The sequence below is a fragment of the Oncorhynchus mykiss genome, chromosome 25 (genome assembly GCF_057628025.1).
Source record: "Oncorhynchus mykiss isolate SJ-2025 chromosome 25, ASM5762802v1, whole genome shotgun sequence".
Lineage (NCBI taxonomy): Eukaryota > Metazoa > Chordata > Actinopteri > Salmoniformes > Salmonidae > Oncorhynchus > Oncorhynchus mykiss.
Genome location: NC_143046.1, coordinates 89221824 through 89366002, shown reverse-complemented (window position 1 = coordinate 89366002; position 144179 = coordinate 89221824). Strand labels below are relative to the sequence as shown.

Genomic DNA, 144179 nt, shown 5'->3' with positions numbered 1-144179 from the left:
GAGGAGAAGAGGTTCCTTAGCAGTGGAACCAGACACAGTCTTCCTTCATTATAATACCTATCAGCTAGAGGAGAAGAGGTTCCTTCGCAGTGGAACCAGACACAGTCTTAGGTACTTAGGTCAAAACAATGATCATTTCATCTCTACATAATCTGGAAATGATTTTGTGATGTCATTACATTTCATAGAATAACTAAATCCAACAACCAAAGACAGCAGGTTGGGGGTGTAAAGGCTACAGCTAAACTCTGCTAGTACTGAGTAGTGAGGAGGGGTTATTTCTGTAGCTGTGTATCAGTGTGAACAACAACCAGGCGTACTTCGGCAATGGCACCAAACTCACAGTTCTGGGTGAGAAAACTGATTCTGTCATCTGTTATCTATGCCGTCATGGGTTTATCTGTTAGTGAAAGAGACGTTGTCTAATTTTTTTTATCCGGTGTGTGAACCAGAGATGGAGAGAAAATATCTTTATGGTTTATAAAACAATGTTCCAATTCCTCAGGTGTTTGGTTTGTAATGAATATATATTGTGGTGTTGTATCAGTTTGAATGGAAGTGCATAACAGTTCAGAAGAGGCAAAGTAACAGATCTGTGTCAGATGTCATCCAGTGTCTGTAATGTAGAGCATGGCATGTCTCTGTGGTACACGGATAAGGCAGAGTTTGGTCCAGGTACCAGACTCACTGTTCTAGGTAAGGGATTCAGCTTTTCAACTTTCTTTAAAAAAATATATTGCAAATACATCATCATGAAATTATTTTTAAATTAAGGGGTTTGTTTGCTTTGCATTCCTGGCATAGTTGAGCATGAAAATATTCAGGGGGGGGGGACATTTAAGCTGTACAAAGAGCTAATGATAAAGTGAATTAGCCCTATGCTCTGTCGACATAGACATGCTTAGAAATACGGTATTACTTCCTTTGCTACAAGCCAAACTACTGCAAATACACCAATGGGTAGCTAGAATCCTCTTGGTTTTCTGTCTGTGAGGATGTGGTGTGCTCTGGTGCTAATGCTGCCTACTTTGGAGAGGGAACTAAGCTAACAGTTCTGGGTAAGAAAACTGTAATACTGGTAGAATACTGTAAGAATACTGTTATAATACTGTAGTAATACTGTTAGAATACTGTAATACTGGTAGAATACTGTAATACTGTTAGAATACTGTAGTAATACTGCAGTAATACTGGTAGAATACTGTAATACTGTTAGAATACTGTAAGAATACTGTACTAATACTGTAGTAATACTGGTAGAAAACTGTAATACTGGTAGAACCTGTAGTAACACTGTAAGAATACTGTAGTAATACTGTTAGAATACTGCAAGAATACTGTAGTAATACTGTAAGAATACTGTAAGAATATTGTTAGAATACTGTGGTAATACTGTTACAATACTGTAAGAATACTGTTAGAATAATGTAGTAATACTGTTACAATACTGTAAGAATACTGTTATAATACTGCAAGAATACTGTTATAATACTATAAGAATACTGTTATAATACTGTAAGAATATTGTAAGAGGAATACTGTAATACTACTGTAGTAATAATGATACTATAAGAATACTGTAGTAATAATGATACTATAAGAATACTGTAAGAATACTGTAGTAATAATGATACTATAAGAATACTGTAAGAATACTGTAATAATACTGTAATAATACTGTAGTAATATTAATACTGTAAGAATTCTGTAAGAATGTGTTTCTATGTGATTGACTTGGCATACATTTATTGATTAATGACATTTTGTGATGAACTCTCTCATTTTCATTTTGTGATGAACTCTCTCATTGATTCATTTTGTGATGAACTCTCTCATTGATTCATTTTGTGATGAACTGTCTCATTGATTCATTTTGTGATGAACTGTCTCATTGATTCATTTTGTGATTAACTCTCTCATTGATTCATTTTGTGATGAACTCTCTCATTGATTCATTTTGTGATGAACTCTCTCATTGATTCATTTTGTGATGAACTGTGTTTTAAAGCCCTCGGGTTCAGGTATGATGTCGACAGCAAACAGAGCCATTGATTGAGTGTTAAAATACTCCACTGTTTTCTCCATGCAGATCCAAACATCAAAGTCACTGAACCCACAGTGAAAGTCCTAGCACCCTCCGCTAAGGAGTGTGAAGATAGAAACAAGAAGAAGAAGAAGACCCTAGTGTGTGTAGCCACCCGCTTCTACCCCGACCACGTCACGGTCTTCTGGCAAGTCAACAATGTCAACAGAACTGAAGGTGCCGGGACCGACAACAGGGCCTTGTGGGATAAAGATGGTTTATACAGTATCACCAGCAGACTGAGAGTCCCAGCCAATGAATGGCACAAACCAGAGAACAGATTCACCTGCATTGTCAGCTTTTACGATGGGACTGACAATATAAGAGTGACTAATGACACCATTAGTGGAGATCTCCAAGGTAATAAAACAATGAACACTGTTTCTGAGAAGAAAGAGATTTGACTGAACTAGTACACTAGTTATGAAGCTCCAATGCATTCCCCAATGTCTAAGTGGTACCGTGGTGTATAATCTCATCTGAAACTCTCCTTCTTTGTTTCTTTCAGGTCAAAGTGGGGGAGAGATAACGACAGGTAAATGTGCCCATTTTATACCTGCATACTGTACTGATGACCAGCATACTGATGACCTGCATACTGATGACCTGCATACTGTACTGATGACCTGCATACTGTACTGATGACCTGCATACTGTACTGATGACCTGCATACTGTACTGATGACCTGCATACTGATGACCTGCATACTGATGACCTGCATACTGTACTGATGACCTGCATACTGATGACCTGCATACTGTACTGATGACCTGCATACTGATGACCTGCATACTGATGACCTGCATACTGTACTGATGACCTGCATACTGATGACCTGCATACTGTACTGATGACCTGCATACTGATGACCTGCATACTGTACTGATGACCTGCATACTGATGACCTGCATACTGATGACCTGCATACTGATGACCTGCATACTGTACTGATGACCTGCATACTGTACTGATGACCTGCATACTGATGACCTGCATACTGTACTGATGACCTGCATACTGTACTGATGACCTGCATACTGATGACCTGCATACTGTACTGATGACCTGCATACTGATGACCTGCATACTGTACTGATGACCTGCATACTGATGACCTGCATACTGTATTGATGACCTGCATTCTGTACTGATGACCTGCATACTGTACTGATGACCTGCATACTGATGACCTGCATACTGTACTGATGACCTGTATACTGATGACCTGCAAACTGATGACCTGCATACTGTACTGATGACCTGCATACTGTACTGATGACCTGCATACTGACGACCTGCATACTGTACTGATGACCTGCATACTGATGACCTGCATACTGTACTGATGACCTATATACTGTACTGATGACCTACATACTGTACTGATGACCTGCATACTGTACTGATGACCTACATACTGATGACCTGCATACTGATGACCTGCATACTGTACTGATGACCTACATACTGTACTGATGACCTACATACTGTACTGATGACCTACATACTGTTCTGATGACCTGCATACTGATGACCTGCATACTGTACTGATGACCTGCATACTGTTCTGATGACCTGCATACTGTACTGATGACCTGCATACTGTACTGATGACCTGCATACTGATGACCAACATACTGATGACCTGCATACTGATGACCTGCATACTGCACTGAAGACCTACATACTGATGACCTACATACTGATGACCTGCATACTGTACTGATGACCTGCATACTGATGACCTGCATACTGATGACCTGCATACTGATGACCTGAATACTGCACTGATGACCTACATACTGATGACCTGCATACTGATGACCTGCATACTGTACTGGTGACCTGCGTACTGTACTGATGACCTGCATACTGTACTGATGACCTGCATACTGATGACCTGCATACTGTACTGATGACCTGCATACTGATGACCTGCATACTGATGACCTGCATACTGTACTGGTGACCTGCGTACTGTACTGATGACCTGCATACTGTACTGATGACCTGCATACTGATGACCTGCATACTGATGACCTGCATACTGTACTGGTGACCTGCGTACTGTACTGATGACCTGCATACTGTACTGATGACCTGCATACTGATGACCTACATACTGATGACCTGCATACTGATGACCTACATGCTGATGACCTGCATACTGATGACCTGCATACTGATGACCTACATACTGATGACCTGCATACTGTACTGATGACCTGTATACTGATGACCTGCATACTGATGACCTGCATACTGATGACCTGCATACTGATGACCTACATACTGATGATCTGCATACTGATGACCTACATACTGATGACCTGCATACTGATTACCTGCATACTGATGACCTGCATACTGTACTGATGACCTGCATACTGATGACCTGCATACTGATGACCTGCAAACTGATGACCTACATACTGATGACCTGCATACTGATGACCTACATACTGATGACCTGCATACTGATGACCTGCATACTGTACTGATGACCTGCATACTGTACTGATGACATACATACTGTACTGATGACCTGCATACTAATGACCTGCATACTGATGACCTGCATACTGTACTGATGACCTGTACACTGTACTGATGACCTACATACTGTACTGATGACCTGCATACTAATGACCTGCATACTGATGACCTGCATACTGTACTGATGACCTGCATACTGTACTGATGACCTGCATACTGTACTGACGACCTGCATACTGATGACCTGCATACTGTACTGATGACCTGCATACTGTACTGATGACCTGTATACTGTACTGATGACCTACATACTGTACTGATGACCTGCATACTAATGACCTGCATACTGATGACCTGCATACTGTACTGATGACCTGCATACTGTACTGACGACCTGCATACTGATGACCTACATACTGTACTGATGACCTGCAGTGTATATCAGGATTTTCCTGGTCCTGGGTTAGGGTTTAGGGGTTAGGGTTAGGTCTTAGGGTTAGGGTTAGGGTTAGGGGTTAGGGTTAGGGGTTAGTGTTAGGGTTAGGGTTAGGGTTAGGGATTAGGGTTAGGGGTTAGGGGTTAGGGTTAGAGTTAAGGGTTAAGGTTATGGGTTAGGGTTATGGACCCAAAGGGTCATATTTCATATCCCCAGGATCAAGAAACATTGGCCTAGATCATTGGTTGGATCCCCAGGACCCAGAAACACTGGCCTAGATCATTGGTTGGATCCCTAGGACCAGGAAACACTGGCCTAGATCATTGGTTATATCCCCAGGACCAAGGAACACTGGCCTAGATCATTGGTTGGATCCCCAGGACCCAGAAACACTGGCCTAGATCATTAGTTGGATCCCAGGGCCAAGAAACACTAACCTAGATCATTGGTTGTGCTGTATTTTTCTCAATGGATGATCTGCTAACAATATCATCTGATACCACCTTAATCAAGGTAATTTGAATGTATTATTGTCCTTGCAGATTACTATGTGAAGAGCACCCAGACTGCCAAGCTGGCCTACAGCATCTTCATCGCTAAGAGTACCTTCTATGGCCTGGTCGTCATGGTTATGATTTGGAAGTTCCAGGTGAGTTCGCTGCAAATATGATAAAGGTTCATCACACAGCCATCTCTCTCCTCTTCTATCTCTGCCTTGTGCTAAAGGAGTCCCAGATCAGTTTCGTACGGTCTTGCCAACTCCTATGGTCAGGTTGACAGTGACCACACAAACAGATCCCACTGGGCACACCACGTCGTTTCAACGTGGATAATTGGGAAATATTTGGTTTAGACGTTGATCAATCAGATTACAATTTATGTTCACCCAATCAAAAAAGACAGCCAAAAGTTAGTTGAATTCCCAGTGTGTCTGATTTGTGTTATCACTGGGCTTCATCTAATAGAACAACCACATGAGCTGGATTGCAGTTGAGAGTTACATTATAGCACACGGTACAAATGATCAATGCCATTTGAGATTCTATTTTGATTTTAAGCGGAGATCTCTCAACGATCCATCCCACGATAGCACAGAGGTCATAATCAGTGAAAAATAGCATAGCTAAGCGTGACTGGGTTAAAACCTGGGATGGAAGACAGATGAACTCTCCAGTAGGAGGGGCTGCCCAGTATAATGTTTTTGTTTCTGATAGTGACCCTGACCTTGAATATCTGATATTGTTTTAAATCGATCAAAATTCAACATATTTTGTTTATGTTGAAATTAGTTTACCATAATGACACAATCCTGTGATTTAAATTTCACCCCCCACCCCCCCCAAACAAAAACAGTTTAAGTCTTTAATTTTAAAAAAAAGTATATTCTACGTAGATTCCACGTCACAATACGTTGACAAGTAGCGTTGAAACGACGTTGATTCAATCAGTTTGAGCCCAGTGGGATGTCACATGACAGGCAGGCGGGATACGCAGGACAGAACAAACAGATCTGGGACCAGGCTAGTTAACGACCATAGGAGTTGACAAGACAACACAAACAGATCTGGGACCAGGCTAGGTAATGAACATAGGAGTTGACAAGACAGCACATACAGATCTGGGACCATGCTAGCTATGGGCTAATAAAGGTTTGATCCTGACACCATCATATAAATAAAACCTTGATTCTATTTCTGTGGACACCATACTGTCTTTATCCTGTATCTCTGTGTTTCCATACAGACACCATACTGTCTTTATCCTGTATCTCTGTGTTTCCATACAGACACCATACAGACACCATACTGTCTTTATCCTGTATCTCTGTGTTTCCATACAGACACCATACTGTCTTTATCCTGTATCTCTGTGTTTCCATACAGACACCATACTGTCTTTATCCTGTATCTCTGTGTTTCCATACAGACACCATACTGTCTTCATCCTGTATCTCTGTGTTCCCATACAGACACCATACTGTCTTCATCCTGTATCTCTGTGTCTGTTTTTCACATGCAGGGCTCCTCAGAGAAACAGATTTAACGGAATACAAGTGGCCCAAGGAGGATGTCCTGCATGGGTGTTGATTCTTCCATGTGATCAAGAATGGACTGGCAAATGGGCAATTCTGGCAAATGCCAGATGGACCGATTCATCTTTAGCCCAGTGGGCCTGTCTAAATTGGCTTTTTTTTTTTAGCAAAATAATAATAATTTGTCTAGTAAAGAGGGTCTTAAAGAAAAACATGGGCAGGTGTGTTAGAAATGCCTGGGCCGGTTTCTGGTCCCAGTCTGCCCCTGCATATAATTGTATTGTCCATTGTGCTTATTGTTGCCAGTATCTCTTTATTGCCCTGTCTATGTGAAGATGTGCTTTTAAGAATCTCCTATGAACATGAACTTGCAATTTAAATGTATATTTGAATAAATTCAGCCAAACCAATCTTTCCATTAACTTACAAAATCAATGTCTGTTTGTTTTTCCAGTAATTACAGTAGAGTATGTATCAATACACTTTGCTTTCCAATTTCTAAATGTTCATTTGTGAATAATAAACGGTATATAATTAGGGGACAGATCAAAATGTACCTCTCCACAGTTAAATATTGTCACGACCCTCCCCCTCATAGAATTAACTCAATATAATGTTTACGACCACAAATAACAAGAACTGTAGCAACCCTGTTTTTATAAACGTGGATATTGACTTTGCCACTTCAGTCTGCTTTTCTGGCACAGTTGATGCCACGCAGGGCTTTGGGCCAGAAGGTTGAGGGTTTACCGACCACCACAGACGAGCTCCCTCTCCCTGCCTGTTTCATCACATTACGATCAGAGACGGAGGCAGACCATGATCAGCTAGGGGGAAATCAGAGTTTCAACATTTTGATGCCATATTTATATAAAATATATTCAACGAATCTTCCACCGACAGGTTTGACAACCAATTAACAAAACAAACCAACTTCGAGCACTTCGATATCATGGTTTGTGTTTTGAACAAACAGAAAATACATCCCTCCCTGTCTTGTAGACTTACCCAGTATTGAAGGCTTGGCTTGACAATCTCCTAGTGTCATTAAACTTTCTAGTGTTTTGGAACAATGTCTCTTTTCATTCATCAATTGGCCACTGCACAGTTTGGATTGATTGATTGATTTTATTTGTCTGTACAAAACAAATACATATATATATATATATAGAATAATCAGACACTATACTAGATGTTTGGGGCTGCAGGGGAACCATGATGTTCAGCATAATCATACACTAGACTAGATGTTTGGGGCTGCTGGGGAACCATGATGTGAAGCATAATCAGACACTAGATTAGATGTTTGGGGCTGCTGGGGGGAACCATGATGTTCAGCATAATCAGACACTAGACTAGATGTTTGGGGCTGCTGGGGAACCATGATGTGCAGCATAATCAGACACTAGACTAGATGTTTGGGGCTGCTGGTGAACCATGATGTGCAGCATAATCAGACACTATACTAGATGTTTGGGGCTGCTGGGGAACCATTATGTGCAGCATAATCAGACACTATACTAGATGTTTGGGGCTGCTGGGGAACCGTGATGTTCAGCATAATCAGACACTAGACTAAATGTTTGGGGCTGCTGGGGAACCATGATGTGCAGCATAATCAGACACTAGACTAAATGTTTGGGGCTGCTGGGGCACCATGATGTGCAGCATAATCAGACACTAGACTAGATGTTTGGGGCTGCTGGGGGGAACCATGATGTTCAGCATAATCAGACACTAGACTAGATGTTTGGGGCTGCTGGGGAACCATGATGTGCAGCATAATCAGACACTAGACTAGATGTTTGGGGCTGCTGGGGAACCATGATGTGCAGCATAATCAGACACTAGACTAGATGTTTGGGGCTGCCGGGGAACCATGATGTGCAGCATAATCAGACACTAGACTAGATGTTTGGGGCTGCTGGGGAACCATGATGTTCAGCATAATCAGACACTAGACTAGATGTTTGGGGCTGCTGGTGAACCATGATGTGTTTGAGTCTTTATGGTGTCTGTAGCTTCTAGGTTTTCATCTAATTGGTCGACAGATTATCATAAGAAAATTCAAAATCTTCATAAAAACAATATGCCATTTCAGAGTTTCCATCAGTAAAGTTTGGAGCCGGACAACATGGGAAGATTGTAATTTACCGAACATTTGATAAATTGGACATCCATTCAGATCCAACCTGGCGCAGATCAATTAACGAGGAATAATGTGGCCAAATGAGCCACATTTATATGTCCTTAAAAACAGCCTAATAAAAATAATTCATTATTTATCTGTTATTTTACCAGGTATGTTGACTGAGAACACGTTCTCATTTGCAGCAACGACCTGGGGAATAGTTACAGGGGAGAGGAGGGGGGGATGAATGAGACAATTGTAAACTGGGGATTATTAGGTGGCCGTGATGGTTTGAGGGCCAGATTTGGAATTTTACCAGGACACCAGGGTTAACACCCCAACTCTTCCGATAAGTGCCATGGGATCTTTAATGACCTCAGAGAGTCAGGACACCCGTTTAACGTCCCATCCGAAAGACGGCACCCTACACAGGGCAGTGTCCCCAATCACTGCCCTGGGGCAATGGGATATTTTTTCAGGGCATTGAATGCAAAGGCTTAAATGTCTACTGTATGATATAACCATTTTAATATATACACTACCGTTCAAAAGTTTGTGGTCACTTAGAAATGTCCTTGTTTTTGAAAGAAAAGGACATTTTTTTGTCCATTAAAATAACATCAATTTGATCAGAAATACAGTGTAGACATTGTTAATGTTGTAAATGACTATTGTAGCTGGAAACGGCTGAGTTTTAATGGAAAATCTACATAGGCGTACAGAGGCCCATTATCAGCAGCCATCACTCCTGTGTTCCAATAGCACATTGTGTAGTACCTGCAAAACACCAGTCTCAACGTCAACAGTGAAGAGGCGACTCCGGGATGCTGGCCTTCTAGGCAGAGTTTCTCTGTCCAGTCTCAACGTCAACAGTGAAGCGGCGACTCCGGGATGCTGGCCTTCTAGGCAGAGTTGCAAAGAAAAGCCATATCTCAGACTGGCCAATAAAAATAAAAGATTAAGATGGGCAAAAGAACACAGACACTGGACAGAGGAACTCTGCCTAGAAGGCCAGCATCCCGGAGTCGCCTCTTCACTGTTGACGTTGAGACTGGACAGAGGAACTCTGCCTAGAAGGCTAGCATCCCGGAGTCTCCTCTTCACTGTTGACGTTGAGACTGGTGTTTTGCGGGTACTATTTAATGAAGCTGCCAGTTGAGAACTTGTGAGGCGTCTGTTTCTCAAACTAGACACTCTAAAATACTTGTCCTCTTGCTCAGTTGTGCACCGGAGCCTCCCACACAGTTTGCGCTGTTCTGTGAAGGGAGTAGTACACAGCGTTGTACGAGATCTTCAGTTTCTTGGCAATTACTCACACGGAATAGCCTTCATTTCTCAGAACAAGAATAGACTGACGAGTTTCAGAAGAAAGCTATTTGTTTCTGGCCGTTTTGAGTCTGTAATCGAACCCACAAATGCTGATGCTCCAGATACTCAACTTGTCTAAAGAAGGACAGTTTTGTTGCTTCTTTAATCAGGACAACAGTTTTCAGCTGTGATAACACAATAGCAAAAGGGTTTTCTTTTGATCAATTAGCCTTTTAAAATGATAAACTTGGATTAGTTAACACAACGTGTCATTGGAACACAGGAGTGATGGTTGCTGATAATGGGCCTCTGTACGCCTATGTAGATATTCCATTAAAAAATCAGCCGTTTTCAGCTACAATAGTCATTTACAACATTAACAATGTCTACACTGTATTTCTGATCAATTTGATGTTATTTTAATGGACATAAATGTGCTTTTCTTTCAAAAACAAGGACATTTCTAAGTGACCACAAACTTTTGAACGGTAGTGTGTATATACGTAGCCTCTTTAAAGGAAGAGAAGCTTAGGCCAGAATAACTCCAGAGAGATAGAGATTTGCCCGTGGCAAGCTACGACACCCACATGCGTTTCCTTATGTTAGATGGCTACTGCATCTGCTATACAGACATAGACTTACAGAAGGAGGGTAATTCAAACATTTTCTATCTGAATATTTTGTATAAAGATTAGTATTATATTGTTAGATTATAGGAGTTACTCTGGTTGGGCTGCTGAAACAGTCTTCCTCAACTCAAGTCCAACTGTCAGAGTCCGTTGGAGCTCTGCTGAAAGTCTTCCTCAACTCAAGTCCAACTGTCGGAGTCCGTTGGAGCTCTGCTGAAAGTCTTCCTCAACTCAAGTCCAACTGTCAGAGTCCGTTGGAGCTCTGCTGAAACAGTCTTCCTCAACTCAAATCCAACTGTCAGAGTCCGTTGGAGCTCTGCTGAAACAGTCTTCCTCAACTCAAGTCCAACTGTCAGAGTCCGTTGGAGCTCTGCTGAAACAGTCTTCCTCAACTCAAATCCAACTGTCAGAGTCCGTTGGAGCTCTGCTGAAAGTCTTCCTCAACTCATGTCCAACTGTCAGAGTCCGTTGGAGCTCTGCTGAAACAGTCTTCCTCAACTCAAGTCCAACTGTCAGAGTCCGTTGGAGCTCTGCTGAAACAGTCTTCCTCAACTCAAGTCCAACTGTCAGAGTCCGTTGGAGCTCTGCTGAAACAGTCTTCCTCAACTCAGGTCCAACTGTCAGAGTCCGTTGGAGCTCTGCTGAAACAGTCTTCCTCAACTCAAGTCAACTGTCAGAGTCCGTTGGAGCTCTGCTGAAACAGTCTTCCTCAACTCAAGTCCAACTGTCAGAGTCCGTTGGAGCTCTGCTGAAAGTCTTCCTCAACTCAAGTCCAACTGTCAGAGTCCGTTGGAGCTCTGCTGAAACAGTCTTCCTCAACTCAAGTCCAACTGTCAGAGTCCGTTGGAGCTCTGCTGAAACAGTCTTCCTCAACTCAAGTCCAACTGTCAGAGTCCGTTGGAGCTCTGCTGAAACAGTCTTCCTCAACTCAAGTCCAACTGTCAGAGTCCGTTGGAGCTCTGCTGAAACAGTCTTCCTCAACTCAAGTCCAACTGTCGGAGTCCGTTGGAGCTCTGCTGAAACAGTCTTCCTCAACTCAAGTCCAACTGTCAGAGTCCGTTGGAGCTCTGCTGAAACAGTCTTCCTCAACTCAAGTCCAACTGTCAGAGTCCGTTGGAGCTCTGCTGAAACAGTCTTCCTCAACTCAAGTCCAATTGTCAGAGTCCGTTGGAACTCTGCTGAAACAGTCTTCCTCAACTCAAGTCCAACTGTCAGAGTCCGTTGGAGCTCTGCTGAAACAGTCTTCCTCAACTCAAGTCCAACTGTCAGAGTCCGTTGGAGCGCCGGGATGCGCTGCCTTCGTACCATAGACCTGCAGTAGCTAAAGCTTAATAATAGCCACTTCATAACAAACCTTCACAAACGTTTCTAAACTTTATTAGGGTAATATCAAAAGTCAAACCATAGTTTATTAGGAAAATACAAGCAGAAGAGCAAATGTAATTAAAAAAACTCCCGTGCCCCAAAAAAAGAGGTTGACAACCCGCCCCTAATTTCAACCCCCCCCCCCCCCCCCCCAGTAAATGTTGATCTGTCCCTTGGTTTGCCTGTGTGTAGTTTTAGCATATCAATCAGCTGGAAAACATAAACTGTTACTATATACTCTCTCTTTACTCAGTAATAAAGTTGTAAATGACAGATTGTGACTCTGATACTTATTTCCAGCTAAGAGAAGTTAGTGATGTTGAAACCGAACTCATGTCGTAATTTATGGAAAGGGCTTGGCAATGACCAATCTGACAACAATAGACTGTCAAATTAACAAGTTTATATAATTTAATCTGACAATAATAGACTGTCAAATTAACAAATGTCTATCATTTAATCTGACAATAGACACTTTGTCAGATTAACAAATTTATATTTCATCTGAAAATAAAAACTCTGTCAAATTAACAAATGTATATAATTTAATCTGAAAATAGACACTGTCAAATTAACAAATTTATATCATTTAATCTGACAATAGACACTGTCAAATTAACAAATGTATATAATTTAATCTGAAAATAAAAACTCTGTCAAATTAACAAATGTATATAATTTCAATTGACAATAATACACACTCTTTATCAAATGAACAAATGTATATAATTGAATCCATCACAAGATGGTTGATTTACTCAAAGCTCGTTGGAGCAGAAACTCTCTACACAGTTGTGATTTCAACAGTAGCTTCATCCTTCCCATGAACAGAGGATGTTTTCTTGCAGTTATTTTCATTCTGTTGTGTGTCTGTGTCACACCTGTTTCTGAGAAACTCACCACTTCCTGCCCACACAGAGAGGACGTTTCCATGATGCTCTGCAGCGCTGCAGTGCATCGTGGGTCTCATGGCCTATACACTCAAGTGGAAAAGTTATATCTGACCCAGATAGGGTTTATCTGGCTCAGATCATATTTCCCTCTGAGTCAAAAGGAAGTTTCAGGCTACATTCACAGCAGTTCAACACTTTCAGTTGACGTCTGCAAGTTTAATGGCTGTATATAAGTTATAAATTGTCCTTTTTACTAAATACATTTATGGTCTGGGAGAGAAACAGTGTGGTGATTATCACATAGCTGTATTTCTACCTTATAACAGGAAATTGATGCTCCCATCGCATAGAAGAGTGGGGGTGGTGTGTGTTAGTGGTTGTTGTGAAACTGAGCCTTGCAGCTCTGCAGGGGTGGAGGCGGAGGTAGAGAGAGAGAGAGAGAGAGAGACAGCCGAGGAGAGGATGTGGTGACGGAGCGAGAACGCGCTGAAGCACAGGCAGGATGCTGAGAAACAGCCTTCCATCTCACCACAACCTTACCCAACCCACACTGTGCAACACACACCTGCAGCTTTGCAATCTCCTCTCCTCTCCTCTCCTCTCCTCTCCTCTCCTCTCCTCAAACACAACAGCCACAGATGATGTTCCATTTCTATGTCAACTGGCATAACAAGGCCCAGAGACCTTTCTGAGTCACATGTTGTCACCGTCACACACACAGCTGTTTGTTCAACCTGTTGTAAAGAAATGACAAGTAGTGTAGTCTCTCTTCTACAATGTTTTGATGTTCATTCTACTTTTCCATGTAGTGTTGTGGAAGAGGTTTCTATAGCTCCATCTCTGATGACTGTAATAGAGTCCTATAGCTCCATCTCTGATGACTGTAATAGAGTCATATAGCTCCATCTCTGATGACTGTAATAGAGTCCTATAGCTCCATCTCTGATGACTGTAATAGAGAGTCCTATAGCTCCATTTCTGATGACTGTAATAGAGTCATTTTGCTCCATCTCTGATGGCTGTAATAGAGAGTCCTATAGCTCCATCTCTGATGACTGTAATAGAGTCCTACAGCTCCATCTCTGATGGCTGTAATAGAGAGTCCTATAGCTCCATCTCTGATGACTGTAATAGAGTCCTATAGCTCCATCTCTGATGACTGTAATAGAGTCCTATAGCTCCATCTCTGATGACTAATAGCTGTGGAGCTGTGACAATCTGTCTCTTGGTGCATTAATGAGTCTTAATGATGGTGTGGAGCTGTGACAATCTGTATCTTGGTGCATTAATGAGTCTTAATGATGGTGAGGAGCTGTGCCAATCTGTCTCTTGGTACATTAATGAGTATTAATGATGGTGTGGAGCTGTGACAATCTGTCTCTTGGTGCCTTAATGAGTCTTAATGTTTGATTGTGTTGGTGGGTTTTTGTACAGAACCGTGTCTGATCTGTCATACTGTGGGTACTGTGGGTAACCCCTCTACAGTGGTCCAGACCTGGTCCACTATATTCCCTGTAGGTCCTGGTCCACTATATTCCCTATAGGACCTGGTCCACTATATTCCCTATAGGTCCTGGTCCACTATATTCCCTATAGGACCTGGTCCACTATATTCCCTATAGGTCCTGGTCCACTATATTCCCTATAGGTCCTGGTCCACTATATTCCCTATAGGACCTGGTCCACTCTATTCCCTATAGGTCCTGGTCCACTATATTCCCTATAGGTTCTGGTCCACTATATTCCCTATAGGTCCTGGTCCACTATATTCCCTATAGGTCCTGGTCCACTATATTCCCTATAGGTCCTGGTCCACTATATTGCCTATAGGTCCTGGTCCACTATATTCCCTATAGGACCTGGTCCACTCTATTCCCTATAGGTCCTGGTCCACTATATTCCCTATAGGTCCTGGTCCACTATATTCCCTATAGGTCCTGGTCCACTATATTGCCTATAGGTCCTGGTCCACTATATTCCCTATAGGTCCTGGTCCACTATATTCCCTATAGGTCCTGGTCCACTATATTGCCTATAGGTCCTGGTCCACTATATTCCCTATAGGTCCTGGTCCACTATATTCCCTATAGGTCCTGGTCCACTATATTCCCTATAGGTCCTGGTCCACTATATTCCCTATAGGTCCTGGTCCACTATATTCCCTATAGGTCCTGGTCCACTATATTCCCCATAGGTCCTGGTCCACTATATTCCCTATAGGTCCTGGTCCACTATATTCCCTATAGGTCCTGGTCCACTATATTCCCTATAGGTCCTGGTCCACTATATTCCCTATAGGTCCTGGTCCACTATATTCCCTATAGGTCCTGGTCCACTATATTCCCTGTAGGTCCTGGTCCACTATATTCTCTATAGGTCCTGGGCCACTATATTCCCTATAGGTCCTGGTCCACTATATTCCCTATAGGTCCTGGGCCACTATATTACCTATAGGTCCTGGTCCACTATATTCCCTATAGGTCCTGGTCCACTATATTCCCTATAGGTCCTGGTCCACTATAGGGCACTATATTCCCTATAGGTCCTGGGCCACTATATTCCCTATAGGTCCTGGTCCACTATATTACCTATAGGTCCTGGTCCACTATATTCCCTATAGGTCCTGGTCCACTACATTCCCTATAGGTCCTGGTCCACTATATTCCCTATAGGTCCTGGTCCACTATATTCCCTATAGGTCCTGGTCCACTATATTCCCTATAGGTCCTGGTCCACTATAGGGCACTATATTCCCTATAGGTCCTGGTCCACTATATTCCCTATAGGTCCTGGTCCACTATATTCCCTATAGGTCCTGGTCCACTATATTCCCTATAGGTCCTGGTCCACTGTATTCCCTATAGGTCCTGGTCCACTATATTCCCTATAGGTCCTGGTCTACTATATTCCCTATAGGACCTGGTCCACTATATTCCCTATAGGTCCTGGTCCACTACATTCCCTATAGGTCCTGGTCCACTATATTCCCTATAGGTCCTGGGCCACTATATTCCCCATAGGTCCTGGTCCACTATATTCCCTATAGGTCCTGGTCCACTATATTCCCTATAGGTCCTGGTCCACTATATTCCCTATAGGTCCTGGTCCACTATATTCCCCATAGGTCCTGGTCCACTATATTCCCTATAGGTCCTGGTCCACTATATTCCCCATAGGTCCTGGTCCACTATATTCCCTATAGGTCCTGGTCCACTATATTCCCTATAGGTCCTGGTCCACTATATTCCCTATAGGTCCTGGTCCACTATATTCCCTATAGGTCCTGGTCCACTATATTCCCTATAGGTCCTGGTCCACTATATTCCCTATAGGTCCTGGTCCACTATATTCCCTATAGGTCCTGGTCCACTATATTACCTATAGGTCCTGGTCCACTATATTCCCTATAGGTCCTGGTCCACTATATTCCCTATAGGTCCTGATCCACTATATTCCCAATAGGTCCTGGGCCACTATATTCCCTATAGGTCCTGGTCCACTATATTACCTATAGGTCCTGGTCCACTATATTCCCTATAGGTCCTGGTCCACTACATTCCCTATAGGTCCTGGTCCACTATATTCCCTATAGGTCCTGGTCCACTATATTCCCTATAGGTCCTGGTCCACTATATTCCCTATAGGTCCTGGTCCACTATATTCCCTATAGGTCCTGGTCCACTATATTCCCTATAGGTCCTGGTCCACTATAGGGCACTATATTCCCTATAGGTCCTGGGCCACTATATTCCCTATAGGTCCTGGTCCACTATATTCCCTATAGGTCCTGGTCCACTATATTCCCTATAGGTCCTGGTCCACTATATTCCCTATAGGTCCTGGTCCACTATATTCCCTATAGGTCCTGGTCCACTATATTCCCTATAGGTCCTGGTCCACTGTATTCCCTATAGGTCCTGGTCCACTATATTCCCTATAGGCCCTGGTCCACTATAGGGCACTATATTCCCTATAGGTACTGGTCCACTATATTCCCTATAGGTCCTGGTCCACTATATTCCCTATAGGTCCTGGTCCACTATATTCCCTATAGGTCCTGGTCCACTATAGGGCACTATATTCCCTATAGGACCTGGTCCACTATATTCCCTATAGGTCCTGGTCCACTATATTCCCTATAGGTCCTGGTCCACTATATTCCCTATAGGTCCTGGTCCACTATATTCCCTATAGGTCCTGGTCCACTATATTCCCCATAGGTCCTGGTCCACTATATTCCCTATAGGTCCTGGTCCACTATATTCCCTATAGGTCCTGGTCCACTATATTCCCTATAGGTCCTGGTCCACTATATTCCCTATAGGTCCTGGTCCACTATATTCCCTATAGGTCCTGGTCCACTATATTCCCTATAGGTCCTGGTCCACTATATTCCCTATAGGTCCTGGTCCACTATATTCCCTATAGGTCCTGGTCCACTATATTCCCTATAGGTCCTGGTCCACTATATTCCCTATAGGTCCTGGTCCACTATATTCCCCATAGGTCCTGGTCCACTATATTCCCTATAGGTCCTGGTCCACTATATTCCCTATAGGTCCTGGTCCACTATATTCCCTATAGGTCCTGGTCCACTATATTCCCTATAGGTCCTGGTCCACTATATTCCCTATAGGTCCTGGTCCACTATATTCCCTATAGGTCCTGGTCCACTATATTACCTATAGGTCCTGGTCCACTATAAAGGGAATTTGGTGCCATTTGGGATGAAGGCGAATACTTCATACCTTCACATTTAGGATCTCAATCACCCTTACGGATTAGTGTTATGTTGTCTAATGGAGGGTTAAACTAGACTAGTGTTATAGTATATAGATGTCTGGGGACCCTGAGGAGAGATTACAACCAGTGATCTAATGGAGGGTTAAACTAGACTAGTGTTATAGTATATAGATGTCTGGGGACCCTGAGGAGAGGTTACAACCAGTAAACTAATGGAGGTTTAAACTAGACTAGTGTTATAGTATATAGACATCAGGGGACCCTGGGAAGAGATTACAACCAGTGATCTAATGGAGGGTTAAACTAGACTAGTGTTATAGTATATAGATGTCTGGGGACCCTGAGGAGAGGTTACAACCAGTGATCTAATGGAGGGTTAAACTAGACTAGTGTTATAGTATATAGACATCAGGGGACCCTGAGGAGAGATTACAACCAGTGATCTAATGGAGGGTTAAACTAGACTAGAGTTATAGTATATAGATGTCTGGGGACCCTGAGGAGAGATTACAACCAGTGATCTAATGGAGGGTTAAACTAGACTAGAGTTATAGTATATAGATGTCTGGGGACCCTGAGGAGAGATTACAACCAGTGATCTAATGGAGGGTTAAACTAGACTAGAGTTATAGTATATAGATGTCTGGGGACCCTGAGGAGAGATTACAACCAGTGATCTAATGGAGGGTTAAACTAGACTAGTGTTATAGTATATAGATGTCTGGGGACCCTGAGGAGAGGTTACAACCAGTGATCTAATAGAGGGTTAAACTAGACTAGTGTTATAGTATATAGATGTCTGGGGACCCTGAGGAGAGGTTACAACCAGTGATCTAATAGAGGGTTAAACTAGACTAGTGTTATAGTATATAGATGTCTGGGGACCCTGAGGAGAGATTACAACCAGTGATCTAATAGAGGGTTAAACTAGACTAGTGTTATAGTATATAGACATCAGGGGACCCTGAGGAGAGATTACAACCAGTTAACTAATGGAGGGTTAAACTAGACTAGTGTTATAGTATATAGACATCAGGGGACCCTGAGGAGAGGTTAGAACCAGTTAACTAATGGAGGGTTAAACTAGACTAGTGTTATAGTATATAGATGTCTGGGGACCCTGAGGAGAGATTACAACCAGTGATCTAATGGAGGGTTAAACTAGACTAGTGTTATAGTATATAGATGTCTGGGGACCCTGAGGAGAGATTACAACCAGTTATCTAATGGAGGGTTAAACTAGACTAGTGTTATAGTATATAGATGTCTGGGGACCCTGAGGAGAGATTACAACCAGTGATCTAATGGAGAGTTAAACTAGACTAGTGTTATAGTATATAGATGTCTGGGGACCCTGAGGAGAGATTACAACCAGTGATCTACTGGAGGGTTAAACTAGACTAGTGTTATAGCATATAGACATCAGGGGACCCTGAGGAGAGATTACAACCATTGATCTAATGGAGGGTTAAACTAGACTAGTGTTATAGTATATAGATGTCTGGGGACCCTGAGGAGAGATTACAACCAGTGATCTACTGGAGGGTTTAAATTTACACGTCCATTGAAGCATTGTGAGGAAGAGTGGGGCGACTTCATGACTGGTTCCTGAACAAATGATTTGAGAGGAAAATACAGGTGTCACCACATTCTAAAACCCCATCTACAAGTCACACTGAGGTGGGAGTTCACACTGTCTCAGGTTTAGCATGACCTCTAGTGGTTATGAGTGGTACTATCTGGGTTGGCGCCCCCCCTTGGGTTGTGCCGTGGCGGAGATCTTTGTGGGCTATACTCGGCCTTGTCTCAGGATGGTAAGTTGGTGGTTGAAGATATCCCTCTAGTGGTGTGGGGGCTGTGCTTTGGCAAAGTGGGTGGGGTTATATCCTTCCTGTTTGGCCCTGTCCGGGGGTGTCCTCGGATGGGGCCACAGTGTCTCCTGACCCCTCCTGTCTCAGCCTCCAGTATTTATGCTGCAGTAGTTTATGTGTCAGGGGCTAGGGTCAGTTTGTTATATCTGGAGTACTTCTCCTGTCCTATTCGGTGTCCTGTGTGAACTTAAGTGTGCTCTCTCTAATTCTCTCTTTCTTTCTCTCTCTCGGAGGACCTGAGCCCTAGGACCATGCCTCAGGACTACCTGACATGATGACTCCTTGCTGTCCCCAGTCCACCTGGCCGTGCTGCTGCTCCAGTTTCAACTGTTCTGCCTTATTATTATTGGACCATGCTGGTCATTTATGAACATTTGAACATCTTGACCATGTTTTGTTATAATCTCCACCCGGCGCAGCCAGAAGAGGACTGGCCACCCCACATAGCCTGGTTCCTCTCTAGGTTTCTTCCTAGGTTCTGGCCTTTCTAGGGAGTTTTTCCTAGCCACCTTGCTTCTACACCTGCATTGCTTGCTGTTTGGGGTTTTAAGCTGGGTTTCTGTACAGCACTTTGAGATATCAGCTGATGTACGAAGGGCTATATATAAATACTTTTGATTTGATTTACTACACCAGTCTCAGGTTAAGTATGACCTCTAGTGGTTGTGAGTGGTAGTACCACCAGTCTCAGGTTTAGTATGACCTCTAGTGATTATGAGTGCTATTACACCAGTCTCAGGTTTAGTATGACCTCTAGTGGTTATGAGTGGTAGTACCACCAGTCTCAGGTTTAGTATGACCTCTAGTGATTATGAGTGCTACTACACCAGTCTCAGGTTTAGTATGACCTCTAGTGGTTATGAGTGGTACTACACCAGTCTCAGGTTTAGCCTGACCTCTCGTGGTTATGAATGGTAGTACCACCAGTCTCAGGTTTAGTAAGTCCTCTAGTGGTTATGAGTACTACTACACCAGTCTCAGGTTTAGTAAGCCCTCTAGCGGTTTTGAGTGGAACGTCCGATTTGCTTACTGCCAATGTGTCCTAGGAGAATATTGAACTCTTTGGGAAGATCTCAATTTCATACTCTGCACGTCCTCTCTCCCCTTCTAAAAATCCATTAGATGAGAAAGCCAGAGATCCCTCCCCTCTGACCTTCTCCTCCAATGGGTTTTGAGAAGAAGGAGATGTGGAGAGGGGAGTATGCAATTGAGATCTTCCCTTTGTACCCTCTTCCTCAGTTTCTGAGGTCATGTGACTTCCTCATCACTGACTGCCAGGGATCCCTCCAGTTGGGATCTGAGCGTTAAATCACGTTGGCTCTGCTGATCGTGCCTCTTAACATACAGCACCAGTCAAATGTTTTTTGAAGACATCAAAACTATGAAATAACACATGAAATCATGTAGTAACCAAAATAAGTGTTACATCAAAAATATATTTTATATTTGAGAATCTTCGATTATGATTTTTCAACGCCGATACCGATACAAAAAAAGCCGATACCAATTAAATCGGACGATTATTTATTTATTTGTTTGTAATAGTGACAATTACAACAATACTGAAGGAACACTTATTTTAACTTATATATAATACATCAATAAAATCAATTTAGCCTCAAGTAAATAATGAAACATGTTCTAATTTGGTTTAAGTAATGCAAAAACAAAGTGTTGGAGAAGAAAGCAAAAGTGCAATATGTGCCATGTAAGAAAGCTAACGTTTCAGTTCCTTGCTCAGAACATGAGAACATATGAAAGCTGGTGGTTCCTTTTAACATGAGTCTTCAATATTCCCAGGTAATAAGTTTTAGGTTGTAGTTATTATAGGAATTATAGGACTATTTCTCTCTATACCATTTGTATTTCATTAACCTTTGACTATTGGATGTTCTTATAGGCACTTTAGTATTGCCAGTGTAACAGTATAGCTTCCGTCCCTCTCCTCCCTGGGCTCGAACCAGCAACACAACGACAACAGCTACCATCGAAGCAGCGTTACCCATGCAGAGCAAGGGGAACAACTACTAGAATACTCAGAGCGAGTGACATTTGAAATGCTATTAGCGCGCGCTAACTAGCTAGCCATTTCACTTCGGTTACACCAGCCTCATCTCGAGTTGATAGGCTTGAAGTCATAAACAGCGCAATGCTTGACGCACAAGCATTGAATGAATGTTCACGCGCCTGCTTCTGCCTACCACCACTCAGTCAGATACTTGTATGCTCAGTCAGATTATATGCAACGCAGGACACGCTAGATAATATCTAGTAATATCCTCAACCATGTGTAGTTAACTAGTGATTATGATTGATTGTTTTTTTATAAGATAAGTTTAATGCTAGCTAGCAACTTACCTTGGCTTACTGCATTCGCGTAACAGGCAGTCTCCTTGTGAAGTGCAACGAGAGAGGCAGGTTGTTATTGCGTTGGACTAGTTAACTCTAAGGTTGCAAGATTGGATCCCCCGAGCCGACAAGGTGAAAATCTGTCGTTCTGCCCCTGAACAAGGCAGTTAACCCACCGTTCCTAGGCCGCCATTGAAAATAAAAATGTGTTCTTAACTGACTTGCCTGGTTAAATAAAAGGTATACAAAATAAATAATAATAATAAAAAAAATGGCAAATCGGCGCCCAAAAATACCGACTTCCGATTGTTATGAAAACTTGAAATCGGCCTTAATTAATCGGCCATTCCGATTAATCGGTCGACCTCTACTCTCAACCAGCTTCTTGAGGTAGTCACCTGGAATGCATTTCAATAAACAGGTGTGCCTTGTTTTAAAAGTTAATTTGTGCAATTTCTTTCCTCCTTAATGCGTTTGAGCCAATCAGAAGAAGAGACTTGCTTGGGCCAAGAAACACGAGCAACGTACATTAGACCGGTGGAAATCTGTCCTTTGGTCTGGAGTCCAAATTGGAGATTTTTGGTTCCAACCGCCGTGTCTTTGTGAGATGCCGTGGGGGTGAACGAATGTTCTCTGCATGTGTATTTCCCACCGTGAAGCATGGAGGAGGAGGTGTGATGGTGTTGGGCTGCTTTGCTGATGACACTGTCTGTGATTAATTTAGAAATCAACGCACACTTAACCAGCATGGCTACCACAGCATTCTGAAACGTTGCGCCATTCCCATCTGGTTTGGGCTTAGTGGGACTATCATTTGTTTTTCAACATGACAATGACCCAACACACCACCAGGCTGTGTAAGGGATATTTGACCAAGAAGGAGAGTGATGGAGTGCTGCATCAGATGACCTGGCCTCCACAATCACCTGACCTCAACCCAGTTGAGATGGTTTGGGATGAGTTGGACCGCAGAGTGAAGGAAAAGCAGCCAACAAGTGCTCAGCATATGTGGGAACTCCAAGACCGTTGGAAAACCATTCCAGGTGAAGCTGGTTGAGATAATGCCAAGAGTGTGCAAAGCTGTCATCAAGGAAAAGGGTGGCTACTTTGAAGAATCTAAAACATAAAATATATTTTGATTTGTTTAACACTTTTTTGGTTACTACATGATTCCATATGTGTTACTTCATAGTTTTGATGTCTTCACTATTATTCTACATTGTACAAAATAGTACAAATAAAGAAAAACCCTTTAATGAGTAGGTGTGTCCAAACTATTGACTGGTACTGTATTCCACGTAAACACATGAAACATTCTGATTCCTTTTCGTCACCGACTTGACTGTTTACATGCAAAAAAACAATTATTTACAAGTATAAAAACATTTCAGCTGATTGTTATAAAGCCAAAATGGTGGTAAATCTTTTCTTGGAATAAATAAACATATTTTCTCTCCCTCTCTCACTCCTGAAACTACCCTCTCCCCCCCCAAAACGATCCTCTCTCACTCCTGAAACGACCCTCTCCCCCCAAAACGATCCTCTCTCACTCCTGAAACGACCCTCTCCCCCCAAAACGATCATCTCTCACTCCTGAAACGACCCTCTCCCCCCAAAACGATCATCTCTCACTCCTGAAACGACCCTCTCCCCCCAAAACGATCCTCTCTCACTCCTGAAACGACCCTCTCCCCCCAAAACGATCATCTCTCACTCCTGAAACGTCCCTCTACCCCCAAATCGATCCTTTCTCACTCCTGAAACGACCCTCTCCCCCCAAAACGATCCTCTCTCACTCCTGAAACGACCCTCTCCCCCCAAAACGATCATCTCTCACTCCTGAAACGTCCCTCTACCCCCAAATCGATCCTTTCTCACTCCTGAAACGACCCTCTCCCCCCAAAGCGATCCTCTCTCACTCCTGAAACGACCCTCTCCCCCCAAAACAATCCTCTCACTCCTGCTATCCTCTCCCCCCAAAACGATCCTCTCTCACTCCTACTATCCTCTCCCCCCAAAACGATCCTCTCTCACTCCTACTATCCTCTCCCCCCAAAGCGATCCTCTCTCACTCCTGAAACGACCCTCTCCCCCCAAAACGATCCTCTCTCACTCCTACTATCCTCTCCCCCCAAAACGATCCTCTCTCACTCCTACTATCCTCTCCCCCCAAAACGATCCTCTCTCACTCCTACTATCCTCTCCCCCCAAAACGATCCTCTCTCACTCCTACTATCCTCTCCCCCCAAAACGATCCTCTCTCACTCCTACTATCCTCTCCCCCCAAAACGATCCTCTCTCACTCCTACTATCCTCTCCCCCCAAAACGATCCTCTCTCACTCCTACTATCCTCTCCCCCCAAAGCGATCCTCTCTCACTCCTACTATCCTCTCCCCCCAAAGCGATCCTCTCTCACTCCTACTATCCTCTCCCCCCAAAACGATCCTCTCTCACTCCTACTATCCTCTCCCCCCAAAGCGATCCTCTCTCACTCCTACTATCCTCTCCCCCCAAAACGATCCTCTCTCACTCCTACTACCCTCTCCCCCCAAAGCGATCCTCTCTCACTCCTACTATCCTCTCCCCCCAAAGCGATCCTCTCACTCCTACTATCCTCTCCCCCCAAAACGATCCTCTCTCACTCCTACAATCCTCTCCCCCCAAAACGATCCTCTCTCACTCCTACTATCCTCTCCCCCCAAAACGATCCTCTCTCACTCCTACTACCCTCTCCCCCCAAAACGATCCTCTCTCACTCCTACTACCCTCTCCCCCCAAAACGATCCTCTCACTCCTACTACCCTCTCCCCCCAAAACGATCCTCTCTCACTCCTACTATCCTCTCCCCCCAAAGCGATCCTCTCTCACTCCTACTATCCTCTCCCCCCAAAACGATCCTCTCTCACTCCTACTATCCTCTCCCCCCAAAGCGATCCTCTCTCACTCCTACTATCCTCTCCCCCCAAAACGATCCTCTCTCACTCCTACTATCCTCTCCCCCCAAAGCGATCCTCTCTCACTCCTACTATCCTCTCCCCCCAAAACGATCCTCTCTCACTCCTACTATCCTCTCCCCCCAAAGCGATCCTCTCTCACTCCTACTATCCTCTCCCCCCAAAACGATCCTCTCTCACTCCTACTATCCTCTCCCCCCAAAACGATCCTCTCTCACTCCTACTATCCTCTCCCCCCAAAACGATCCTCTCTCACTCCTGAAACTACCCTCTCCCCCCAAAGCGATCCTCTCTCACTCCTACTACCCTCTCCCCCCAAAACGATCCTCTCACTCCTACTACCCTCTCCCCCCAAAACGATCCTCTCTCACTCCTACTATCCTCTCCCCCCAAAACGATCCTCTCTCACTCCTACTACCCTCTCCCCCCAAAACGATCCTCTCTCACTCCTACTATCCTCTCCCCCCAAAACGATCCTCTCTCACTCCTGAAACTACCCTCTCCCCCCAAAGCGATCCTCTCTCACTCCTACTACCCTCTCCCCCCAAAACGATCCTCTCTCACTCCTACTACCCTCTCCCCCCAAAACGATCCTCTCTCACTCCTACTATCCTCTCCCCCAAAACGATCCTCTCTCACTCCTACTATCCTCTCCCCCCAAAACGATCCTCTCTCACTCCTACTATCCTCTCCCCCAAAACAATCCTCTCTCACTCCTGAAACTACCCTCTCCCCCCAAAGCGATCCTCTCTCACTCCTACTATCCTCTCCCCCCAAAACGATCCTCTCTCACTCCTACTATCCTCTCCCCCCAAAACGATCCTCTCTCACTCCTACTATCCTCTCCCCCCAAAACGATCCTCTCTCACTCCTACTATCCTCTCCCCCCAAAACGATCCTCTCTCACTCCTACTATCCTCTCCCCCCAAAGCGATCCTCTCTCACTCCTACTATCCTCTCCCCCCAAAACGATCCTCTCTCACTCCTGAAACTACCCTCTCCCCCCAAAGCGATCCTCTCACTCCTGAAACGACCCTCTCCCCCCAAAACGATCCTCTCTCACTCCTGAAACGACCCTCTCCCCCCAAAGCGATCCTCTCTCACTCCTACTATCCTCTCCCCCCAAAACGATCCTCTCCCCCCCCAAAGCGATCCTCTCTCACTCCTACTATCCTCTCCCCCCAAAGCGATCCTCTCTCACTCCTACTATCCTCTCCCCCCAAAGCGATCCTCTCTCACTCCTACTACCCTCTCCCCCCAAAACGATTCTCTCACTCCTACTACCCTCTCCCCCCAAAACGATCCTCTCTCACTCCTACTACCCTCTCCCCCCAAAACGATCCTCTCTCACTCCTACTATCCTCTCCCCCCAAAGCGATCCTCTCTCACTCCTACTACCCTCTCCCCCCAAAACGATCCTCTCTCACTCCTACTACCCTCTCCCCCCAAAGCGATCCTCTCTCACTCCTACTATCCTCTCCCCCCAAAACGATCCTCTCCCCCCCAAAGCGATCCTCTCTCACTCCTACTATCCTCTCCCCCCAAAGCGATCCTCTCTCACTCCTACTACCCTCTCCCCCCAAAACGATCCTCTCTCACTCCTACTACCCTCTCCCCCCAAAGCGATCCTCTCTCACTCCTACTATCCTCTCCCCCCAAAGCGATCCTCTCTCACTCCTACTATCCTCTCCCCCAAAGCGATCCTCTCTCACTCCTACTACCCTCTCCCCCCAAAACGATCCTCTCTCACTCCTACTACCCTCTCCCCCCAAAGCGATCCTCTCTCACTCCTACTATCCTCTCCCCCCAAAGCGATCCTCTCACTCCTACTATCCTCTCCCCCCAAAACGATCCTCTCTCACTCCTACAATCCTCTCCCCCCAAAACGATCCTCTCTCACTCCTACTATCCTCTCCCCCCAAAACGATCCTCTCTCACTCCTACTACCCTCTCCCCCCAAAACGATCCTCTCTCACTCCTACTACCCTCTCCCCCCAAAACGATCCTCTCACTCCTACTACCCTCTCCCCCCAAAACGATCCTCTCTCACTCCTACTATCCTCTCCCCCCAAAGCGATCCTCTCTCACTCCTACTATCCTCTCCCCCCAAAACGATCCTCTCTCACTCCTACTATCCTCTCCCCCCAAAGCGATCCTCTCTCACTCCTACTATCCTCTCCCCCCAAAACGATCCTCTCTCACTCCTACTATCCTCTCCCCCCAAAGCGATCCTCTCTCACTCCTACTATCCTCTCCCCCCAAAACGATCCTCTCTCACTCCTACTATCCTCTCCCCCCAAAACGATCCTCTCTCACTCCTACTATCCTCTCCCCCCAAAACGATCCTCTCTCACTCCTACTATCCTCTCCCCCCAAACGATCCTCTCTCACTCCTACTATCCTCTCCCCCCAAAACGATCCTCTCTCACTCCTACTATCCTCTCCCCCCAAAACGATCCTCTCTCACTCCTACTATCCTCTCCCCCAAAACGATCCTCTCTCACTCCTACTATCCTCTCCCCCAAAACGATCCTCTCTCACTCCTACTATCCTCTCCCCCAAAACAATCCTCTCTCACTCCTACTATCCTCTCCCCCCAAAGCGATCCTCTCTCACTCCTACTATCCTCTCCCCCCAAAGCGATCCTCTCTCACTCCTACTATCCTCTCCCCCCAAAACGATCCTCTCTCACTCCTACTATCCTCTCCCCCCAAAACGATCCTCTCTCACTCCTACTATCCTCTCCCCCCAAAACGATCCTCTCTCACTCCTACTATCCTCTCCCCCCAAAACGATCCTCTCTCACTCCTGAAACTACCCTCTCCCCCCAAAGCGATCCTCTCTCACTCCTACTATCCTCTCCCCCCAAAGCGATCCTCTCTCACTCCTACTATCCTCTCCCCCCAAAACGATCCTCTCTCACTCCTACTATCCTCTCCCCCCAAAACGATCCTCTCTCACTCCTACTATCCTTCATCGGAAAACAGAAAACAAAATAATTGCATCCAGTTGTGACATCACATTTCCACATGTTCAAATTTTAAGATAAATTGAACACTTCATTTAAAAAATATATATATATAAAAAGAAGCTTCTTTTATTTTATCATTAGATCCCACAGTGGAGCAAATCCTCCAGCAGATAGTACAGAGATTAGACCAGTGCCTTCAGAAAGTATTCACAGACCTTGATCCCCCCCCCCCCCCTCCCACAATTTGTTGTGTTACAGCCTTAATTTAAAATGGATTCAACTGAGATTTTGTGCCATTGATCTACATACAATATCCCATCATGTCAAAGTGAATTAAAAAAAAAAAAATTGTTTTGTTTTTTTATTAATGAATTTAAAGTTGTCTTGAATCAACACGTCTTCAACCTCTTTGTTATGGCAAGCCTAAATAAGTACAAAAAACGCATAATCATTTGCATGGACTATTTCCGTGTTCAATAAAATTGTTTACATTATTATTTTTTTTTAAATGGCTACCTCAACTCTGTACCCCCCACACGCAATTATCTGTAAGGTCCCTCAATCGAGTAGTGGATTTCAAGCAAAGATTTAACCACAAAGACCAGGGAGGTTTTTCAACAGATGGGTAGATGTGTTAAAACTAAAAACAGCAGACATTGAAGATCCCTTTGAGCATGGTGAAGTTATTAATTTAGGCTTTGGATGGTGTATCAATACACCCAGTCACTACAAAGATACAGGCGTCCCTTCCTAACTCAGTTGCCGGAGAGGAAGGAAACCGCTCAGGGATTTCACCATGGAGGTCAATGGTGACTTTAAAACAGTTTACAGAGTTTAACGGCTGTGATGGGAGACAACTGAGGATGGATCAACAACATTGTAGTTATTCCACAATACTAACCTAAATGACAAGAGTGAAAAGAAGGAAGCCTGCACAGAATAAAAATATTCCTTTACACGCATCCTGTTTGCAACAAGGCACTTAAGTAAGACTGCAAAAATTAACTTTTTGTCCTGACTACAAAGTGTTATGCTTGGGGCAAATCCAACACAGCCTTGCCAATGACAAGCATACCGATAACATGATGCAGGCACTGCCATGCTTGAGAATATGAAGAGTGGTACTCAATGTGGGAGTTTTTCAGGATAAAAAGAAGCGGACTAGAGCTTAGCACAGGCAAAATCCCAGAGGAAAACCTGGTTCAGTCTGCTTTCCAACAGACACTGGGAAACAAATTCACCTTTCAGCAGGACAGTAACCAAAAACACAAGGCCAAATCTACACTGGAGTCGCTTACCAAGACGACATTGAATGTTCCTGAGTGGCCTAGTTACAGGTTTGACTTCAAATTGGCTTGAACATCTATGGCAAGACTTGAAAATGGTTGTCTAGCAATGATCAACAAATCAACTTGACAGAGTTTGAAGATTTTTAAAAAAAGAATAAACGGCAAAATATTGTACAATCGAGGTGTGAAAAGCTCTTAAGAGACTTACCCAGAAAGACACAGCTGTATAGCACAGCCAAAAGGTGTTTCTAACATGTATTGACTCAGGGAAGTTTATACTCATTTAAAAGAGATCTTTTGGGGGGGAGCGGTAGAGGGGGTTGGGGGACTAGAGGGGGGGGTTGGGGACTGGTAATAGGCCCATGCTCATAGTCTCAACACCCTAGTGAGTGAGAGGTGTCCGTGTGATCAGTCAAGAGAAATAAAGAGACTTGAGAGCCGGAGGAGGAAAAAAAAAAAAAAAAACTGTCCCTCACAACAGTGGTACTGTAGTAGTACTAGATAGTAGTACTGTAGTAGTACTAGATAGTAGTACTGTAGTAGTACTAGTCTTCATTTCCCCAGACCAATCTTCTTGGCCTCCGTTTCGTAGATCAACAGCCTCCACATTTTAACTATGAACACCTCTGCCTCCTCGTCCAGAACCTGCAGGTACAAAACATCAGTTAGTGGGTCTCCTCTCTTAATAACACACGTTCTAACACCTGTTAGGTCTACTGCACTGTTGACGAGAACAAACTTAAGATTTAGAACGAACTCAAATGTTGGCTTACATTTGATAACATATGAACCGTAAACTGGTTAAGCCTATAAGATTGTTTTTCTATGACCACGTTTTAAAATCATGATCTATTATTTAACTCACCATGGCAACATCATCCAAGATCCCCTGCGGTGTGCCGTGAGACATCACCTGAGGAGACAAGAAGCTGGTGAAACACCGTGGAAGACAACACTCACAAAGCCTACTGCAGGGAATACGCCAGAGACAATGGGTCCTCAATACCACCTCCGTGTCCCATCGCTACCCCCGACCGTGTCCCATCGCTACCCCCGACCGTGTCCCATCGCTACCCCCGACCGTGTCCCATCGCTACCCCCGACCGTGCACCATCGCTACCCCCGACCGTGTCCCATCGCTACCCCCGACCGTGTCCCATCGCTACCCCCGACCGTGTCCCATCGCTACCCTCGACCGTGTCCCATCGCTACCCCCGACCGTGCCCCATCGCTACCCCCGACCGTGTCCCATCGCTACCCCCGACCGTGTCCCATCGCTACCCCCGACCGTGTCCCATCGCTACCCCCGACCGTGTCCCATCGCTACCCCCGACCGTGTCCCATCGCTACCCCCGACCGTGTCCCATCGCTACCCCCGACCGTGTCCCATCGCTACCCCCGACCGTGCCCCATCGCTACCCCCGACCGTGTCCCAACGCTACCCCCGACCGTGTCCCATCGCTACCCCCGACCGCTACCCCCGACCGTGTCCCATCGCAACCCCAGACCGTGTCCCATCGCTAACCCCGACCGTGTCCCATCGCTACCCCCGACCGTGTCCCATCGCTACCCCCGACCGTGTCCCATCGCTACCCCCGACCGTGTCCCATCGCTACCCCCGACCGTGTCCCATCGCTACCCCCGACCGTGTCCCATCGCTACCCCCGACCGTGTCCCATCGCAACCCCCGACCGTGTCCCATCGCTACCCCCGACCGTGTCCCATCGCAACCCCCAGACCGTGTCCCATCGCTACCCCCGACCGTGTCCCATCGCTACCCCCGACCGTGTCCCATCGCTACCCCCGACCGTGTCCCATCGCTACCCCCGACCGTGTCCCATCGCTACCCCAGAACGTGTCCCATCGCTACCTCCGACCGTGCCCCATCGCTACCTCCGACCGTGTCCCATCGCTACCCCCGACCGTGTCCATTCGCTGCCCCCGACCGTGTCCATTCGCTACCCCCGACCGTGTCCCATCGCTACCCCCGACCGTGTCCATTCGCTACCCCCGACCGTGTCCATTCGCTACCCCCGACCGTGTCCCATCGCTACCGCCGACCGTGTCCATTCGCTACCCCCGACCGTGTCCCATCGCTACCCCCGACCGTGTCCATTCGCTACCCCCGACCGTGTCCCATCGCTACCGCCGACCGTGTCCATTCGCTACCCCCGACCGTGTCCCATCGCTACCCCCGACCGTGTCCATTCGCTACCCCCGACCGTGTCCATTCGCTACCCCCGACCGCGTCCCATCGCTACCCCCGACCGCGTCCCATCGCTACCCCCGACCGCGTCCCATCGCTACCCCCGACCGCGTCCCATCGCTACCGCCGACCGCGTCCCATCGCTACCTCCGACCGCGTCCCATCGCTACCTCCGACCGCGTCCCATCGCTACCCCCGACCGCGTCCCATCGCTACCCCCGACCGCGTCCCATCGCTACCTCGGACCGTGTCCCATCGCTACCTCCGACCGTGTCCCATCGCTACCCCCGACCGTGTCCCATCGCTACCCCCGACCGTGTCCCATCGCTACCCCCGACCGTGTCCCATCGCTACCCCCGACCGTGTCCCATCGCAACCCCCGACCGTGTCCCATCGCTACCCCCGACCGTGTCCCATCGCTACCCCCGTGTCCCATCGCTACCATCGCTACCCCCGACCGTGTCCCATCGCTACCTCTGTGTCCCATCGCTACCCCCGTGTCCCATCGCTACCATCGCTACCCCCGTGTCCCATCGCTACCATCGCTACCCCCGACCGTGTCCCATCGCTACCTCCGTGTCCCATCGCTACCTCCGTGTCCCATCGCTACCCCCGTGTCCCATCGCTACCTCCGTGTCCCATCGCTACCTCCGTGTCCCATCGCTACCCCCGTGTCCCATCGCTACCCCCGTGTCCCATCGCTACCCCCGTGTCCCATCGCTACCCCCGTGTCCCATCGCTACCCCCGTGTCCCATCGCTACCCCCGTGTCCCATCGCTACCCCCGTGTCCCATCGCTACCCCCCGTGTCCTATCGCTACCCCCGACCGTGTCCCATCGCTACCCCCGTGTCCCATCGCTACCCCCGACCCGTGTCCCATCGCTACCTCCGACCGTGTCCCATCGCTACCCCCGACCGTGTCCCATCGCTACCCCCGACCGTGTCCCATCGCTACCTCCGTGGACAATGTGAAGAATAGAAGACTACAGTGGAAAAACATAGTGTCCCATCAATGCATTATAACGGCAAGCTTTAAGGTAAAGGAGTAGTTCACCCATTGACAAACATACACTGAGTGTACAAAATATTAGGAACATGCTCTTTCCATGACATAAACTAACCAGGTGAAAGATATGATTCCTTATTGATGTCATGTTTAAGCCTTGAGACAAATTGAGACATGGGTTGTGTTCGTGTGCCATTCAGAGGGTGAACGGGGAAGACAAAATATTTGTGACTTTGAATGGGGTTTGGTAGTAGGTGCCAAGGCGCACCGGTTTGTGTCAAGAACTGCAACGCTGCTGGGTTTTTCCCCACTCAACAGTTATTTTCCTGTGTGTATCATCGAGAATGATCAACCCACCCAAAGAACATCCGGTCAACATGGGCCAGCATTTCTGCGGAACGCTTTCGACACGTTGTAGAGTCCACGCCCCGACGTTAGGTGTTCCTAATGTTTTGTACACTCAGTGGGAAAGGTACATTGGATTTGTGCCATAAATGCCCCCCCCCACGTACGTGTGAACTAAACGAACGCCTTGGGTTGCAGTCATACCTTGTCTACAACCTTCTTACAAGGTAAGATGTCATCCTTCCTCAGACAAATCATTCTCTCTCCCACTCAATCAGTTACCGACTCACCTTCGAACAGACAAAGTCCACTAGCGTAGCTTCCTCCTCTCCGATGTACTCTATAATCTTCTTGTTGATCCAGGGCCTGATGCGGCGCTCCATCAGAGTCTGAGACAGGAAGAAGAACAAGAGGTTTCAGACATCCGGTGATTTACAGAGAATTACTAGTTCTTCCCACATCGCTTTTCAATTTCCAGTTGACCAAATATGTCAAGAGTAGATTAGGTTGTCCACAGAGGAGCAGGACCCTTGGGACTTGTCAGTGTGTGTGAACCCTACGGGATGTTTGAATCACTCCTTAACGCTGTAATCGTCACGTTATTACCAACCAGAGCTCTGGGGCCGACCTGCCTCATCATCATCATCATCATCAGGGTAGCCTAGTGGTTAGAGCGTTGGACTAGTAACCGAAAGGCTGCAAGTTCAAATCCCCGAGCCGACAAGGTACAAATCTGTCGTTCTGCTCCTGAACAACGCAGTTAACCCGCTGTTCCTAGGCCGTCATTGAAAATAAGAATTTGTTCTTTAACTGACTTGCCTAGTTAAATAAAGGTTCAATTTTTAAAAATCCTCCTCCTCCTTACCGAGTCCACAGCAGTCCAGTCCAGAGGGTAGTTAAACAGATCCGGTCTGGCCGTAGGGATCTTCTCAATGAGACTCCTGATGTGTTTCCGTTTCTCCTCTGTGTTTTGTCCTCCCTTCCCTCCGGGTACCTCTGCCCCGTCCAGACCCAAGCTCTTATCATCCTCGCCGTAGTCCAGCGGAACCAGCTTACGTTTACGAGGCGCCTCGTCGGCCTCCTCCTCGCCGAACTTGTTGAAGACGCTGTCGACGTTGGCCAGCTTCTTACGTTTACTCCCAGTGTGGATCTGATGGTTGGGGCTGGCGCCTGGAGACGGAGAGAGAGAGAGACGCGTTAGATAGGGGACGGAGAGAGAGAGAGAGACGGGTTATAGAGGGGACGGAAAGAGAGACGGGTTATAGGGGACGGAGAGAGAGAGACGGGTTATAGGGGACGGAGAGAGAGACGGGTTATAGAGGGGAAAGAGAGAGAGAGAGACGGGTTATAGGGGACGGAGAGAGAGAGACGGGTTATAGGGGACGGAGAGAGAGACGGGTTATAGGGGACGGAGAGAGAGACGGGTTATAGAGGGGACGGGGAGAGAGAGAGAGGCGGGTTATAGGGGACGGAGAGAGAGAGACGGGTTATAGAGGGGACGGAGAGAGAGAGACGGGTTATAGAGGGGACGGAGAGAGAGAGACGGGTTATAGTGGGGACGGAGAGAGAGAGAGACAGGTTATAGAAGGGACGGAGAGAGAGACGGGTTATAGAGGGGACGGAGAGAGAGACAGGTTATAGAGGGGACGGAGAGAGAGACAGGTTATAGAGGGGACGGAGAGAGAGACGGGTTATAGAGGGGACGGAGAGAGAGAGACAGGTTATAGAGGGGACGGAGAGAGAGAGACGGGTTATAGAGGGGACAGAGAGAGAGAGACGGGTTATAGGGGACGGAGAGAGAGAGACGGGTTATAGGGGACGGAGAGAGAGACGGGTTATAGGGGACGGAGAGAGAGACGGGTTATAGAGGGGACGGGGAGAGAGAGAGAGGCGGGTTATAGGGGACGGAGAGAGAGAGACGGGTTATAGAGGGGACGGAGAGAGAGAGACGGGTTATAGAGGGGACGGAGAGAGAGAGACGGGTTATAGTGGGGACGGAGAGAGAGAGAGACAGGTTATAGAAGGGACGGAGAGAGAGACGGGTTATAGAGGGGACGGAGAGAGAGACAGGTTATAGAGGGGACGGAGAGAGAGACAGGTTATAGAGGGGACGGAGAGAGAGACGGGTTATAGAGGGGACGGAGAGAGAGAGACAGGTTATAGAGGGGACGGAGAGAGAGAGACGGGTTATAGAGGGGACAGAGAGAGAGACAGGTTAGAGGGGACGGAGAGAGAGAGAGAGAGAGCGAGAGAGAGAGACGGGTTATAGAAGGGACGGAGAGAGAGACGGGTTATAGAGGGGACGGAGAGAGAGACAGGTTATAGAGGGGACGGAGAGAGAGACAGGTTATAGAGGGGACGGAGAGAGAGACGGGTTATATAGGGGACGGAGAGAGAGAGACAGGTTATAGAGGGGACGGAGAGAGAGAGAGACGGGTTATAGAGGGGACGGAGAGAGAGACAGGTTATAGAGGGGATGGAGAGAGAGAGACGGGTTATAGTGGGGACGGAGAGAGAGAGACGGGTTAAAGTGGGGACGGAGAGAGAGACGGGTTATAGTGGGGACGGAGAAAGAGACGGGTTATAGTGGGGACGGAGAGAGAGAGAAAGACAGGTTATAGTGGGGACGGAGAGAGAGACGGGTTATAGTGGGGACGGAGAGAGAGAGAAAGACAGGTTATAGTGGGGACGGAGAGAGAGAGACGGGTTATAGTGGGGACGGAGAGAGAGAGAGACGGGTTATAGTGGGGATGGAGAGAGAGAGAGAGACGGGTTATAGTGGGGACGGAGAGAGAGAGACGGGTTATAGTGGGGACGGAGAGAGAGAGACAGGTTATAGAGGGGACGGAGAGAGAGCGACGGGTTATAGAGGGGACGGAGAGAGAGACGGGTTATAGAGGGGACGGAGAGAGAGAGAGAGAGACGGGTTATAGAGGGGACGGAGAGAGAGACAGGTTATAGAGGGGACGGAGAGAGAGAGACGGGTTATAGAGGGGACGAGAGAGAGACGGGTTATAGAGGGGACGGAGAGAGAGAGAGAGACGGGTTATAGAGGGGACGGAGAGAGAGAGAGAGAGAGACGGGTTATAGAGGGGACGGAGAGAGAGAGAGAGAGAGACGGGTTATAGAGGGGACGGAGAGAGAGAGAGAGACGGGTTATAGAGGGGACGGAGAGAGAGAGACGGGTTGGTGGGTTACAGTGGGTTATAGAGATTTGAGGGTCAAAGCTAGAGGGTCATACACTGACTAGACCGGGAGCGCGTGTATTCCATCACACGCATGTTGAAATATCAAAACCAACTCTGAACCAACTATATTAATTTGGGGACAGGTCGAAAAGCATTAAACATCAATGGACATTTAGCGAGCTAGCTTGCAGTCGCTAGCTAATTCGTCCTGTTTAGCTAGCTTGCAGTCGCTAGCTACTTCGTCCTGTTTAGCTAGCTTGCAGTCGCTAGCTACTTCGTCCTGTTTAGCTAGCTTGCAGTCGCTAGCTATTTCGTCCTGTTTAGCTAGCTTGCAGTCGCTAGCTACTTCGTCCTGTTTAGCTAGCTTGCAGTCGCTAGCTACTTCGTCCTATTTAGCTAGCTTGCAGTCGCTAGCTAATTTGTCCTATTTAGCTAGCTTGCTGTCACTAGCTAATTTGTCCTATTTAGCTAGCTTGCTGTCGCTAGCTAATTTGTCCTATTTTGCTACGCAGACGCTCGTTGCCGTCAGCAGTGTGGGTGCAATGATTGAAATAACGCGTATGCTTACTTTTATTTTGTTACGCGAGCGGTGTGGTCAGCACGTTAGACTGAGAGACAACGATGACGATTTAACCAGTTTGAGGCTGAGGCCAATCTTGTTCTAACTAGTTCAATCTAGTTTTAACTCACCCAGTTTGAGGCTGAGGCCAATCTTGTTCTAACTAGTTCAATCTAGTTTTAATTCACCCAGTTTGAGGCTGAGGCCAATCTTGTTCTAACTAGTTCAATCTAGTTTTAACTCACCCAGTTTGAGGCTGAGGCCAATCTTGTTCTAACTAGTTCAATCTAGTTTTAACTCACCCAGTTTGAGGCTGAGGCCAATCTTGTTCTAACTAGTTCAATCTAGTTTTAACTCACCCAGTTTGAGGCTGAGGCCAATCTTGTTCTAACTAGTTCAATCTAGTTTTAACTCACCCAGTTTGAGGCTGAGGCCAATCTTGTTCTAACTAGTTCAATCTAGTTTTAACTCACCCAGTTTGAGGCTGAGGCCAATCTTGTTCTAACTAGTTCAATCTAGTTTTAACTCACCCAGTTTGAGGCTGAGGCCAATCTTGTTCTAACTAGTTCAATCTAGTTTTAATTCACTCAGTTTGAGGCTGAGGCCAATCTTGTTCTAACTAGTTCAATCTAGTTTTAACTCACCCAGTTTGAGGCTGAGGCCAATCTTGGGATGCTGTTCTTCAGTGGGCCGGGCTTCAGGAGAATTTTCATGAGGGATGATGATGCCGCACGGAGACTCGTTGCCGGGGGAGTTGGGTGTGGCGCCGCCGCTGCCCGACGACACCGAGGGGGCCGATGTTATTGGCCGCATCGTGGGCTTCAGGTTTGGGTTTGGCCTGGCATCTGATGAGTCCTCCCGGTCACAATCATCAAGCTCCTCCCCTTCCTCCAAGTCATCGTCTGATTGGGGTTGAAGGTGCTGGAGAGAAGGCCTGTCTGCTCCTCTCCTGTCCCTGTGGTGCTCCCTCTCTCGGTGCTCCCTCTCCCGGTGCTCCCTCTCCCGGTGCTCCCTGTCCCGGTTTGGTTTCTCCTGCTGCACCTCCTCCTCTGGCACCGGCTTCACTGGGGGCTGCCGCCTCCGCTCTGCCTCCTCCTCCATCTTGGATTCAAATCAAATGTATTTAAAAGTGCATTTATACAAAAAAAGTCAACACACTAAAATAAAAATATATGAAAAATATGTGCATTGTCGATTCATGTTGATTCATGTTGATTCATGTTGATTCATGTTGATTCATGTTCATTGTCCCTATTTGACAGGGTACAATGCACATTGCTCATGTCTGTTGATGTGCCAGTTAGCCAGCTGACAGACGGCAGGGTTGTGTTCAGGAGGGAGGAAATGGTTGGAAACTGGAAGGTACAACCTGAACTTGAACAATAACAACACAGAGTTGACAGACAGAGACAGACAAACAGCAATAGAGCCAGACGGTCAGCCAGACAGACAGATGGCCATACAGACGTTCCAGACAGACAGCAATAGAGCCAGACAGACGGCCAGACATACCCTCTGCAGCTCGGCCTCAGGGTCTGGGTGTCCCTCAGCTAACAGTCTCTGTCTGATCTGATCATGCTCCTCCTTCTCCCGCTTCCTGTCTCTCTCATCCAGCTCCGTCTCCTTCTCACGGTCTCTCAGACGCTTCTGTAAAGCACTACCCCTGGAGGGAGAGAGAGGAAGGCCGGTCAGTCATACAGCATGAAAGGATACTTCAGGATTTTGGCCCTACTTCCTCAGAGAGAGAGATGAGGCCCTTTATCTACTTCCCCAGAGAGAGATAAACTGATGGATACCATTTCTGCATCCAGCATAAAGGAAGTTGGAGTTACTTTCACGAGCCAAATGCCTACCAGCGTTAGCGCAATGACTGAAAGTCTATGGTATCTGCTAGCAGTTAGCTTAGACCTTCAGTCATTGCGCTTAACACGCTAGTTAGCAATTGCGCTAACAATGTAGGGGTTAATATTAGGTCCCCAACAAGGACAATTGTGTTATAAAAGGTATGTCCTCACCTGTAGTATATCAGGTCATCTCTGTGTTATAAAGGTGTGTCCTCACCTGTAGTATTTCAGGTCATCTCTGTGTTATAAAAGGTGTGTCCTCACCTGTAGTATATCAGGTCATCTCTGTGTTATAAAAGGTGTGTCCTCACCTGTAGTATATCAGGTCATCTCTGTGTTATAAAGGTGTGTCCTCACCTGTAGTATTTCAGGTAATCTCTGTGTTATAAAAGGTGTGTCCTCACCTGTAGTATATCAGGTCATCTCTGTGTTATAAAAGGTGTGTCCTCACCTGTAGTATATCAGGTAATCTCTGTGTTATAAAGGTGTGTCCTCACCTGTAGTATTTCAGGTCGTCTCTGTGTTATAAAAGGTGTGTCCTCACCTGTAGTATATCAGGTCATCTCTGTGTTATAAAAGGTGTGTCCTCACCTGTAGTATATCAGGTCATCTCTGTGTTATAAAGGTGTGTCCTCACCTGTAGTATATCAGGTCATCTCTGTGTTATAAAGGTGTGTCCTCACCTGTAGTATTTCAGGTAATCTCTGTGTTATAAAAGGTGTGTCCTCACCTGTAGTATATCAGGTCATCTCTGTGTTATAAAAGGTGTGTCCTCACCTGTAGTATATCAGGTCATCTCTGTGTTATAAAGGTGTGTCCTCACCTGTAGTATTTCAGGTCGTCTCTGTGTTATAAAAGGTGTGTCCTCACCTGTAGTATATCAGGTCATCTCTGTGTTATAAAAGGTGTGTCCTCACCTGTAGTATATCAGGTCATCTCTGTGTTATAAAGGTGTGTCCTCACCTGTAGTATTTCAGGTCGTCTCTGTGTTATAAAAGGTGTGTCCTCACCTGTAGTATATCAGGTCATCTCTGTGTTATAAAAGGTGTGTCCTCACCTGTAGTATTTCAGGTCGTCTGTGTTATAAAAGGTGTGTCCTCACCTGTAGTATTTCAGGTCGTCTTTGTCATCGTCATAATCTTCCAGGAACTCTTTCAGGCGCTTGCCTTCTTTGGTCTGAAGAAGAACAAATGATTGCATACATTTAGCTTCCATGAGGTAAATGACGCATTCAAACGGCTAATATTATAGATGGTGTAAAGGCTTGTCTCCCATATGAATCTTCTCTTCGTGCCAGACTGGGTTCAAATGTCTTCTGTATTTATATGTACATAGAATACCTACTCATTCCAGGATTTATTTGTTTCTTTCTACATTGTAGAATACTAGTGAAGACATCAAAACTATGAAATAACAATTATGGAATCATGTAGTAACCAAAAAAAGTGTTAAAAATCGGTGGAAATCTGTCCTTTGGTATGATGAGTCCAAATTGGAGATTTTTTGGTTCCAACCGCCATGTCTTTGTGAGACGCAGTGTGGGTGAACGGATGATCTCCGCGTGTGTATTTCCCACTGTGAAGCATGGAGGAGGTGGTGTGATGGTGTGGGGGTGCTTAGCTGGTGACACTGTCTGTGATTTAATTGGAATTCAAGGCACACTTATCCAGTATTGCTATCACAGTATTCTGCAGCGATACGCCATCCCGCCTGGTTTGGACTTAGTGGGACTATCATTTGTTTTTCAACAGCACGATGACCCAACACACCTCCAGGTTGTGTAAGGGCTATTTTACCAAGGAGGAGAGTGATGGAGTGCTGCATCAGATGACCTGGCCTCCACAATCACCTGGCCTCAACCCAATTGAGATGGTTTGGGATGAGTCGGACCGCAGAGTGAAGGAAAAGCAGCCAACAAGTGCTCAGCATATGTGGGAACTCCTTCAAGACCGTTGGAAAACCATTCCAGGTGAAGCTGGTTGAGATAATGCCAAGAGTGTGCAAAGCTGTCATCAAGGCAAAAGGGTGGCTATTTGAAGAATCTCAAATATAAAATATAATTTTGATTTGTTTAACACTTTTTTTGGTTACTACATGATTCCATATGTGTTATTTCATATGTTTTGATGTCTTCACTATTATTCTACAATGTAGAAAATAGTCAAAATAAAGAAAAATCCTTGAATGAGTAGGTGTTCTAAAACTTTTCACCAGTATTGTATGTATGTACATTATTGTACTGCTCTAGGGATATAATTATTGTTTGGATAAACTTATTTAATATTATGTATTGATATTTTACCTTACATTTTTTCACTCTTATGCGATGCGCAATGCAGAGAACATTAGAAGAAGAATGATCATTGAATTACCACAGTGAATTATTGTTATGTTTGTGTATATGTCAATTAATCCTTTAAGGGATCGGTTGACAATTGGCAATTTGACACAAAAATAAAATAAAAATATATATTTTTTAAAATATATATATATTTTTTAAAACGTTAAAACGTTTAAAATTTTAAACGTTTAAAATGTTAACTGCATCTGGGAAAAGGGGTTGTTTTTCATTAAGAATCCCTCTTGTTCTCCACTCATTACCTGTATTAACTACACCTGTCAACCTAGTCAGTTGTACAACTGAATGCATTCAACTGAAATGTGTCTTCCGCATTTAACCCAACCCCTCTGAATCAGAGAGGTGCGGGGGGCTGCCATTATCGACATCCACGTCGTCGGCGCCCGGGGAACAGTGGGTTAACTGCCTTGTTCAGTGGCAGAACGACAGATTTTCAACAACTAGATTCAGCCACAGGACGATCTTTTGTTTAGTGGATGGTCAGGGGGCCGGAACATCATTACACATAATTAGTAGACCGCAAGAAACCCAAACAATTACTTGACTAAAACAGAATCATTTCAAAACTTGCTTACATTTCTATATGATCACACACACACACACACACACACACACACTACATTACATTTCATACATCTATTATACATTATATTATGCGTGGGAATAGCTTGGAACAGATTAACAACTAAATCACTTGGAGCTGATTTGCTGGTGTTTTCAGTTTTTTTTGCCCAACAATAAATAAATAGACATTTAAAATAATAAATAGACACCAAGGCAAAGAAAATCACCCGCGGGCCCAATCAGGCCCCGGATGTCTACTACCATCTCACGCCGTCTCTCGTCCTCTCGTTGGTTCTCTTTGTCGTAGTCCCGAGTCTTCTTCCTCTCTCTCATCTCCCAGTTCTTCAGACGCTGAAACAAGAGGAGCAACAGCCAATCAGCATCCCTGAATCAAAACAGGCCTGATATAAAAACACACAGATAGAACGCTGTTTTTTAGCCAATCAGCATCCCTGAATCAAAACAGGCCTGATATAAAACACACAGATAGAACGCTGTTTTTAGCCAATCAGCATCCCTGAATCAAAACAGGCCTGATATAAAACACACAGATAGAACGCTGTTTCAGCCAATCAGCATCTTTTCATAATGTACATACACATAGACAGGTGTTATATTGAGTTTTCTTACGACAGAGCCAGTATGAACACAGTGCCCGAGTCCCAAAAGACACCCTACACAGTGCACCAGGGCCCTTCGGGCTCAGGACAAAAGTAGTGCACTAGAAAACCATTGCAAAATACTGTGGTGCACTATATAGAGAATAGGGTGTCATTTGGGACACATATACTAAGTGCCTTAGGCCTGAGAGAAAGAGTAGTCAGACTGGCTGTGAATGGTTTTCTAATGATCAATTAGCCTTATAAAATTATAAACTTGGATTAATTTGCTAATACAACGTTCCATTGGAACACAGGACTGATATTCCATAATAAATCTGCCGTTTCCAGCTACAATAGTAATTTACAACATTAACAATGCCTACACTGTATTTCTGATCAATTTTATGTTATTTTAAAAATGGACAAAAAAAAAAAAGATGTGCTTTTCTTTCAAAAACAAGAACATTTCCAAGTGACCCCAAACTTTTAGATCAGTAGTGTACATACAAACAATCCTGCATACAAACATACATTTCTATTGTTTTACTTGCTATATTGTATTTACTTTGCCACCATGGCCTTTTTTTGCCTTTACCTCCCTTATCTCACCTCATTTGCTCACATCGTATATAAACTTGTTTCTACTGTATTATTGACTGTATGTTTGTTTTACTCCATGTGTAACTCTGTGTTGTTGTTTGTGTCGAACTGCTTTGCTTTATCTTGGCCAGGTCGCAACTGTAAATTAGAAGTTGTTCTCAACTGGCCTACCTGGTTAAATAAAGGTGTTCTCAACTAGCCTTCCTGGTTAAATAAAGGTGAAATATATAAAATAACTAATTAAATAAAGGTGAAATAAATAAAATACAAACAAACATACAAACAAACATACAAACAGACCTGTTGCGTTACAAGGATGCCCAAGTTTGTGGACTTGTGCAGCTACACAGGATTTACCATTCTTCCGTAGCTAATGTAGTTCTTGTGTTGTGTACTTGCGTAGGGTATAAATTCAGGCTTTAAACCTCGTCAAACATGGGACTACATGTCAAACATACTTCCTGGTAGGCAGTCTCCTTGTCCCTCATCTTCCTCTCCAGTTTCCTGCGTTCGTACGCCTCCTCCTGATCCTCCTCGCGGTCGTGTTTCTTCTCATCGCGGCTCCGTTCTCTACAGGAAGAGACGTGAGTTCAAACACTCGCCACTTAAGTGTTTCAGAACAAGAGTGCTGATCTAGGATCTGTCCATACAGTCTTATTCATTCTGATCTAGGATCTGTCCATATAGTCTTATTCATTCTGATCTAGGATCTGTCCATATAGTCTTATTCATTCTGATCTAGGATCTGTCCATATAGTCTTATTCATTCTGATCTAGGATCTGTCCATATAATCTTATTCATTATGATCTAAAAGGCAACACTGATCCTAGATCAGCACTCCTACTCTGACTACTCGGAGATGCTTTACAGGCCCAGATGTTTGTATAACACTACCCCTGGGAGGGAGACGGGGGAGGGAGAGGGGGGAGGCCAGTCAGTCATGCAGCGTTAACCTCATACCAACCTGTTTCAGCGTTAACCTCATACCAACCTGTTTCAGCGTTAACCTCATACCAACCTGTTTCAGCGTTAACCTCATACCAACCTGTTTCAGCGTTAACCTCATACCAACCTGTTTCAGCGTTAACCTCATACCAACCTGTTTCAGCGTTAACCTCATACCAACCTGTTTCAGCGTTAACCTCATACCAACCTGTTTCAGCATTAACCTCATACCAACCTATTTCAGCGTTAACCTCATACCAACCTGTTTCAGCGTTAAACCTCATACCAACCTGTTTCAGCGTTAACCTCATACCAACCTGTTTCAGCATTAACCTCATACCAACCTGTTTCAGCTTTAACCTCATACCAACCTGAATCTGCGTTAACCTCATACCAACCTGTTTCAGCGTTAACCTCATACCAACCTGAATCTGCGTTAACCTCATACCAACCTGTTTCAGCGTTAACCTCATACCAACCTGAATCTGCGTTAACCTCATACCAACCTGTTTCAGCGTTAACCTCATAACAACCTGTTTCAGCGTTAACCTCATACCAACCTGTTTCAGCGTTAACCTCATACCAACCTGTTTCAGCGTTAACCTCATACCAACCTGTTTCAGCGTTAACCTCATACCAACCTGTTTCAGCGTTAACCTCATACCAACCTGTTTCAGCATTAACCTCATACCAACCTGTTTCAGCGTTAACCTCATACCAACCTGTTTCAGCGTTAACCTCATACCAACCTGTTTCAGCGTTAACCTCATACCAACCTGTTTCAGCGTTAACCTCATACCAACCTGTTTCAGCGTTAACCTCATACCAACCTGTTTCAGCGTTAACCTCATACCAACCTGTTTCAGCGTTAACCTCATACCAACCTGGTTCAGCGTTAACCTCATACCAACCTGTTTCAGCGTTAACCTCATACCAACCTGTTTCAGCGTTAACCTCATACCAACCTGTTTCAGCATTAACCTCATACCAACCTGTTTCAGCGTTAACCTCATACCAACCTGTTTCAGCGTTAACCTCGTACCAACCTGGATCTACTGCGGTCTATGCTGACTTCTCGACTCCTCTCCTTCACGCGCTCCCTCTCTCCTCTGTCTCCCCTCTCCCTCTCCCTCGTCCGTTCACGGTCCCGATCGATGCGTTCTCGATCCCGGTCCCGCTCTCTCTCCTTGTTGTTGTTGTCGTTTCGTTCCTTCTCCTTCTCTCTCTCCTTCTCCCTCTCGCGGTCCCGGCGCTCCCTCTCTCGCTCCCTCTCTTTGTCCCTCTCCCTCCTGTCCTTATCGATCTCTTGCCGTTCCTGCTCTTTCTTTCCCTTCTCCTCCTCCAGTTTCTACGGGAAGAAGAGGAGTATCCTGTGTTATCACTCTACCGTTGTATTCAACCACGGACAACAGTTTCTACAGGAAGAGGGAATACACTGTTAGTCACTCTGCTGTGCCGGAAAAGATGGCTGCCGTTTTACTGGCTCCTAACCAATTGCAAATTTTTTTTTTCACGTTGTTTGTAACTTATTTTGTACATAATGTTTCTGCTACTGTCTTTTGACCGAAAACAGCTTCTGGAACACCGATTTACTCACCTCGAACTGGACATAGATTATTTTTTTTTCTTTAACGAGCCGGACATGAAGGAAATCCCTGTCATTCGCATGAAGAGAAGATGTCGATACAGGGGACAGAGGTCCGGGTGCCTTGGCGAGTAGGTAACCCGCCTCTACCATCCATCCTATTGGCCAACGTGCAATCACTGGAGAATAAACTGGACGAGCTCCGTTCAAGACTATCAACCTACCAACCGGACATTAAAAACTGTAATATCTTATGTTTCACTGAGTCGTGGCTGAACGACGACATGGATAATATACAGTTGGCTGGGTTTATGCTGCATAGGCAAGATAAAAAAGCTGCCTCCGGTAAGACAAAGGGTGGCGGTCTGTGTCTTTTGGTCAATAACAGCTGGTGTGTGAAATCAAATATTAAGGAACTCAAGGTTTTGCTCATCTGAGGTAGAGTATCTCACGATAAAATGTAAATCACACTATTTACCAAGAGAGTTTAGCATCTATATTTTTCGTAGCTGTCTATTTACCACCACAGACCGATGCAGGCACTAAGACTGCACTCAACCAACTGTATAAAGCCGTAAGCAAACAAGAAAATGCTCATCCAGAGGCGGCGCTCCTAGTGGCCCGGGACATTAATGCAGTGAAACTTAAATCCGTTTCACCTCATTTCTACCAGCATGTCACATGTGCAACAAGAGGGAAAAAAACTCTAGACCACCTTTACTCCACACACAGAGACGTGTACAAAGCTCTCCCTCGCTCTCCATTGGGAAAATCTGACCATAATTATATCCTCCCGATTCCTGCTTACAAGATAAAACTAAAGCAGGAAGCACCAGTGACTCGGTCAATACGGAAGTGGTCAGATGACGCAGATGCAAAGTTACAGGACAGTTTTGCGAGCACAGACTGGAATATGTTCCGGGACTCATCCGATGGCATTGAGGAGTATACCACATCAGTCACCGGCTTCCTCAATAAGTGCATCGATGACATTGTCCCTAAGGTGACTGTACGTACCAACCAGAAGCCATGGATTTACAGGCAGCACACGCACTGAGCTAAAAGGCTAGAGCTGCTTCTTTCAAGGAGCGTGAGACTAATCCGGACACTTATAAGAAATCCCGCTATGCCTGCCGACGAACCATCAAACAGGCAAAGTGTAAATACAGGACTGAGATTTAATCCTATGTGGGAGGGCTTGCAAAGTAAAGTATTACAGACTACAAAGGGAAGCCCATCCGCGAGCTGCCCAGTGACAAGCCTACCAGACGAGCTAAATGACTTCTATGCGCGCTTCGAAGCAAACAACACTGAAGCATGCATGAGAGCACCAGCTGTTCCGGATGACTAGGTGATCACACTCGCCGTAATCGATGTGAGTAAGACCTTTATACAGGTCAACATTCACAAGGCCACAGGGCCAGACGGAATACCAGGACGTGTACTCCGAGCATGCACTGACCAACTGGCAAGTGTGTTCACTGACATTTTCAACCTGTCCCTGGCCGAGTCCGTAATACCCACATATTTCACACAGACCACCATAGTTAGGTAGGTTCTTGGGCACAGGGACTGACTACCGACACGTAGCACTCACATCTGTAGCCATGAAGTGCTTTGAAAGGCTGGTCATGGTTCACAACACCATCATCCCAGAAACCTTAGACCTATTCCAATTTGCATATCGCCCCAACACATCCACAGATGATGCAAAATCTATTGCACCCCACAAAGCCCTTTCCCATATGGACAAAAGTAACCTACGTGAGAATGCTATTCATTGACTACTGCTCAGCATTCAACAACATAGTTCTCACAAAGCTCATCACTAAGGACCCTGGGACTAAACATCTCCTCTCTGCAACTGGTTCCTGGTAAGGGTAGGCAACATCACATCTGTCACACTGATTCTCAACACCCTGTGTACACCCTGTTCACCCATGACTGCATGAACAAGCACGACTCCAACCCCATCATTAAGTTTGCCGATGACACAATAGAGGTAGGTCTGATCACCGACAACGAGACAGCCTATAGGGAGGAGGTCAGAGACCTGGAAGTGTGGTGCAAGGACGACAACTTCTCCCTCAAAGTGATCAAGACAAAGGAGATGATTGTGGACTACAGGAAAAGGAGGACCGAGAACACCATCATTCTCATCGACGGGGCTGCAGTGGAGCAGGTTGAGAGCTTCAAGTTCCTTGGTGTCCACATCATCAACACAGTCATGAAGAGGACACGACAACGCTTATTCCCCCTCAGGAGACTGAAAAGATTTGGCATGGATCCTCAAAAAGTTCTACAGCGGCACCATTGAGAGCATGCAGACTGGTTGCATCACCGTCTGGTATGGCAACTGCTCGGCCTCCGACCGCAAAGCTCTACAGAGGGTAGTGCGTACGGCCCAGTACATCACTGTGGCCAAGCTTCCTGCCATCCAGGACCTCTATACCAGGCGGTGTCAGAGGAAGGCCCTAAAAATTGCCAAAGATTCCAACCACCCTAGTCATAGACTGTTCTCTCTGCTACCGCACGGCAAAGGGTACCGGAGTGCAAGTCTAGGTCCAAAAGTCTTCTTAACAGATTCTACCTCCAAGCCATAAGACTGCTGAACAGCTAATCAAATGGCCCCCGGACAATTTGCATTGCCCCCCCCCCCCAATGTTTTACGCTGCTGCTACTCACTGTTTATTATCGATAGTCACTTTATCCCGACCTACATATACACTACCTTTCAAAAGTTTGGGGTCACTTAGAATCCTTGTTTTTGAAAGAAAAGCTTTTTTTTTTGTCCATTGAAATGTGTGTGTGTGTGTGTGTGCGCAGAGTCCAGTGTGTGTGTGTGTGTGTGTGTGTGTGTGTGTGTATATATAGAGTCCAGTGTGTGTGTATATATATATATATATATATATATATATATATATATATAGAGTCCAGTGTGTGTGTGTGTACATAGAGTCCAGTGTGTGTCTATGACTTGGGTGGCTGGAGTTGGACAATATTTTGGGGCCTTCCTATGACACTGGTATAGAGGTCCTGGATGGCAGGGAGCTTGGCCCCAGTGATGTACTGGGCCCTACTCACCACCCTCTGTAGCGCCTTGCCTTCGGGTGCCTTGCAGTTACCGTACCAAGTGGTGATGCAGACAGTCAAGACGATGCTGTAGAACTTTGAGGATCTGAGGGCCAATGCCAAATATTTTCAGCGTCAGGGGGAAGAGGTGCTGGTGTGCCCTCTTTACAGCTGTGTGGGTGTGTGTGGACCATGTGAATGCCTTAGGAACACTCAACTGTGGACACTGAGGAACTCTCAACCCGCTCAACTCATCCTATAGGTCCATCATCAGCTGCTTTGTCTTGCTGACGTTGAGGGAGAAGTTGTAGTCCTGGTCTCTGACCTCCTCCCTATAGGCTCCCTCATTGTTGTCGGTGATCAGTCCTACCACCATTGTGTCGTCAGCAAACTGCAAAATGACGATGTTGGGAGTCATGCGCGGCCTTGCAGTCTTGGGTGAACTGGGAGTACAGGAAGGGACTAAGCACCCAACCCTGAGGGGGCCCCGTGTTGATGGTCAGTGCGGCGGATGTGTTGTTACCTACCCTCGCAACCTGGGGACTGCTCATCAGGAAGTCCAGGATCCAGTTGCAGACGGAGATGTGCAGTCCACAGGGTCCTGAGCTTGGTGATTAGCTTGGAAGGGACTACGGTGTTGAATGCTGAGCTGTAGTCAATGTACAGCATTCTTACATAGGTATTCCTTTTGTCCAGGTGGGTGAGGGCAGTGTGGATCTGTTGGGGCGGTATGCAAATTGGTGTGGGTCTAAGGTTTCTGGGATGATGGTGTTGATGTGATCCATGACCAGTCTTTCATAGTTATAGATGTGAGTGCTACGGGGTCGGTAGTCATTTAGGCAGGTTACCTTGGCGTTCTTGGGTGTACAGGGACAATGGGGGTCTGCTTGAAATATGTAGGTAATACAGACTGGGTCAGAGATAAGTAAAGAATGTCAGTGAAGACACTTGCCAGCTAGCTGGTCAGTGTATTCCCATGGTACATCCTGGTATTTCATCTGGCCTTGCGCATATTAACCTGTTTAACTTCTTTGGGATACGGGGCAGCATTTTCACTTTTGGATGAATAGTGTGCCCAGAGTGAACTGCCTCCTACTCAGTCCCAGATGCTAATATATGCATATTAGTATTAGAATTTGATAGAAAACACTCTGACGTTTCTAAAACTGTTTGAATGATGTCTGTGAGTATAACAGAACTCATATGGCAGGCGGAAACCTGAGAAAAAATCCAAACAGGAAGTGGGAAATCTGAGGTTTGTAGTTTTTTAACTCAGTCCCTGCCGAATACACAGTGGGATATGGGTTATGTTGCACTTCCTAAGGCCACTAGATGTCAACCGTCTTTAGAACGTTGTTTCAGGCTTCTACTGTGAAGGGGGGCCGGATGGGAGCTTTTTGACTAAGGGGTCTGCCAGCAGCCTCGTTCTCAGTCACCTCTCATGTGAACGCGCGTATCTCTCATTCCGTTGCTTTTCTACAGACAATGGAATTCTCCGGCTGGAACATGATTGAACATTTATGATAAAAACATACTAAAGATTGATTCTACACTTAGTTTGAGAAGTTTCTACGACCTGTAATATAACTTCTTGAACTTTTCATCCGACGTTCGGCTGGACCTGAACGTGCGTTTGGATTTGTTTACCAAACGCCCTAACAAAAGAAGCTATTTGGCATAAATGGACATTATCGAACAAAACAAACATTTATTGTGGAACTGCGATTCCTGGGAGTGCATTCTGATGAAGATCATCAAAGGTAAGTGAATATTTATAATGCTATTTCTGACTAATGTTGACTGCGCAACATGGCGGATATTTATTTTGGCTGGTTTGGGCTCTGAGAGCCGTACTCAGATTATGCTTTTTCTGTCAATTTTAAAAAAATCTGACACACTTCTCCTTAATGCAACCGCTGTATCTAAAGTTCCATGCATAACACAAATAACAATTTTCATCAACATTTATAATGAGTATTTCTGTGAATTGATGTGGCTCTCTGCAAAATCACAGCATGTTTTTATTAAATTAACATAACACACCAATGTAAAATTTATATTTTTTATAATTTTTGGATATAAATATGCACTTTATCGAACAAAACATACATGTATTATGTTATATGAAGTCCTATGAGTGTCGTCTGATGAAGATCATCAAAGGTTAGTGATTAATTTGATCTCTATTTGTGCTTTTTGTGACTCCTCTCTTTGGCTGGAAAAATGGCTGGGTTTTTCTGTGACTTGGTGGTGACCTAACATAATCATTTGTGGAGCTTTCGTTGTAAAGCATTTTTTGAAATCAGACACTGTGGCTGGATTAACGAGAATTTTATCTTTAAAATGGTGCCTAATACTTGTATGTTTGAGAAATTTGATTTATGAGATTTGTATTTGGCGCCCTACAATTTCATTGGCTGTTGGCGAGGGGTTCCGCTAAAGGTCTTACTCACATTGGCTACGGAAAGTGAGATCACATAGTCGTCCGGAAAACAGCTGGTGTTCTCATGCATGGCTCAGAGTTACTTGTCTCGAAGCGAGCAGAGTAGACATTTAGATCCTCTGGGCAGCTCGCGGCTGGGTTTCCCTTTGTAATCCATGATAGCTTGCAAGCACTGCCACATGCATTGTGCGTCAGAGTCGTAGGATTCGATCTTAGTCCTGTATCGATGCTTTACCTGTTTGATGGTTCGTTGGAGGTCTTAGTGGGATTTCTTATAAGCATCCGGATTACTGTCCCCGCACCTTGAAAGCAGCAGCTCTAGCCTTAAACTCAGTGCAGATGTTGCCTGTAATCCATGACTTCTGGTTGGGGTATGTACTTCTTAATGAAGGTTGGTGACTTATTGGAGCCAAAAAATACCAATCTGGAGACGGTGGAAACCACTTTATCTAGTTACCTTAAATAATTTAGCTAACGACATTCATAAGATTTCAAAGTGAACCAAAACAAACTGTTGTTGTTGTTTTATGTATTAACAGCACAGAAACACACATCAGGGTTCACTTCTCTCAGAAAAACAGGAAATAGAGATGGATCCTCTGTGGGGGCTAATTGGTTGTTTGTGACTTACAGGTGATGAATTACGGACTCGCTCAGCGCGTCTGTCTCTGCCCCTACAAGCCTACAAGCTACTCCTGTGAGGAAGAGCAGGTCAAGTTCACAGAAACAAAATAAAAATAAAAAATGTGGCAAAATATATCTGTCCATCGATCCCTTACGATGGACCAGTGATTAATTTACTGTACACATTATCCAGTTAAAATCACACCACATTAAAAAGACTAGTTTAGATACAAAATGGTGATCTTTTACATTGGTGTTAGAGAGAGTCAATGCAGGTAGGTATTCCAGTTTGGGTAAAAGGAATGAAATCATAGAGCTGTTCTTACCCAGAGGTCGTCTTCTGATGTCCATCGTCAGATCGTCTCAGACCAACAGAGTGATTAACAAAACACCAGACAGAGACAAGAGTACCAACAGCCCTTACCATACAGAGAGATACGGTACCTCACCAATATGGTACCTCACTACAAAAAAAAAAAAAAATGCTATGGCTATATGCCCATTCATTGAGCTGGTCAAATGCCATTGAATGATGTTCGTCAATTTTGTGCTGGATAGTGTGATCAGTATAAAAGAAACTACAACGTGTAAATCTGCTGGACTAAACTGAACTGTGGGTCTCCTGTCTTGTCAGAGAGAAGAAGGAGAGGAAATAGAATAGAGAAAGCTGGAGCTGAAAGAGATTATAGCGAAGATTTCCCCACCATTTCCCCGCTACAAATCTCACTTCCCTTTGGATTAAACTGATGTTCTAGAATGTTCCCTGTCCTGTCTGGACTTACCTCTGACGCAACAGTCCCCTGTCCTGTCTGGACTTACCTCTGACGCAACAGTCCCCTGTCCTGTCTGGACTTACCTCTGACGCAACAGTCCCCTGTCCTGTCTGGACTTACCTCTGACGCAACAGTCCCCTGTCCTGTCTGGACTTACCTCTGACGCAACAGTCCCCTGTCCTGTCTGGACTTACCTCTGACGCAACAGTCCCCTGTCCTGTCTGGACTTACCTCTGACGCAACAGTCCCCTGTCCTGTCTGGACTTACCTCTGACGCAACAGTCCCCTGTCCTGTCTGAAAATACCTCTGACGCAACAGTCCCCTGTCCTGTCTGAAAATACCTCTGATGCAACAGTCCCCTGTCCTGTCTGGACTTACCTCTGACGCAACAGTCCCCTGTCCTGTCTGAAAATACCTCTGACGCAACAGTCCCCTGGCCTGTCTGAAAATGCCTCTGATGCAACAGTCCCCTGGCGATGAGGTAATATCCTGTCACTAGATGTGTGGTGTTTAGTGTGGGTAATGTTTTCTAACATGCTTGAACCTTCACGTTCCACTTACACACTGTATATGATGGGAATAGTGCTCGTCTTTACCCTAAAAACCTTACAAGTCTATTAGATTTGGAAAATAAGCAGCATAAAACCTTCCTGTGATGTTCCTAAACAAGGTTTTTATTTAACATAATAGAGAGAGAGGTAATTTAAGACGTATACAAATATAAAGCACAACGAAGTAGAAAAGGAGAAAGTAAGAGCAGAAAGCTGGAGGAGGGGGGGAGAGGGGGAGAGCGAGGGAGAGGGAGGGAGGGGGGAGGGGGATTGAGAGGGAGAGCGAGAGGGAGGGAGTGGGAGAGCGAGAGGGAGGGAGTGGGAGAGCGAGAGCGAGGGAGTGGGAGAGGGAGAGTGAGGGAGTGGGAGAGCGAGGGAGTGGGAGAGCGAGAGAGAGGGAGTGGGAGAGCGAGAGGGAGGGAGTGGGAGAGCGAGAGGGAGGGAGTGGGAGAGCGAGAGGGAGTGAGTGGGAGAGCGAGAGGGAGGGAGTGGGAGAGCGAGAGCGCGAGGGAGGGAGTGGGAGAGGGAGAGCGAGAGGGAGGGAGTGGGAGAGGGAGAGCGAGAGGGAGGGAGTGGGAGAGGGAGAGCGAGAGTGAGGGAGTGGGAGATTGAGAGGGAGAGCAAGAGTGAGGGAGTGGGAGAGCGAGGGAGTGGGAGAGGGAGAGAGCGAGGGAGGGAGTGGGAGAGGGAGAGAGCAAGGGAGGGAGAGGGAGAGAGCAAGGGAGGAAGAGGGAGAGGGAGGGAGGAGGAGAGGGAGGGAGGAGGATAAAAGACAGACAGAAAGTCTTACCTGTCTAGTCTTCAGATCTCAAAGTGCTGCTGTGGAGGGACGCTCCCTGCTTTTAGTACCCTACACTACAGACTGCTTAAACAGCTGCCGTGGTTATTCACTCTCAGTCTCTACCTTTGGGTTGCAAAATCCCAGGTAGTTTTCCCCAAAATAGCATAGTTTTCCAAAAAAAAAAATCCCCGTAATTTCATAAATCTTTCAACCGGGAATTCTGGAAAACTGGGGGAATCTGGGCCATAATTTTGAGTCCCTAGTCTGCCTTCTTCAAAACACAACACAAGGACCTGCATAGGTTCACTAGGCTCTCTGGCTTTGTATTCACACAACCAGTAGGGGTCTCCTTTTAACCCATGCCAACTAGCGAAAAGACATTGGTGTATGCAAAATGGTACCCGAATACCTTATATATATATATATATATATATATATATATAGTGTAGCACAGTCTCAGAGCCAGTTGCCCCTTTGCAAGTCCTCCAGAAGGGAGCGCCCGAGACGTAGAGATGATAAATTAAAAGATGATACTTACATCCTATCCTCGCATACTTTTCCCCCAAAAGCTCTGAGATTCATCTTGCTTTAGTCATCATATGATGTCTACCATAATGGTGGGGTTATAATCAATAGATTAGCTTTGAGGAATTTTAACATTTCGTCCATCCTATCAGGCCTGCGGGGGGGGGGGGGGGGTGTAACTCCAGTCCTCGGGGGAGGAGGGGGGGCTTGATTAGCGCCACACTTGTGCCCCAGCTGACACACCTGACTCCAATAATCAACTCGTTCATGATCTTCAGTTTAGAATGCAATTAAGTTTAAAAATCCTGTGTGTTTGCTAAGGATGCTGGGGGACGGGGGGGTGACCCTGAATAAGGCCACCGAGGACTGGAGTCGCCCTGTCCTGCGTCTAACTGAAAGATCTACTGTATACTTTCATCCCAAGTCACTGTTATTAACAGTTTATCCTATAATTCTTTACACTGTTGGGGAAACTGAAATATATCAGTTGTTGACTTAACGGACATTCCACATATTGTTTATTTAATTTTTTTTGTCAAGTTCAATTGAACAAAATTAGCAAATATCTGAACTATTTGAAATTAATGTTAGGACGTTAGAAATGGGGGTCAATACATTAATTTGTAGTCCAGTCATTGACAGGGATGTTAAAACTACACTGGGTATAATCTAGATATGGGTATTGTAGTTTCTTTCTCCAAAGCCTAAATGTGAGAACAGTGGAGTGTGTTACCTTGTGAGTGTCTCTGAATTTACTGATCTCTCTGGATATCAGGTCTCTTTTGTCATCTTCCATGTCCATCACATTGATGTCCTCCTGGGGAAACAGATAAACGTGATATCAGGTTCATAACATGTCCTTCTACCGTCACCAAACGACACTGCTGAAACAAGGTCCAGGGCGGCCCAGAAGTTAGCGTAGCGATTTACAGAAAATAAAAACAAAATGGCTGCAGGTTAAGCGCCTCCTCCTGGAAAACAAAGTGAAGAAACAAAAAAAACACACTCCATGTAAAACAACATCGACAATCTCTCTCATCACGCGCTTTAAATAGGAGAAACGGACGCTACTACCTCCTCTCTCTCATCACGCGCTTTAAATAGGAGAAACGGACGTTACTACCTCCTCTCTCTCATCACGCGCTTTAAATAGGAGGAACGGACGCTACTACCTCCTCTCTCCGGAGAAACAGACGCTACTACCTCCTCTCTCACGCAGAACGGACCCTACTACCTCCTCTGTTCAGCGGAACGGACGCTACTTCCTCCTCTCTCCAGTGGAACGGACGCTACTACCTCCTCTCTCCAGTAGAACGGACGCTACTACCTCCTCTCTCCAGAGGAACGGACGCTACGACCTCCTCACTCCAGTAGAACGGACGCTACTACCTCCTCTCTCCAGTAGAACGGACGCTACTACCTCCTCTCTCCAGTAGAACGGACGCTACTACCTCCTCTCTCCAGTGGAACGGACCCTACTACCTCCTCTCTCCAGTAGAACGGACGCTACTACCTCCTCTCTCCAGAGGAACGGACGCTACTACCTCCTCTCTCCAGTGGAACGGACGCTACTACCTCCTCTCTCCAGAGGAACGGACGCTACTACCTCCTCTCTCCAGAGGAACGGACGCTACTACCTCCTCTCTCCAATGGAACGGACGCTACTACCTCCTCTCTCCAGAGGAACGGACGCTACTACCTCCTCTCTCCAGAGGAACGGACGCTACTACCTCCTCTCTCCAGAGGAACGGACGCTACTACCTCCTCTCTCCAGAGGAACGGACGCTACTACCTCCTCTCTCCAGAGGAACGGACGCTACTACCTCCTCTCTCCAGAGGAACGGACGCTACTACCTCCTCTCTCCAGTGGAACGGACCCTACTACCTCCTCTCTCCGGTGGAACGGACGCTACTACCTCCTCTCTCCGGTAGAACGGACGCTACTACCTCCTCTCTCCAGTAGAACGGACGCTACTACCTCCTCTCTCCAGTAGAACGGACGCTACTACCTCCTCTCTCCAGTGGAACGGACGCTACTTCCTCCTCTCTCCAGTAGAACGGACGCTACTACCTCCTCTCTCCAGAGGAACGGACGCTACTACCTCCTCTCTCCAGCGGAACAGACGCTACTACCTCCTCTCTCCGGCGGAACGGACGCTACTACCTCCTCTCTCCGGTGGAACGGACGCTACTACCTCCTCTCTCAGGTGGAACGGACGCTACTACCTCCTCTCTCCGGTGGAACGGACGCTACTACCTCCTCTCTCCGGTGGAACGGACGCTACTACCTCCTCTCTCCGGTGGAACGGACGCTACTACCTCCTCTCTCCGGTGGAACGGACGCTACTACCTCCTCTCTCCGGCGGAACGGACGCTACTACCTCCTCTCTCCAGTAGAACGGACGCTACTACCTCCTCTCTCCAGTGGAACGGACGCTACTACCTCCTCTCTCCAGAGGAACGGACGCTACTACCTCCTCTCTCCAGTGGAACGGAAGCTACTACCTCCTCTCTCCAGAGGAACGGACGCTACTACCTCCTCTCTCCAGTGGAACGGACGCTACTACCTCCTCTGTTCAGAGGAACGGACGCTACTACCTCCTCTCTCCGGAGGAACGGACGCTACTACCTCCTCTCTCCGGAGGAACAGAAGCTACTACCTCCTCTCTCCAGCGGAACGGACGCTACTACCTCCTCTCTCCGGAGGAACGGACGCTACTACCTCCTCTCTCCGGAGGAACAGAAGCTACTACCTCCTCTCTCCAGTGGAACGGACGCTACTACCTCCTCTCTCCAGTGGAACGGACCCTACTACCTCCTCTCTCCAGTAGAACGGACGCTACTACCTCCTCTCTCCAGTGGAACGGACCCTACTACCTCCTCTCTCCAGAGGAACGGACGCTACTACCTCCTCTCTCCGGAGGAACGGACGCTACTACCTCCTCTCTCCGGAGGAACAGACGCTACTACCTCCTCTCTCCAGAGGAACAGACGCTACTACCTCCTCTCTCACGCAGAACGGACGCTACTACCTCCTCTCTCACGCGGAACGGACACTACTACCTCCTCTCTCCAGCGGAACGGACGCTACTACCTCCTCTCTCCAGCGGAACGGACGCTACTACCTCCTCTCTCCAGAGGAACGGACACTACTACCTCCTCTCTCCAGAGGAACGGACCCTACTACCTCCTCTCTCCAGTGGAACGGACGCTACTACCTCCTCTCTCCAGTGGAACGGACGCTACTACCTCCTCTCTCCAGTAGAACGGACGCTACTACCTCCTCTCTCCAGTAGAACGGACGCTACTACCTCCTCTCTCCAGCGGAACGGACGCTACTACCTCCTCTCTCCAGAGGAACGGACGCTACTACCTCCTCTCTCCAGTGGAACGGACGCTACTACCTCCTCTCTCCAGAGGAACGGACCCTACTACCTCCTCTCTCCAGTGGAACGGACCCTACTACCTCCTCTCTCCAGCGGAACGGACCCTACTACCTCCTCTCTCCAGAGGAACGGACCCTACTACCTCCTCTCTCCAGAGGAACGGACGCTACTACCTCCTCTCTCCAGTGGAACGGACGCTACTTCCTCCTCTCTCCAGAGGAACGGACGCTACTACCTCCTCTCTCCAGTGGAACGGACGCTACTACCTCCTCTCTCCAGTAGAACGGACCCTACTACCTCCTCTCTCCAGTGGAACGGACCCTACTACCTCCTCTCTCCAGAGGAACGGACACTACTACCTCCTCTGTTCAGAGGAACGGACGCTACTACCTCCTCTCTCCGGAGGAACGGACGCTACTACCTCCTCTCCCCAGCGGAACGGACCCTACTACCTCCTCTCTCCGGAGGAACGGACCCTACTACCTCCTCTCTCCAGAGGAACGGACCCTACTACCTCCTCTCTCCAGCGGAACGGACGCTACTACCTCCTCTCTCCAGCAGAACGGACGCTACTACCTCCTCTGTTCAGCGGAACGGACGCTACTACCTCCTCTCTCCGGTGGAACGGACGCTACTACCTCCTCTCTCCAGTAGAACGGACGCTACTACCTCCTCTCTCCGGTGGAACGGACGCTACTACCTCCTCTGTTCAGTGGAACGGACGCTACTACCTCCTCTCTCCGGTGGAACGGACGCTACTACCTCCTCTCTCCGGAGCAACGGACGCTACTACCTCCTCTCTCCAGAGGAACGGACGCTACTACCTCCTCTCTCCAGTGGAACGGACGCTACTACCTCCTCTCTCCAGTGGAACGGACCCTACTACCTCCTCTCTCCAGAGGAACGGACGCTACTACCTCCTCTCTCCGGCGGAACGGACCCTACTACCTCCTCTCTCCGGCGGAACGGACCCTACTACCTCCTCTCTCCGGCGGAACGGACCCTACTACCTCCTCTCTCCAGTGGAACGGACCCTACTACCTCCTCTCTCCAGTAGAACGGACACTACTACCTCCTCTCTCCAGAGGAACGGACGCTACTACCTCCTCTCTCCGGAGGAACGGACGCTACTACCTCCTCTCTCCAGAGGAACGGACGCTACTACCTCCTCTCTCCAGAGGAACGGACGCTACTACCTCCTCTCTCCGGAGGAACGGACGCTACTACCTCCTCTCTCCAGTGGAACGGACGCTACTACCTCCTCTCTCCAGTGGAACGGACCCTACTACCTCCTCTCTCCAGTAGAACGGACGCTACTACCTCCTCTCTCCAGTGGAACGGACCCTACTACCTCCTCTCTCCAGAGGAACGGACGCTACTACCTCCTCTCTCCGGAGGAACGGACGCTACTACCTCCTCTCTCCGGAGGAACGGACGCTACTACCTCCTCTCTCCAGAGGAACGGACGCTACTACCTCCTCTCTCACGCAGAACGGACGCTACTACCTCCTCTCTCACGCGGAACGGACACTACTACCTCCTCTCTCCAGCGGAACGGACGCTACTACCTCCTCTCTCCAGCGGAACGGACGCTACTACCTCCTCTCTCCAGAGGAACGGACACTACTACCTCCTCTCTCCAGAGGAACGGACCCTACTACCTCCTCTCTCCAGTGGAACGGACGCTACTACCTCCTCTCTCCAGTGGAACGGACGCTACTACCTCCTCTCTCCAGTAGAACGGACGCTACTACCTCCTCTCTCCAGCGGAACGGACGCTACTACCTCCTCTCTCCAGAGGAACGGACGCTACTACCTCCTCTCTCCAGAGGAACGGACGCTACTACCTCCTCTCTCCAGTGGAACGGACGCTACTACCTCCTCTCTCCAGAGGAACGGACCCTACTACCTCCTCTCTCCAGTGGAACGGACCCTACTACCTCCTCTCTCCAGCGGAACGGACCCTACTACCTCCTCTCTCCAGAGGAACGGACCCTACTACCTCCTCTCTCCAGAGGAACGGACGCTACTACCTCCTCTCTCCAGTGGAACGGACGCTACTTCCTCCTCTCTCCAGAGGAACGGACGCTACTACCTCCTCTCTCCAGTGGAACGGACGCTACTACCTCCTCTCTCCAGTAGAACGGACCCTACTACCTCCTCTCTCCAGTGGAACGGACCCTACTACCTCCTCTCTCCAGAGGAACGGACACTACTACCTCCTCTGTTCAGAGGAACGGACGCTACTACCTCCTCTCTCCGGAGGAACGGACGCTACTACCTCCTCTCCCCAGCGGAACGGACCCTACTACCTCCTCTCTCCGGAGGAACGGACCCTACTACCTCCTCTCTCCAGAGGAACGGACCCTACTACCTCCTCTCTCCAGCGGAACGGACGCTACTACCTCCTCTCTCCAGCAGAACGGACGCTACTACCTCCTCTGTTCAGCGGAACGGACGCTACTACCTCCTCTCTCCGGTGGAACGGACGCTACTACCTCCTCTCTCCAGTAGAACGGACGCTACTACCTCCTCTCTCCGGTGGAACGGACGCTACTACCTCCTCTGTTCAGTGGAACGGACGCTACTACCTCCTCTCTCCGGAGCAACGGACGCTACTACCTCCTCTCTCCAGAGGAACGGACGCTACTACCTCCTCTCTCCAGTGGAACGGACGCTACTACCTCCTCTCTCCAGTGGAACGGACCCTACTACCTCCTCTCTCCAGAGGAACGGACGCTACTACCTCCTCTCTCCGGCGGAACGGACCCTACTACCTCCTCTCTCCGGCGGAACGGACCCTACTACCTCCTCTCTCCAGTGGAACGGACCCTACTACCTCCTCTCTCCAGTAGAACGGACACTACTACCTCCTCTCTCCGGAGGAACGGACGCTACTACCTCCTCTCTCCGGAGGAACGGACGCTACTACCTCCTCTCTCCAGAGGAACGGACGCTACTACCTCCTCTCTCCAGAGGAACGGACGCTACTACCTCCTCTCTCCAGAGGAACGGACGCTACTACCTCCTCTCTCCAGAGGAACAGACGCTACTACCTCCTCTCTCCAGAGGAACGGACGCTACTACCTCCTCTCTCCAGTGGAACGGACCCTACTACCTCCTCTCTCCAGAGGAACGGACCCTACTACCTCCTCTCTCCAGAGGAACGGACCCTACTACCTCCTCTGTCCAGTGGAACGGACGCTACTACCTCCTCTGTCCAGTGGAACGGACGCTACTACCTCCTCTCTCCAGTAGAACGGACCCTACTACCTCCTCTCTCCAGTGGAACGGACGCTACTAACTCCTCTCTCCAGAGGAACGGACGCTACTACCTCCTCTCTCCAGTAGAACGGACGCTACTACCTCCTCTCTCCAGTGGAACGGACGCTACTACCTCCTCTCTCCAGTAGAACGGACGCTACTACCTCCTCTCTCCAGTAGAACGGACGCTACTACCTCCTCTCTCCAGTGGAACGGACGCTACTTCCTCCTCTCTCCAGTAGAACGGACGCTACTACCTCCTCTCTCCAGAGGAACGGACGCTACTACCTCCTCTCTCCAGCAGAACAGACGCTACTACCTCCTCTCTCCGGCGGAACGGACACTACTACCTCCTCTCTCCGGTGGAACGGACGCTACTACCTCCTCTCTCCGGTGGAACGGACGCTACTACCTCCTCTCTCCGGTGGAACGGACGCTACTACCTCCTCTCTCCGGTGGAACGGACGCTACTACCTCCTCTCTCCGGTGGAACGGACGCTACTACCTCCTCTCTCCGGTGGAACGGACGCTACTACCTCCTCTCTCCGGCGGAACGGACGCTACTACCTCCTCTCTCCGGCGGAACGGACGCTACTACCTCCTCTCTCCAGTAGAACGGACGCTACTACCTCCTCTCTCCAGTGGAACGGACGCTACTACCTCCTCTCTCCAGAGGAACGGACGCTACTACCTCCTCTCTCCAGTGGAACGGAAGCTACTACCTCCTCTCTCCAGAGGAACGGACGCTACTACCTCCTCTCTCCAGTGGAACGGACGCTACTACCTCCTCTGTTCAGAGGAACGGACGCTACTACCTCCTCTCTCCGGAGGAACGGACGCTACTACCTCCTCTCTCCGGAGGAACAGAAGCTACTACCTCCTCTCTCCAGCGGAACGGACGCTACTACCTCCTCTCTCCGGAGGAACAGAAGCTACTACCTCCTCTCTCCAGAGGAACGGATGCTACTACCTCCTCTCTCCGGAGGAATGGACGCTACTACCTCCTCTCTCCGGAGGAACGGACGCTACTACCTCCTCTCTCCGGAGGAATGGACGCTACTACCTCCTCTCTCCGGAGGAACGGACGCTACTACCTCCTCTCTCCAGAGGAACGGACGCTACTACCTCCTCTCTCACGCAGAACGGACGCTACTACCTCCTCTCTCACGCGGAACGGACACTACTACCTCCTCTCTCCAGTGGAACGGACGCTACTACCTCCTCTCTCCAGCGGAACGGACGCTACTACCTCCTCTCTCCAGAGGAACGGACACTACTACCTCCTCTCTCCAGAGGAACGGACCCTACTACCTCCTCTCTCCAGAGGAACGGACCCTACTACCTCCTCTCTCCAGTGGAACGGACGCTACTACCTCCTCTGTCCAGTGGAACGGACGCTACTACCTCCTCTCTCCAGCGGAACGGACGCTACTACCTCCTCTCTCCAGAGGAACGGACGCTACTACCTCCTCTCTCCAGAGGAACGGACGCTACTACCTCCTCTCGCCAGTGGAACGGACCCTACTACCTCCTCTCTCCAGAGGAACGGACCCTACTACCTCCTCTCTCCAGTGGAACGGACCCTACTACCTCCTCTCTCCAGCGGAACGGACCCTACTACCTCCTCTCTCCAGAGGAACGGACCCTACTACCTCCTCTCTCCAGAGGAACGGACGCTACTACCTCCTCTCTCCAGTGGAACGGACGCTACTTCCTCCTCTCTCCAGTGGAACGGACGCTACTACCTCCTCTCTCCAGAGGAACGGACACTACTACCTCCTCTCTCCAGCAGAACGGACGCTACTACCTCCTCTCTCCAGAGGAACGGACGCTACTACCTCCTCTGTTCAGAGGAACGGACGCTACTACCTCCTCTCTCCAGTGGAACGGACGCTACTACCTCCTCTCTCCAGTGGAACGGACGCTAATACCTCCTCTCTCCAGAGGAACGGACGCTACTACCTCCTCTCTCCAGTGGAACGGACGCTACTACCTCCTCTCTCCAGTAGAACGGACCCTACTACCTCCTCTCTCCAGTGGAACGGACCCTACTACCTCCTCTCTCCAGAGGAACGGACACTACTACCTCCTCTGTTCAGAGGAACGGACGCTACTACCTCCTCTCTCCGGAGGAACGGACGCTACTACCTCCTCTCCCCAGTGGAAAGGACCCTACTACCTCCTCTATCCGGAGGAACGGACCCTACTACCTCCTCTCTCCAGAGGAACGGACCCTACTACCTCCTCTCTCCAGCGGAACGGACGCTACTACCTCCTCTCTCCAGCAGAACGGACGCTACTACCTCCTCTCTCCGGTGGAACGGACGCTACTACCTCCTCTCTCCAGTAGAACGGACGCTACTACCTCCTCTCTCCAACGGAACGGACGCTACTACCTCCTCTCTCCAGTGGAACGGACCCTACTACCTCCTCTCTCCAGAGGAACGGACGCTACTACCTCCTCTCTCCAGCGGAACGGACGCTACTACCTCCTCTCGCCAGCGGAACGGACGCTACTACCTCCTCTCTCCGGTGGAACGGACGCTACTACCTCCTCTCTCCGGTGGAACGGACGCTACTACCTCCTCTGTTCAGTGGAACGGACGCTACTACCTCCTCTCTCCGGTGGAACGGACGCTACTACCTCCTCTCTCCGGAGCAACGGACGCTACTACCTCCTCTCTCCAGAGGAACGGACGCTACTACCTCCTCTCTCCAGTGGAACGGACGCTACTACCTCCTCTCTCCAGTGGAACGGACCCTACTACCTCCTCTCTCCAGAGGAACGGACGCTACTACCTCCTCTCTCCGGCGGAACGGACCCTACTACCTCCTCTCTCCGGCGGAACGGACCCTACTACCTCCTCTCTCCAGTGGAACGGACCCTACTACCTCCTCTCTCCAGAGGAACGGACGCTACTACCTCCTCTCTCCAGAGGAACGGACCCTACTACCTCCTCTGTCCAGTGGAACGGACGCTACTACCTCCTCTCTCCAGTGGAACGGACGCTACTACCTCCTCTCTCCAGTAGAACGGACCCTACTACCTCCTCTCTCCAGTGGAACGGACGCTACTAACTCCTCTCTCCAGAGGAACGGACCCTACTACCTCCTCTCTCCAGTGGAACGGACGCTACTACCTCCTCTCTCACGCAGAACGGACGCTACTACCTCCTCTGTTCAGAGGAACGGACGCTACTACCTCCTCTCTCCAGCGGAACGGACGCTACTACCTCCTCTCTCACGCAGAACGGACGCTACTACCTCCTCTCTCCAGTGGAACGGACGCTACTACCTCCTCTCTCCAGAGGAACGGACGCTACTACCTCCTCTCTCCAGCGGAACGGACGCTACTACCTCCTCTCTCCAGTGGAACGGACGCTACTACCTCCTCTCTCCGGTGGAACGGACGCTACTACCTCCTCTGTTCAGAGGAACGGACGCTACTTCCTCCTCTGTTCAGAGGAACGGACGCTACTACCTCCTCTGTTCAGAGGAACGGACGCTACTACCTCCTCTGTTCAGAGGAACGGACGCTACTACCTCCTCTGTTCAGAGGAACGGACGCTACTACCTCCTCTGTTCAGAGGAACGGACGCTACTACCTCCTCTGTTCAGAGGAACGGACGCTACTACCTCCTCTGTTCAGTGGAACGGACGCTACTACCTCCTCTGTTCAGAGGAACGGACGCTACTTCCTCCTCTGTTCAGAGGAACGGACGCTACTACCTCCTCTCTCCGGTGGAACGGACGCTACTACCTCCTCTCTCCAGAGGAACGGACGCTACTACCTCCTCTCTCCAGAGGAACGGACCCTACTACCTCCTCTCTCCAGTAGAACGGACGCTACTACCTCCTCTCTCCGGTGGAACGGACGCTACTACCTCCTCTCTCCAGAGGAACGGACGCTACTACCTCCTCTCTCCAGAGGAACGGACCCTACTACCTCCTCTCTCCAGTAGAACGGACGCTACTACCTCCTCTCTCCAGAGGAACGGACGCTACTACCTCCTCTCTCCGGTGGAACGGACCCTACTACCTCCTCTCTCCGGTGGAACGGACGCTACTACCTCCTCTCTCCGGTGGAACGGACGCTACTACCTCCTCTCTCCAGAGGAACGGACGCTACTACCTCCTCTCTCCAGAGGAACGGACGCTACTACCTCCTCTCTCCAGTGGAACGGACCCTACTACCTCCTCTCTCCAGTAGAACGGACGCTACTACCTCCTTTCTCCAACGGAACGGACGCTACTACCTCCTCTCTCCAGAGGAACGGACGCTACTACCTCCTCTCTCCAGCGGATCGGACGCTACTACCTCCTCTGTTCAGTGGAACGGACCCTACTACCTCCTCTCTCCAGTGGAACGGACGCTACTACCTCCTCTCTCCGGAGGAACGGACGCTACTACCTCCTCTCTCCGGCGGAACGGACGCTACTACCTCCTCTCTCCGGAGGAACGGACGCTACTACCTCCTCTCTCCGGAGGAACGGACGCTACTACCTCCTCTCTCCGGAGGAACGGACGCTACTACCTCCTCTCTCCAGAGGAACGGACCCTACTACCTCCTCTGTCCAGTGGAACGGACGCTACTACCTCCTCTCTCCAGTGGAACGGACGCTACTACCTCCTCTCTCCAGTAGAACGGACCCTACTACCTCCTCTCTCCAGTGGAACGGACGCTACTAACTCCTCTCTCCAGAGGAACGGACCCTACTACCTCCTCTATCCAGTGGAACGGACGCTACTACCTCCTCTCTCACGCAGAACGGACGCTACTACCTCCTCTGTTCAGAGGAACGGACGCTACTACCTCCTCTCTCCAGCGGAACGGACGCTACTACCTCCTCTCTCACGCAGAACGGACGCTACTACCTCCTCTCTCCAGTGGAACGGACGCTACTACCTCCTCTCTCCAGAGGAACGGACGCTACTACCTCCTCTCTCCAGCGGAACGGACGCTACTACCTCCTCTCTCCAGTGGAACGGACGCTACTACCTCCTCTCTCCGGTGGAACGGACGCTACTACCTCCTCTGTTCGGTGGAACGGACGCTACTTCCTCCTCTGTTCAGAGGAACGGACGCTACTACCTCCTCTGTTCAGAGGAACGGACGCTACTACCTCCTCTGTTCAGTGGAACGGACGCTACTACCTCCTCTGTTCAGAGGAACGGACGCTACTACCTCCTCTGTTCAGTGGAACGGACGCTACTACCTCCTCTGTTCAGAGGAACGGACGCTACTTCCTCCTCTGTTCAGAGGAACGGACGCTACTACCTCCTCTCTCCGGTGGAACGGACGCTACTACCTCCTCTCTCCAGAGGAACGGACGCTACTACCTCCTCTCTCCAGAGGAACGGACCCTACTACCTCCTCTCTCCAGTAGAACGGACGCTACTACCTCCTCTCTCCGGTGGAACGGACGCTACTACCTCCTCTCTCCAGAGGAACGGACGCTACTACCTCCTCTCTCCGGCGGAACGGACGCTACTACCTCCTCTCTCCAGTAGAACGGACGCTACTACCTCCTCTCTCCAGAGGAACGGACGCTACTACCTCCTCTCTCCGGTGGAACGGACCCTACTACCTCCTCTCTCCGGTGGAACGGACGCTACTACCTCCTCTCTCCGGTGGAACGGACGCTACTACCTCCTCTCTCCAGAGGAACGGACGCTACTACCTCCTCTCTCCAGAGGAACGGACGCTACTACCTCCTCTCTCCAGTGGAACGGACCCTACTACCTCCTCTCTCCAGTAGAACGGACGCTACTACCTCCTTTCTCCAACGGAACGGACGCTACTACCTCCTCTCTCCAGAGGAACGGACGCTACTACCTCCTCTCTCCAGCGGATCGGACGCTACTACCTCCTCTGTTCAGTGGAACGGACCCTACTACCTCCTCTCTCCAGTGGAACGGACGCTACTACCTCCTCTCTCCGGAGGAACGGACGCTACTACCTCCTCTCTCCGGCGGAACGGACGCTACTACCTCCTCTCTCCGGAGGAACGGACGCTACTACCTCCTCTCTCCGGAGGAACGGACGCTACTACCTCCTCTCTCCGGAGGAACGGACGCTACTACCTCCTCTCTCCGGAGGAACGGACGCTACTACCTCCTCTCTCCGGAGGAACGGACGCTACTACCTCCTCTCTCCAGAGGAACGGACGCTACTACCTCCTCTCTCCAGTGGAACGGACGCTACTACCTCCTCTGTTCAGTGGAACGGACCCTACTACCTCCTCTCTCCGGAGGAACGGACGCTACTACCTCCTCTCTCCGGCGGAACGGACGCTACTACCTCCTCTCTCCGGAGGAACGGACGCTACTACCTCCTCTCTCCGGAGGAACGGACGCTACTACCTCCTCTCTCCGGAGGAACGGACGCTACTACCTCCTCTCTCCGGAGGAACGGACGCTACTACCTCCTCTCTCCGGAGGAACGGACGCTACTACCTCCTCTCTCCAGTGGAACGGACGCTACTACCTCCTCTCTCCAGAGGAACGGACGCTACTACCTCCTCTCTCCGGAGGAACGGACACTACTACCTCCTCTCTCCGGAGGAACGGACGCTACTACCTCCTCTCTCCAGAGGAACGGACGCTACTACCTCCTCTCTCCAGTGGAACGGACGCTACTACCTCCTCTCTCCGGAGGAACGGACGCTACTACCTCCTCTCTCCGGCGGAACGGACGCTACTACCTCCTCTCTCCGGAGGAACGGACGCTACTACCTCCTCTCTCCAGAGGAACGGACGCTACTACCTCCTCTCTCCGGAGGAACGGACGCTACTACCTCCTCTCTCCAGAGGAACGGACGCTACTACCTCCTCTTTCTTCTCTCTCTTCTTCTTGCGGGGCTGGTTGTCTCCGTCCTGAGAAGGGGCGTTGAGCTCACTGCCGTACTCCCGGATCAACCCCTCGATCGCCCCTTTCACTATCTGGTCACGACGCTTTGTGTCTTCGTCAAGAACCTCTTCCTCGTCCTCTTCTTCCTTGGGCCCGTCCTCAGACTTGGCTCCCTATGAGACGTAAAAAAAAGAGAGAGTAGAGAAAGACAAGAGACATTCCTTTATAAAATAAAACAAAAAAAGTACAGAGAAAAGAGGAATGTTCATGTTGGATTTTGCAAGGTGTGCCACGCAGAAGCCATGTTAAGACCAAGCCAATGCTCTGCCCTGACGAAGACTAGGGCCGGGATGATACCACTATCGCAATATTTTGTGTTACATGACGAATAGAAGAACACAAAACAGACCAAACTCTACGGTGCTATAAATAAAATAAAAAATAAAACTGCTGTGTGTAAAATATTGAGTGTTATTATTTTGGGACTCTGAATAGTTTAGTAATGTAATGTAGTAATGTAGAGTAATAATGTTTGTTTGTTTCCAACATTAGAGCTGTTTTCATAAAGAAGTTTAACATCTGCTTTGTGTTTTATTTCCTTGCCGTGATACAAACGAGTATCGTGATACCGGTATCGTCCCGGACCACATAGAAGACCCGAGAGACTAAATGTTGGTAATGAAATGCTCACTGCTAGGAGAGAGGTAACACTTGTATTTTCTGAACCCAGTCTGCTCTCCTCCATTACCCTCTCATGGTAGACAGTGTGTGTGTGTGTGTGTGTGTGTGTGTGTGTGTGTGTGTGTGTTCACCCCATTGGCGTTCCTCTTCCTAGCCTTCCATTCTTCAAGCTGGGCCTTGGTCTTAGCATCCACCTTAACCAGCAGCTTCTTGTCTCCCAGCAACAGCTCATGTAGCAGACGAAGGGAACGCAGGGTGGACTCTGGCTCCTTGTACTCACAGAAACCAAACGCTACAGAGGGAGAGAGAGTTGTATACAGTCACTGGGAGAGAGAGAGTTTTATACAGTCACTGGGAGGGAGAGAGAGAGAGAGAGATTTATACAGTCACTGGGAGAGAGAGAGAGAGAGATTTATACAGTCACTGGGAGAGATAGAGAGAGAGTTTTATACAGTCACTGGGAGAGAGAGAGAGAGAGAGAGAGAGAGAGTTTTATACAGTCACTGGGAGAGAGAGCGAGAGAGAGAGTTTTATACAGTCACTGGGAGAGAGAGAGAGAGAGAGAGAGAGAGAGAGAGAGAGAGATTTATACAGTCACTGGGAGAGAGAGAGAGAGAGAGATATTTATACAGTCACTGGGAGAGAGAGAGAGAGAGGGAGGGAGAGAGAGTGTTATACAGTCACTGGGGGAGAGAGAGAGAGAGAGAGAGAGAGAGAGAGAGTTTTATACAGTCACTGGGGGAGAGAGAGAGAGAGTTTTATACAGTTGTAAATGAGAACTTGTTCTCAACTGGCCTACCTGGTTAAATAAAGGTGACATAAAAATAACTTGCGTGGCGGTAACTACACAGGCTCGGCGGTAACTACACAGGCTCGGCGGTAACTACACAGGCTCGGCGGTAACTACACAGGCTCGGCGGTAACTACACAGGCTCGGCGGTAACTACACAGGCTCTGCGGTAACTACACAGGCTCTGCGGTAACTACACAGGCTCTGCGGTAACTACACAGACTCGGCGGTAACTACACAGGCTCGGCGGTAACTACACAGGCTCGGCGGTAACTACACAGGCTCGGCGGTAACTACACAGGCTCGGCGGTAACTACACAGACTCGGCGGTAACTACACAGACTCGGCGGTAACTACACAGGCTCGGCGGTAACTACACAGACTCGGCGGTAACTACACAGAGTCGGCGGTAACTACACAGGCTCGGCGGTAACTACACAGGCTCGGCGGTAACTACACAGAGTCGGCGGTAACTACACAGGCTCGGCGGTAACTACACAGGCTCGGCGGTAACTACACAGGCTCGGCGGTAACTACACAGGCTCGGCGGTTAACAACACAACAAGGAAAGGAGGGAAAGTATAATAGAAGTGTTGTACCTGTTTTGTTTTTACCTTGCAGTTTCCCAGAAGCCCCTTGGACCCTCTTCCAGCTCAGGACCAGGCCACATTTCTACAGGATGGTGGAAAAGACAGGCAGAGGGAAATCACTCATCTGAGACTAAAGACCAAAATGTCAGAGCGATCCAATATCATTCCATCAAATTGGTTTGTAAACTTTATATATTAGGGTTATTACGACACCAGGATCACGATACACAACCGAGAATCGTGGCAAGGAATGCTCTCAATGTAGCAAACACACAGCCTTCTGTTGAGGCACATTTGTTTTTCTTCCCAGAGCATTTCAGAAAGTATTCAGACCCCTGGACTTTTTCCACATTTTGTTGAGTTATTTTGACTTATTCTAAAATTGATTAAATTAATTAGTTTCTATATCAATGTACACACAATACCCCATAAGGACAAAGCGAAAAACTGGTTTTTAGAAATGTTAACAAATTTATGAATAAACCCTCCCCAGAAATACCATATTTACATACAATACCAATTAAAAGGTGTCCAAAAGTTTGGACACCTACTCACTCAAAGGTTTTTCTTTATTTAGTACCATTTTCTACATTATAGAATAATTTATTCTAATAGAATAATATAATATTATTATATTATAATATATTATATCATTAATAGAATAATAATATTATTATATTATAAAATATTAATTAATAGAATAATAATATTAGTATATTATAATAGATTATATAATTAATAGAATAATAATATTAGTATATTATATAATTAATAGAATAAAAATATTATAATATATTATATAATTAATAGAATAATAATATTATATATTATATAATTAATAGAATAATAATAATAGTAGTATATTATAATATATTATATAATTCATAGAATAATAATATTCCCGAATGCACTGTATATCACACAATATTTTACCTACACCAGGTTGGGTGTTTAGTCCTCTTTAAAATAACAGATCTCAGTCCTTTTAAAAGTGAACTCTGGGTAAAAAGAACTCAGTTCTCGTTGTATTCACACTGCCTTTGAATTAGGATTCAACTATCTTGCCAGTTCACCTATTTTTGTGAGAGAGAGCATTCACATTCACATTGCTATGGTTACAAAGGAACCAAGATTTTTTTTTTTTTTTTTCTCCCAACATTCACTCAATGCACTCTGGGATTTTACAGAAGTGCAAGACAAGCCATTAAATCAGAACGTGTTATCAGACAGCGAGATAAACCAACTTACATTTTGGAAACTAATATAAAGATGACATATAATAATTATAAATCAGAAGATCATATTATTAACATGTAAATATTACTGGAAACAGAATAAATAGCAGAAGAATGCAGGTAGATTAAATAATGCTGTAATTGAAAATTGTACACTCAAAATGTAGGCTACTGTCCCTTTAAGAGCAAGCATTGATTTTGTACCCTGTCGTGATTCTCAACATCTCAACATTGTGTCAAAAACTCCACACATATTTTTGGAATGTATCCTTTGACAATCGCTTAATCAATATCCCCCGAAAACTGCTGTACTGCAGCGCCAGCTGTGCCACCAGAGACTCTGGGTTCGCGCCCAGGCTCTGTCGAAACCGGCCGCGACCGGGATGTCCGTGGGGTGACGCACAATTGGCCTAGAGTCGTCCGGGTTAGGGAGGGGTTGGCCGGTAGGGATGTCCTTGTCTCATCGTGCACCAGTGGTGGGCTGGGCGCAGTGCGCGCTAACCAAGGTTGCCAGGTGCTTCCTCCGACACATTGGTGTGGCTGGCTTCCGGGTTGGATGGCACTGTGTTAAGAAGCAGTGCGGCTTGGTTGGGCTGTGTATCGGAGGACGCATGACTTTCAACCTCCGTCTCTCCCGAGCCCGTACGGGAGTTGTAGCGATGAGACAAGATAGTAGCTACTAAAACAATTGGATACCACGAAATTGGGGAGAAAAAGGGGTAAAATATATTTTTAAAAACAGCTTGGTTACAAAGGAACCAAGATTTTTTTTTTTCTCACAACATTCACTCAATGCGTGATAATACGTTCTGATTTAATGGCTTCTGTAAAATCCCAGAGTGCATTGAGTGAATGTTGGGAGAAAAAAAATAATAATATTGGTTCCGTTGTAACCATAGCAATGTGAATGCAAAGACGACTCTCTCTCTCTCTCTCGCTCTCTCTTGTAATTTTATGTGGAAGGGAACAGGATGGCGGGAATTCAAGCGGACCGAACTCATAGCGCCTCTCAAGATGATCTCAGTTCGGGTTCAAGGGCTCTTTTGAAGGGCCTGAGTTCCTTTAGAGAGTGTTCACACTTCACAAAACTGATTTAGGCAAACCGCACTGAGTTCACACAAATTGTCTGAGGAACATACGAGATTAGTCTGCTTCATTCTTTTATTTATTTTTTTGCCATGGTAAACCAAGTATTGTACTGGTATTGTAGACAAGCCCTACTTTATAAAATACCTTTTTTTTTACATAAACTGTTGTCACAAAGTGCTTTACAGTAACCCGGCCTAGAAACCAAGAACCAAGCAGAAGCGCAGTGGCAAATAAAAAGCCTCAAGAGGACCCAGATCACAAATAAAAACACAAACAGAAAGTTAAATCCCCTGCTCAGTGCTCACCGCTAACAGCTGTCTGACCAGCATGTCTGAAGCCTTCTCGGAGATGTTCCCAACAAACACTGTGGTGGTGGGGTCTCCACTGCCCCCATCCTGGTTCTCCTTGACTCGGACTGGGTTCAGATCCTTCCTAGGGCCAGGAGGCATCTGGACCATAGACACTGTGGTAGGAACCATGACCTGCAATACAATAATACAACACAGACATTAGGAGAGGGGAGTTTGTGTGTCTGTGCATTTTTGTGTGTTTATTTGTGTGTGTTTGTGTTTACTTGTGTGTGTGTGTGTGTGTGTGTGTGTGTGTGTATATATATTTGTTTGTGTGTGTGTGTGTGTGTGTGTGTGTGTGTGTGTGTGTGTGTGTGTGTATATATATTTGTGTGTGTGTGTGTGTGTGTGTGTGTGTGTGTGTGTGTGTGTGTGTGTGTGTGTGTGTGTGTGTGTGTGTATATATATTTGTTTTTGTGTAACAGCAGCAGCAGTAGAGGCTTACAGCGGGCGCAGAGGTCATAATCCCCATGTGGACTGGAATCATGGGCGTACCTCGAAGAAGACACAGAGACACATCAGACGAATCTGCAGTACGACATCGGCAAGGTTCTCTCCCTAATACGCCGCTGTACTTGACCATCAAAAGTGATGTGTCGATTCGATTTTATTAGGATCTCTTTTAGTCCTCATTTGATCTTCTAAGAGTCGTTAAAACATTTAAATAGAATGTATAATGAATACAACAAACAAAAAAAATCACATGTTGACATATAACCCACTGCTACAAACTGCAGACATAATATTATGACTAGATAGATTGCTTCATTCATCTACCGTAGTCCTGCATAACCTTCACATGTATTGGATTTTTACAAATACTTCTAAAGTATTGCGTGCATTTTATACACTGAAATAGTTTCTGGTTTGCTCCGATAAACTATTACATTTCTTTATTTATAAATGATATTTTGTCTATTTCTCTTTCCTGGCTGGGTAACACAAACATCCAGGCTGTATCACATCCGGACGTGCTTGGGAGTCCCGTAGGGGCGGCGCACAATTGGCCTCAGAGTCGCCCGGGTTTGGCCAGGGTGTACGCCGTCATTGTAAATAAGAATTTGTTCTTAATTGACTTGCCTCGTTAAATAAAAGGTTCAATTAAAAATAGCACAATACGCTCCAATATCTCACTGAGTGAACGGCGTAGACTGATTGGTCGACCATTGGCAGGAGTAATGAGTTCTTTGCCGTCTTTCGGGATTGGACAAACATTTGGAAATTGCCTCTTTTCCAGTGACCAATTAAATCGGAATTTCAGTGGAGCTGCAATCTGGGGAAGCAGCAGAGCGAAGTAAAATAATTGTCCCATAAGATCATAACCTGTAGATTTACCAGGTAATGACTTCAATAGGTTTAACACCTCCTCCACTGTAGATTTACCATCAGGTAATGACTTCAATAGGTTTAGCACCTCCTCCTCTGACACCATTTGTAGACAAAAAGTGCAGATCTTATTGTTCATAATATGATCATCAATTCATTGGACAATAGCTTGTTTACATCTCAGCAAATTAGTTTTCCAGTCAACCTCCACACAAGACGGGCATGTTGAGATAGATGTATCAAGTAAGGCCCTCACTGTATTTCATACCTTTTTACAATCAATACAAGCATTTTTATAAAATAACGTAGTTTTTTTCCCTCCTTAAATTTCATTTAACTGCATAATTACGTAATATTCTATAATTGTCTTTTTAGTTTTGATTTGGCTGCTAAGTCTTTTGCCATATTTCTTTGAGAAAACGCCTCATCAGTTCATCAATCCATGGAGATGGACGAGCCCCAACTGTCCTCTTTCTTACTGATGCATGATGGTCCATTACCTCAGTGAGCAAATCAATAAAACATTCTGTCGTGTGATTTAAATCATCCTCTAGATAAATCAGCTCCCAGGGTTCAAATAATTTTGAAATTGCACATGATTAAAACAATTATTATTTTTTTTTATGTATCTTGACCACAATCCTTGGGGATTTCTTTGAAATCTTGGTGTTCATCATTATAGTCACAATATTATGGTCTGTCCAGACCACTGGCATTGATCTGGCCTTTAGGCATTGCAATAGTATATAACAGAAGATCAGATCAATGCACGCAAGATGCCTTTAATCCACATAGCAATACATAATTAGAAAACTGAAAAGGTTTCTGGTAGCAGAGGCCTCTGCTTACATCCAGTTTGATCACTCAGACTAAAATGTTTCTCACCTGCTGGGACTCCCTGGGGGAACCCCGCGAATTGGGGAGGGCAAATCCCGGGGGGCAACTGGGGGAGGCGGTTCAGGTGAGGGGGGTACGACATCTTGGGAGGTGGGTGCAGTGACCTGGAAAATGAAATGTAAAGGAAGAACAGGTTCAAGGATTACCATGGCATGGGGTAACCCATGAATACATTCTGGCCTGCGGAGATAACTAAGCTAGCCTAGCTAGCTAACAGCTAAACTGGGTGTTTGGTTAGCCTACATTACCTACAATTGACATTAAACAATTACACCAATGAAGTTAAATGTTGTAGGCCAACTGGCTGCCTAGTTAATAGAATTTAATAGAATAAGCTCTTTCCATTACACACTTCCTATTGGCCATCGTTAGTTAAGCTACTGACGCTACCAAGCAAGCTAAAGAGCTAGCTAGCGAACTAACTAAATGTTGCTAACTTGCTAGCTATTCTAACGTTTATAAACTTTTGCTAGAAGAGTGGGATGTACATACCTGAAACCGGGCGACGTATACACACTGTAACCTTGTATAACCTTTAATGAACAATATGTTATCTGTCTTCGATAGCTAATTTGCTAGCTACGTTATGCCGCTAAAAAAAAGAGATGTTTTTCGCAATGCATTATGGGATATGTTTTTTATTTTTAAAAGAGTGTTCATATTTTTTCAACGCTTGAGGTCGACAGAAATGTATATTACTGTACCAAAATAACCCTGTTTGTTATAGTAAATTATAGTAAACATACCAGTTTGTTTGTTTTTTGCTCAAAAACAGATAACACATCACAGAATAACAGACACAAACCACTGTATTTGTAACCCCCATGGATATACATTTTTGGCAATTGGTGTGTTACTTTCTGTTCAATTCTATTTTTCAATATAACATGTGTAAGCCAATGCCTGTACTAGCCTATGGGGGGCTACCGCACAGCATAAACTCTCCTTATCAAATGAACAGAGCCACTAGTAAGGCACGTCGTTTATGGTCACTTACATATAAACATGGGGTGCAGGCTGACATCTGATAGGATGTGTTTTGAACTATTATGGAAGGCAGACATCCAGGTTAAGCAACACATTTGTCAACCACGGTTTGCTGTCTATGTGGAATTTCGGGGCGGCAGGTAGCTCAGAGCGTTGGACTAGTAACCGAAAGGTTGCAAGGTCGAATCCCAGAGCTGACAAGGTAAAAATCAGTCGTTCTGGCCCTGAACAGGGCAGTTAACACACTGGCTGTCATTGTAAATAATAATTTGTTCTTAACTGACTTGCCAATTTAAATAAAGGAACATTTTAAAAATGTCTGCCCCTTAGAAATTGCGGGCCAATGGGTGCATTATGGAAACACAAGACACGCCTTTGGAACAAACCCATCTATTGGATACATCTCATTGGCTAGTTCGAAGGCGTCGTTTACAGTATTGACGCACGTCTTCCTTCATGAGGTAACGGGATTTATGAATAAGGACACAGAATTAATGATTGTGTTTTCAGATTTAACGCGTGGCATTGGGTGAATTTGATTATGATATGGGGTTCAAATATTTTCAAACTCTACAAGGTATTTAGAGACAAATTTCAGTTGATCGTGCTCTTAATCCTGACCGCCATCCATCCCCTCATTAATATTAATGAAATCATAAGAGCATAAAACCATCCCCCCGACGTGCGCTTACATCAAAGCGTCACCATCGTCAGAGTGGGATCCTACAAGAAGAGCGTTTGAATCCACTTTTGAATCTCAGCCTTGGTCGTTAAACGGTTGTTATAAATTATTTTGAAGTCAATTGATAAATTAAATACGATTTTAAAATGGCTTTAAGAGGGCCACTGCGTCGTCTTCTACGGACTCAACTCAACAATACCTGTCAGAGCAGAGCTCATTCTGTGGCTGTTTTAGGAGCACCATTCTCAAAAGGACAGGTAAGGAAAAAGCTCATCCTATTAGAAACCATTCGTTTTAATATGGCTATTTGACTAGGTTATTTCTTTTACCAGAATTATTGAACTTTGCTGTTATTTTTCTTTAGAAAAGGAGAGGGGTGGAACATGGACCCAAAGCCATCAGGGATGCCGGTCTGATCGAGAGGCTTTCAAATCTGGGTAAGTGATGGAACATCTTATTAATGTGTTAAAAACAAACTGCTAGATGTACTGTTGAACTAAAATGATCTGGTAATACTTATTCTAACCCTAAAATAGGTTAATGATTCATGCAAGAGCTGCTTCCCTGAGTCATTCAGTTCTCGGAAGTAAAGCATTGGGCTATAGGCTGTGTGTTTCGTCAGTCTTTAACATAAGTGTGTATTATCTAATATTGTCAAACAACGAAATCAAACACAGGTATTGCTCAGACCTTGAATGCTGGCGATCAACACAGATGTATTTATTTTTTTTGTCTAAAAGGATAACGTTCTTGTAATTAAAATAACGGTTTTATTGGGTCACACGGGCGAGAAAGGATGGGCAAGTCTGCTGTCGTCACTGTACAGTCAGTTATGCAATCAACCGTTCCCGAGGCCGGCATGAACAGAGCTTTCTCCGAAAAACAAACTCTCTCCTCCCATTGCAGCCTTCCCTTTGTACACTTCTGCCTATCATAGTTGAGTAGGGGGCCCTATCGCTGCCTTGAATGCTTGAAAGACAAAACTAACTTTTTTTTTTTTTTTTGTGAGTAACTGCTTCACACAGCCGGCTCCATGTGACAGTAAACACCCAGACTGTGGGTTCCAATCCAGAGTAAACCACGGGCATTTTTTTTACGACCATTGACAAATCTGAGCAAGGAGGGGCACACATTTCGTCAGACAAAATGCTGCCACTTCTAAACCAATGGATTATGATCAAGTCATACATAACATATTATGTGGTCAGATCCTAGTTGTGATGAAGAGAAACCTATCAGTATAGGCTAGGCTAGGAATCCCCCATTGAACGGCTATTTATCAGCTAAACGGGCCATGTTAATGCGTCAGTTCAGCCCAGCCTCACGAATTAAGCCAGACAAAAACGCACGAAATTTGCTGAAATGCATTTTGTACATATATGCACGAATTGATTGTGAGACTGTGTTGGTCAGTTAGTTGGTTAGTCTAGAAACAGTGTCAATGTGGCAGACAACCCATCTGCCTGGCGAGAATGGGGACCGGTCTGAGCAAAGATACGCACTCTTTTCGTCAGGCAACTAGGTTACCCTTCTAAACCAGTAGATTATTATCAATTCATAAAAAATAAAAATAAAAAGAGGACTGGGATGTCACAGAGTGGATATTTATCACACACAAACAATCTTATAATAAAGCTTTTCACTTCAAGTAGAGGTTCAGTTCTGGAATGTGCAAGTCATGTCCCTGTAATCTTAGCTCGGTTTGTGTCCCTGAGCACTCAGCTGGAGAGCGCTCGAGGCAGGACAACGGAGCTTCTTGTCAGTTTCTAGCCAGTTACGCAATCGACGGTTCCTGTGGCCGGCCGTCGGTGTAATACGAGAAGCTGATCTTTAGATGGCCGTTTTTTCCCCCTTTGTTGGATGTAGACGATGGACATACTTTTTGTGAAGACATCAAACCTCCATAGTCTTTAAGAAACCCGATCATTTTATGAAAATACTAGCCTAAAACCCTAGTTGTAGGTGTAGTGTTAGGCCTAGTCTGGATGGGCCTCAATTGTAATTTGCAGCTCCCTGGGAACGAAACGTTCCATTTTACTCATCCTTGAGTATGGCCTATAGTCTAGTCCAAAGCTTTCTATAGACATCTCCTGCTGTGCCCAAGCATGTACATATGGTGCTATTTTAGTTGTCTCTAAAAGTGGACTTCAAACTGCTAAAATAGGAAGTTTATTAAAAACAAAAGTATGGAAAGTTAATAGCCTTACTTCTGCTGATGCCATTTTAGCAACAGGGAGACTATAAATTGTATCCTCCTTATAGCTGAGATGATCAGACATTGTGCACTTGCCAAGAAGAGAAACTCTAGCCATGTCAACTGCATTAAATATCACTGACATTGAGTCAAGTTCAAAAACATATTAGATTATGATTACATTAACAGAGAGGCACTGGGTTGAGCTATTCCTGTCCAGGGGTCTAAGATGGTAACACGGGGAGAGATCTTAGATCAGGGAGAGCAATTCCAGTCCTGACTCCAATAATCAAATATTCATGATCTTCAGTTTAGAATGCAACTAGTTTAATCAGCTGTGTTTTCTAAGAATGGGGTGTGTGTGGGGGGGGGGGTGACACTACTCTGGCCCCTGAGGACTAGAGTTTTCCACCCCTGTCTTAGATGGTAACGGGGCACCACATTGGTCCCCTCCCGACCAGCAGAGTGACACGACACCGCTATCGAATGGAACATTGTCACCTACAAGTGGCGCCTCAAATTTCTTGTTTACTTCAACTCATAAGTCATTAGTCCGAGGTGCCAATACCAGTAGCGTCGGTGCAGCCCACTTTCTGGAGAAATTCCTCTGTTTACTCTGCCGTTGCCGTGGTATCAGAGGGTGATTTGGTCTTAGAGAAACCTGAGAGGTCACACATGGGAAATGGGACACATGGAAAGTAGTGCCCAGTCAGACAGACAGCGGTTCCAGCAAACAGCTTGAATGACTCCACCTCGTCAATCATAGATGATAGGAGAGGGGTGTGTGAGGAGAGCCAGGGTAAAGGGGATTGGACATCAGAGATGATAGGAGAGGGGTGTGTGAGGAGAGCCAGGGTAAAGGGGATTGGACATCAGAGATGATAGGAGAGGGGTGTGTGAGGAGAGCCAGGGTAAAGGGGATTGGACATCAGAGATTATAGGAGAGGGGTGTGTGAGAAGAGCCAGGGTAAAGGGGATTGGACATCAGAGATGATAGGAGAGGGGTGTGTGAGAAGAGCCAGGGTAAAGGGGATTGGACATCAGAGATGATAGGAGAGGGGTGTGTGAGAAGAGCCAGGGTAAAGGGGATTGGACATCAGAGATGATAGGAGAGGGGTGTGTGAGAAGAGCCAGGGTAAAGGGGATTGGACATCAGAGATGATAGGAGAGGGGTGTGTGAGAAGAGCCAGGGTAAAGGGGATTGGACATCAGAGATGATAGGAGAGGGGTGTGTGAGGAGAGCCAGGTTAGAGGGTTTGGACATCAGAGCCTGGAGAAAGAGTTTAACTAATGACTCGAAGACATGCAGCCTACCTAACGCTTAATGTGACAGTGGAAATTCTGCGCTGACGAACTGGGGCACGAACTGGCCAAGGCCATTCATGAATCTGGCGCCACAGTACTTCTAGCTCTCAGAATCTGGGGCCACAGTACTTCTAGCTGTCAGGATCTGGGGCCACAGTACTTCTAGCTATCAGGATCTGGGGCCACAGTACTTCTAGCTCTCAGGATCCGGGGACACAGTACTTCTAGCTCTCAGGATCAGGATCTGGGGCCACAGTACTTCTAGCTCTCAGGATCTGGGGCCACAGTACTTCTAGCTCTCAGGATCCGGGGCCAGTGTACTTCTAGCTCTCAGGATCCGGGGCCACAGTACTTCTTGCTCGCAGGATCCGGGGCCACAGTACTTCTAGCTCTCAGGATCTGGGGCCACAGTACTTCTAGCTCTCAGGATCCGGGGCCAGTGTATTTCTAGTTCTCAGGATCTGGGGCCACAGTACTTCTAGCTCTCAGGATCTGGGGCCACAGTACTTCTTGCTCTCAGGACTCGGGGCCACAGTACTTCTAGCTCTCAGGATCAGGATCTGGGGACACAGTACTTCTTGCTCTCAGGATCCGGGGCCACAGTACTTCTAGCTCTCAGGATCTGGGGCCACAGTACTTCTAGCTCTCAGGATCCGGGGCCACAGTACTTCTAGCTCTCAGGATCCGGGGCCACAGTACTTCTAGCTCTCAGGATCCGGGGCCACAGTACTTCTAGCTGCACTAAGCCATCTGCTACATTACCATTCATGCTCCAATTCATCCATACCATTTGCTGTTGAATTAAGCCAGTGTGTAGTAAACCCGTACCTTTTATATCCTTGTGCAGATTACCCAGTGCATGACTTTGGAGACCTGAGCTTCCAGTATCTGGAGAAGGACGAGCCCTACATGCACGTCCCCTACCCTCGCACTGTGGGCAGAGCTAATAAACTGCTGTCAGGGGCCGTCAGCAACGCTGTGGGAGCCGGACACACTACCATCATGCTGGGAGGAGACCACAGGTACATACCACAACAACAACCCTTTCATGTTCTCAGAGAACCAACACGGTATTGTTATTTTAGCAACATTGACAGTGTTAGGAAATTAAGCATTGGGCAGGCTTAGGACCTTAGACATGGGGCGGCACACAATTGGCCCAGCGTCATACGGGTTAGGGGGAGGTTTGGCCGGGTTGGGGGGTAGGGTTTGGCCGGGTTGGGGGGGGGGGTTTGGCCGGGTTAGGGGAGGGTTTGGCCGGGTTAGGGGCGGCAGGTAGCCTAGTGGTTAGAGCGTTGGACTTGTAACCAAAAGGTTGAAAGGTCGAATCCCCGAACTGACGAGGTAAAAATCTGTCGTTCTGCCCCTGAACAAGGCAGTTAACCCACTGTTCCTAGGCCATCATTGTAAAATAGGAATTTGTTCTGAACTGAGTTGCCTATTTAAATAAAGGTTGAATAAAAACATAGCGGCAACAGGTTTATCAGTGGGTTGTGTAACACAGTCAGCGTTGCCCTGGGGGGGGAACTGAATGTATTACAGGTAATTCAAATCTATTAATAATGGAGATTGGATTCTAACCCCCGCAGCCTGGCCATTGGTTCAGTGGAAGGCCACGCCCGGCAGTGTCCTGACCTGTGTCTGATCTGGGTCGACGCCCACGCTGACATAAACACGCCCCTCACCTCGCCCTCAGGGAACCTCCACGGACAGTCGGTTGCCTTTATGCTGAAAGAACTGCAGAACAAGGTAAGATGACAGAGGAGTTGGGTAGACATGGCCTTGTGATATGCATTCTCACTATCCTGATCCCTAACGCCAGGCCATGCTTACGTCTCTGGTTGCCTGGGTAGCCACCGGAAGTCTGTGGGTTTCAAATGAAGGTGTCATGTCCAAGTGGTTCCCCCTCCCCCGTGGCCTCAGTGACCATAGAGTTGGCTATACAGCACTAGCAGATCTGGATACCAGGCTATATTCTCCCTACCGCCTCAGTGACCAAAGAGTTGGCTATACAGCACTAGCAGATCTGGATACCAGGCTATATTCTCCACACCGCCTCAGTGACCATAGTTGGCTATAGAGCACTAACAGATCTGGATACCAGGCTATATTCTCACTACAGCCTCAGTGACCATAGAGTTGGCTATAGAACACTAACAGATCTGGATACCAGGCTATATTCTCACTACAGCCTCAGTGACCATAGAGTTGGCTATACAGCACTAACAGATCTGGATACCAGGCTATGTTCTCACTACAGCCTTTTTCTGCTCTCCCTCTGATACTGACCTGTTATCTGTTGTTGTTGTTGTTGTTGTGTCTGTAGATGCCAGAGCTGCCAGGGTTCAGCTGGATGAAGCCCTTCCTGTCAGCTAAGGACCTGGTCTACATTGGCCTGAGAGACGTCGACCCTGGAGAGTAGTAAGTACACTACTCTGTACACTACCAAGTACACTACTCTGTACACTACCAAGTACACTACTCTGTACACTACGATTTATAACACAGTTAAAACACATTACATTTGGCATTTTAGTCATTTTGTATATCATTGTGTGTATATAGACTTCTTTTTCTACTGTATTATTGACTGTATGTTTGTTTTACTCCATGTGTAACTCTGTGGTTGTTGTATGTGTCAAACTGCTTTGCTTTATCTTGGCCAGGTTGCAATTGTAAATGAGAACTTGTTCTCAACTTGCCTACCTGGTTAAATAAAGGTGAAATAAATACATAGAAATGAGCAGACGCTCTTATCCAGAGCGACTTATAGTTGAACTTGGTGCATTCAACCACATACCACTGTCAACCACATACCACTGTCAACCACATACCACTGTCAACCACATACCACTGTCACACCACATACCACTGTCACACCACAGTATACTAAGGTTGGGCAGTATCTAGATGTTAATACCATCTCTGTGAGAATTCGTCGGCAAGTAGGTAACCGGCCTCTACCGTCCATCCTATTGTCCAACGTGCAATCACTGGAGAATAAACTGGATGAGCTCCGTTCAAGACTATTCTACCAACAGGACATTAAAAACGGTCATATCTTATGTTTCACCGAGTCGTGGCTGAACGACAACATGGATAATGTACAGTTAGCTGGGATCTGCATCGTCAGGACAGAACATGCACGTCCGGCAAGGGGTGCGGAGGGGTGATGGTGTGTGTCTATTGGTAAATCCAGCTGGTGTGGAGACATCTAATATGAAGTAAGTCTCGATGTATTGCTCGCCGGAGGTAGACTACCTCATGATAAGCTGTAGACCACACTATCTACCAAGAGAGTTCTCATCTATGTTTTTCGTAGCCGTCTATTTACCACCACAGACCGATGCTGGCACTAAGACTGCACTCAACGAGCTGTATAGGGCCATAAGCAAAAGAAAATGCTCATCCAGAAGCTGCACTCCTAGTGGCCGGAGACTTTAATGCAGGCAAACTTAAATCTGTTTTACCTCATTTACCTCATTTCTACCAGCATGTCACATGTGCAACCTGACAAAAAATACTCTAGAACACCTTTACTATACTGACATTTTCAACCTCTCCCTGACCCAGTCTGTAATACCTACATGTCTCAACCTGACCCAGTCTGTAATACCTACATGTCTCAACCTCTCCCTGACCCAGTCTGTAATACCTACATGTCTCAACCTGTCCCTGACCCAGTCTGTAATACCTACATGTCTCAACCTGTCCCTGACCCAGTCTGTAATACCTACATGTCTCAACCTGTCCCTGACCCAGTCTGTAATACCTACATGTCTCAACCTGTCCCTGACCCAGTCTGTAATATCTACATGTTTCAAGCAGACCACCATAGTCCCTGTGCCCAAGAAAGCGAAGGTAACCTGCCTAAATGACTACCGACCTGAAGCACACACGTCTGTAGCCGTGAAGTGCTTTGAAAGGCTGGTCATGGTCAATAAAATGCAAAAGATTTACTTAGAAATCATACAATGTGATTTTCTGAATTTTTGTTTTAGATTCCGTCTCTCACAGTTCAAGTGTACCTATAATAAAAATTACAGACCTCTACATGATTTGTAAGTAGGAAAACCTGCAAAATCGGCAGTGTATCAAATACTTGTTCTCCCCACTGTACCTAGCTGTAACTAGCTAACAGCTAAATGTTTGTTTTCTTTACTTTGTTATAATTATAATTCTATTTGAGGCTCCACATGTTGTCATGGAAAATAATTAATGTTATTTCCAACAACCAATGAGCAACTCCACTGTAAATCCAGCGGGTATTGAATGTTGAGATTGCCAAAAGCCAATTATCTTTGGCAAGGAGTGGAACTTCAGCGAGAGAGTCTGGTATTCAAACTAATCTCGATCCAAGGAAGGGGATTGAATGTCTCTGCTGTCACCATGAAGCTTGATCTTGACATATAGCCACGTCGCTAGCAAGTTAGCAAACCAAATACATAGCTGGATCTAATGTATTGGACACATCCTATATTTCTTATAGTTATACTTAACTTGTAACTAATAAGCAGTGGTGTATAGCTACTGTTTTGAGGTGAGAGAGCGCAAACAAAATGTAAATGACATCATCATTTCGGCAAAGTTTATACCGGCAGATGTAGCCTATTGAATAGCCTATCATTATAGAATATGACAGATGTAGCCTATTGAATAGCCTATCATTATAGAATATGACAGATGTAGCCTATCATAATAGAATATGACAGATGTAGTCTATCATTATAGAATATGACAGATGTAGCCTATCATTATAGAATATGACAGATGTAGTCTATCATTATAGAATATGACAGATGTAGCCTATCATTATAGAATATGACAGATGTAGTCTATCATTATAGAATATGACAGATGTAGCCTATCATTATAGAATATGACAGATGTAGTCTATCATTATAGAATATGACAGATGTAGCCTATCATTATAGAATATGACAGATGTAGCCTATCATTATAGAATATGACAGATGTAGCCTATCATTATAGAATATGACAGATGTAGCCTATCATTATAGAATATGACAGATGTAGTCTATCATTATAGAATATGACAGATGTAGTCTATCATTATAGAATATGACAGATGTAGTCTATCATTATAGAATATGACAGATGTAGTCTATCATTATAGAATATGACAGATGTAGCCTATCATTATAGAATATGACAGATGTAGTCTATCATTATAGAATATGACAGATGTAGTCTATCATTATAGAATATGACAGATGTAGCCTATCATTATAGAATATGACAGATGTAGTCTATCATTATAGAATATGACAGATGTAACCTATTGAATAGCCTATCATTATAGAATATGACAGATGTAGCCTATCATTATAGAATATGACAGATGTAGTCTATCATTATAGAATATGACAGATGTAGCCTATTGAATAGCCTATCATAATAGAATATGACAGATGTAGTCTATCATTATAGAATATGACAGATGTAGTCTATCATTATAGAATATGACAGATGTAGTCTATCATTATAGAATATGACAGATGTAGCCTATCATTATAGAATATGACAGATGTAGCCTATCATTATAGAATATGACAGATGTAGTCTATCATTATAGAATATGACAGATGTAGCCTATCATTATAGAATATGACAGATGTAGCCTATCATTATAGAATATGACAGATGTAGTCTATCATTATAGAATATGACAGATGTAGTCTATCATTATAGAATATGACAGATGTAGTCTATCATTATAGAATATGACAGATGTAGTCTATCATTATAGAATATGACAGATGTAGTCTATCATTATAGAATATGACAGATGTAGTCTATCATTATAGAATATGACAGATGTAGTCTATCATTATAGAATATGACAGATGTAGCCTATCATTATAGAATATGACAGATGTAGTCTATCATTATAGAATATGACAGACGTAGCCTATCATTATAGAATATGACAGATGTAGTCTATCATTATAGAATATGACAGATGTAGTCTATCATTATAGAATATGACAGATGTAGCCTATTGAATAGCCTATCATTATAGAATATGACAGATGTAGTCTATCATTATAGAATATGACAGATGTAGTCTATCATTATAGAATATGACAGATGTAGTCTATCATTATAGAATATGACAGATGTAGCCTATCATTATAGAATATGACAGATGTAGCCTATCATTATAGAATATGACAGATGTAGTCTATCATTATAGAATATGACAGATGTAGCCTATCATTATAGAATATGACAGATGTAGTCTATCATTATAGAATATGACAGATGTAGTCTATCATTATAGAATATGACAGATGTAGTCTATCATTATAGAATATGACAGATGTAGTCTATCATTATAGAATATGACAGATGTAGTCTATCATTATAGAATATGACAGATGTAGTCTATCATTATAGAATATGACAGATGTAGTCTATCATTATAGAATATGACAGATGTAGCCTATCATTATAGAATATGACAGATGTAGTCTATCATTATAGAATATGACAGATGTAGTCTATCATTATAGAATATGACAGATGTAGCCTATCATTATAGAATATGACAGATGTAGTCTATCATTATAGAATATGACAGATGTAGTCTATCATTATAGAATATGACAGACGTAGCCTATCATTATAGAATATGACAGATGTAGTCTATCATTATAGAATATGACAGATGTAGTCTATCATTATAGAATATGACAGATGTAGTCTATCATTATAGAATATGACAGATGTAGCCTATCATTATAGAATATGACAGATGTAGTCTATCATTATAGAATATGACAGATGTAGTCTATCATTATAGAATATGACAGATGTAGTAGTGCCAACTGTAGTGCCAACTGTAGTAGTGCCAACTGTAAAGTTTGGTGGAGGAGGAATAATGGTCTGGAGCTGTTTTTCATGGTTCAGGCCCCTTAGTTCCAGTGAAGGGAAATCTTAATGCTACAGCATACAATGACATTCTAGACCATTCTGTGCTTCCAAATGTGTGGCACCAGTTCAGGGAAGGCCCTTTCCAGTTTCAGCATGACATTGATTCCTTGCACAAAGTGAGGTCAATACAGAAATGGTTTGTCGAGATCGGTGTGGAAGAACTTGACTGGCCTGAACAGAGCCCTGACCTCAACCCCATCTATTGGAAAGCCTTCCCAGAAGAGTGGAGGCTGTTATAGCCGAAAGGGGGGGGGACCAACTCCATATTAATGCCCATGATTTTAGAATGAGATGTTCGACGAGCAGGTGTCCACATGTAGTGTCTCTGTGACCAACAGATGGATGTCTGTATTCCCAGTCATGTGAAATCCATAGATTAGGGCCAAATTAATTCATTTCAATTGTCTGATTTCCTTATGAACTGTTGCCTGTTGCATTTATATTTTTGTTCAGTACAAATGCCTTACTAACTCTAAATTGGCCCAATTTACATTTCCAGTTTCCCCACCCTGACATACCAAGCTAGAACGGGCCCTGTGTCTCAACCAATAGACAATGTAGGCTAACCATCCCAGGCAGGGCTACAGCGACTTCCAGAGAGGGCCAGGCTCCTTGGACTTAGCGGTGGCCACTGGTTTGGGTGTCCTAGGCAAAACGGTGTTGCCTTAACCAAGTGGTCACATATCGTTCTGGGTTCCTCTGCGCAAGAGCGAGGAGAGGGTGAGAGAGCGAGCGGAGAGGGGGGAGAGAGAGGAAAGAGAAAGGTCTGTGGAGTTTTATGAGCATCCTCAAGGCAGACACAGTGAATTATTTTTTTCCTTCTGATTGGCCAAAGTGGTCAAGATTCTGACGGGCCTCCGCAGTACACACAAGTAGCCTGATAGTTGTTGATCTGGATAAGAGTGTCTGCTAAATGACCTAAATGTGAATTCAAAAATGCAACTGTCCACATAATTCCACCTGTTTTTAAAATACTCTTCCAGACACCCTCCTCGTGACATTCTACTCTCCTTTCTCCTCACAGCGACACCCTGAAGGACTTGGGTGTCCAGTACTTCACAATGAGAGACATCGACAGGCTCGGCATCCAGAGAGTCATGGAAGTCTCTTTCGACCACCTCTTGTCAAGGTCATTGAATTACTGTTAAAAGATTAAGGAGTGATGTTATAAACTAACTAAGCAGCTTACTGTATGACTGACTTTGAGCCTTTCGTTGTGTCAATTACATTAGGCCCCATAGATGTGTTCAGGCGACTGGTTGGAGTGTGTTCAGGCGACTGTTTGGAGTGTGTTCAGGCGACTGTTTGGAGTGTGTTCAGGCGACTGTTTGGAGTGTGTTCAGGCGACTGTTTGGAGTGTGTTCAGGCGACTGGTTGGAGTGTGTTCAGGCGACTGGTTGGAGTGTGTTCAGGCGACTGTTTGGAGTGTGTTCAGGCGACTGTTTGGAGTGTGTTCAGGCGACTGTTTGGAGTGTGTTCAGGCGACTGGTTGGAGTGTGTTCAGGCGACTGGTTGGAGTGTGTTCAGGCGACTGGTTGGAGTGTGTTCAGGCGACTGGTTGGAGTGTGTTCAGGCGACTGTTTGGAGTGTGTTCAGGCGACTGGTTGGAGTGTGTTCCGGCGACTGGTTGGAGTGTGTTCAGGCGACTGGTTGGAGTGTGTTCAGGCGACTGTTTGGAGTGTGTTCAGGCGACTGGTTGGAGTGTGTTCAGGCGACTGGTTGGAGTGTGTTCAGGCGACTGTTTGGAGTGTGTTCCGGCGACAGATGAATTTGAGTTGAAAGTTGATTGATTCCCTGAACTGTATTCTGAACACTTTATTGTCTTCTTCTCTTGTCCAACAGGAAGCAGCGGCCGATCCATCTGAGTTTTGACATCGATGCGATGGACCCGTCTTTGGCCCCCGCCACAGGAACACCAGTAAACGGAGGTCTGACCTACAGAGAAGGAATCTGGATCACAGAGGAGATCCACAACACAGGTATGTTAGGGCTATAATGATCCACAACACAGGAACACTATAATGATCCACAACACAGGTATGTTAGGGCTATAATGATCCACAACACAGGTATGTTAGGGCTATAATGATCCACAACACAGGAACACTATAATGATCCACAACACAGGAACACTATAATGATCCACAACACAGGAACACTACAACACAGGAACACTATAATGATCCACAACACAGGAACACTATAATGATTCACAACACAGGAACACTATAATGATTCACAACACAGGAACACTATAATGATCCACAACACAGGAACACTATAATGATCCACAACACAGGAACACTATAATGATCCACAACACAGGAACACTGTAATGATCCACAACACAGGAACACTATAATGATCCACAACACAGGAACACTAGAATGATCCACAACACAGGAACACTATAATGATCCACAACACAGGCACGCTATAATGATCCACAACACAGGAACACTATAATGCTACAATTATAAGAAATTATGGGGGAAGGTCTGTCATTAAACTTAAACTTTTCCTCCAAGCTATGCAAGACTCTTGGTAGGATGAGAATAGTTATTGCATTGCATGAGTGGTTTATATAGTAATGCTGTTGGTACGATAAGAACAGTCTTCTATGAAGTAACATTTCAATATGTAACATTCTTTGAAGTACATTTTCTGTCTGCAACATTCTACAAAAAAAAAAAAGAAAAAAAAAAAGGAACTGAAACTAATAGATTGTGTCTAATCTCCAGGGTTGTTGTCGGTGATGGACCTTGTTGAGGTCAACCCAGCCCTGGGGGCGAGTCGTGAGGCGGTGGCGAGCACCGTTTCCATGGCGGTGGACGTCATCGCATCATCCCTGGGCCAGACCCGCGAGGGAGGTCCCATCACCCAGGAGTCGCAAACACTCAAAGACGACACGGAACAGCTTCGACTCTAGAACCACATTCTAGAACCACATTCTAGAACTCAAAAGACTCAACATATAACCACTTGGCATTCCTGAATTTAAAAAAAAATTAAAATACTTTACATACAGAACAGATGCACTGAAACTGTAATTGAATAGTTTCAAAGCATTTAGTTGCATCTTCTGTGTGTGTGTGTGTGTGTGTGTGTGTATATATATATATATATATATATATATATATATATATATATATATAGTACTGTATGGCAACCTGTTCAACAGTCAGTCAAACAATCATGACTGAATTTAGAAAGCCTTGTTCAAGGATTACATCGCTAATTTACTAAGAAAAGCTTTAGCCTGGGCCCAGATCTGTGTTTTCATGGCAACTGTTTGCCATGACAAGACTGGCAAAATAGTAGTACAAATAGACTGGTAACGCAGGCTATTAAAAGCCCACATCTCACATGTAAACTGTAATTGATGTGATCGACAGCTGGTCGCTCTGGCCTTGACAGGACAGTCTCCCTAGCGCCACTATTTAAATGTTGACTGTATTCGATGTGATCGGTGGTATGCGGTGATCGGTGGTATGCGCCACAGGCGGTGATCGGTGGTATGCCCCACAGGCGGTGATCGGTGGTATGCCCCACAGGCGGTGATCGGTGGTATGCCCCACAGGCGGTGATCGGTGGTATGCCCCACAGGCGGTGATCGGTGGTATGCCCCACAGGCGATCACTAAAACTCAGTATTGCTCATGACTGGATCCTGAATCTCTGAAATATAACAGGGTTGTAACGAAATAAAATGATAATACTAATGTGACCATAGTGTGGTTTGGAAACACAAATACCTCAGCTCGAGCTAGTGGCTCTGCCAGTTGAGTTGTCGTAGTGATGCGTTTGCACTCAAGGAGCAGGTGTGGGGTTTGTCATTTGTTTTTGTCTAGAAGGATTGTGTTTTGTAGTAGTTAATAATGACTATTATGAATCCATGTTGGTGTATTTGTAGTAGTTAATTGTTACGGTGAGTGAATGAGGACCCAAAAGCGAATTAACTTAAACAGAGCTTCTTTAATAACCAAACATAGGTAGGCTCAGATAGACCGGCAGATTCCGACAGGACAGGACAAGGTTACAGCAAACATGACGATAGTCTGGTTCAGGCATGAAACACAACAAACAAGAATCCGACAAGGACAGGAACAAAAACAGAGAGAGATATAGGGGACTAATCAGAGGGAAAAAGGGAACAGGTGGGAAACGGGGTGACGAGGTAGTCAGGAGGAGACAAGGAACAGCTGGGGGAAAGCGGGGGAGAAAAGGTAACCTAATACGACCAGCAGAGGGAGACAGGGTGAAAGGAAAGGACAGAGACACAACATGACAATACATGACAGTACCCCCCCACTCACCGAGCGCCTCCTGGCGCACTCGAGGAGGAAACCTGGCGGCAACGGAGGAAATCCTCGATCAGCGCACGGTCCAGCACGTCCCGAGAGGGAACCCAACTCCTCTCCTCAGGACCGTACCCCTCCCAATCAACGAGGTACTGGTGACCACGGCCCCGAGGACGCATGTCCAAAATCCTGCGGACCCTGTAGATGGGTGCGCCCTCGACAAGGATGGGGGGGGGGGGGGGGGGGGGGGGGAAGACGAGCGGGGGCGCGAAGAACGGGCTTAATACAGGAGACATGGAAGACCGGGTGGACGCGACGAAGGTATCGCGGAAGAAGAAGTCGAACTGCGACAGGATTAATGACCCGAGAAATGCGGAACGGACCAATGAACCGCGGGGTCAACTTGCGAGAAGCCGTCTTAAGGGGAAGGTTCTGAGTGGAGAGCCAAACTCTCTGACCGCGACAATATCTAGGACTCTTAGTTCTACGCTTATTAGCAGCCCTCACAGTCTGCGTCCTATAACGGCAAAGTGCAGACCTGACCCTCTTCCAGGTGCGCTCGCAACGTTGGACAAAAGCCTGAGCGGAGGGGACGCTGGACTCGGCGAACTGAGATGAGAACAGCGGAGGCTGGTACCCGAGGCTACTCTGAAAAGGAGATAGCCCGGTCGCAGACGAAGGAAGCGAGTTGTGGGCGTATTCTGCCCAGGGGAGCTGCTCTGACCAAGACGCAGGGTTGCGAAAAGAAAGACTGCGTAAGATGCGACCAATAGTCTGATTGGCCCGTTCTGCTTGACCGTTAGACTGGGGGTGAAAGCCGGAAGAGAGACTGACGGAAGCCCCAATCAAACGGCAAAACTCCCTCCAAAATTGAGACGTGAATTGCGGACCTCTGTCCGAAACGACGTCTGACGGAAGGCCATGAATTCTGAAAACATTCTCGATGATGATTTGTGCCGTCTCTTTAGCAGAAGGAAGCTTAGCAAGGGGAATGAAATGAGCCGCCTTAGAGAACCTATCGACAACCGTAAGAATAACAGTCTTCCCCGCTGACGAAGGCAGTCCGGTGACAAAATCTAAGGCGATGTGAGACCACGGTCGAGAGGGAATGGGAAGCGGCCTGAGACGGCCGGCAGGAGGAGAGTTACCGGACTTAGTCTGCGCGCAGACCGAACAAGCAGCCACGAAACGACGCGTGTCATGCTCCCGGGTGGGCCACCAAAAACGCTGGCGAATGGAAGCAAGCGTACCCCGAACGCCAGGGTGGCCGGCTAACTTGGCAGAGTGAGCCCACTGAAGAACGGCCAGACGAGTAGGAACGGGAACGAAAAGAAGGTTCCTAGGACAAGCGCGCGGCGACGGAGTTTGAGTGAGCGCTTGCTTTACCTGCCTCTCAATTCCCCAGACAGTCAACCCGACAACACGCCCCTCAGGGAGAATCCCCTCGGGGTCAGTGGAGGCTACTGAAGAACTGAAGAGACGAGATAAAGCATCAGGCTTGGTGTTCTTAGAGCCCGGACGATAAGAAATCACGAACTCGAAACGAGCGAAAAACAGCGCCCAACGCGCCTGACGCGCATTAAGTCGTTTGGCAGAACGGATGTACTCAAGGTTCCTATGGTCAGTCCAAACGACAAAAGGAACGGTCACCCCCTCCAACCACTGTCGCCATTCGCCTAGGGCTAACCGGATGGCGAGCAGTTCGCGGTTTCCCACATCATAGTTACGTTCCGACGGGGACAGGCGATGAGAAAAATACGCGCATGGGTGGACCTTGTCGTCAGAGAGGGAGCGCTGAGAAAGAATGGCTCCCACGCCCACCTCTGACGCGTCAACCTCGACAACGAACTGTCTAGAGACGTCAGGTGTAACAAGGATAGGAGCGGATGTAAAACGATTCTTGAGGAGATCAAAAGCTCCCTGGGCGGAAACGGACCACTTAAAGCACGTCTTGACAGAAGTAAGGGCTGTGAGAGGAGCTGCCACCTGACCGAAATTACGGATGAAACGACGATAGAAGTTCGCGAAGCCGAGAAAGCGCTGCAGCTCGACGCGTGACTTAGGGGCGGGCCAATCAATGACAGCTTGGACCTTAGCGGGATCCATCTTAATGCCTTCAGCGGAAATAACAGAACCGAGAAATGTGACGGAGGAGGCATGAAAAGAGCACTTCTCAGCCTTCACAAAAAGACAATTCTCTAAAAGGCGCTGGAGGACACGTCGAACGTGCTGAAGATGAATCTGGAGTGACGGTGAAAAAATCAGGATATCGTCAAGGTAAACGAAAACAAAGATGTTCAGCATGTCTCTCAGGACATCATTGACTAATGCCTGAAAGACAGCTGGAGCGTTAGCGAGGCCGAAAGGAAGAACCCGGTATTCAAAGTGCCCTAACGGAGTGTTAAACGCCGTCTTCCACTCGTCCCCCTCCCTGATGCGCACGAGATGGTAAGCGTTACGAAGGTCCAACTTAGTGAAAAACCTGGCTCCCTGCAGGATCTCGAAGGCTGAAGACATAAGAGGAAGCGGATAACGATTCTTAACTGTTATGTCATTCAGCCCTCGATAATCTATGCAGGGGCGCAGAGACCCGTCCTTCTTCTTGACAAAAAAAAACCCCGCTCCGGCGGGAGAGGAGGAGGGGACTATGGTACCGGCGTCAAGAGCTACAGACAAATAATCCTCGAGAGCCTTACGTTCGGGAGCCGACAGAGTATAGTCTACCCCGGGGGGGAGTGGTTCCCGGAAGGAGATCAATACTACAATCATACGACCGGTGTGGAGGAAGAGAGGTGGCCCTGGACCGACTGAACACCGTGCGCAGATCGTGATATTCCTCCGGCACCCCTGTCAAATCACCAGGCTCCTCCTGTGAAGAAGAGACAGAGGAAACAGGAGGGATAGCAGACATTAAACATTTCACATGACAAGAGACGTTCCAGGAGAGGATAGAATTACTAGACCAATTAATGGAAGGATTATGACAAACTAGCCAGGGATGGCCCAAAACAACAGGTGTAAAAGGTGAACGAAAAATTAAAAAAGAAATGGTTTCGCTATGATTACCAGAAACAGTGAGGGTTAAAGGTAGCGTCTCACGCTGAATCCTGGGGAGAGGACTACCATCCAGGGCGAACAAGGCCGTGGACTCCCTTAACTGTCTGAGAGGAATGTCATGTTCCCGAGCCCAGGTCTCGTCCATAAAACAGCCCTCCGCCCCAGAGTCTATTAAGGCACTGCAGGAAGCTGACGAACCGGTCCAGCGTAGATGGACCGACAAGGTAGTGCAGGATCTTGAAGGAGAGACAGGAGTAGTAGCGCTCACCAGTAGCCCTCCGCTTACTGATGAGCTCTGGCTTTTACTGGACATGAAGTGACAAAATGACCAGCAGAACCGCAATAGAGACAGAGGCGGTTGGTGATTCTCCGTTCCCTCTCCTTAGTCGAGATGCGGATACCTCCCAGCTGCATAGGCTCAGCTCCCGAGCCGGCAGAGGAAGATGGTAGTGATGCGGAGAGGGGGGCAACGGAGAGCGCGAGCTCCTTTCCACGAGCTCGGTGACGAAGATCAACCCGTCGCTCAATGCGAATAGCGAGTTCAATCAAGGAATCCACGCTGGAAGGAACCTCCCGGGAGAGAATCTCATCCTTTACCTCTGCGCGGAGACCCTCCAGAAGACGAGCGAGCAAGGCCGGCTCGTTCCAGCCACTGGAGGCAGCAAGAGTGCGAAACTCAATAGAGTAGTCTGTTATGGATCGATTGCCTTGACATAGGGAAGACAGGGCCCTGGAAGCCTCCTCCCCAAAAACAGATTGATCAAAAACCCGTATCATCTCCTCCTTAAAGTCCTGATACTGGTTAGTACACTCAGCCCTTGCCTCCCAGATTGCCGTGCCCCACTCACGAGCCCGTCCAGTAAGGAGAGATATGACGTAGGCGACACGAGCAGTGCTCCTGGCGTAAGTGTTGGGCTGGAGAGAAAACACAATATCACACTGGGTGAGGAACGAGCGGCATTCAGTGGGCTCCCCAGAGTAACACGGCGGGTTATTGATTCTGGGCTCCGGAGATTCGAAAGCCCTGGAAGTGGCCGGTGGATCGAGGCGGAGATGGTGAACCTGTTCTGTGAGGTTGGAGACTTGGGTGGCCAGGGTCTCAACGGCATGTCGAGCAGCAGACAATTCCTGCTCGTGTCTGCCTAGCATCGCTCCCTGGATCCCGACGGCTGAGTGGAGAGGATCCGAAGTCGCTGGGTCCATTCTTGGTCGGATTCTTCTGTTACGGTGAGTGAATGAGGACCCAAAAGCGAATTAACTTAAACAGAGCTTCTTTAATAACCAAACATAGGTAGGCTCAGATAGACCGGCAGATTCCGACAGGACAGGACAAGGTTACAGCAAACATGACGATAGTCTGGTTCAGGCATGAAACACAACAAACAAGAATCCGACAAGGACAGGAACAAAAACAGAGAGAGATATAGGGGACTAATCAGAGGGAAAAAGGGAACAGGTGGGAAACGGGGTGACGAGGTAGTCAGGAGGAGACAAGGAACAGCTGGGGGAAAGCGGGGGAGAAAAGGTAACCTAATACGACCAGCAGAGGGAGACAGGGTGAAAGGAAAGGACAGAGACACAACATGACAATACATGACAGTACCCCCCCACTCACCGAGCGCCTCCTGGCGCACTCGAGGAGGAAACCTGGCGGCAACGGAGGAAATCCTCGATCAGCGCACGGTCCAGCACGTCCCGAGAGGGAACCCAACTCCTCTCCTCAGGACCGTACCCCTCCCAATCAACGAGGTACTGGTGACCACGGCCCCGAGGACGCATGTCCAAAATCCTGCGGACCCTGTAGATGGGTGCGCCCTCGACAAGGATGGGGGGGGGGGGGGGGAGACGAGCGGGGGCGCGAAGAACGGGCTTAATACAGGAGACATGGAAGACCGGGTGGACGCGACGAAGGTATCGCGGAAGAAGAAGTCGAACTGCGACAGGATTAATGACCCGAGAAATGCGGAACGGACCAATGAACCGCGGGGTCAACTTGCGAGAAGCCGTCTTAAGGGGAAGGTTCTGAGTGGAGAGCCAAACTCTCTGACCGCGACAATATCTAGGACTCTTAGTTCTACGCTTATTAGCAGCCCTCACAGTCTGCGTCCTATAACGGCAAAGTGCAGACCTGACCCTCTTCCAGGTGCGCTCGCAACGTTGGACAAAAGCCTGAGCGGAGGGGACGCTGGACTCGGCGAACTGAGATGAGAACAGCGGAGGCTGGTACCCGAGGCTACTCTGAAAAGGAGATAGCCCGGTCGCAGACGAAGGAAGCGAGTTGTGGGCGTATTCTGCCCAGGGGAGCTGCTCTGACCAAGACGCAGGGTTGCGAAAAGAAAGACTGCGTAAGATGCGACCAATAGTCTGATTGGCCCGTTCTGCTTGACCGTTAGACTGGGGGTGAAAGCCGGAAGAGAGACTGACGGAAGCCCCAATCAAACGGCAAAACTCCCTCCAAAATTGAGACGTGAATTGCGGACCTCTGTCCGAAACGACGTCTGACGGAAGGCCATGAATTCTGAAAACATTCTCGATGATGATTTGTGCCGTCTCTTTAGCAGAAGGAAGCTTAGCAAGGGGAATGAAATGAGCCGCCTTAGAGAACCTATCGACAACCGTAAGAATAACAGTCTTCCCCGCTGACGAAGGCAGTCCGGTGACAAAATCTAAGGCGATGTGAGACCACGGTCGAGAGGGAATGGGAAGCGGCCTGAGACGGCCAGCAGGAGGAGAGTTACCGGACTTAGTCTGCGCGCAGACCGAACAAGCAGCCACGAAACGACGCGTGTCATGCTCCCGGGTGGGCCACCAAAAACGCTGGCGAATGGAAGCAAGCGTACCCCGAACGCCAGGGTGGCCGGCTAACTTGGCAGAGTGAGCCCACTGAAGAACGGCCAGACGAGTAGGAACGGGAACGAAAAGAAGGTTCCTAGGACAAGCGCGCGGCGACGGAGTTTGAGTGAGCGCTTGCTTTACCTGCCTCTCAATTCCCCAGACAGTCAACCCGACAACACGCCCCTCAGGGAGAATCCCCTCGGGGTCAGTGGAGGCTACTGAAGAACTGAAGAGACGAGATAAAGCATCAGGCTTGGTGTTCTTAGAGCCCGGACGATAAGAAATCACGAACTCGAAACGAGCGAAAAACAGCGCCCAACGCGCCTGACGCGCATTAAGTCGTTTGGCAGAACGGATGTACTCAAGGTTCCTATGGTCAGTCCAAACGACAAAAGGAACGGTCGCCCCCTCCAACCACTGTCGCCATTCGCCTAGGGCTAACCGGATGGCGAGCAGTTCGCGGTTTCTCACATCATAGTTACGTTCCGACGGGGACAGGCGATGAGAAAAATACGCGCATGGGTGGACCTTGTCGTCAGAGAGGGAGCGCTGAGAAAGAATGGCTCCCACGCCCACCTCTGACGCGTCAACCTCGACAACGAACTGTCTAGAGACGTCAGGTGTAACAAGGATAGGAGCGGATGTAAAACGATTCTTGAGGAGATCAAAAGCTCCCTGGGCGGAAACGGACCACTTAAAGCACGTCTTGACAGAAGTAAGGGCTGTGAGAGGAGCTGCCACCTGACCGAAATTACGGATGAAACGACGATAGAAGTTCGCGAAGCCGAGAAAGCGCTGCAGCTCGACGCGTGACTTAGGGGCGGGCCAATCAATGACAGCTTGGACCTTAGCGGGATCCATCTTAATGCCTTCAGCGGAAATAACAGAACCGAGAAATGTGACGGAGGCGGCATGAAAAGAGCACTTCTCAGCCTTCACAAAAAGACAATTCTCTAAAAGGCGCTGGAGGACACGTCGAACGTGCTGAAGATGAATCTGGAGTGACGGTGAAAAAATCAGGATATCGTCAAGGTAAACGAAAACAAAGATGTTCAGCATGTCTCTCAGGACATCATTGACTAATGCCTGAAAGACAGCTGGAGCGTTAGCGAGGCCGAAAGGAAGAACCCAGTATTCAAAGTGCCCTAACGGAGTGTTAAACGCCGTCTTCCACTCGTCCCCCTCCCTGATGCGCACGAGATGGTAAGCGTTACGAAGGTCCAACTTAGTGAAAAACCTGGCTCCCTGCAGGATCTCGAAGGCTGAAGACATAAGAGGAAGCGGATAACGATTCTTAACTGTTATGTCATTCAGCCCTCGATAATCTATGCAGGGGCGCAGAGACCCGTCCTTCTTCTTGACAAAAAAAAACCCCGCTCCGGCGGGAGAGGAGGAGGGGACTATGGTACCGGCGTCAAGAGCTACAGACAAATAATCCTCGAGAGCCTTACGTTCGGGAGCCGACAGAGAGTATAGTCTACCCCGGGGGGGAGTGGTTCCCGGAAGGAGATCAATACTACAATCATACGACCGGTGTGGAGGAAGAGAGGTGGCCCTGGACCGACTGAACACCGTGCGCAGATCGTGATATTCCTCCGGCACCCCTGTCAAATCACCAGGCTCCTCCTGTGAAGAAGAGACAGAGGAAACAGGAGGGATAGCAGACATTAAACATTTCACATGACAAGAGACGTTCCAGGAGAGGATAGAATTACTAGACCAATTAATGGAAGGATTATGACAAACTAGCCAGGGATGGCCCAAAACAACAGGTGTAAAAGGTGAACGAAAAATTAAAAAAGAAATGGTTTCGCTATGATTACCAGAAACAGTGAGGGTTAAAGGTAGCGTCTCACGCTGAATCCTGGGGAGAGGACTACCATCCAGGGCGAACAAGGCCGTGGACTCCCTTAACTGTCTGAGAGGAATGTCATGTTCCCGAGCCCAGGTCTCGTCCATAAAACAGCCCTCCGCCCCAGAGTCTATTAAGGCACTGCAGGAAGCTGACGAACCGGTCCAGCGTAGATGGACCGACAAGGTAGTGCAGGATCTTGAAGGAGAGACAGGAGTAGTAGCGCTCACCAGTAGCCCTCCGCTTACTGATGAGCTCTGGCTTTTACTGGACATGAAGTGACAAAATGACCAGCAGAACCGCAATAGAGACAGAGGCGGTTGGTGATTCTCCGTTCCCTCTCCTTAGTCGAGATGCGGATACCTCCCAGCTGCATAGGCTCAGCTCCCGAGCCGGCAGAGGAAGATGGTAGTGATGCGGAGAGGGGGGCAACGGAGAGCGCGAGCTCCTTTCCACGAGCTCGGTGACGAAGATCAACCCGTCGCTCAATGCGAATAGCGAGTTCAATCAAGGAATCCACGCTGGAAGGAACCTCCCGGGAGAGAATCTCATCCTTTACCTCTGCGCGGAGACCCTCCAGAAGACGAGCGAGCAAGGCCGGCTCGTTCCAGCCACTGGAGGCAGCAAGAGTGCGAAACTCAATAGAGTAGTCTGTTATGGATCGATTGCCTTGACATAGGGAAGACAGGGCCCTGGAAGCCTCCTCCCCAAAAACAGATCGATCAAAAACCCGTATCATCTCCTCCTTAAAGTCCTGATACTGGTTAGTACACTCAGCCCTTGCCTCCCAGATTGCCGTGCCCCACTCACGAGCCCGTCCAGTAAGGAGAGATATGACGTAGGCGACACGAGCAGTGCTCCTGGCGTAAGTGTTGGGCTGGAGAGAAAACACAATATCACACTGGGTGAGGAACGAGCGGCATTCAGTGGGCTCCCCAGAGTAACACGGCGGGTTATTGATTCTGGGCTCCGGAGATTCGAAAGCCCTGGAAGTGGCCGGTGGATCGAGGCGGAGATGGTGAACCTGTTCTGTGAGGTTGGAGACTTGGGTGGCCAGGGTCTCAACGGCATGTCGAGCAGCAGACAATTCCTGCTCGTGTCTGCCTAGCATCGCTCCCTGGATCCCGACGGCTGAGTGGAGAGGATCCGAAGTCGCTGGGTCCATTCTTGGTCGGATTCTTCTGTTACGGTGAGTGAATGAGGACCCAAAAGCGAATTAACTTAAACAGAGCTTCTTTAATAACCAAACATAGGTAGGCTCAGATAGACCGGCAGATTCCGACAGGACAGGACAAGGTTACAGCAAACATGACGATAGTCTGGTTCAGGCATGAAACACAACAAACAAGAATCCGACAAGGACAGGAACAAAAACAGAGAGAGATATAGGGGACTAATCAGAGGGAAAAAGGGAACAGGTGGGAAACGGGGTGACGAGGTAGTCAGGAGGAGACAAGGAACAGCTGGGGGAAAGCGGGGGAGAAAAGGTAACCTAATACGACCAGCAGAGGGAGACAGGGTGAAAGGAAAGGACAGAGACACAACATGACAATACATGACATTAATAATGACTATTATGAATCTGTTGGGGTATTTGTAGTAGTTAATAATGACTTATGAATCCATATTGGGGTATTTACTGTGTTATTTTAGTCCATATTAAATGACCAGTTCATTTTTAATAAGTTAAAATGAGTGTATGTAATGGCTGTATGGTAAATGCTGAGTGAAATAACTATTTTATTTACTAAATATAACAAATGCCTTTTTGACATGCCCACTGAATGACTGTCTTTTAAAAAAATATATATATATATATATATAATTAGTCTTCCACAATGAAATCAGTCTGTGTGTTTTGCTTTGTGGTGACACTGGCAGAGCAAGTCTCGTTGGTTCTAGTCTTGCATCAAGGTCTATTGTAAATAGGGAGAGAGCCGTCTGTGTGCCTCCATTCCAGCCCTTCAGCTGAATAATAATCATTTCTGTAGTGTGTCCCTTTCGGGGAAATGTGTTTTGCATCTCAACACACCACAGCACAGCATCACCATAAATACATACATACACTACCGGGTAAAAGTTTTAGAACACCTACTCGTTCAAGGGTTTTTCTGTTTCTATTTTCTAAATTGTAACTATGAAATAACACATATGGAATCGTGTAGTTACGAAATCAAAATATAATTTAAGATTCTTCAAAGTAGCCACCCTTTTGCCTTGATGACAGTTTTGCGCACTCTTGGCATTCTCTCAACCAGCTTCAGGTGTGCCTTCTTAAAATAATTAGTGGAATTTCTTTCCTCAATTAGTTGTGCTGTGACAAGGTGGGGGGGTATACAGCCCTATTTGGTAAAAGACCAAGTCCATATTATGGTCAAGAACAGCTCAAATAAGCAAAGAGAAATGACAGTCCATCATTACTTTAATCAAATCAAATCAAATTTTATTTGTCACATACACATGGTTAGCAGATGTTAATGCGAGTGTAGCGAAATGCTTCTAGTTCCGACAATGCAGTAATAACCAACAAGTAATCTAGCTAACAATTCCAAAACTACTACCTTATAGACACAAGTGTAAGGGGATAAAGAATATATATGTAAATAAAGATATATGAATGAGTGATGGTACAGAGCGGCATAGGCAAGATACAGTAGATGGTATTGAGTGCAGTATATACATATGAGATGAGTATGTAAACAAAGTGGCATAGTTAAAGTGGCTAGTGATACATGTATTACATAAAGATGCAGTAGATGATATAGAGTACAGCATATACATATACATATGAGATGAATAATGTAGGGTATGTAAACATTATATTAGGTAGCATTGTTTAAAGTGGCTAGTGATATATTTTACATCATTTCCCATCAATTCCCATTATTAAAGTGCCTGGAGTTGAGTCAGTGTGTTGGCAGCAGCCACTCAATGTTAGTGGTGGCTGTTTAACAGTCTGATGGCCTTGAGATAGAAGCTGTTTTTCAGTCTCTCGGTCCCAGCTTTGATGCACCTGTACTGACCTCGCCTTCTGGATGATAGCAGGGTGAACAGGCAGTGGCTCGGGTGGTTGTTGTCCTTGATGATCTTTATGGCCTTCCTGTGACATTGGGTGGTGTAGGTGTCCTGGAGGGCAGGTAGTTTGCCCCCGGTGATGTGTTGTGCAGACCTCACTACCCTCTGGAGAGCCTTACGGTTGTGGGCGGAGCAGTTGCCGTACCAGGCAGTGATACAGCCCGACAGGATGCTCTCGATTGTGCATCTGTAGAAGTTTGTGAGTGCTTTTGGTGACAAGCCGAATTTCTTCAGCCTCCTGAGGTTGAAGAGGCGCTGCTGCGCCTTCTTCACGATGCTGTCTGTGTGGGTGGACCAATTCAGTTTGTCTGTGATGTGTACACCGAGGAACTTAAAACTCACCTCCTCCCTGTAGGCCGTCTCGTCGTTGTTGGTAATCAAGCCTACCACTGTTGTGTCGTCCGCAAACTTTATGATTGAGTTGGAGGCGTGCGTGGCCACGCAGTCGTGGGTGAACAGGGAGTACAGGAGAGGGCTCAGAACGCACCCTTGTGGGGCCCCAGTGTTGAGGATCAGCGGGGTGGAAATGTTGTTGCCTACCCTCACCACCTGGGGGCGGCCCGTCAGGAAGTCCAGTACCCAGTTGCACAGGGCAGGTTCGAGACCCAGGGTCTCGAGCTTGATGACGAGCTTGGAGGGCACTATGGTGTTAAATGCCAAGCTGTAGTCGATGAACAGCATTCTCACATAGGTATTCCTCTTGTCCAGATGGGTTAGGGCAGTGTGCAGTGTGGTTGAGATTGCATCGTCTGTGGACCTATTTGGGCGGAAAGCAAATTGGAGTGGGTCTAGGGTGTCAGGTAGGGTGGAGGTGATATGGTCCTTGACTAGTCTCTCAAAGCACTTCATGATGACGGAAGTGAGTGCTACTCAGTCGTTTAGCTCAGTTACCTTAGCTTTCTTGGGAACAGGAACAATGGTGGCCCTCTTGAAGCATGTGGGAACAACAGACTGGGATAGGAATTGATTGAATATGTCCGTAAACACACCAGCCAGCTGGTCTGCGCATGCTCTGAGGGCACGGCTGGGGATGCCGTCTGGGCCTGCAGCCTTGCGAGGGTTGACACGTTTAAATGTTTTCCTCACGTCGGCTGCAGTGAAGGAGAGTCTGCATGTTTTAGTTGCGGGCTGTGTCAGTGGCACTGTATTGTCCTCAAAGCGGGCAAAAAAGTTATTTAGTCTGCCTGGGAGCAAGACATCCTGGTCCGTGACAGGGCTGGTTTTCTTTTTGTAATCCGTGATTGACTGTAGACCCTGCCACATACCTCTTGTGTCTGAGCCGTTGAATTGAGATTCTACTTTGTCTCTATACTGACGCTTAGCTTGTTTGATTGCCTTGCGGAGGGAATAGTTACACTGTTTGTATTCGGTCATGTTTCCGGTCACCTTGCCCTGATTAAAAGCAGTGGTTCGGGCTACCCTTGCTCGGATTTCATCAACCTTGTTGTCAAGAGACTGGACATTGGCGAGAAGAATGCTAGGGAGTGGTGCACGATGTGCCCGTCTCCGGAGTCTGACCAGAAGACCACTCCGTTTACCCCTTTTACGAAGTCATTTTTTGGGGTCGCCGGCTGGGATCCATTCCGTTGTCCTGGGTGAAAGGCAGAACACAGGATCCGCTTTGCGAAAGTCATATTCTTGGTCGTACTGATGGTGAGTTGACGCTGCTCTTATGTTCAGTAGTTCTTCTCGACTGTATGTAATGAAACCTAAGATGACCTGGGGTACCAATGTAAGAAATAACACATAAAAAAACAAAAAACTGCATAGTTTCCTAGGAACGCGAAGCGAGGCGGCCATCTCTGTCGGCGCCGGAAGTAGATGAAGGTCAGTCAATACGGAACATTTCAAGAACTTTGAAAGTTTCATCAAGCACTGTGATGAAACTGCCTCTCATGAGGACCACCACAGGAAAGGAAGAACCAGAGTTACCTCTGCTACAGAGGATAAGTTCATTAGAGTTAACTGCCTCTCATGAGGATCGCCACAGGAAAGGAAGAACCAGAGTTACCTCTGCTGCAGAGAATAAGTTCATTAGAGTTACCAACCTCAGAAATTGCAGCCCAAATAAATGCTTCAGACTTCAAGTAACAGACACACCTCAACATCAACTGTTCAGAGGAGACTGTGTGAATCAGGCCGTTATGGTCGAATTGCTGCAAAGAAACCACTACTAAAGGACACCAATAAGAATACGAGACTTACTCGGGCCAAGAAACACGAGCAATGGACATTAGACCGGTGGAAATTTGTCCTTTGGTCTGGAGTCCAAATGTAAGATTTTTGGTTCCAACCGATGTGTCTTTGTAAGACGCCGTGTGGGTGAACGGATGATCTCCGCATTTGTATTTCCCACTGTGAAGCATGGAGGAGGAGGTGTGATTTGTCCTTTTTGTTGCCAACTGCCTTTGTGAGATGTGGTGTGGGTGAACGGATGACCTCCGCATGTGACCTATTGCTCGCCCGAGGTAGAGTTTCTCATGATAAGCTGTAGACCACACTACCTACCGAGAGAGCTTTCATCTGTATTCTAGCTGTTTTACCTACCACCACAGTCAGAGGTTGGCACTAAGACCGCATTGAATGAGCTGTATTCTGCCATAAGCAAACAAGAAAATGCTCATCCAGAGGTAGCGCCCCTAGTGGCCCGGGGGACTTTAATGCAGGGAAAAGTACATTTGTTTTACCAAATTTCTATCAGCATATTAAATGTGCAACCAGAGGGAAAATAACTCTGGACCACCTATACTCCACACACAGAGACGCATAAAAAAAGCTCTCACTCGCCCTCCATTTGGAAAATCTGACCATAATTCCATCCTACTGATTCCTGATTACAAGCAAAAATTAAAGCAAGAAGCACCAGTGACTAGATCAATAAAAAAAGTGGTCAGATGAAGCAGATGCTAAGCTACAGGACTGTTTTGCAGCACAGACTGGAATATGTTCTGCGATTCCTCCAATGGCATTGAGGAGTACACCACGTGTCATTGGCTTCATCAATAAGTGCATTGATGAAGTCGTCCCCTCAGTGACCGTACGTACATACCCCAACCAGAAGCCATGGGTTACAGGCAGCATCCGCGCTGAGCTAAAGGGTAGAGCTGCCACTTTCAAAGAGCAGGACTCTAACCTGCAAGCTTGTTTGAACCATCAAACAGGCAAAGCATCAATACAGGACTAAGATCGATTCGTACTACACCGGCTCTGATGCTCGTCGGATGAGGCAGGGCTTGCAAACCATGACAGACTACGAAGAGAAGCACAGCCGAGAGCTGCCCAGTGACACGAGCTAAACTACTTCTATGCTCGCTTCGAGGCAAATAACACTGAAACATGCATGAGAGCACCAACTGTTCCGGAAGACTGTGTGATCACGCTCTCCACAACCTATGCGAGTAAGACCTTTAGACAGGTCAACATTCACAAGGCCGCAGGGCCAGACGGATTACCAGGACGTGTACTGAGAGCATGTGCTGACAAACTAGCAAGTGTCTTCACTGATATTTTCAACCTCTCTCTGTCCGAGTCTATAATACAAGCATGTTTTATGCAGACCACCATAGTGCCTGTGCCCAAGAATGCCAAGGTAACCTGTCTAAATGACTACCGACCCGTAGCACTCACCTCTGTAGCCATGAAGTGCTTTGAAAGGCTGGTCATGGTTCATATCAACACTATTATCCCAGAAACCCTTAGACCCACTCCAATTTGCATACCGCACCAACAAATCCGCAGATGACGCATTCTCTATTGCACTCCATACCTGACCCAGTCTGTAATACCTACATGTCTCAACCTGACCCAGTCTGTAATACCTACATGTCTCAACCTGACCCCGTCTGTAATACCTACATGTCTCAACCTGACCCAGTCTGTAATACCTACATGTCTCAAGCAGACCACCATAGTCCCTGAACAAGGCAGTTAACCCACTGTTCCTAGGCCATCATTGTAAAATAGGAATTTGTTCTGAACTGACTTGCCTATTTAAATAAAGGTTGAATAAAAACATAGCGGCAACAGGTTTATCAGTGGGTTGTGTAACACAGTCAGCGTTGCCCTGGGGGGGGAACTGAATGTATTACAGGTAATTAAAATCTATAAATAATGGAGATTGGATTCTAACCCCCGCAGCCTGGCCATTGGTTCAGTGGAAGGCCACGCCCGGCAGTGTCCTGACCTGTGTCTGATCTGGGTCGACGCCCACGCTGACATAAACACGCCCCTCACCTCGCCCTCAGGGAACCTCCACGGACAGTCGGTTGCCTTTATGCTGAAAGAGCTGCAGAACAAGGTAAGATGACAGAGGAGTTGGGTAGACATGGCCTTGTGACATCCAATTGTAAACTGGGGATGATTAAGTGACCATGATGGTATGAGGGCCAGATATGGAATTTAGCCAGGACACCAGGGTTAACACCCCTACTCTAACAATAAGTACCATGGGATCTCTAGTGACCACAGAGTCAGGACACCTGTTTAACATCCCATCTGAAAGACGGCACACTACCCTGGGGCATTGGGATATTCTTTTAGACCAGTGCCTCCTACTGGCCCCCCAACACCACTTCCAGCAGCATCTGGTCTCCCATCCAGGAACTGACCAGGACCAACCCTGCTAAGCTTCAGAAGCAAGCCAGCAGTGGGATGCAGGGTGGTATGCCGGTGGCAAACCAGTTACAAGCCTGTTAGAGTTATCAGCAAGCAGACAAGCAATATCTACCGTACGGATGAAGCCTGAGCTGGACTGTGAAGCTAACTGAAGCTGGCTAGCTTTAGAAAACCCTGAGTAGATCTAGCTTCAATCGTTTTATACCCCTCTTTAGCCTATCTCTGATAAACATGTGTCCTCTGTCCCTGTTCAGTGTATAAATCACTACACCTGTGTCCTCTGTCCCTGTCCAGTGTGTAATCACTACACCTGTGTCCTCTGTCCAGTGTGTAATCACTACACCTGTGTCCTCTGTCCCTGTTCAGTGTATAAATCACTACACCTGTGTCCTCTGTCCCTGTCCAGTGTGTAATCACTACACCTGTGTCCTCTGTCCCCGTCCAGTGTGTAATCACTACACCTGTGTCCTCTGTCCCTGTTCAGTGTGTAATCACTACACCTGTGTTCTCTGTCCCTGTCCAGTGTGTAATCACTACACCTGTGTCCTCTGTCCCTGTCCAGTGTGTAATCACTACACCTGTGTCCTCTGTCCCTGTTCAGTGTGTAATCACTACACCTGTGTCCTCTGTCCCTGTTCAGTGTGTAATCACTACACCTGTGTCCTCTGTCCCTGTCCAGTGTGTAATCACTACACCTGTGTCCTCTGTCCCTGTCCAGTGTGTAATCACTACACCTGTGTCCCTGTCCAGTGTGTAATCACTACACCTGTGTCTTCTGTCCCTGTCCAGTGTGTAATCACTACACCTGTGTCCTCTGTCCCTGTTCAGTGTGTAATCACTACACCTGTGTCCTCTGTCCCTGTTCAGTGTGTAATCACTACACCTGTGTCCTCTGTCCCTGTTCAGTGTGTAATCACTACACCTGTGGCTTCTGTCCCTGTCCAGTGTGTAATCACTACACCTGTGTCCTCTGTCCCTGTCCAGTGTATAAATCACTACACCTGTGTCCTCTGTCCCTGTCCAGTGTGTAATCACTACACCTGTGTCCTCTGTCCCTGTTCAGTGTGTAATCACTACACCTGTGTCCTCTGTCCCTGTTCAGTGTGTAATCACTACACCTGTGTCCTCTGTCCCTGTTCAGTGTGTAATCACTACACCTGTGGCTTCTGTCCCTGTCCAGTGTGTAATCACTACACCTGTGTCCTCTGTCCCTGTCCAGTGTATAAATCACTACACCTGTGTCCTCTGTCCCTGTCCAGTGTGTAATCACTACACCTGTGTCCTCTGTTCCTGTTCAGTGTATAAATCACTACACCTGTGTCCTCTGTCCCTGTCCAGTGTGTAATCACTACACCTGTGTCCTCTGTTCAGTGTATAAATCACTACACCTGTGTCCTCTGTCCCTGTCCAGTGTGTAATCACTACTCCTGTGTCCCCTGTCCCTGTCCAGTGTGTAATCACTACACCTGTGTCCTCTGTTCAGTGTATAAATCACTACACCTGTGTCCTCTGTCCCTGTCCAGTGTGTAATCACTACACCTGTGTCCTCTGTCCCTGTCCAGTGTGTAATCACTACACCTGTGTCCTCTGTCCAGTGTATAAATCACTACACCTGTGTCCTCTGTCCCTGACCAGTGTATAAATCACTACACTTGTGTCCTCTGACATGTGAACAACTGTAGTGGGCTGTCTATCAGACACATGCTGTAGTGGGCTGTCTATCAGACACATGCTGTAGTGGGCTGTCTATCAGAGACATGCTGTGGTGGGCTGTCTATCAGAGACATGCTGTGGTGGGCTGTCTATCAGAGACATGCTGTGGTGGGCTGTCTATCAGACACATGTAATGGTTAGCTTATCTTTAATATTGCAGATAGATTGTGTAATGGTTAGCTTAGCTTTAATATTGCAGATAGATTGTGTAATGGTTAGCTTAGCTTAACTTTAATACTACATTTTAATAATATAAAACACATGACTTGTATTTGTTTTCATATTATATTGGCACAGGTTAAGTTGGACTACAGCCCTTTGAAAACCTGGTCTCAAAACGATGCTGAATGTTTTTGTTATCAGTATTTCTGTCCCCAACCCCTCCCGCTCAGTCCCCAACCCCCCCCCCCCTCAGTCCCCAACCCCCCCCCCCCCTCAGTCCCCAACCCCCCCCCCTCAGTCCCCAACCCCTCCCCCTCAGTCCCCAACCCCCCCCCCCCCTCAGTCCCCAACCCCTCAGTCCCCAACCCCCCCCCCCCCCCCTCAGTCCCCAACCCCCCCCCCCAGTCCCCAACCCCCCCCCCCCCGTCCCCAACCCCCCCCCCCCCCCCAGTCCCTAACCCCTCCTTCTTTCATCTTCTCAGCGTTGGCCACAGAGAGACCGTACCAAAGATAAAACGCCACACAAAAATACATTTAGAAACCACATTTATATAAATTCATTACTTTTTGTTATTGTTAGTACATGTCAATGGGTATTTCTATAGAGGGAATTCATTAGTGGAGAATGCATATTTTTAATTTCATGCATTTCAATGAAAGACTAGTTCACAAAGTTAGCATGGGATGAATCCTTCAACTGCTCAGTCCTCAAGGTGTTGTCATAACAGCAGCATAAGCAGTAGTGTTCATATTTATTTATTTATTTATATTTATTTATATTTACCTCCTTTTTTTCTCCCCAATTGGTAGTCACAGTCTTGTCTCATCGCTGCAACTCCCGTACGGACTCGGGAGAGGATAAGGTCGAGAGCCGTGCATCCTGGGAAACACGACCCAGCCACAACGCCCACACTTAACCCGGAAGCCAACCGCACCAATGTGTCGGCGACCGTGTCAGCGTGCATTGCACCCGGGCCCACAACAGGAGTCGCTAGTGCGCAATGGGACAAGGACATCCCTGCCGGCCAAACCCTCCCTTAACCCGGACGACACTGGGCCAATTGTGAGCCGTCCCATGGGTCTTCCGGTCGCGGCCGGCTGCGACAAAGCCTGGACTCGAACCCAGAATCTCTAGTGGCACAGCTAGCACTGCGATGCAGAGCCTTAGACCACTGCGCCACTCGGAAGGGCCCTACAGCAGTAGAGTTAGTTCTATGTCGAGACTAAGAGTAAAGGAGCATGGGTAGGATTGATTTGAGGCCTTAACGCTCAGACCTGAGACAAAAACACACAACAAAAAAAAATCCATCCTACACAGCAACTCGAGTCAGTAAATAAACAACTGCAGAAACTTCATGATAAAGTGTGAACAGAACCAAGGGGAGTTCACTCCTGGATCAGACGACAGCGTACTTGTACATTAACAAGTCTGTATCAGATCAATGTCCAGTATTAATATAACGTTCCTGGGTTCGGTTCGGTCCATACATCCTGGATTGAAACGCGGCTCGGGTTACACTCCCGTCCTGAAGAACAGAAACGATCATTCTTCCTCACACTGTTCCTTATCTTCAGTCAAGAAAACCGTGTTGTGTCCTCATGAGCACTCCCCCAGCCCCAGGGATATATTACAAGAGTTTAGTGGTTTAGCTCAGGTCAGGAACAGCATAGTGAGGTATATGTGGACAGGGGAGACAGGACGAGAGAGAAGAGAAGAGAGAGAACAGGATAGGACAGGAGAGAGGACAGGGAGAGGACAGGGAGAGGAGAGGACAAGGAGAGGACAGGAGAGAGGACAGAGGAGAGGGAGAGGACAGGGAGAGGAGAGAGGACAGGGAGAGGAGAGAGGACAGGGAGAGGAGAGAGGACAGAGGACAGGGAGAGAGGACAGAGGACAGGGAGAGAGGACAGAGGACAGGGAGAGGAGAGAGGACAGGGAGAGGACAGGGAGAGGACAGGGAGAGGACAGGGAGAGGACAGGGAGAGGACAGGGAGAGGAGAGAGGACAGGGAGAGGAGAGAGGACAGGGAGAGGAGAGAGGACAGGGAGAGGAGAGAGGACAGGGAGAGGAGAGAGGACAGGGAGAGGAGAGAGGACAGGGAGAGGAGAGAGGACAGGGAGAGGAGAGAGGAGAGGAGAGAGGACAGGGAGAGGAGAGAGGACAGGGAGAGGAGAGAGGACAGGGAGAGGAGAGAGGACAGGGAGAGGAGAGAGGACAGGGAGAGGAGAGAGGACAGGGAGAGGAGAGAGGACAGGGAGAGGGAGAGGACAGGGAGAGGACAGGGAGAGGAGAGAGGACAGGGAGAGGACAGGGAGAGGAGAGAGGACAGGGAGAAGAGAGAGGACAGGGAGAGAGAGAGGACAGGGAGAGGACAGGGAGAGGAGAGAGGAGAGAGGACAGGGAGAGGAGAGAGGACAGGGAGAGGAGAGAGGACAGGGAGAGGAGAGAGGACAGGGAGAGGACAGGGAGAGGAGAGAGGACAGGGAGAGGAGAGAGGACAGGGAGAGGAGAGAGGACAGGGAGAGGGAGAGGACAGGGAGAGGGAGAGGACAGGGAGAGGAGAGAGGAGAGAGGACAGGGAGAGGAGAGAGGACAGGGAGAGGAGAGAGGAGAGAGGACAGGGAGAGGAGAGAGGACAGGGAGAGAGGACAGTGAGAGGAGAGAGGACAGGGAGAGGAGAGAGGAGAGAGGAGAGGAGAGAGGAGAGAGGACAGGGAGAGGAGAGAGGAGAGAGGACAGGGAGAGGAGAGAGGACAGGGAGAGGAGAGGGAGAGGAGAGCGTTGCTGAGTGCTGGCTGCGACCTGTATTGCTCGTTGATGCGTCAGCAGACCTACTACTTGCGGAAGAACTTGAGGTAGACGACTGCACCCAGTATGACCAGCTCCATCAGAATGATGACAGATAACAACAGCTTGTTGGTCATCAGTCTAAAACAGGAAGGACAGACACACACACAGCAACTCAATGACAGAGGACAGATTCAACAAACTGAAGAAGAAGCAAGGCCTCTATTGATAAATAGTTCTCACAATTAGAATAACCTGTATAAATACAGACGCCATTTTTACACCAACATGAGGACATGGACCATAGCGTAACAGCGTTGTCCGCACACCCATCTGACTCACCGTCGAGACATGGCTCGTAGGATCTTCCTGCTCCGGCTGAGGTTCTCCCCAGTGTTGACCAGCTAACAGGTGGAACACAACATCGAAAGACAACAGGTCATCAGAATTCAACATCTTCTCTTTTCAAAAACTCTTTGACGGTTATGATTCCAAGAAAGTCTCAATTTGCTCCCTCCCCTTTTATATTTAATGATCTGACAAGTCTGGATTGACAACCAGTGTTGAGGAGGAGCTATCCACCATATCATCTCATTCAATCTGATCTCAGATCTGTCCATATCATCTCATATCTGTCCATATCATCTCATATCTGTCCATATCATCTCATATCTGTCCATATCATCTCATATCTGTCCATATCATCTCATATCTGTCCATATCATCTCATCATTTGCAAATAAATTCATTAAAAATCCTACAATGTGATTTTCTGGATTTTTTTCTTCTCATTTTGTCTGTCATAGTTGAAGTGTACCTATAATGAAAATTACAGGCTTCTCTCGTCTTTTTAAGTGGGAGAACTTGCACAATTGGTGGCTGACTAAATACTTTTTTGCCCCACTGTATGTCTCCAGAGCTTCCCACTCAGAGCCTTATGTCTCCAGAGCTTCCCAATCAGAGCCTTGTCTCCAGAGCTTCCCAATCAGAGCCTTATGTCTCCAGAGCTTCCCAATCAGAGCCTTGTGTCTCCAGAGCGTCCCAATCCCACTCACCCTGTCTCTGGTGCGGTCCAGCTGTTCTCTCTGCTCTCCCAGCTCCTCGATGATGTCCACGCCGATCTGGTCTGTCTCGGCGGCGATGCGCTGACTCCTCTCTATACTCTGACTGGCGTTGTTCAGGTGCTCGTGTCCCTGGATCAGCAAGGCCCTCTGAGACTGAAGCTGGGTCTGAAAACAAACAGATAATATAAAATCAATCAATTAATAAATCAATCAATCCCTGCACGGAAAGTGCAATAAGCTGTCAGGAGAACGTAAGCCCTGAATATATTCTTTATTGTGTTTCAGGAACGTTGTCTTGTAATAATATCTCAACAGCATCACCACATATCAGGGCTGTGTGGTCTTAGCCACTACCAGTTGTAACTGACACCACTCATCCTACTGTAAGGCTACTGTGTGCTTGTTTACTCCATGTGTAACTCTGTTGTTGTTTTTTTCTGTCGCACTGCTTTGCTTTTATCTTGGTCGCAGTTGTAAATGAGAACTTTTTCTCAACTAGTTTGCCTGGTTAAATAAAAGGTGAAATAAATAAAATAAAATAAAACTGGGTGAATGGATGGTTTATGTAAACAGCTCCCTCTAGGTACAGATCTAGGATCAGCTTCCCTTCCCCCAATTCTAACCTTAACCATTATTAGGGAAAAAAATGCTAAACTGACCCCAGATCAGTGTCTCTAGGGGCAACTTTACCCTCCTTGAACCAACGTCAGTCAGTCTAGACTCACGCTGTGTTCGTTCTGAGAGGAGTAGATGCCGTAGGCGCCCTCTGCTGGCCGGGTAGAGGAGGTGGAGGACAGGTCAGAGCTCTTCACCTCTCTCTGGAGCTTCCCCAGGTCTCTGCGGAACAGACGCAGCCTGGTGGACATGGCGTTCCGGTAGGACGAGGGAACACCGATCAACTCCTGCTCCATCCCCTGCAGCTGGAGAGTCACCAGGAGAAACATTTCATACCTCTCTAAAAATGACATTATAGCTGCCCTCGGCTCCAGCCTTTGCAACCTAATGCGTGTATGTATGAATGAATGAGTATATATATATATATATATATAAAACGCTCCAATCCGGTGACGGAAAACGGGGTAAATTGGTACTTCATGGGCCCAGCCTCTACTCCTTGGACCGTGTTTAGGACGGTGGCCAGTGGCAAAAACTCCCTATTGGTCGGGCGGAGAAACCCTGGGAGGACCTGGCTCCTTGGAGTGGCCCTTCCTCGGAGGCTGTACTGGGTCAAGAGATATATATATATATGTGTGTGTGTGAGAGAGAGAGAGTGTGAGTGACACACACACAAGGAGATGTTGGGTACTGAAGAAAAAAACACTAATCTCATATGGATTAATACACTATTGTTCAATAAAACCAGTTAATTTGTGACATGTTAACCCATGTTATTGTAGTACATGTTAATTCCTTCAACTCTATGCCAGTAGCGTTTCCATCTGAGGTTTAATTAGTAAACCGATCATGTTTTTACTATCTACTATGTTGCCAGATCACTAGTACCAGCCGACGGACATTTAGAATAATCTGCTAGAATTTATTTTTATAGCTATAAATCGATACAGATGAGAATTGCGACAGATCGCTTTTCCCCCCCAAGTGTAACATATACAATAAAATACAAAATGGCCGCTTACCACTTCCACGGCCTCTCCGTGTCTTTCGTCAAAAGTTCGCACCAACCTCTTCTTCTCCTCTGTAAAACAGGAACACCTCTGTATTCAATTTATTTATGTTTTTTTTTTTTAAAGGCTGAGCTGCACGGTATTGTTTGTTGTTTACTTTGAAAAAAACATTTTTCTAAATGTTCATTATGATATGCAAGCATACCTAGGCGCCAATGTGTCATGAACAACATTAGCTTGAGCAACACTAGTGGAATAGCAGCTCGCCTTCAAAATAAAAGTCTCTCGTTGAAACTGATGCAAACGGATACAAATAGTGGAATTATGACAGCATTGTAGTAGGGCTTGGACAATATCAGTATCGCAATGTTTTTATTTCCCCCATGGTAAAAATAAAATAACTTTTCTACATCTTGGAATAGATTTAATTTAAATAGATGCGACTGTGGATTACAATATAATGTTTGTTTCCAACATCAGGGCTGTTTTCCTAAAATTATTTAAATCCACTTTGTGTTTTGTTTCCTTCAAAATAAAATAAAAACTATATTTGTCACATGCGCAGGTGTAGTAGACCTCACAGTGAAATGCTGAATACAACAGGTGTAGTAGACCTCACAGTGAAATGCTGAATACAACAGGTGTAGTAGATCTTACAGTGAAATGCTGAATACAGCAGGTGTAGGTAGACCTTACAGTGAAATGCTGAATACAACAGGTGTAGTAGACCTTACAGTGAAATGCTGAATACAACAGGTGTAGTAGACCTTACAGTGAAATGCTGAATACAACAGGTGTAGTAGACCTCACAGTGAAATGCTGAATACAACAGGTGTAGTAGACCTCACAGTGAAATGCTGAATACAACAGGTGTAGTAGACCTTACAGTGAAATGCTGAATACAACAGGTGTAGTAGACCTCACAGTGAAATGCTGAATACAACAGGTGTAGGTAGACCTTACAGTGAAATGCTGAATACAACAGGTGTAGGTAGACCTCACAGTGAAATACTGAATACAACAGGTGTAGTAGACCTCACAGTGAAATGCTGAATACAACAGGTGTAGTAGACCTTACAGTGAAATGCTGAATACAACAGGTGTAGTAGACCTTACAGTGAAATGCTGAATACAACAGGTGTAGTAGACCTTACAGTGAAATGCTGAATACAACAGGTGTAGTAGACCTCACAGTGAAATGCTGAATACAACAGGTGTAGTAGACCTCACAGTGAAATGCTGAATACAACAGGTGTAGGTAGACCTTACAGTGAAATGCTGAATACAACAGGTGTAGTAGACCTTACAGTGAAATGCTGAATACAACAGGTGTAGTAGACCTCACAGTGAAATGCTGAATACAACAGGTGTAGTAGACCTTACAGTGAAATGCTGAATACAACAGGTGTAGTAGACCTCACAGTGAAATGCTGAATACAACAGGTGTAGTAGACCTTACAGTGAAATGCTGAATACAACAGGTGTAGTAGACCTTACAGTGAAATGCTGAATACAACAGGTGTAGTAGACCTTAGTGAAATGCTGAATACAACAGGTGTAGTAGACCTCACAGTGAAATGCTGAATACAACAGGTGTAGTAGACCTCACAGTGAAATGCTGAATACAACAGGTGTAGGTAGACCTTACAGTGAAATGCTGACTTTACAAGCCCTTAACCAACAGTGCAGTTCAAGAAGAGTTAAGAAAATATTTACCAAATAAACAAAAGTTTTAAAAAATTATAAAAAAGTAACAGTGTTAGCTGTGTCACTAGAGATTCTGGGTTCGAGTCCAGACTCTGTCACATCAGGCCGCGACCGAGAGACCCATGGGGCGGCGTACAATTGGCCCTGCGTCGTCCGGGTTAGAGGAGGGGATGTCCTTGTCCCATCGCGCATTATAGCGTCTCCTGTGGCGGGCCGGGAGCAGTGCACGCTGACACGGTCGCCAGGTGTACGGTTGTTTCCTCTGACACATTGGTGCGGCTGGCTTCCGGGTTAAGTGGGCATTGTGTCAAGAAGCAGTGTGGCTGTGGGCTGGGCTGTGTTTCGGAGGACGCACGGCTCTTTGGCCTTCGCCTCTCCCGAGTCCGTACGGGAGTCGCAGCGATGAGACAAGACTAACTACCAATACCACGAAATTGGGGAGAAATGGTTCAGACAGACAGACAGACAGACAGACAGACAGACAGACAGACAGACAGACAGACAGACAGACAGACAGAGAGACAGAGAGACAGAGAGACAGAGAGAGAGAGAGAGAGAGAGAGAGAGAGAGACAGAGAGAGAGACAGAGAGACAGAGAGACAGAGAGACAGAGAGACAGAGAGACAGAGAGACAGAGAGACAGAGAGACAGAGAGACAGAGAGACAGAGAGACAGAGATTAGAGGAATGGGAGAAGAGAGAGGGACATTTGAGGAATGGGAGAAGGGAGAGGGACATTTTAGGAATGAGAGAAGAGTCTATTATCAACGCTGTATAAACTGCCGTAGTTCTGGTTGGTATTCAGCGTGCGGTGAACTTTTCCTACTTCCTGTAAATGACTGGTGATTGCTCAGCCGCCGTCAGTACAAGATATATAAGCGCTAGCTTTGCGTTAGCTTAGCATAAGCATTGGGTTAACACCGTTAAGGTGACTGTGTCAGAGGTGAGAGTTGGGCTAATGCCTTGCTTTCTTAGAGAGATGTGGCCTTCGACAAGTCAAAAGGTCTTTGGATGAGTTCTGTACTGCTGCCACTGTTTTTTAAAATCCTCTGTTCTCTGTGAGGGAGACGGGTTAGTGGTGGCCTGTGTTATCCTGCTAGCATAGCATGATTAAGATATTAGTGCTAATGACAGTGGATGTCCTGTTGTTGGTCCTCTACCACCACCTCAACAGGGGGTCAGAGGGCTGTGACCTGTTACCACCACCTCAACATGGTGCTCCGGTAACACTTGCTGTGCGGTGGCATAGAGAACAGTCTATGACTAGGGTGGCTGAAGTCTCTGACAATTTTATGAGCTGTCCTCTGACACCGCTTATTATATAGGTCCTGGACGGCAGAAAGCTTAGCCCTTAGTGATGTAGTGGGCCGTACGCACTACCCTCTGACACCGCCTGGTATAGAGGTCCTGGATGGCAGGAAGCTTAGCCCCAGTGATGTAGTGGGCCGTACGCACTACCCTCTTGCGGTCAGATGCCGAGCAGTTGCCATAAAAAGGTGGTGATGCCACCGGTCAGGATGCTCTCGATGGTGCAGCTGTAGAACTTTTTGAGGATCAGGGGACCCATGCCAAATCTTTTCAGTCTCCTGAGGGGGAAAAGGTTTTGTTATGCCCTCTTCACGACTATCTAGGTGTGTTTGGACCGTGATAGTTTGTTGGTGATGTGGACACCAAGGAACTATAAACTCCCGACCCGCTCTACTACTAAGTACTACTCTACTACGACTAAGTACACACCCCTGAGGGGCCCCAGTGTTGAGGATCAGCGTGGCAGATGTGTTGTTACAAACCCTTACCACCTGGGGGCAGCCCGTCAGGAAGTCTAGGATCCAGTTGCAGAGGGAGGTGTTTAGTCCCAGGATCCTTACCTTAACGATGAGCTTCGTGGGCACTACGGTGTTGAACGCTGAGCTGTAGTCAATGCCTTTTGTCCAGGTGGGAAACGACAGTGTGGAGTTCCTTGCCATTAAAAAATAATCTGTTGAAATAGCACTGTGGATTTATAGACTTCAGATTTGCAAAGGGGACATAATTATATTGCAATGTACATCCTTCTCACTGGACCTTGGGTACATGAAATGAGGTATCAGTCTACTCAGTGACACTCACAGATCATAACTGCGAAGGGTTTACACAAATATCAGTGTCGTAGCTCTTCTTGCAGGACATTAACTTTGGGAAATCACCTCACTATTCAGTCTATTGTGAGTATTGGACAATCCTTTTGCAACGTAGAGCCTTACCTATGGATCTGGATGGTCCATGAAATGAAGGGGGCCCCTCAGGGGTGAGTGCTTAGTCCCCTCCTGTATTCCCTGTTCACCCGTGACTTCGTGGCCAAACACGACTCAAACACCATCATTAAGTTTGCAGATGCCACAACGGTGGTAGGCCTGATCACCAATGAAAGCCTATAGGGAGGTCAGAGACCTGCCATCTCTCCCAAAAACGTCAGCAAGACAAAGGAGATTATCGGTGGACAACAGGAAAAAGGAGAGCTGAGCACGCCCCCATTGAGATCGACAGATCTTTAGTGGAGACGGACCACATCACTTCAGGACCTACCATGGTCCAAACACACCAACACAGTCGTGAAGAGAGCACGACAACGCCTCTTGCCCCTCAGGAGGCCGAAAAGATTTGGCATGTGCCATCAGATCCTCGGAAAGTTCTACAGTTGACAGGATCTTGACTGGTTGCATCATTTCTTGGTTTGGCATCTGACCGCAAGGCGCTATAGAGCTAGTGTGTACGACCCAGTAATCACTGGTTGCCATCCAGGACCTCTATACCAGGCGGTGTCAGAGGAAGGACCTAAAAATTGTCAAAGACCCCAGCCACCCAAGTCTTAGACTGTTCTCTCTGCTTCCGCATGTCAAGCGGTACCGACGCATCAAGTCTGGAACCAACAGGACCCTGAACAGCTTCTACCCCCAAGTCATAGACTGTTCTCTCTGCTACTGCCAAGCAAGTGGTACTGACACACCAAGTCTGTAGCCAACAGGACCCTGAACAGCTTCTACCCCCAAGTCATGAGACATCTAAACAAGAATGCTAAATAGCTGAATAAAATGGCTACCCGGACTACCTGCATTGAGCCTTTTTGTAAAAACTCTTTTGACTCATCACATACACTGCTGCTGCTACTGTTTATTATCGACCCTGTTGCCTAGTCACTTTATTTGAAATAGTTAACCAAGTCGCTACCTGGACTACCTACAATGACCCCGTTTTAAAAAAATGTACACTCATCACACGCTCCTGTCTATCTTTTTAACATCAACGACATCACACCTGGCCAGACACCCCTCGCCCCCCCCCCCTGACACCATACTCCGAGGGCCCTCACCTCCTCCCTGTAGGCTGTCAAGTCATTGTTGGTAATCACGCCCACCACTCTAGTGTCGTCTGCAGACTTGATGATTGAGTTGGAGGCGTGCATGGCCACGCAGTCATGGGTGAACAGGGAGTACAGGAGGGGGCTGAGAACACACCCTTGTGGGGCCCCAGTGTTGAGGATCAGCGGGGTGGAGATGCTGTTACCTACCCTCACAGCACCTGGGGCGGCCCATCAGGAAGTCCAGGATGCAGTTGCATAGGGCGAGGTTCAGACCCAGGGTCTCAAGCTTGATGACGAGTTTGGAGGGTACTATGGTGTTAAATGCAGAGCTGTAGTCGATGAACAGCATTCTTACATTGGTATTCCTCTTGTCCAGATGGGTTAGGGCAGTGTGCAGTGTGTTTGCGATTGCATCGTCTGTGGACCTATTGGGGCGGTAAGCAAATTGGAGTGGGTCTAGGGTGTCAGGTAGGGTGGAGGTGATATGGTCCTTGACTAGTCTCTCAAAGCACTTCATGATGACGGAAGTGAGTGCTACGGGGCCGTAGTTGTTTAGCTCAGTTACCTTCGCTTTCTTGGGAACAGGGACAATAGTGGCTGGGGATGCTGTCTGGGCCTGCAGCCTTGCGAGGGTGAACACGTTTAAATGTTTTACTCACGTTGGTTTGCAGTGACGCAGGTTTTGGTAGCGGGCCGTGTCAGTGGCACTGTATTGTCCTCAAAGCGAGCAAAGAAGTTTAGTTTGTCTTGGAGCAAGACATCATGGTCTGCGACGGGGCTGGTTTTCTTTTTGTAATCCGTGATTGACTGTAGACCCTGCCACATACCTCTCGTGTCTGAGCCGTTGAATTGCGACTCTACTTTGTCTCTATACTGATGCTTAGCTTGTTTGATTGCCTTGCGGAGGGAATAGCTACACTGTTTGTATTCGGTCATGTTTCCGGTCACCTTGCCCTGATTAAAAGCAGTGGTACATGTACATACTACCTCAATCAGCCCGACTAATCGGTGTCTGGGCAGGTACAGCCTCGCTACTGTCATTTTACTGTTGTTTTTATTTCTTTACCTACCTATTGTTCACCCAATACCTTTTTTTGCACTATTGGTTAGAGCCTGTAAGTAAGCATTTCACTGTAAGGTCTATTCGGCGCACATGACAAATAAGCTTTGGATTTGGACACCCCGAGTATGGAACCTGGTAGTGAGTACTGCAACCGAGGACAGACTATTTTTACACTCTACACACTTCAGCACTCGGTGGTCCCGTTCTGTGAGCTTGTGTGGCCTACCACTTCGCTGCTGAGCCGTTGTTGCTCCTAGACGTTTCCACTTCACAATAAAAGCACTTACAGTGCAGGGGCAGCTCTAGCAGAGGAAAAATTTGACGGACTGACTTGTTAGAAAGGTGGCATCCTTACGACGGGGCCAAGTCAAATGATTGCATGACTGTGTACTCGATTTTATGCACCAGGAACGGGTGTGGGTGAAATATCCAAATCCACTAATTTGACAGGTGTCCACATCCTTTGTCATTATAGTGTATGTATTCCCCCAATGCAAAGTCTATACATTCAACGTGCGATTTAAACAGATTTTGTGTTTGTCATAAACAACATTCCAACCCTTGTTTAGCATTATCTCGTCCAAGTGTGGCAAGACTATGTTTCACCTGTTTGCATCAGTTTCAAATGGGGAGGACTTTATTTTGAAGACGAACCGCCAATTCCACTATTGTTGCTCACGACAATGTTGTTGACGACACTCATCTGCTCGGCCTTGCAACCTCCTCTTATAATTAAGCAATAAGGCCCGGGGGGTGGTATATGGCCAATATACCACGGCTAAGGGTTTTTCTTAATACGACGCAACACGGAGTGCCTGGACACAGCCCATAGCCGTGGTATATTGGCCATATACCACAAACCCCTGAGGTGCCTTATTGCTATTATAAACTGGTTACCAACGTAAATTAGAGCAGTGTAAGTAAACGTTTTGCCATACCCGTGGTATACAGTCTGATATTCCACGGCTGTCGGCTAATCAGCATTCAGGGCTCGAACCACCCAGTTTATCATTTACATTTGATAGCAACCATATTTTGGACATTTAACAGCAGTGGGCGGCTAAGCAGAAGTAAAACTAAAGCAAGACAACAGGGTGGGGGGGTCAGCTAATGGTAGTGGATTGGAGAGATATTTAGAATGCAAAATACATATTTACAGATACAAATTCAACTGTTTGTTTTACCTCCTTGACATTTCAGTAATCTGTCAGGCATCAACTTCAGTTCGTCATAAAGGGATTTGAAGATCTCTTGCAGCTTTTCAAACTCTTCCGATGACATTTTGCTTTTATTTTAGCAGCAGGATTTGTGTTTTCAATTGTCCGTTTCTTTCTTGACAACACAAACGCCCAAATACTAGAACATTAAACTGTTTAATTGCCGCTTATACGCTTTGTTGATAAAACCGTAAACCCCCTAACAAGATCCTCGGGACTCTTTCCGCATTCTGGTGATCGTGTGTCACATGTCTAGCGTCACTGTCTGCCTGAAGTGAATATCCTGCCCAATTATCACGAATAAAATGTCAAGTACATGCTTTTAAAATCAAAGTAACTTAAAATGTATGACAGCAGTGTATGTTGAATACTTATAATATGAATAATGGTTTAAAAAAATTGTGGTTAAAACCGAAATAATATGTTAGATATTTATATACGGGCATTGAAAGGGTAACGTTCAATGGTGCATTGTGGTCAATGTCGTTTTTATAATAATCATAACTGATATCTTTACCATCTTTCAGATTAATTATTGTTTTCATCTAAGGGGGAATATGTAGACTAGTATTTTACAAACTAAATAGCAGTTATTAGATTCAACTTCAACTTTTTCGTTTTTTTTAATTTTCTTTAAAACATAATAAATAAATTTAAAAAATTAAAAAATCAACGATTCATGTGGGGAAAGAAAACTACAATCCCAGGTTCCATTGAACGAGCATCTGTGACACACCCATCCACCTACATACACTTCACCATAAAGTTTAACATCTCAGATCAGCTGTGTGGTCGCTGGAGCACAGAGCCATGATGGAACAGCAGTGAGGAAAATCAACGAGAGAGAGAGGATCCGTGTCATGATGGTGCTCGTCCTGATTGTCGCAGGTCTTGTGGTTGTCGCGCTGCTCATGGTTTTATTCGCACCCTACATTAGGTAAGAATGAGCGGCGTATGTTCCAGGCTATAGCCGATGCATCATCCGTTACTATGCTTGGCATCATTGTCAGGCTACCGAAAAACGAAGAGATTGTGACAGGCAATTGGGTCGCTAAATTAATCGACATCAGTGTTGATGATTACATTAAAAAAAAAAACGATTTCTCTGCAATAATAAAGCCCAAAGAAACACATTTTCCTCCCCATAACGAAGACAACCTTCTTCAGTACAATATTAATTTGTTGTTGTTTGGATTAAAGGCTCAAAATGCACTGTCAATTGAATGTGATCCAATTGTGAATTATTGGCATCTCATATTGCCTTAATTAGTCGGACAATGATTGTCATTGTCAGGCGACCAGTACCGCTGAATAATGCAGATGAGTAGGCTCGAGCGCTATCATATTAATGAATATGCATAAGAAGCGTTGCGCGCGTGGTTGGAGTTAAATTATGTTCCGCGAGCCATTGGTTAATCGGTAGCGAGCCAGGTTTTGTGGTGTAACTGTTGGACGAGTTAATGTTTGATCATTGTTGCCAGATTGATCCTTGTATATTGAGAAACCAATATGTTTAATGTTAAATCGTAAATAAAAGTAATAAATAATAAATTCCCCCAAAAATGTTTTTATACAATTTTAACCAGTAATCTCTTTTCTGTGTAGCCTGGGAGGTGCATCCAAAATGACTATTCCCTATATCGATCCCTGGTCGACAGTAGAGCTCTATGATCCCTGGTCGACAGTAGAGCTCTATGATCCCTGGTCAACAGTAGAGCTCTATGATCCCTGGTCGACAGTAGAGCTCTATGACCCCTGGTCGACAGTAGAGCTCTATGATCCCTGGTCAACAGTAGAGCTCTATGATCCCTGGTCGACAGTAGAGCTCTATGACCCCTGGTCGACAGTAGAGCTCTATGACCCCTGGTCGACAGTAGAGCTCTATGACCCCTGGTCGACAGTAGAGCTCTATGACCCCTGGTCGACAGTAGAGCTCTATGACCCCTGGTCGACAGTAGAGCTCTATGACCCCTGGTCGACAGTAGAGCTCTATGACCCCTGGTCGACAGTAGAGCTCTATGACCCCTGGTCGACAGTAGAGCTCTATGACCCCTGGTCGACAGTAGAGCTCTATGACCCCTGGTCGACAGTAGAGCTCTATGACCCCTGGTCGACAGTAGAGCTCTATGACCCCTGGTCGACAGTAGAGCTCTATGACCCCTGGTCGACAGTAGAGCTCTATGACCCCTGGTCGACAGTAGAGCTCTATGACCCCTGGTCGACAGTAGAGCTCTATGATCCCTGGTCGACAGTAGAGCTCTAATGGCCCTGCTCAAAAATAGAGATCAATGATCCCTGGTCGACAGTAGAGCTCTATGATCCCTGGTCGACAGTAGAGCTCTATGATCCCTGGTCGACAGTATAGCTCTATGATCCCTGGTCGACAGTATAGCTCTATGATCCCTGGTCGACAGTATAGCTCAATGATCCCTGGTCGACAGTATAGCTCAATGATCCCTGGTCGACAGTATAGCTCAATGATCCCTGGTCGACAGTATAGCTCAATGATCCCTGGTCGACAGTATAGCTCAATGATCCCTGGTTGACCGTAGAGCTCTATGACCCCTGGTTGACCGTAGAGCTCTATGATCCCTGGTCGACAGTAGAGCTCTATGGGCCCTGGTCAACCGTAGAGCTCCATGGGCCGTGGTCAACAGTAGAGCCCTATGATCCCTGGTCAACAGTAGAGCCCTATGATCCCTGGCCAACAGAAGAGCTCTATATGGAGAATAGGGAGCCATTTTGTAACGCGGTCTGTGTGGACTTTTCACAATGTGCCAGTGCCAACCTTACCAACGTAGACAGAACAGCTACATACGTTGGATTTGAGATAATAACACCGATATATTTCCTGTCTGTCCAGGAAATACTCTGCAGGTGGAACATGTATGTCTATGGCCCGGTTGGACGGGAAGACGGTCCTGATTACTGGAGCCAACACTGGTATTGGGAAGGAGACTGCCCTGGACCTGGCTATCAGAGGTGACTAACTGACACATACAGGGTCATATCCTGATAGTCATACATGGTGTGGAGTCTATTCCTTGTCTCCTTTCCTTGCCTCCTTACATTCATCATCACACAGATATTGCCAGCCGGTGGAGATTAAGTAAAGAAACAGGCTCAAATGGAACCTTTTCCTTATTTAGTGCACTACTCTGGGCCCTGTTCCTTATTTAGTGCACTACTCTGGGCCCTGTTCCTTATTTAGTGCACTACTCTGGGCCCTGTTCCTTATTTAGTGCACTACTCTGGGCCCTGTTCCTTATTTAGTGCACTACTCTGGGCCCTTTTCCTTATTTAGTGCACTACTCTGGGCCCTGTTCCTTATTTAGTGCACTACTCTGGGCCCTGTTCCTTATTTAGTGCACTACTCTGGGCCCTTTTCCTTATTTAGTGCACTACTCTGGGCCCTGTTCCTTATTTAGTGCACTACTCTGGGCCCTGTTCCTTAGTTAGTGCACTACTCTGGGCCCTGTTCCTTATTTAGTGCACTACTCTGGGCCCTGTTCCTTATTTAGTGCACTACTCTGGGCCCTTTTCCTTATTTAGTGCACTACTCTTCCCTGTTCCTTATTTAGTGCACTACTCTGGGCCCTTTCTTATTTAGTGCACTACTCTGGGCCCTGTTCCTTATTTAGTGCACTACTCTGGGCCCGGTTCCTTATTTAGTGCACTACTCTGGGCCCGGTTCCTTATTTAGTGCACTACTCTGGGCCCGGTTCCTTATTTAGTGCACTACTCTGGGCCCTTTCTTATTTAGTGCACTACTCTGGGCCCTTTTCCTTATTTAGTGCACTACTCTGGGCCATGTTCCTTATTTAGTGCACTACTCTGGGCCCTTTTCCTTATTTAGTGCACTCCTCTGGGCCCTTTTCCTTATTTAGTGCACTACTCTGGGCCCGGTTCCTTATTTAGTGCACTACTCTGGGCCCTTTTCCTTATTTAGTGCACTACTCTGGGCCCTTTCTTATTGAGTGCACTACTCTGGGCCCGGTTCCTTATTTAGTGCACTACTCCGGGCCCGGTTCCTTATTGAGTGCACTACTCTGGGCCCGGTTCCTTATTTAGTGCACTACTCTGGGCCCTTTTCCTTATTTAGTGCACTACTCTGGGCCCGGTTCCTTATTTAGTGCACTACTCTGGGCCCTTTTCCTTATTTAGTGCACTACACTGGGCCCTGTTCCTTATTTAGTGTACTACTCTGGGCCCTGTTCCTTATTTAGTGCACTACTCCGGGCCCGGTTCCTTATTTAGTGCACTACTCTGGGCCCGGTTCCTTATTTAGTGCACTACTCTGGGCCCTTTTCCTTATTTAGTGCACTACTCTGGGCCCGGTTCCTTATTTAGTGCACTACTCTGGGCCCTTTTCCTTATTTAGTGCACTACACTGGGCCCTGTTCCTTATTTAGTGTACTACTCTGGGCCCTGTTCCTTATTTAGTGCACTACTCTGGGCCCTTTCTTATTTAGTGCACTACTCTGGGCCCTGTTCCTTATTTAGTGCACTACTCTGGGCCCTTTCTTATTTAGTGCACTACTCTGGGCCCTGTTCCTTATTTAGTGCACTACTCTGGGCCCTGTTCCTTATTTAGTGCACTACTCTGGCCCCGGTTCCTTATTTAGTGCACTACTCTGGCCCCGGTTCCTTATTTAGTGTACTACTCTGGGCCCTGTTCCTTATTTAGTGTACTACTCTGGGCCCTGTTCCTTATTTAGTGCACTACTCTGGGCCCTTTCTTATTTAGTGCACTACTCTGGGCCCTGTTCCTTATTTAGTGCACTACTCTGGGCCCTTTTCCTTATTTAGTGCACTACTCTGGCCCCGGTTCCTTATTTAGTGTACTACTCTGGGCCCTGTTCCTTAGTTAGTGCACTACTCTGGGCCCTTGGTCAACAGTAATGCATATAGTCCCATTTGGTACGCACACCTGGTCTTCATCCTAATAGTAATTCATAGTGTGGCCTCATTACTCTCCTTACCTCCTTTCCTTACCTCCTTTCCTTACCTCCTTTCCTTCAAGACCTCAACAATAACGATAGAAGGATGTAAAGGAAGAGGAGAAGTGGTCTTTTAAAAAGGAACACTGTGTCATCTATGCTGATTTATTGGTTATTGATTATTGTCTTTTGCCAGGTGCGAGGGTGATCATGGCTTGCAGAGATGTGGAGAAGGGTGAGGAGGCTGCAGCATCGATACGACGCATCTACTCTAAGGCAAACGTAGAGGTCCGAGAGCTAGACCTGGCTGATACCAGCTCCATACGGGCCTTCGCTCAACGCTTACTCAGAGGTCAACCTACTACTTCAGATGCTTCTCAAATAGCACCCTATTCCCTTTGTAGTGCGCTACTTTTGACCAGGGCCCATAGAGCTCTAAAAACGGTGGCATTTGGGGCGCAAGCCATGTGACCTTTACATTTGGGGCGCAGGCCTTGTGACCTTTACATTTGGGGCGCAAGCCATGTGACCTTTACATTTGGGGCGCAGGCCTTGTGACCTTTACATTTGGGGCGCAGGCCTTGTGACCTTTACATTTGGGGCGCAGGCCTTGTGACCTTTACATTTGGGGCGCAGGCCTTGTGACCTTTACATTTGGGGCGCAGGCCTTGTGACCTTTACATTTGGGGCGCAGGCCTTGTGACCTTTACATTTGGGGCGCAGGCCTTGTGACCTTTACATTTGGGGCGCAAGCCATGTGACCTTTACATTTGGGGCGCAGGCCTTGTGACCTTTACATTTGGGGCGCAGGCCTTGTGACCTTTACATTTGGGGCGCAGGCCTTGTGACCTTTACATTTGGGGCGCAGGCCTTGTGACCTTTACATTTGGGGCGCAGGCCTTGTGACCTTTACATTTGGGGCGCAGGCCTTGTGACCTTTACATTTGGGGCGCAGGCCTTGTGACCTTTACATTTGGGGCGCAGGCCTTGTGACCTTTACATTTGGGGCGCAGGCCTTGTGACCTTTACATTTGGGGCGCAGGCCATGTGACCTTTACAGGCCATGTGACCTTTACATTTGGGGCGCAGGCCATGTGACCTTTACATGTTATTACAATATTATGACAGTATTTATTAGTTATTAGCAAGCACTCATTATTACAGTATTTATTATTCATAATTTAATTAGCTCTCATTATGTGTTTACTCCTCTGTTAAAAACTGTATAATATTGGCTCTGACCCCCTGTAGAGGTCGACCACCTCCACATCCTGATCAACAATGCTGGGGTCATGATGTGTCCTTACGTGAAGACCAACGACGGCTTCGAGATGCAGCTGGGGGTCAACCACCTGGGTGAGACCGAGACTCTGATGTCATGGGTGGGATCCGAAACCAAGGACTCCGACGGGAGAAATAGTAAAGAACGTCTAGCCGCTCGAGAGCACCCTTACCTGCCGATCTATAAATTACGTCTCCGTAATCTAGCACGGGATGGGATGATCATCTGAATCAGGGTTAGTTTGTCAGCTTGGGTTAAAGAGGAGCGATTACGATAAATCTAGACTTGGTTTCATCTAACTTTAGCCTGCAGATTTGAAATGTGCTGAGAGAAGAGCAGTGTACCGTCTAGCCATACTCCCAAGTACTTGTATGAGGTGACTACCTCAAGCTCTAAACCCTCAGAGGTAGTAATCACACCTGTGGGGAGAGGGGTATTCTTCTTACCAAACCACATGACCTTTGTTTTGGAGGTGTTCAGAACAAGGTTAAGGGCAGAGAAAGCTTGTTGGACAGTAAGAAAGCTTTGTTGTAGAGCGTTTAACACAAAATCCGGGGAGGGGCCAGCTGAGGATAAATCTGTCTCATCTGCATATACATGGATGAGAGAGCTTCCTATTGCCTGAGCTATGTTGTTGATGTAAATTGAGAAGAGCGTTGGGCCTAGGATCGAGCCTTGGGGTACTGCCTTGGTGACAGGCAGTGGCTGCCCTCTTTGAGAGAGGTAGTTGGCAAACCAGGCCAACGACCCCTCAGAGACACCAATACTGGAATGATCACAAAGATGGAATGGTCTACCGTATCAACAGCTTTGCCCAAGTCAATAAAAATAGCAGCACAACATTGCTTAGAATAAAGGGCCATGGTGACATCATTGAGGACCTTTTAAGGTTGCAGTGACACATCCATAACCTGAGTGGAAACCAGATTGCATACCAGACAGAATACTACAGACATTAAGAAAGCCAGTCGGTTGATTATTGACAAGTTTTTGCAACACTTTTGATAAACAGGGCAAAATATAAATAGACCTGTAACAGTTAGGGTCAGCTTGACCTCCCCCTTTAAATACAGGATGAACTGTGGCTGCCTTCCAAGCAATGGGAACCTCCCCAGAGAGGAGAGACGGGCGATTATAGGGGCAACAACCTTGAAGAAAAAAGGGTTTTCGGGGTCAAGTTTAAGGAGCTCCTTTAGCACCTCGGACTCAGTGACTGCCTGCAGGGAGAAACCTGGGCAGGGGAACAAGAGGGAGAAGCATGGGGATTAGTCGCATTAGAAGGGGTGGGAGATGAGGAAATGTTGGACGAGCAAGGAGGCATGGCTGAGTCAAATAGGAATCCTGACTTAATGAAGTGGTGATTTAAAGAGCTCAGCCATGTGCTTCTTGTCAGTAACAACCACAACATTAAGGGACATGGGCAGTAGATACCTATAAGGATTATTTTTTGAGGAAAACATTGAGGACAGTAGCCTTTTCTGGGTGTTTGGAGTCATACCTTGTGGGATTGGTAATAATCTGAGAAATGTTGGGAGTCCCATTGCTTTAGGATTTGGTCAGCTGGGAGACAACCGAGCACTGAAGGTGACCCTTGGTAAAGATTGCCACGCCCCCACTTTCTGACAAAGCAACTGATTGTGTTGTTGTTTACTCCTGATAGGTCACTTCCTGTTGACGTACCTCCTGATTGGTCTGCTGAAGCGCAGTGCTCCGGCCCGTATCGTCGTGGTTTCCTCTCTGGCTCATAACGTTGGCTGGATCCGCTTCCATGACCTGCTCAGCCAGGGCAGCTACAACAGCGGCCTCGCATACTGCCAGAGCAAGTTGGCCAACCTTCTGTTCGCTAGGGAGCTGGCCCGCAGACTCAAAGGTAGGCTGGGGGAGGGGGAGAGGGAGAGAGATAATGGCAACCTGCCACATTTGTTGTATAATGGATCAGAAAATACCGAAGAGAAACTGAGGTAAAGAGTTTTGGTGAGAAAACACATACACAAAATACATGATCAGAAAGGCAAAATGACAGTTGTGAAGTTACTTAGCAACATAGGGTGATCTAAAACGTTCTCACACAGAAGGTGATCTTGAAGAAACACTGTCCCCCATGGTAACACTTCCTACCTCCCTCCCCAGGTTCCAGTGTGACTGTGAACTCTGTCCACCCTGGGTTGGTGCGCTCGGAGCTGGTACGCCACTCCACCATCCTGTCTCTGCTGTTCTCTCTGTTCTCCTTGTTCCTGAAGAGCCCTCGGGACGGGGCCCAGACATCCATCTACTGCGCTGTGGCAGAGGAGCTGCACTCTCTCACCGGGAAACACTTCAGGTGAGGTAGAGATTATGCTACAGTATGTAGCACATTTAGTCCCTGACCCAGGTTAGATTCAAAACAATTCAGGTGAGGTAGAGATTATGCTACAGTATGTAGCACATTTAGTCCCTGACCCAGGTTAGATTCAAAACAATTCAGGTGAGGTAGAGATTATGCTACAGTATGTAGCACATTCAGTCCCTGACCCAGGTTAGATTCAAAACAATAATAATAATAATAATAATAATAATAATAATAATAATAATAATAATAATAATAATAATAATAATAATAATAATAATAATAATTCTAATAAATGCAGTTGAACAATGGATGAAGATATTCCACTTTTTTTTGAATTTTTATCATCTGTCAGATATCGACTGAATTATAGCAATTATGGAATTAAAGCGTTGGGATTCAGGTTTTCAATTAATTGTAAAATTTCAAATTTTGTTTTCTTAGAATGCACTCATATATACATTTTCTAATGATATCAAGCATTTTTAAAATTTATGTTTGTGTTAAAATCAAGAAAATGGTGCTTACTTTGCATATTTTTAATAGATTAACATAAATGGGTGGATCAGTGCCGCAACAATCCGAGAACGTGCCTCACTAATTACTGTTATCACATTCTGTTGCTTAATTCAATAAGTGTGTCCAATAGCAGGATATCCTTGGATTTAAAGTCAACAAGCTTGGCTCTAGATTATACCAGTGGAGGCTCCTCAGGAGGTCCATCCTACTCACAGAATTTCCAAAAAATTGTGAAATGTTTGTTTTTTGAAGTTATTGTTTTTATATGAAACTATACTAAATATATACCTGTCACCAAATAACTGATTAAAACATACTGTTTTTCAATAAGGTCTACAGTAGCCTCAACAGCACCCTCTAGGGTAGCACCATGGTGTAGCCGGAGGACAGCTAGTTTCCGTCCTCCTCTGGGTACATTGACTTCAATTCAAAACCTAGGAGGCTCATGGTTTTTACACCCTTCCATAGACTTACACAGTAATTATGACAACTTCTAGAGGACGTCCTCCAACCTATCAGAGCTCTTGCAGCATGAACTGACATGTTGTCCACCCAATCAAAGGATCAGAGGATTAATCTAGTTCTGAAAGCATACGCTACAGCTAGCTAGCACTGCAGTGCATAAAATGTGGTGAGTAGTTGACTCAAAGAGAGAAAGACAATAGTTGAACAGTTTTGAACAAATTATATTAAAAAATTAAGGAGAAGCAGCAGAGAGATTTATATTTGGTGCATTTTTCACTTACTTAGCTAGCTAATTTAGCCTACTCAACAACCTACCCAAACAGAGGAATGCCATGTATGTTAGCTAGCTAATTTTGCCTACTCAACAACCTGACCAAACAGAGAGGAATGTCATGTATGTTAGCTAGCTAATTTAGCCTACTCAACAACCTGACCAAACAGAGAGGAATGTCATGTATGTTAGCTAGCTAATTTAGCCTACTCAACAACCTGACCAAACAGAGAGGAATGGCATGTATGTTAGCTAGCTAATTTTGCCTACTCAACAACCTGACCAAACAGAGAGGAATGGCATGTATGTTAGCTAGCTAATTTTGCCTACTCAACAACCTGACCAAACAGAGAGGAATGGCATGTATGTTAGCTAGCTAGCTAAGGCTATCCAACATTCAAACTCTTCCAAGATTTTGGAAGATTCCGGATTTATTACTTCATTGCCACCGGGGCCTGCCGGTGTAACTGCTAAGATGCTTGCTGTACACTACCACTTGATTGTACTCATGAATTGGATTGTGGGTTTACTAACATGTTCTAGTTTGTTGACTATGACGTTAGCTAATATGGCGACAACAATGTAGGCTGTGTGTAGAGGTTAGCGGTTATGGTATGAAGGTTTTGACTTGGAGAGGTTTTTTTTTCGCCTGGTCACAGACAACTGTTGTGTTGTGCACTGAAGTCCACAAGCAAAGGGGAAAACGTGAGAGGAGGACTTTACACGCACACACATACAATCGTCATTTACGCTGCTGCTACTCTGTTTATTCTATTCATCTAATAATATTTATTATTATTATCTTGACTCCTAGGTACCGTATCCCTATAAATACATATCTACCTCCATCACACCAGTATCCCTGCACATTGTAAATATTGTCTTGGAACTGACCCTCTTACTTTCTCGTGTGTTTTTGTTCTATCTCATGTTTATTTTAGTACTATATTGACTACTGTTGGGTTTAGAGCTAAGCAAGAAAGGCATTTCACTGTACTTGTGCACGTGACACATTGTAATCTAATGTGAATCTCAGTTAATTATCTGGGAATCTACCCGGTTTGCTGGGATGCTCTCTCTCTCTCTCTCAAGGCTAAAGTAATAAATAAATTCTCATTTCAATTACTTAGTATCTCTCAAATTCGATACTAAGTCATTTTGAAGAAGAGACTTAATTGTTATTTAGTCTAATTAGTCATTTTGAAGAAGAGACTTAATTGTTATTTAGTCTAATTAGTCATTTTTTATGCATCTGGACAGACCATGTAATGGTGGCTGCCATTCATTCACCGGTTCCATCCATCGATGTGATTGACAGTTCTTTGGTAGCCTAAAGCACTGCTGTTTCTGAATACCAGAGCATGTAAGCAGGTGAGGGAGGAGCAGAGCCTTTTAAAAAGGTTGTCTGCCTTCTCTCTGGCTCTAATTTGGCCGTGGTACTGCTCAGCTAAAAGCTTTGGTCATGCTCTGCCTAGAATATGTTGTTTCCATGATCGCTATTATTTTAATTAGGCCTATTTCGTTGTAATATTTATCCTACCACACCCACAGTAGACTATAGTCTACCATTAGGATATGTAGTTTCTATTTTGAAGGACTTCAAAATGTATTAACAGATGTTTTAGGTAGACGATATATAGGCTATACTGTAAAATGAATTAACGGATGTTTTAGGTAGACGATATATAGGCTATACTGTAAAATGTATTAACAGATGTTTTAGGTAGACAATATATAGGCTATACTGTAAAATGTATTAACAGATGTTTTAGGTAGACGATATATAGGCTATACTGTAAAATGTATTAACAGATGTTTTAGGTAGACGATATATAGGCTATACTGTAAAATATATTAACAGATGTTTTAGGTAGACGATATATAGGCTATACTGTAAAATGTATTAACGGATGTTTTAGGTAGACTATATATAGGCTATACTGTAAAATGTATTAAAGGATGTTTTAGGTAGACGATATATAGGCTATACTGTAAAATGTATTTTAGTTATTCTGTGAATAGAAACACCATAATATAAATCCCCAATAAAGTTAAAATATCAGAACTAAATCCGTTAATAATAAAAGGCCAGTATCATCATCTTATTTTCATAAATAAAAGGGACTAAATCATCTCGAACTGCAGCTGTGAAATGATTTGCGCGTTGAGAGTGGGAAATGCGCTCTAAAAACTAATTTATTATTATTACGAAGATACGTGACAACTGTAATTCCATAAAGTAATATTAGTGGGAATAAAGCCATAATATAAACAAGATAAAGGAATATATTTTGAAAAGCTTAAAATTGAAAAATATATTGATATGAAGCTGCTAACATGTGTGGATGCTTTTTCTAAACAAAAAATATATTACATTTAAGTAAGGCCTTACCTCCTTACTTCATTTGCACATAGTGTGTATACATTTTTCTATTGGGTTATTGACTGTACGTTTGTTTTACTCCGTGTGTAACTCTGTGTTGTTGTTTGTGTCGAACTGCTTTGCTTTATCTTGGCCAGGTCGCAGTTGTAAATAAGAACTTGTTCTCAGCTGTCCTACCTGGTTACATTTAAAAAAAAGTACCGTACAGAGTTCAGCAGGACAGTGTCACAAGGCTACATCATCATCAAAGGCCTACACGTCACCGCTGCTGGAGGGCAAAACACAGTTGTCCTTGATTGTGAACTAAATGGAGAATGACATGTGTGCGACGAGGTAAAAACCAACGGTTTTCATTCAATATAATTAATTTGGGGACGTAGGCAGCGGGTGAGTTTCAAGTTTGGAGACGTAAATTTCCACCATAAAAAAATGCACCTTTTATAATAAAGCATTCCATGCATCATCACACTTGCAGACTTACGTAAGAGAGACTACTATTCGTGATGAGTAGATTTAGGCTAATAATATAACTCAATCACTGTTCGCAAAAAAAGACGGTTCAACGCATGGCTGAGCGCGTAAAGAGGAGAGCCCGAGGCAATAGGCTAGCCTGTATCATATCTCCTTTCTATGCACGGGATAAATTAGGCCTTTTTTTATAAACATTTAATGCAATTCTACTACACTTTATATGTCTGGAGACATTTGGCAGACTCTTTTTTTTTTTTTATACGACAAATTACGACATTGTCCATATACTAGGCATACAAGAAGGGGAGACACATTGAATTATTACCTCCGTCTAAACTGGATGAGGAAATTGTAAATATATATATATATATATATATTTACAATTTACTCATCCATTTCCTCATATATATAAATACGTTTAGAAAAGCTTTTGTGGCAATGACCAAACATTGATAAAATGTGAATATCCGCAGCGCGCACTCACCTGGGATATGGCGAAATTGTTCCGCTGGTCCCAATAACATAGTTGTTGTTGTTTGCTTAATTAAGTTGAGCATTTTGATAACTAAAATACGAATTTGAGTATTTTCATTGTCTTATATTTACAGCAATAGCCATTTGGTTTCCAAACTATGTTTTCCCGCGATTTGTATGTTGCACTAATGTGATATCAACTTTTCTCTGACAGCTGCAACTCAACAATCATCTATTTGGTATTTGCAGCTCGCGTTGTCTTTCCTTTCCTTCCGGCTGTAGGCAATGCGATTTAAAACAATCCACAACTTATTTTTTATTTTTTTAAATAAGCATTTCGCAACACATAACATCTGCTAAAACATGTGTATGTGACCAATACAGTTTGATTTGATCCTGTGGCCAAATCATGCTTTAGCAGCCTATTTGGAATGAATTGTATTTCTGTATAGACAGGAGTAGGATCATTAGGCTATATACTTTTGGCAATTTAATGTAAATTTACTTTAGGGAAAGCGTTCTCTACGTGTAGGGTGGGAATGTTATATCATAAGGGAATTGCTTAGATGGCACTTATTGGTAGGACTAGTTATGTCATGCGCAGAAGTAGCCTAAACTTAGTTAAAATATCAATCGCCAATAAATGAATGCACTTCAGAGTTAATAGGCTTGTTTATGCTGAAAGTGAACAACATACCTTTTTATTAGCCTCCCAGAGTCACCTACAGAAAGAGGTTGGTGAGAGGCCTTCAATTTAAAGGTTTAACTTTTTATAGCCTACAGTCCTACAATAACAGGGGGGGGGGGATGTAGAGAGTAAACTTTCATGATGACGCTTCGTTTAATCATTGAAGTGTTTGCTAATGGTTTAGTGAAACATAAGGAAGCTTATCCGATGTTCAATAACACCGATGACAAACTATTAATTTGATAAGGGAGAACCGTGGGTAATGGATGGATTTGGCGGACAAATCCTCCCATTGCAGGGATCGGCTTGCTGTGGCAGTTTTCTAGCCTCGTGCAGCAGTTAAAATAACAAACTATTATTGCTGGACTATTCTGCGCAGGCTAACGCGGACTGATTAGGCTATGTTAAACACTTCAAACTATAGTCAAAAGCCACCTACTGGGCGAAAACATTTCTGAGATGCGCGCAGATTATTTGGACAATAATGTTGTGTGGAGTCGTTTAACAAATGTCTGATTCTGTTTTTGGTGTTACGATAACGTTACATATTTATCAAACCATATTTATGAAACCGAGCAGAGATCTTCATGCCTTCTGCCAAACCTCGCCCTGTCCATTCAGGGATTTAGATCAGTAAACCGTATTTTAAGGATGGCAGATTACCGGTGTGGAGCTGTTTTTAAAAAAAAAATGCGTCAGTAATGTGTGTTCTCTTTTGGTGGTATCACCATTGTGGATGCCCTTGGTGAGCCGTCAGTTGGATTACAGCCCGAAGCGGTTCTGTAGGGGATTGTAGCGAGTCTATTTATTGAATGCCTGATCAACCAGTTGCCTGAGTACTTCAGTCTTATAGATAGATAGTGTAGTCGTGTACAGTAGCAGCGCCTAGTCAAAACGCGTTGCAGTTGTGCATCCTGATATTCAGGCTGATTTGCATACATCTAATGTAAATATAAAAGCAACATGCAACCGAGTTAATTCATTAGGCCCTAATCTATGGATTTCACATGACTGGGCAGGGGCACCACCATGGGTGGGCCTGAGAGGGCATAGGCCCACCCACTGGGGAGCCAGGTGCAGCCAATCAGAATGAGTTTCACCACAAAAGGGCTTTTTTTTTTTTTTTTTTACAGACAGAAATACTCCTCAATTTCATCAGCTGTCCAGGTGGCTGGTTTCAGATGATCCCGCAGGTGAAGAAGCCGGATGTGGAGGGCCTGGGTTGGCATGGTTACTTGTGGTCTTCTGATGTGAGTCCGATTGGACATACTGCCAAATTCTCTAAAACAACATTGGAGGTGGCTTATGGTAGAAAATGTACATTCAATTCTCTGGCAACAGCTCAGGTAGACATTCCTCCAGTCAGCATGCCATTGCACGCTCCCTCAACTTGAGACATCTGTGGCATTGTGTTGTGACAAAACTGAACATTTTAGTGGCCTTTCTATTGTCCCCAGCACAAGGTGCACCTGTGTTATGGATACAAGTATCCTGTGTGTATTTATTTTCTCTCCTTCTGCCCTAGTCACAGGTGTCGCCAATCAGCAGACACACATGCTCCTTTTCCCTTACCCAATCACATCCATTTTCCCTTACCCAATCACATCCCCTTTCCCTTACCCAATCACATCCCCTTTCCCTTACCCAATGACATCCCCTTTCCCTTCTTTTAAAAACCCAGTCAGTTGGTTTCCCAAACTCTGTCTCTCTCTTGTTTTTGCTCCTACACGTCACATTTGTCTGTCATTATGTATTGTTGTGGTTTATGACTGTTTGTTGGTGTGAAAAGGGGATACCAAGCCAAGTCACCCATGGGAAAACACTGTCTAAGTACCCTAGTTAGAACTGGGCGGACCACCCGCCGTATTTTATTGGTTAGTTAGCTAGCTGTGTTTGAAATAAACCCAACGTGTTTGACGGTAGGTTTAAGTTGTCTGTGGATTTCTTTTAGTTGTGATTTGCATGAGATATGTTTACGGGTCTCGTTTCCATCCCCCCCCCCCCCCCCCCCCCCCCCCCAGACTGCAGGGCCATAGGGGTTCGTAACAACCTGTGTAATGATCATGCTGTTTAATCAACTTCTTGATATGTTCACACGGATTATCTTGGCAAAGGAGAAATGCTCACTAACAGGGAGGTAAACACATTTTTGTGCACAACATTTGTTTTGAGAAATAAGCTTTTTTTTTGTGCATCTAGAACATTTCTGGGATCTTTTATTTCAGCTCATGAAACCAACACTTAACATGTTGCGTTTTAGATTTTTGTCCAGTATAGTTCACCAAGCTTTATTTCACCGTACTTGGCAGTCGAGTTGTTTCGTTTCTCTAATCGAACACAGAATAATAGCACAATGGACACTAGAATCCACACATTGGAGCAGCTTCATATCCATATATATATTTCAATTTGAAGCTTTTCAAAATATATTCCTTTATCTTGTTTATATATGGCTTTATTCCCACTAATATTACTTTATGGAATTACAGTTGTCACGTATCTTCGTAATAATAATAATTAGTTTGTAGAGCGCATTTCCCACTCTCAACGCCCAAATCATTTCACAGCTGCAGTTCGAGATGATTTAGTCCCTTTTATTTATGAAAATAAGATGATGATACTGGCCTTTTATTATTAACGGATTTAGTTCTGATATTTTAACTTTATTGGAGATTTATATTATGGTGTTTCTATTCACAGAATAACTCAAATACATTTTACAGTATAGCCTATATATTGTCTACCAAAAACATCCGTTAATTCATTTTACAGTATAGCCTATATATTGTCTACCTAAAACATCTGTTAATATATTTTACAGTATAGCCTATATATTGTCTACCTAAAACATCCGTTAATTCATTTTACAGTATAGCCTATATATCGTCTACCAAAAACATCCGTTAATTCATTTTACAGTATAGCCTATATATCGTCTACCTAAAACATCTGTTAATACATTTTGAAGTCCTTCAAAACAGAAACTACATATCCTAATGGTAGACTACTGTGGGTGTGGTAGGATACATATTACAACGAAATAGGCCTAATTAAAAGAATAGCGATCATGGAAACAACATATTCTAGGCAGAGCATGACCAAAGCTTTTAGCTGAGCAGTACCACAGCCAAATTAGAGCCAGAGAGAAGGCAGACAACCTTTTAAAAAGGCTCTGCTCCTCCCTCACCTGCTTACATGCTCTGGTATTCAGAAACAGCAGTGCTTTAGGCTACCAAAGAACTGTCAATCACATCGATGGATGGAACCGGTGAATGAATGGCAGCCACCATTACATGGTCTGTCCAGATGCATAAAAAATGACTAATTAGACTAAATAACAATTAAGTCTCTTCTTCAAAATGACTAATTAGACTAAATAACAATTAAGTCTCTTCTTCAAAATGACTAATTAGACTAAATAACAATTAAGTCTCTTCTTCAAAATGACTAATTAGACTAAATAACAATTAAGTCTCTTCTTCAAAATGACTAATTAGACTAAATAATATGTTTTTGCGTTTCAGGGCTACTGTAAAATCTCAGTGACCATATAATAACCATGCCCTCTAACAGTGACTGTATAATAACCATGCCCCCTATCTCTCTCTCCCAGTGACTATATAATAACCATGCCCCCTATCTCTCTCTCCCAGTGACTGTATAATAACCATGCCCTCTATCTCTCTCCCAGTGACTGTATAATAACCATGCCCCCTATCTCTCTCTCCCAGTGACTATATAATAACCATGCCCCCTATCTCTCTCTCCCAGTGACTATATAATAACCATGCCCTCTATCTCTCTCCCAGTGACTATATAATAACCATGCCCTCTCTCTCCCAGTGACTATATAATAACCATGCCCTCTATCTCTCTCCCAGTGACTATATAATAACCATGCCCTCTCTCTCCCAGTGACTATATAATAACCATGCCCTCTATCTCTCTCCCAGTGACTATATAACCATTGCCCCCTATCTCTCTCTCCCAGTGACTATATAATAACCATGCCCCCTATCTCTCTCTCCCAGTGACTGTATAATAACCATGCCCTCTATCTCTCTCCCAGTGACTGTATAATAACCATGCCCTCTATCTCTCTCCCAGTGACTGTATAATAACCATGCCCTCTATCTCTCTCCCAGTGACTGTATAATAACCATGCCCTCTATCTCTCTCCCAGTGACTATATAATAACCATGCCCCCTATCTCTTTCTGTGACTATATAACCATTGCCCCCTATCTCTCTCTCCCAGTGACTGCGCCCCAGCCTCCGTGGCCCCCCAGGGGAGGAACGAGGAGACGGCCAGGAAGCTGTGGGACGCCAGCAGTGAACTCCTGGGCATCGTCTGGGACCACTGATCTGAACCACCCTCTATCATTAAAACACTGGCCGCAACCCCAACGCCCTGTAAAGGCACTACTTTTGACCAGGGCCCACAACCTTGTTCCAAATGGTTACAGCAAGAGCCGGCAGTAGCCCACAGGGCTGCGGTAGAAAGTGGTGCACTATAAAGAGGATAGGGTGCCATTGTGGATGCATCCCATGTTCTCTAATGAGTACATATTTAGCCTTATCATTTCATGACGTTACGTAATCTCAAACCACAGTTAACCCACTTGAATAATAACCATAGAGGTATTCAGATACCAGGGTGTAACCAGGTCTAGCCAGGGTGTAACCAGGTCTAGCCAGGGTGTAACCAGGTCTAGCCAGGGTATATTATAAACCAGCTGATTCAGTTTGTTTTGTATCATATTATAAATGGGGTTCCAAAATTCCTGTAACTTTTCACAAAATGCCCGTTTTCCGGAATTAAAGCAAAACATCCAGGATTTCGGGAAAATTGGGGGAATTTGGGGAGTTACAGGAATTTGACAAATTATCCTCCATGTGGATTCATCTTTGTTTTGAACCTTTCCACTCTAGGCTTGATTTTTTTTCCCCCTCAGCATTGTTAAGCTACCGAGATGTCTTTTATACAAATGTGAAACATGCCTTTTTTAGTACATTTTAGGGTTTTAATAACAATCAGGAAATCCTGAATCCTCTCCAACCAGTATTTCTGGAGAAGAAGAAAAAAAACAGGGCATTCTGGGAAAATGTGACACCCAAACTACATAGCAGTCATGTCAGGAGTTTAATGTTCACATCTGTAAATAAATCTAATATTACTAGCTACTATTTGTTTATGTTTAGTAATTGTGTCGCACACAACAGAGGAGGCTGGTTGGAGGAGCTATAGGAGGATAGGCACATTGTAATGGCTTTTATTTTAAACTGCATTGTTGATTAAGGGCTCGTAAATCAGCATTTCACTGTAATGTTTACACCTGTTGTATTCGGCACAGGTGACTAATAACATTTGAATGGAATTCATTGGAACAGAGTCAAACATGTGGTTTCCATGTGTTTGATACGGTTCCATTCATTCCATTACAACGAGCACGTCCTCCTATATCTACTCCCACCAGCCTCCTCCAATAACCCCCCCCACCCCCACTTCATTCTTTTTTACCCTTCTTCCAACATGGCCACTTTAAGACAGGAAATCATTATCATACTCCTCACATTTCCTGTGATCAATAATCATACCTGCATTATTATAATAACCAAATTGATGACATTGTTTATTTAACCAAAGAAAGGGGGGGGGGGGGGAAGAGTCATTGGGGTATGTTTCAAATGGAACTATTCACTACATAGGGTGTCATTGGGGATAGTCATTTGCGCTCGTTTTGTCGAGGCCAGATAAGGTAGGAGGGTAAAGTGCATCAGGGAAGGAAGGGAAGATAAGTGAGTGCCTAGGGGGTAGGAGAGTAGGGGGAACGGTGCTAGGGCGCAATTTGGGATAGGGGGCCAGAGCGCAACAATAAACCAGAGAGTGAAAAGATATGTGTCCTAAATGGCACCATATTCCCTCCAGGCTGTGTAAGGGCTATTTGACCAAGAAGGAGAGTGATGCATCAGATGACCTCAATCCAGTTGAGATGGTTTGGACTGCAGAGTGAAGGAAAAGCAGCCAACAAGTGCTCAGCATATGTGGGAACTCCATTCCAGGTGAAGCTGGTCGAGAGGAATGCCAAGAGTGTGCAAAGCTGTCATCAAGGCAAAAGGTGGCTATTTTTTTTTTGGTTACTACATGAGTTATTTCATAGTGTTGATGTCTTCACAATTATTCTACAACGTAGAAAATAGTAAAAAATAAAGAAAACCCCTGAAATGAGTAGGTGTGTCCAAACTTTTGACTGGTACTGTATTTGATGATGTAGCACAGCACCTCATCACATGACCAGACAGGCTGATTTAAGTCTCTGCTTGCTAACAAACAGAACTTCAATCAAAAGTGATAGAATATCTATTGTGGATTTTAACATGGACCGGTCAGCAATGTAGATACACTTCATGATCAAAAGTATGTGGACACCTGCTTATCAAACATTTCTTTCCAAAATCATGACCATTCATATGGAGTTGGTCCCCCAATTTGCTGCTATAACAGCCTCCACTCTTCTGGGAAGGCTTTCCGCTAGATGTTGGTACATTGCTGCTATAACAGCCTCCACTCTTCTGGGAAGGCTTTCCACTAGATGTTGGAACATTGCTGCTATAACAGCCTCCACTCTTCTGGGAAGGCTTTCCACTAGATGTCGGAACGTTGCTGCTATAACAGCCTCCACTCTTCTGGGAAGGCTTTTTCCACTAGATGTTGGAACATTGCTGCGGGGACTTACTTCCATTCAGCCACAAGAGCATTCGTGATGTTTGGAGGTTAGGCCTGGTTAACAGTCAGCGTTCTAATTCCTCCCAAAGGTATTCGATGAGGTTGAGGTCAGGGCTCTGGCCAGTCAAGTTTTTCCACACGAATATCGCTTTGTGCACGGGGGAATTGTCATGCTGAAACAGGAAAGAGCCTTCTCCAAACTGTTGCCACAAAGTTGGAAGCACAGAATCGTCTAGAATGTCCTTGTATGCTGTAGTGTTAAGATTTCCCTTCACTGGAACTAAAGGGCCTGAACCATGAAAAACATCCCCAGACCATTATTCCTCCTCCAAACTTTACAGTTGGCACTGTGCATTCGGGCAGGTAGCGTTCTCCTGGCATCCACCAAACCCAGATTCGTCCGTCGGACTGTCAGATGTTGAAGCGTGATTCATCACTCCAGAGAACGCGTTTCCACTGCTCCAGAGTCCAATGGTGGCAAGCTATACACCCCTTCAGCCGACGCTTGTCATTGCACATGGTGATCTTAGGCTTGTGTGCGGCTGCTCTGCCATGGAAACCCATTTCATGAAGCTCCCGATGAACAGTTATTGTGCTGACGTTGCTTCCAGAGGCAGTTTGGAACTCGGTAGTAAGTGCTGCAACCCGAGGACAGATGATTTTTACACGCTACCTGCTTCAGCACTCGGCGATCCCGTTCTGTGAGCTTGTGTGGCCTACCACTTCGCGGCTGAGCCGTTGTTGCTCCTAGACGTTTCCACTTCACAATAACAGCACTTACAGTTGACCGGGGGGCAGCTCTAGCAGGGCAGAAATTTGACAAACTGAGTTGTTGGAAAGGTGGCATCCTATGACGGTGCCATGTTGAAAGTCACTGAGCTCTTCAGTAAGGCCATTCTACAGTCAATGTTTGTCTATGGAGATTGCATGTCTGTGTGCTCGATTTTATACACCTGTCAGCAACCGGTGTGGCTGAAATAGCCGAATCCACAAATTTGTAGGCGTGTCCACATACTCTTGTATATATAGTGTATATTGTTAAAATTATGATTAAAGTATTGAAACGTGATTGTCATTAACATATAATTACGGTGTAATCTGAGGGATTAAAGTGAGAAATAAACATTATGGTGTAATCTGAGGGATTAAAGTGAGAAATAAATGTTTATTACGGTGTAATCTGAGGGATTAAAGTGAGAAATAAAAAAATGTATTACGTGTAATCTGAGGGATTAAAGTGAGAAATATAAACATTATGGTGTAATCTGAGGGATTAAAGTGAGAAATAAAAATGTTTATTACGTGTAATCTGAGGGATTAAAGTGAGAAATATAAACATTATGGTATAAACATGGTGTAATCTGAGAAATAAATGTTTATTACGGTGTAATCTGAGGGATTAAAGTGAGAAATAAAAAAATGTATTACGTGTAATCTGAGGGATTAAAGTGAGAAAAATAAACATTATGGTGTAATCTGAGGGATTAAAGTGAGAAAAATAAACATTATGGTGTAATCTGAGGGATTAAAGTGAGAAAAATAAACATTATGGTGTAATTGAGGGATTAAAGTGAGAAAAAAAAAAATGTATTATGTGTAATCTGAGGGATTAAAGTGAGAAATAAAAATGTTTATTACGGTGTAATCTGAGGGATTAAAGTGAGAAATAAAAATGTTTATTACGGTGTAATCTGAGGGATTAAAGTGAGAAAAATAAACATTATGGTGTAATCTCTGGGATTGCTATTAAAGTGAGAAAAAAAAAACCGGGCAATTATGTAAACAAAAGAGTTACATTTAGACAATGAATATGTTGTTAAATTGAACATGACTATAACAAATACGGCCAACAAAAATCCCTTTTCTAATGCGACATCTCTCGATTGATTAAAGTACGCGTTTTTATACACCGACAGAAGGCCCATTAAACACATCTGACCCTCGCATAGGACACACGGGAGGTCAGAGGTCAAAGGGTCCGTGTCCCAAACGGCACCCTATTCAGTGCACTACTGCTAAACTAGGGCCTCGTAGTGCACCGTAGGGAATAGGGTGCCATTTGGGACCTACAAATATACAAAACATGGTCACAGCAACGTAGTTCCCGGGTCAAAGACAGATACCATAAAAAAAACACACATATGAAACAGACAGCTATGATAGGCTTTAAGGAGACACTAATATTGACCTGTAACATTAAGGTACCACCTCTTTATCTCATGATCTAGAATCGAAACGGTGTTTAAAGTCCAGAGCGAGAGAGAGAGAGCGAGAGAGCGAGAGAGCGAGAGAGAGAGAGAGAGAGAGAGAGAGAGAGAGAGAGAGAGCGAGAGCGAGAGAGAGAGAGACCCTCACTAAATCCAACTCGTTCCAAGTTTTCGTTCGTATTCTATATAAAGCTCATCTTTAATTCTAGTGATTCTTTACAAGCCCTTTCGGGGACTTTGGTGTTCCGTTGCTTTCCTCTGAGGGGAAAAAGCAAGAGAGATTCAGGAAATGTCTAGCATGGGTAC

The 144179-nt window shown here is 46.3% G+C and overlaps 6 protein-coding genes across 57 annotated transcripts in view; 4 read left to right on the top strand and 2 right to left on the bottom strand.

The window, feature by feature from the left end:
• The window catches only part of LOC110519337 (M1-specific T cell receptor beta chain), a 123746-nt gene extending 116267 nt beyond the window's left edge, over positions 1-7479 (top strand). For 33 of the 45 annotated variants that reach the window (XM_090221402.1, XM_090221406.1, XM_090221407.1 and 30 more), the window contains 4 exons: positions 2090-2443; positions 2592-2618; positions 5559-5665; positions 7036-7479. In XM_090221402.1, the coding sequence (XP_090077528.1) occupies positions 2090-2443; positions 2592-2618; positions 5559-5665; positions 7036-7059 (512 nt within the window). In that variant the 3' untranslated portion in view covers positions 7060-7479. Of the gene's footprint in view, positions 352-547; positions 697-1005; positions 1059-2089; positions 2444-2591; positions 2619-5558; positions 5666-7035 lie in introns of those variants that run through there. The other 12 variants (XR_016492076.1, XR_016492079.1, XR_016492078.1 and 9 more) reach the window with 5 other exon arrangements.
• Positions 7480-28365: 20886 nt separating this feature from the next.
• Positions 28366-75209, bottom strand: LOC110506001 (RNA-binding protein 25). Of its 4 annotated transcripts, none has more exons than XM_090221393.1 (18): positions 75078-75209; positions 74574-74689; positions 72808-72857; positions 72318-72494; positions 69698-69770; positions 68440-68600; positions 67606-67800; positions 54860-54943; positions 44818-45119; positions 43284-43395; positions 41885-41974; positions 39803-39876; positions 38369-38519; positions 37501-37957; positions 33975-34279; positions 33400-33498; positions 30418-30465; positions 28366-30197 (listed from the first exon to the last, which is right to left on the bottom strand). In XM_090221393.1, the coding sequence occupies exons 2-18, from the start codon at positions 74665-74667 to the stop codon at positions 30105-30107; spliced, it is 2565 nt and encodes an 854-aa protein (XP_090077519.1). In that variant the 5' UTR covers positions 74668-74689; positions 75078-75209; the 3' UTR covers positions 28366-30104. The 4 variants fall into 4 exon arrangements, with proteins under 4 accessions (XP_090077519.1, XP_090077520.1, XP_090077522.1 ...); XM_090221394.1 differs by having other exon boundaries at positions 69713-69770; positions 75078-75206; XM_090221396.1 differs by lacking the exons at positions 54860-54943; positions 67606-67800; positions 68440-68600; ... (3 more) ...; positions 74574-74689; positions 75078-75209 and adding an exon at positions 54140-54171.
• Positions 75210-75484: 275 nt separating this feature from the next.
• On the top strand, positions 75485-90436 carry LOC110506002 (arginase-2, mitochondrial). Its single transcript, XM_090221397.1, has 8 exons — positions 75485-76511; positions 76619-76691; positions 80601-80775; positions 81343-81502; positions 82080-82174; positions 87735-87839; positions 88553-88689; positions 89452-90436. Exons 1-8 carry the CDS (start codon positions 76401-76403, stop codon positions 89637-89639), a joined length of 1044 nt encoding a protein of 347 aa, XP_090077523.1. The 5' UTR covers positions 75485-76400; the 3' UTR covers positions 89640-90436.
• A 9343-nt stretch (positions 90437-99779) lies between these two features.
• On the top strand, positions 99780-110432 carry LOC149972162 (uncharacterized; the record flags this gene model as incomplete). Its single annotated transcript, XM_090221399.1, has 3 exons — positions 99780-99943; positions 105967-106126; positions 109129-110432. Coding segments are annotated over 3 exons (555 nt in total), but the record flags the coding sequence as incomplete, so codon positions are not given.
• On the bottom strand, positions 108851-121386 carry vti1b (vesicle transport through interaction with t-SNAREs 1B). Of its 2 annotated transcripts, XM_036962598.2 has the most exons (7): positions 121089-121386; positions 113808-113866; positions 112896-113090; positions 112162-112335; positions 111449-111510; positions 111155-111247; positions 108851-109844 (listed from the first exon to the last, which is right to left on the bottom strand). In XM_036962598.2, coding segments are annotated over exons 1-7 (681 nt in total). In that variant the 5' UTR covers positions 121186-121386; the 3' UTR covers positions 108851-109843. The 2 variants fall into 2 exon arrangements, with proteins under 2 accessions (XP_036818493.1, XP_090077524.1); XM_090221398.1 differs by lacking the exon at positions 108851-109844 and having other exon boundaries at positions 111108-111247.
• Positions 121387-121827: 441 nt separating this feature from the next.
• Positions 121828-140121, top strand: LOC110506003 (retinol dehydrogenase 12). Of its 4 annotated transcripts, XR_016492075.1 has the most exons (8): positions 121849-122058; positions 123985-124103; positions 126258-126413; positions 127313-127417; positions 129004-129213; positions 129474-129663; positions 136074-136190; positions 139198-140121. XR_016492075.1 is itself a non-coding variant. In XM_090221390.1 (7 exons), the coding sequence occupies exons 1-7, from the start codon at positions 121982-121984 to the stop codon at positions 139301-139303; spliced, it is 963 nt and encodes a 320-aa protein (XP_090077516.1). In that variant the 5' UTR covers positions 121828-121981; the 3' UTR covers positions 139304-140121. The 4 variants fall into 4 exon arrangements, 3 of the variants coding, with proteins under 3 accessions (XP_090077516.1, XP_090077517.1, XP_090077518.1); XM_090221390.1 differs by lacking the exon at positions 136074-136190 and having other exon boundaries at positions 121828-122058; XM_090221391.1 differs by lacking the exon at positions 136074-136190 and having other exon boundaries at positions 126258-126296.
• The last annotated feature ends 4058 nt before the right edge of the window (positions 140122-144179 follow it).

What these genes read in the sequence shown, in the direction of transcription:
- LOC110506001 (XM_090221393.1), bottom strand. Translation starts at nt 74,667, where the DNA reads ATGTCGTACCCCCCTCACCTGAACCGCCTCCCCCAGTTGCCCCCCGGG. An exon ending in TGGCCTCAGCCTCAAACTGG is followed by an intron (nt 34,280 to 37,500) that starts GTGAGTTAAAAC and finishes CTCCGTCTCCAG; the next exon opens with GCGCCAGCCCCAACCATCAG. An exon ending in TGGACTTTGTCTGTTCGAAG is followed by an intron (nt 30,466 to 33,399) that starts GTGAGTCGGTAA and finishes TTGTCTCCTCAG; the next exon opens with GTGATGTCTCACGGCACACC.
- LOC110506002 (XM_090221397.1), top strand. Translation starts at nt 76,401, where the DNA reads ATGGCTTTAAGAGGGCCACTGCGTCGTCTTCTACGGACTCAACTCAAC. An exon ending in CACCATTCTCAAAAGGACAG is followed by an intron (nt 76,512 to 76,618) that starts GTAAGGAAAAAG and finishes ATTTTTCTTTAG; the next exon opens with AAAAGGAGAGGGGTGGAACA. An exon ending in TGAAAGAACTGCAGAACAAG is followed by an intron (nt 81,503 to 82,079) that starts GTAAGATGACAG and finishes TTGTGTCTGTAG; the next exon opens with ATGCCAGAGCTGCCAGGGTT.
- vti1b (XM_036962598.2), bottom strand. Translation starts at nt 121,185, where the DNA reads ATGTCATCGGAAGAGTTTGAAAAGCTGCAAGAGATCTTCAAATCCCTT. An exon ending in ATTACTGAAATGTCAAGGAG is followed by an intron (nt 113,867 to 121,088) that starts GTAAAACAAACA and finishes CCTGTTTTACAG; the next exon opens with AGGAGAAGAAGAGGTTGGTG. An exon ending in CCTCTCAGAACGAACACAGC is followed by an intron (nt 112,336 to 112,895) that starts GTGAGTCTAGAC and finishes GTTTGTTTTCAG; the next exon opens with ACCCAGCTTCAGTCTCAGAG.
- LOC110506003 (XM_090221390.1), top strand. Translation starts at nt 121,982, where the DNA reads ATGATGGTGCTCGTCCTGATTGTCGCAGGTCTTGTGGTTGTCGCGCTG. An exon ending in CGCTCAACGCTTACTCAGAG is followed by an intron (nt 126,414 to 127,312) that starts GTCAACCTACTA and finishes GACCCCCTGTAG; the next exon opens with AGGTCGACCACCTCCACATC. An exon ending in GCTGGGGGTCAACCACCTGG is followed by an intron (nt 127,418 to 129,003) that starts GTGAGACCGAGA and finishes TACTCCTGATAG; the next exon opens with GTCACTTCCTGTTGACGTAC.